This window comes from Protomyctophum parallelum (assembly GCF_964188405.1).
Source record: "Protomyctophum parallelum genome assembly, chromosome: 3".
NCBI lineage: Eukaryota > Metazoa > Chordata > Actinopteri > Myctophiformes > Myctophidae > Protomyctophum > Protomyctophum parallelum.
The window spans coordinates 49,232,002-49,338,769 of NC_139698.1; the positions used below are offsets into that span (position 1 = coordinate 49,232,002).

Below are 106,768 nucleotides of genomic sequence, written 5' to 3' on the forward strand. Positions count from 1 at the left end.
ACATTTGAGTTATGTAGATATGCTGAAGATTTGAACATAACAGTAGAGGTGGCTACTGGCTAGTCTAGATGTCTTAATCAAAGGGCACTTCAACAGGATAAACTGAATAGTTTTAGGGATTAAATTTGTGCAATTTGTTTTGCCATGACAAATTACATACACGTTTAATAAAAAGTGAAAAGGGGAAAAAAAAATGAAAGAAAGAAAGCAAAAAGCAGAATAGCTTACCAACACAAGCTTGTAGATCAGTTATTTTGGGGGAAATGTTTTGGAAATGTGTTAACATGTTTCCATCAACGATTATGCAGCAGCAGCAGCTGGGCTTCAAAGCAGCAGCAGCAGACCGGGTAGCAGCACGAGCCAAAGCAGCAGCAGCCCGATGGAGCCCCACGCTCCAGGCCTATGGTCCTGTCCTGAAGAAGTTTTTAGAAGATATCAACCCATTACTGGGCGAGGTACAACACCAATTTCTTAAATCCTTAACCCATTCTGACCTGAGATCAGATTCATACGAGGTTTCCACTGGACACACACTGGTCTGATTAACCCATTCTGACCGGAGATCAGATTCTAAAAATGTGAGTCGTTCTTCCGCAGCTCGTCACAATTGTCACGAAGGCGATCCTAAAAGTGCTGGGTTTCAGCGTCAGTGATGAACAGGTACAACACATTCTTAAATCCTAAAAATATACTATAAGCTCATAGCGCGCCAACGAGTGGCGCACTACGAGCTTGTAGGTCTGCTATTTTAGAAAAAGGTTTGTGGAACGACTGACATAGAAACATGGCTTTTTTCAGATCCAAATGGTGAAACCGAAGGGGGTCCTAATGAGGCTGGTGGTCCTGGTGGTCGGAGGCTTCATCCTCTACATGTACAAAAACAAAAGAGAGGAGGAAGAACGGAGAAGAGAGAAGGAAGAGGAGAATCACAGAAAACGTATGGATATGAAATTCGATCGGGTCTTCGATTCTGTCCTAACAGGCCAAGATCCGTTTCATTTTGAGCTAGCAGAAGAAGTAGAATCTGAAAAGTAACAGTTTTGGACTTTCTTTTAGATCACGGTTTCGACTACAGCCTACATGTGTAGAGCCTTTCCCCTGTATGAGATGCCATGTGTGATTTTAGATCACTCTACATGTGTAGAGCCTTTCCCCTGTATGAGATGTCAAGTGTGATTTTAGATCACTCTACATGTGTAGAGCCTTTCCCCTGTATGAGATGTCAAGTGTGATTTTAGATCACTCTACATGTGTAGAGCCTTTCCCCTGTATGAGATGTCAAGTGTGATTTTAGATCACTCTTTCGACTAAACCCCTTTTCACAAACTCAATTTCTGATGCATTGATAAAAAAAAAAAGTTATGTTGTGTGCTGTGTTTTAACTTTCTTTGAAAAAGCACTATAGAAAACAATAAATTGATCATTAAGATAACACTTTTCTCATTCTTGCGATTTAATGTCCGCTCAGTGTCTTAGTGAGTAACTGTTCAGTTATACAGGGAGACGACCACTTTTTACAATGTGCCACATGATATTCTGTTTAATCGGTCAGTTTATAATACTAAAGACTGACATTTTCCTTTAATATATACAGTAAGTAGCTGTATTGTTATCTTTGAGGGAATAGAGAAAACATGATTATATTTTGGAAAATACAGTTGTTTTGTCTTTCTTTATACAACTGTTTTGAATTATTTTGTACTACGTATTTCTGACAGGCTCAATGCATGTGCACACATCCACACAAAGACTAAAGCTTAAATTAGAATAAATACTTATAGCAAGTTATATTATCAATGTCAAATAATATTAAGACAAATGTATTAGAAATAAAAAAAATATTAGGACAAAAATACAAATAAACTTATTTGTTGAGTTTTTTTTTTTTTTTAATAAAACAAAATGCAAAGGACATGAATTGCTTTTACAGCACAATATTTTGTTTCTCATTTCAATGAATATTCACATTGGCAGATGTTCAAATGACAAACATAAAGGATCCCATAACCTTTGATTGGGTGGGTGGGCAGGACGCACGTTTGGGTGGGCTGCGCCCCCCTATAACCGGCCTTGCATACTTCAATGAGGTGATGTAAATTAGACATGAGGCTGCTTAAAAGGGACAGTAGTGCCACGTGGTGGCGTTTGCGGAGAACTGCAGGCATATATTTGCCACTGAGGTATTTACGGCTACCGTGAGTCAGGGTTTGTGTAACTAAGCCTTCACTGGCAGAGACATGCGGTCACTGAAGAACAGTTAATATAAACAGGTAATGTCTTTGTACAAGCAACGTTTCACTGAAGAACAGTTAACTACGGTCATTTCTTTGTGCAAGCAACGTTTCACTGAAGAAGGCTTGAATTGGTTTAGTTTTTGTGGCTCAACATGTGGTGTCATGCTTTGAGACAGGAGTGTTTGGACCCAAAACAGACTCATTTTAACAGCATGGCTGTTTTTAAACACGGGATTAGTGACTGCTTTTGACCAGTACGGTCTGCTCACATCCAAGCAAGAGATGTTGTAATAATAAAGATGAAAGAATATAAATTTAAATATATATGTCTGAGCCACGGCAGGAAACGGCAAAAGATTTATTCCCCCACATAGGAGAATAAAACTTTGCAAAAAGAAAAAAAAAACGGCAAAGGATTTATTCCCCCACATAGGAGAATAAAACTTTGCAAAAAGAAAAAGAAACGGCAAAGGATTTATTCCCCCACATAGGAGAATAAAACTTTGCAAAAAAGAAGAAAAAAGAGTGCTGGAAACACCAAGAGAACAGAGAACACGTAGCAGGACATTAGAGAAGTGGCAAAGAACAGACAACACAAAGAACTGGGTTTATATAGACACAGGGATAACCAGACACAGGTGAACACAGCTGTCAATCAGCACAGGGATTGGCTCTGGGGACAACCAGACACAGGTGGAGATAACTGATAATAATCACAGGGAGGCGAGACAACGCAGGTAACAGTAAGGCCCAATCCCAATTCCTTTTTTAAACCTACCCCTCAGCCCTTGCCCCTTCCCCTTGTCCCTACATAATGAGTGTCAAGGGGTAGGGAGATAAATCATCCCCCTAGGAATTGGAACGTCCCTAAATATTGAACGTCCCTTGTAGATATTGATATACAACCTGTTCTCAGAAAATAGCTGATCTGCAAGCTCACTACAGGCCAGTGGTCCCCAAACTTTGATGGCATTTCTGTCTCTAGGACCCCCAATTTATATTGTAAAATCAATGTTAATTAACTCTGAGAGTGTACAAACTATCATTTAGCCCATAACCCACTTTGGAAACTACTTTCCATTTGATTTAAGCTGTAGAGATGGAACGTAAATATAACATTGCTGTGGTTATGATGAAATAAATATATTGTAATTTTGTCTCATGTTGGTAGCCCACCATGCAGAATGTAATTCAGCTAGATATAGCTCATTCTGACACCTGCTCAACAGTTGTACCTGATTAATTGATTATTGTTTGTATAGCATGGGTACAGATATATATACAGGGTTAGAAAAAGGAAAAACAATTTACAGTATAGAAAGAAGGGGCTGTGGTCACTGTTCATTGTTTTTAATATCATTAAGAACAGAGTAATTTTCTGTAGCGGCTCCTATCCGGCAGAAATTTACAACGCTCCAAACTGCTGTCTCAAAAGGGTTTTTATTTTCCCAAAGTTGACACCGTGAAAACTGTAACACAAAACATACAAATATTATTTTAAGCACCATGAAATATGTAATGTGAATGTAATCCTTGTTGTAACTGTCGGTCAATCATGACTTCCGGATTGTGGGTAAACAAACAAGATGAAACGTAAACAAACAATCAAACAATCAACGAAACTACAACACTATTTACAAACACAGAGACCAACAGCATGTAACGTACCATGTGCGCCTTCTGCCGCTTCTTTTAGGAGCTACTATCGATTCTCTTATGTTTTGTTATTACGGACACTCTTTGTACCGTGGGAAGAGCTCCGCTCTCCCTGCAACTCAGTTGATCTGTCTGAGTTGCTCACACCGGTGCCATTAATGTTGCTCACAGGGCTCTTCCTGCATGCCCTCATCCGGTCATAATATGAACCGCATTCGAGACCAGGCACCACACACGGCATGCACATACAATGTGTACCCAAACCTTTTTCCCATCTTGTATTTGCCAAAAGGTAAGTAATGAAATAGAATAGAAAAAATAGAAATAGAAAATAGGAAATAGAAAGTTACAAATCCCATTGCTGGGACAGTTACACTGCCCCCAAAATACGGTGATTTATTACTGCCTTGAGCTACTTAGGCTGTAGAAATCTGTATTTTCTTTCCTTAATTGAACCCAAGTGTTACATCATCATTTTTTTTCCTCTTTTTTTTCTTTTTAACCTCACATCAGGTTATTTGTTGACTCAGGGCATATTCTCAACTAGTACCACTAGCTTTTGAACTGGACGTTCTAGAATAGACGGTTGCGTCACACATTCACCTTTCTTTCCTAGGTTACTCTGTCCCAGTTGGACTTTGACCTTTCTAACCAAGCCATCATCATCTTCATTTGCCTCAATGATTCTGGCAAGTTTCCACTCGTTCCTGGGGGAATTGTTCTCCTTGACAATGACTACATCCCCAACTTGCATATTTCTTCTGGGAGTATGCCACTGTTGTCTGAGCCTGATGTTGGCCAGATACTCTTTGCGGCATCTGCTCCAGAATTGTTCTGTTAAGTATTGAACCTTGCGCCATCGTTTCCTGGTGTACAAGTCTTCCTTAACAAAGTTGCCAGGGGGCGGTAGAGGCACAGATGACTTCATTGTCAATAAGTGGTTTGGTGTTAAAGGTTCAAGGCTCTTGGGGTCATTGAGGAGGTTTGTGGTGAGCGGACGACTGTTCACAATCGACATGGCCTCGTAGAAGAATGTTCTCAACGAGGTGTCATCCAACCTTCCTGTTGCTTCTGCCAGTACTGTTCTTATTTGACGCTCCCATACTCCACCCCTGTGACTTGCATCAGGGACATTCATGATGAAGTCGCACTGTTTCCCAGCCAGGTAAGTAGAAAGTCTTTCCGAGTCCAATTCTTTCAGACCCTTTTCCAACTCGTTTTTTGCTCCGACAAAATTCGTAGCTTGGTCTGACCGAATTTGTCTTACTGCTCCTCTGATCGCGATGAAGCATCTCAACCCGTTCAGGAACGCATCTGTTGTAAGATCTTCCAACATTTCAATGTGGATGGCTCTAGAACTGAGGCACGTGAACAACAGGCCATAGCGCTTGAATTCCTTCCGACCTTGTTTTGTGTAGAACGGGCCGAAACAATCCATCCCACTGTACGAGAATGGAGGTGAAGGTTCAACACGGTCGGCAGGCAAATCCGCCATGCGTTGTTCTGCACTCTGCCCCCGTGCTTTCCTGCAGGTGACACAATCTTTTATGTGCTTAGCCACTGCCTTACTTGCACCCAATATCCAATAGCCGCTGGCCCTGAGCTCATTCAGTGTTAGCCCTCGGCCTTGGTGTTGCGTCTTCTTGTGACAGTGATCAAGTATTAGCTGTGTTACAATGCCTTCCTTAGGAAGAATTACTGGGTGTTTCAGGTCAAGCGGTAATGAAGATCTTCTCAATCGCCCACCCACTCTGAGCACTCCATCCTCAAGGATAGGATCCAGTTGGTACAGTTTGTGAGTTTTAGGTAGCTTGACAGAACCTTGGCTGAAACATTTCAGTTCTTCAAAGGCCTCTTGTTGAGCCATCTTTATGAGAGCCAGTGCCGTTGACCTTCTTTCTTCCACAGTGATGGGTCCTGACTGACCTTTCTTTATCACTCGACGAATTCTTGAAATGACATTTAGGGCTTTCTGCCAATCCGAGAATCTTGACAGTCTATCCAGAAAGCTGTAGGTTGCAACGGCCTCCGTTTTCAGGACTCTTACTTCTGGATCCCCGAGCAGCAGCTCAGGGTCTCCCTGACTCAGGGTTATTTCTCTCTCCCATAAGAACTTGGGTCCCGTGAACCAATTTGAGTCAGTCATGTCTGCTACCCTGAGACCTCTCGATGCGTGGTCAGCAGGATTCTCATCTGTTTCCACATAGAACCATTGTTCAGGATTCGTGGTTCCTCTTATTCTCTGTACTCGATTAGCGACAAACACATGGAAGCGCCGGACCTCGTTCTTGATGTACCCGATCACCACCTTCGAGTCCGTCCAGAAGAACTCCTGGTCTATTTTCAACTCCAGTTCTTCATTAAGGACGTTGCTTACAGAGGCCGAAACTGCGGCTGCAGTGAGCTCAAGGCGTGGTATTGTGACCACATTGGAGGGTGCTACTCTCGCCTTTCCCATAACCAATGAGCAGTGCACTTGCTTGTCAGAGATGATTCGCATGTAAGAACACTGCCCATACCCATGGGTACTGGCATCTGAGAAATGATGCAGCTCAATTTTTTGAATGATGCCAATGCTCTCAGGAATGTAACATCTTGGTATCTGAATTGTCTCAAGATTTTCTAAGTCTTTTAGCCATGCTTCCCACCTTGGTTTCAGTTCAGCAGGCAGTGGTTCATCCCATCCAATGCCACACTTGCACATCTCTTGCAGAATCTTTTTCCCATTCAGAATGTAGGGAGCGAGAAACCCTAGTGGGTCGTACACACTTGCCACTGTGGATAAGATCCCTCGCCGCGTGGCAGGCTTCTCGCTGAGTGCGACTGAATGAGAACATATCAGACTCCACGTTCCACTTCACTCCCAGTACGCTTTGCATTGGAAGTTCACTGTAGTTCAGATCCACATCCTTTACTCCCCCAGCACATTCTGACACTGGAATGGCATCCAACACGTGCCTGTTGTTGGACACAAATTTGTGGAGATGTAGTTTTCCCTTGGCGCATACTTCTTGAGCTTCACCGACCAGATGTATGGCAGCTTCAACTGAATCAACACTGATAAGCCCATCGTCTACGTAGAAGTTCTTCTGGATGAAGCTTGCTGCCAGTGGGTAATCTTTCTCATGCTCACTGGCAAGGTGTTTCATGCCATAGTTGGCACATCCAGGAGATGAAGCAGCTCCGAAAAGATGTACTCGCATGCGATATTCTTTGGGTTCTGTCTCTGTATTTCCATCTTCCCACCACAGGAACCTCAGGAAATCACGATCTTCACTGCGCACATGAAATCGGTGAAACATCTTTTCCACGTCACATGTGACTGCTATTTGGTGCTTGCGGAATCTACACAGCACCCCGGTGAGTCCATTCGTTAGATCTGGTCCTGTGAGAAGGTGATCGTTTAGAGCGGAGCGGTGCCTCCATATTTGGCAGAACAATCAAAGACGACCCGTATTTTTCCGGGTTTTCTCGGGTGATACACCCCGTGGTGTGGGATGTACCATGTATTTCCCTCCTTTGATGGACCTCTTGCTTCTTCCACATCACCATCCTCAAAGACACGGTTCATGAATTGAATGTAGTCTTCTGTAAGAGCCACTTTATGAGGTCATGTCATGATGACCTTAATTGCTTTGATGTTGATTGCCTTTTCTATGCAACAGTGTTTGATCACATAATTAGTGCAGCAGAGTACTCTTTTTACTGCCTTGCTTAGATTGGTCAGTCTTGATTGAATGTTTGTGATTGGTGCTCCTTTTCTTTGATGTCTAAGTTACCCTCCTGTCCTCCTGTTTGAGCTCGTCAGAAGCTGTGAAGTTGCAGTAGAGAGAGCACATATTTTTTCTACCACAGTAACCACTCTCATGTTATCACAGACCATGTAACCATATTGAGAAATTTTTGTACCACTTGTATTTTTGCTTTTACTTCACTAAAGTGTTACAACGGATACCACGTGCGTCAGAATATTTGTGCTCACAGCTCTTGAAGGGAATATATTTTGAAAACTGAACAGAAAATATACGCCTCTATATCTTCTTTGTACTTAGTATTCTTCTCAAATTTTCTTCTCAGGTGCTTCAGTCGAATTGACGCAAGCTGTTTATTGTTGGGAAGCTGAGGGCGCTCTCTGAAAGGTAGGGGCATTTCCAGATGTCCTTCCTTGTCATATTGGACCTTCCCGTTTAAGAGTTGTAGGAACTGGATATCTTCTTGTGATATATTCTTATCTCTAAGATTTGTGTCCAGAAAATCGCTTTCCAACGCTCTGATCACAGACGCAGGTGTGATTGGAGGGATTTCTTTAACTGAAATGCGGTGACAGAACCCTGTCACATTGTGTGAGCTTGCACGTGTTATGCACCCCACTACACTCCAACCCAAGTCCGTTTTGACCGCATAAGGCTCATAACTTTCACCGGCAATTACTTTTGTGGGTTTCAGAGCTCTTGCACAGTCGTAACCGATCAGGAGTCCCACAGGACAGTCCAACAACTCAGGCATTTCTTCCGCTATGCAGTGAAGGTGAGCCCACCGTTCCGCTGTTTTCCGAGTGGGAATGCTGTTTTGTTCGAGTGGTATGTACTCCTGAGTGTAAGCAGGTGGCAAATCAATCATTTCTTGTGAGAAGTAGCCTCTGACTCTTAGGCCAGTCACTCTTTGGCATTTGACCACTGAACCCCTGTCGGTCATTGTTGACAATTTCAGTTTGACTGGGTGTGCTTCTGCTTTGATTTTCTCTGCTGTGTCCAAGTCAATGAAAGTGTTACTGCTCTGGGTGTCCAGCAGCGCATACACCAAGGTTTCAGAGGAGGTGACATCAGCCGATGACAGCCACACAGGTACAATCATTGATGTACGATCGCCGTGTTCTCCGTTCACACTGCATGAGACTGTTGAAGCGGTTGCCTCATGTTCTGTCGAGTCTGCAGACCGCTCCTTTGCGCCAGAAGCCTCTTCGTGGAGCGGAGATGGATGATTTATTTTACAAATATTGCAAGTGGCCCTCTTTGTACATTCTCTGGAAAAATGGCCGACTCTGAGGCATCCGAAGCACATCTTATTTTCGATGACAAAGTCTTTCTTTTGTTTCAGAGACAATGCTGCAAATTTCTCACACTTGTAGATGAAGTGATTTTGTTTGCAACAAATACAGCTTAATGTTTTTGCATTTGCTGAAGGTCTATTTTTGGAATTTGCAGCCTCCCTTTTCCCACTGTCGACTGTGTTTGACCAAGTGTTTCTGGGGCTTCGAGACACCTCTGTTGTTGTCGCAAAGACACTTGCCTTTGAGCGCTTTGGTTCTCTCCCAGAAGCAGCTGATGATTTTTCGTCACCATTCTTCAACGCATGCAGGGACGTAATAGGGTTGCATGCTGCTCTTGCTTCCTTTGCTACGAAGTCTGCAAATGTTTTAAACCCTGGGTATGGTCTTTTGTCGTACAAGGCTTCAGTGACGTGCTGATTCCATCGGGTGGTGGCCCAGTCTGGACGTTTTTGGACCAACTTCTGATTTTGCTCACAATCATTGAGGACCTGTAGTCCCTCCACGTGGGGCATTGCATGTTTACATGAATTCAGGAAGTCGCTGTACTCCCTCAATTTAAATGACTCTCTTGGTCCAATCCTTGGCCAGTTGTTGATTTTCTCTCTGAAGGCCCTTTGCACCACGAATGGGTGTCCATATCGCTCGTCGAGGGCATCCCAAGCCTGGTTGTATGCTTCCTCGTCGCTTCTGTAGAAGGTGCCTTCCAATACGCACAGTGCTTCTCCACTGATATATTTTTTCAAGTAGAAAAGTTTGTGCACTGGCTTCGTGCAGCTTGATTCGATCAAGGCCTTGAAACAGATGCGCCATTCTATGTATTTTAGCGGATTGCCAGAAAACACGAATGGTTCTGGCGCTGGAAGCCTAGTCAGTGTCAAGGTTTCTTGTAGTGCTTGAACTAAGCTAATTTCATTAATTGTGGGCTCTTTATTCTCCGTGGATGCAGGAGGCGGGAGGCGCTTGGAGGCTTGATCACCAGGTGTGCTAGCTTGTTGCTCGCCAGGATGACTTGGGAGCTGGAAGTGCACTGCTGCTTCTGAGCCCCTTCCTTGGTTATGAATTTCCATATAAGAATTGTATCCTGCTTCTGCAGCTTCCAGGTCTCTTTGTTTCTCCAGTTTCCTCAACTTCTGTTCGGCTGCAATGATTTCCAAGTCTCTTTGTGTCTCCAACTCCTTGATTTGCAAGTCTCTTTGTTTCTCCAATTCCTTGATTTGCAAGTCTCTTTGTTTCTCCAATTTTTGTGACTTCTCCTTTTCGACTGAGATTTCCTCATCTCTGTGCAATTCAGCCTTCTTTGCAGCCACTTGTGCTGCTAACTTTGCCATTTCCATTGATACAGCCTCCGAGGCTTGGCTTTCACGCTGACTGCCCCGTCCAGCTCTTGAAACAGTTGAGCCATAGACTGACCGGGCGTCTGACCTTTTCAGTAACTTGTAGACTTCAGCCTTGGCAGCCTCTGGGTCGAATTCTGTCGTCCCAGCTTCTTTTGAACGCCTATGCAGAAGTTCAACTATTTCATCGGCTGCCGAGACACAGGTGTCTACGTTCCTACGTGCATCTTGAGACGGGGTTGATATCGCCCTTAAACTCTCGTACATTTTTATTACGTTTGCTTTGCAATCCTCAATAGTTCCTACATGTTCAGCTAATTCAGTTTGTGTGCATTCCTCCTTTAGCTGTAGTCTAACCCACTGCAGTTCTAACTTGAATTTTCCGTATGCAGAGAAAAAATTCCTCCCTCTTTTCCTGCTGTCCTGATCTAATAAATCACGCATTTTTTCTGTTGGGTGTCTTTCCCTGCTTGAACGTCTGATAAATGCAGGTTTACCTGGTTGCTCAACTTCTACGCTTTCCAAACCAGGCTGAGCCAGGAGTTCATCACCTTTGTTTAAGTGCTCTTTCTCTGACCCTCTTTCTGACTCTCCACCTTCAGCAAGGGGAACAACCACACCCTCATCCGACATTGTTTTTTTTGTTTTTTCACAACAAAGTCTAAATAGAAAATAGACAAATAGATAAAAATAGAAAATAGACAAATAGATAAATAGAACCTCTTGTAGAGACACCTTAAAGAAATGAATTCTTATCACCAGCTTTGGATTACACTCTTTTCAAAACCTTTCCGCAATGAAACCCAGAATTTCTTTTCAACCTTTAAATGGAAAACCTCTTGTAGAAACACCAGTTTTACAAATGAATAAACCCTTGCAAATGTCTCTTAGAAAATAAAAAATTAGTAGAATGTCTCAAACTCCAACCTATATATTTTCCTCTTCCAAGATTTCCACCCACCAAGACAGTTCAACCTGTCCTAGCGTACATTCCATTTCCTCTTCACCCACACAACATAATAGGCTTCGGTCTGACCTGTCACGTTACTCCTGCGCAACGAACGCTCTCCGGACAACCTCGGACCACCGAAAATGGAACAACGCCGCCTTCCCGTGGCCGTCCCGACCACTGCAGGCTCTGCCGCGTCACCCTTCCGCTCCTCAGGTCCACACTGTTATGCCTCGTCTGTGTGCACGACGTCCCCGCAGATGCGTGCTGGCTGCAGCCCGCAGACAGGCAGGGTGGTCCTCGATACTGGAAACCCCTCTCGACTCGCCGATCCTCCCGTGTTGTGTCGGTCTGGAACGCTTCGTCCCGATGATCACCGCCGTTACGAGGAGGAGGAATGGCCGACTCTGGACCTGCTCTTCTTTTCCTCTTCGGCGGTGGAGGCTACGTTTTCACTGTAGCGGCTCCTATCCGGCAGAAATTTACAACGCTCCAAACTGCTGTCTCAAAGGGGTTTTTATTTTCCCAAAGTTGACACCGTGAAAACTGTAACACAAAACATACAAATATTCTTTTAAGCACCATGAAATATGTAATGTGAATGTCCTTGTTGTAACTGTCGGTCAATCATGACTTCCGGATTGTGGGTAAACAAACAAGATGAAACGTAAACAAACAATCAGACAATCAACGAAACTACAACACTATTTACAAACACAGAGACCAACAACATGTAACGTACCGTGTGCGCCTTCTGCCGCTTCTTTTAGGAGCTACTATCGATTCTCTTATGTTTGTTATTACTGACACTCTTTTGTGCCGTGGGAAGAGCTCCGCTCTCCCTGCAACTCAGTTGATCTGTCTGAGTTGCTCACACCGGTGCCATTTAATGTTGCTCACAGGGCTCTTCCTGCATGCCCTCATCCGGTCATAATATGAACCGCATTCGAGACCAGGCACCACACACGGCATGCACATACAATGTGTACCGAAACCTTTTTCCCATCTTGTATTTGCCAAAGGTAAGTAATAAAATAGAATAATAAAATAGAATTAGAAAATAGAAATAGAAAGTAGAAATCCCATTGCTGGGACAGTTACAAGTGCATTGCATTGAAATTTGATTTCAGCATAATTTGATTCATATCATATCTCCCACCTCCTTTACAGATTATGTTTTTCTTTTCCTTTCTTTTCTTTTGACATAATTAGGTCCTTCCTGTTATAATTTTTAGCTTTTGTCTCATTTCTCACCTTTTTGTTTTTTGCCTATATTGGTTTTTAATCTTTTGAATATTATAGACTTCTGCATGTCATAAGGAGAATTTATCAGTATTGTTTTAATTGGCGTATTATATGTACATTTTATGCATAAATATTATATTATTATTATTTGGTTAAACATTCTTTCTTATTCTGTGATATAGTTAGTTAATTAATGTTGCCTCACTTGCCTGCATTAGTTAGGCCTATATATAGATAGTATAGGCTATTCATTTATGTAGAATATATGGCTATAGCATTGGCTATACTTCCGAAAAGCCAATATCTTTTGATGAAATTATTAAAAAGTCAGGCGTGATGAAGGGCCGTTTATTTGAAGCCTGAATAGCCTATTCTTCGCCGTACCTGCAACGGTGTATTGAGTGGGGAAAGAAGGGCTACGCTGAAGCGAGCACCTGCCAAGGCGTAGGCCTATACATGCAGTGTTCTGTGGGCACACCTTTTCCGTTATTGAAAGAGAACAGCGGTAGAGAGCTAATGAGACGAACCGCGTGCACTTTAACAACGGAAAACACCTCAGTCCAGTCCTTCCGGCGTCTGTTACGATGAGCAGTGATCAACAACAAGCAGTGCATCATGCACTGCTTGTTGCAATGCAATGCATTCTCTCCATGCATGCACTGTGCATGCATGGAGAGAATAATAATGGCTCAATGGCTGCATGGTTATCTTATCTGTCTCTTCTCTCATAATAAGACCAGCCGTCGCCCGTTCCAACCAAAGGCCTATTCGTTTAACGATAGATTAATAACCGAACCGAACCGGACTTAATTCTTTAAGTCAGTGAAAAGTTTAAGCATCAGCACAGCAGCTTCAAGTGAGTGGACATGCAGGGGAAGCCGCACATCACAGTTTGACTTTCCTTCGGGAGAGATTAGTAGCCTGCATGTGTGTTGAGAATTTAGGGCAGGGTGGCCCCATGAAGTTGTAATTCCGCACTTAAATCACCATCATTATGACAAAAGAGGCCGGTGGTGGCGTGTGGGTCAAAGAGTGAGAGAGAGGGTAACGGAGTATAAACTAGAAAGGGCCATGGGAAGGAAGAAGTGGGACGTGAGGAGTGAAAGTGCTTGAATTATTACAGTGGTGGCAGCCAGTGGCCTGTGTATGCTTGAGTGGACGTGGGCCGAACGAACGAGCTCGGGGAAAGAGGAATAGAAGTGAGAGCGAGTGGTTCGAGAAAAAGATGATAGGTGAGCCCGAAGGACGGCAGGAGGAGGGAGAGAGAGAGAGACAGAGAGAGAGAGAGAGAGAGAGAGAGAGAGAGAGAGAGAGAGAGAGAGAGAGAGAGAGAGAGAGAGAGAGAGAGAGACGGGATGATGGATGGATGGACCCGGGGACGAGGATGAGAGAGAAAGAAAGAGTGCACGGCATGAAAGAGTGCCGCGTGGAAAGAGCATATATATCAGCGGTCCTGCTCTGATCGAGGGTGGATGATGAAACGTTAATTAAAGTAAACGAGCTACCTGAGCCCCCGGACTAACCCCTTGTCACACTCTGTCAGGAGACAGACATGACGGGGATGGAGGAGGGCTGGTGGAAATTTGAGTCAAGTATAGAAAGAAAGAAGTTAGATAATCCGGCGGCGGCTTTATACGTTCAAGTTCAATGTCACGTGGCGTGACATCTGGTTGTTTGAGTCGCTGCCATTCAGTCTGTCTGTCTGTCTGTCTGTCTGTCTGTCTGTCTGTCTGTCTGTCTCAACACCGAAATACACCATGCAGTTTACAGAAAAGACATGTGTGACTGACATGTGATGCATTACTCTTCACCTATATCCTATACTATACTGGCTATATTAAACTATCTCAAACCTACACTGACTGTCAACTTTACACTACTCAGAGTAAAGCAAACTAAATATTAACAACAACAAAAATAGGCCAATAATAAGAAATATTATGCAACAGGAAGAGGAGATGTTCGTGCCGTTCTTTTAAATCCGCGTTTGATATATTACGCCCATTAAATCCATATAGGCTATTATTAGGGGATATTGATTTCAAAATCAATAGTCTCTTCGTATTGTGTTGCACGGTCAAACGGTAAAGCAATATTTAAAAAATGACAGCCAGGCTATTGGATAACAAAAAAACATGATAGACATCGCACATATATATATAGTCTACTATAGGCTATATTTATTTTCGTCTTTAGCCTACTATTTGGCGCATGCAATGCATGGTGCAAGGTTTATTTTCCATGGGTTCACCCTTTGTTTCGTTTTAATGCTCATATTCATTCAATTAATCTGGGGGTCTAATTCGTTTATATATTTATTTACTCGTCCCGCTGCATTCTCTCCGTTTTTTGTATCGCTCTCCAACGATTATCCCGCCGTCTAATTAGAAATCGATGGAGCTGGGCCGCCGGGTATTTGCAATGTGTTTGTGGACGCTGAGAACAATTCCCCGGACAGACAGAGAGAGAAGAAAGAGAGCACGCACGCACGCACACACACACACACACACACACACACACACACACACACACACACACACACACACACACACACACACACACACACACACACACACACACACACACACACACACACACACACACACACACACACACACACACACTGCACGTCTCAGCATTGACAACAAACTTCACCGCTCGCAGCAATTCTTTTTAAAAGCATGCGTTGTATAGCCTAAAAAGCAAGGAAAGGAAAATGAAAAGGATCATCTTTTTTAACGACCGGCGCGAGGGATTTCAGCAGGATTTGTAGAGGAGTGTTTCCATGTCTTTTAGGAAAACAAGACAAACAAACATTACATTAGTGTGGAGGGGGGGGGGGGGCTTTAAATGCATGTGATCCGTTTTAGCTCCACGTCTCCACCCGACTGCACAAGCTGGGCTAAAGTCGGGCCTAATTTAATTAGACTGTTGCTCACTGTATTGGCCAATTGTTATACCCCAAATCCTCCATGTTAATTTAAAACTGAGAGTGTAAAATTGATCTTCTTTTTACACTCTCAGTCGATTCATTTAAATTAACCTTGAGGATTTTTCAGTGAATTGGGCTATTATTAATATTTACGTTGCCTTTGTGTGTGCGTATGTTATGGCCCGGACCCTGCAGGCTATACTCAATGATATTTCAGGTCAGATTTGTTTATTTATTTATTTATTTATTCGTTTTTCTTGGCTCTCTCTCTCTCTCTCTCTCTCACACACACACACACACACACACACACACACACACACACACACACACACACACACACACACACACACACACACACACACACACACACACACGCACACACATCTCGCTGGAGTCAGTGCATGCGGTCCGTTCAGTCCTCGGTGTGTCCCGTGCATGGGAGTGTGCACGTGTAGAGGCGGCGGGTTAGCACCATTACTCAAACAATCGAACCTAACTGGATCAGGAACCCCAGATGCCGCGATGAAAAAACAATGTTCAAAGTGAAAAAGGAATGAGAGCTCGCACTTTTATTAGTTCAACTCACACTGCCGCGTGTTTACCGTCTGTGCTCGGCTTTATTTGCTCGCCTATGTAATCTGTTTTCGGTTGTTGTTTTCTCTGTTTTATGTGCTCATTCCAAACGAGATGCATCTTTTTCTCTTTCACTCCCTCGATCTCATTTTTCTCTGTCGATCCCCCACTCTAAAAAGCTGCAATCCAAAAGTTGTATGTCCGACATGCAGAGAAAAGTATGACGCAGTTTGAACATGCATGTCTGGTCTCCCGAATCTACCTCTCCTCTCGTCTCAGTCACTCTCATGCACACTCTTTTAGGCCCTAGCTGGCTTGCAGGTTTCTTCGCCATGCACGAATCGGCAGGCAGGCACTGGGGCCACGCATTAATATATAGTAAATTAATCCACAAAACTAGCGTCATTTGTATTGTTGACCTATTTACTTTTCAACTTTCGTTGAACTTTGACCCCATGGAACTATTTTTGGGCGTAGTGATATGGACACAAAAACAGCGTGTGATAGAAGGGTAAAAAATGAACGAAAGTTGCACTATATGGTAGAAAATAGGTCAGCAATACAAATGACACTATAGTTGTGTGAATTCATTTACTTTTAATGCGTGCAGGCCCCCAGTGCCTGCACCCACAAAATGACTACTATACTTAATATTCACCAAAACCTGCAGATCAGAACTCCCACCACGGGACTCAGGTAATCAATTAATAAGTTGCAACCACTATATTAATGGCAAGTATTTCATACAGCTTAAGTTCAAAAAGTCTGAACTATCCCTTTAGGTTTAACACTGCATGCATGTTGGAGTTGGACCTTTAGGATATATAAAATGTCAACTTGGAGAATATATGTTGTTGGTTGCAATGTCCAGTTGAACTTGAGGAATGAACATGCATACATTGTTATGATCGACAAGGAAGAATAATACGTTTTTCAAGTTGTTGCTCTACATTTCGTCAACCATCATGGTGCTTTTTACCCCCCCCCCCCCTCTCTCTCTCTGTGTGTGTGTGTGTGTGTGTGTGTGTGTGTGTGTGTGTGTGTCAGGCTATATGGTTATGTTTGGGAGTGCAAATCTAAGCTATACATGGCTGTATTCACATGCAATTGCATGTGTATTTGCGGTCTGTAGACTCTATATGTACACATAATGTCCGTCCAGCAATTCACCCCACGTGCTCATTAACACCCCCCCCCCCCCATCTCTCTCTCTTTCTCCCTCTTTCCCCTGCTCCCACCCTTCTTCTCGCCTCGCGCTCCCTTGCCCGTGGCTATGGTCGTGAAAAATGTGTTTACAAAACTCGCTCTCGCACAGATCAAACCGCACGGACGAATCAAAAAGACTTGAGGAGAGAGAGAGAGAGAGAGAGAGAGAGAGAGAGAGAGAGAGAGAGAGAGAGCGAGAGAGAGAGAGAGAGAGTGTGTGTGTGTGTGTGTGTGTGTGTGTGTGTGTGTGTGTGTGTGTGTGTGTGTGCTGTCAATCCTTTGCCTTCCTTACAATACTTACCCCCAGCCCCAAATCACTAACAAATGCATTTCACAGTTAAATATGAGATAATGTAGTAATTTCTCCTTGTCTCTATAACTATAAGCAATATGGGTTGCATGTTATGCCTGATAACATGGTCAAAATGGGGAAGCACTGCGTCTGTACGGGGCATTACCAAGTGTATCAGAGAAGATAGCAGTAAGGAGGATGAGACTAGCTGGCCACTGCCACCGACACCAAGAACCTCCGGCCAAAAAGCTTGTAGCCTTGTACCGTGGGAACCAACACACGGGCATCGATCGAAAGGACGTCCCACACCTATGTTGACGTACTAAAGAAAGATGCTGGTGCAGAAAGCACAAATGAGCTGGCCAGATGTATGGAGAACCGAGATGACTGGAGACGCCGATGGAGGGCTCGTCTGAGCTCTGAGGACGATGTAGAGAGACAACTCCACCCCCAGCTATAACTATAGGCCAAAAGTGTTTATTATAGGCCTATTTGTAAACCTATACTTCATGAGTGACTGCAGTGACATTTTGGTAACGTGCACTTGTAGACGTCTGAGGTGTTTCAGGTGATTTGTATTGAGTTGCACATCATTCTTGCTTGGTGGTGGTGCATGGTTGTGGTGCGCCTCATGGCTAATAAGCCAGACCGAATCAGCCGTTGGCAAAAAAAAATGGCCTGCCGACCACACGATAGTGTGATTTGATTCTGGCTTATTAGTTAGGTAAATTTAGCTTAAGTTGAACTCTGCCAAAAATGCTTACCACTATAGCTTTCTTCACAGATGTGTTCATAAAGGTGTCTACTATCACAGAAAAGTTTGTTCCAACCCAACTCCCTTGGGAAACTTTGTGACAGCTGCTGAAAGTTGGGGTACCATTATCAACCAATATAAGGCAAGGAATTCCAAATTTCATTATACTTTAAGTAGCATGTGACATGTCAAACTATAGGGGGTTTTCATGATGAGTTTTGCACGAAAATACTCCTTGGGCTAGATTCGGCCATAGCCACGTGCCCAAATGTGCTGACCTCACATTTGTGATGACGGCTATGGGCATTTTTAGGCAAAGGAGTGTTTTTTGTGCAAAACTAATGCTTGCAATGGATTCAGAATCTTGAAACACCCCTAGTTTGACATGTCACATGCTACTTAAAGCATAATAAAATTTGGAAGTTTTTGCCTTATATTGGTTGATAATGGTACCCCAACTTTCAGCAGCTTTCACCAAGTTTTCTGTGATATAGTACACATCCTAATGAACACATCTGTGAAGAAAGCTTTTTTTTTTCTTCAGACTTGCCACAACTTAAGCTAACTTTACCTATAACTATATTAGCCAGGCTAGTGTGGTGGTGCATGGTGGTCGAGGGCATTTGCAAAAAACCCTGATTCCTAGCCTGATGGCCTATTGGTCCTACGATGGTGTCGCAAGCCAAATATGGCAGATCAGACTATAGGCCTTTACTGTACAATGTACAGTAATGTACAGTGTACATAGGCTTCGGATGCATATACAATAACCAGCAGCACATTGATAAGCCTATAATGACACATTGGGAAGGGGGCATATATGGACGGTTGGAAGGAGGACATGAGGAGGGGGGCATACAGAGGAGGAGAGGAACAGAGAAGTGTCAGGGAGAGGCTTGGAGAAGGGGGTAAAGAGGATGGAGAGAGGGGTGGAGGGGGGGGGGGCAGACAGACAGGCAGGGGGAGCGATTATAGCGGGGTTTATGTATGAGGTATTGATTGAGTCGGTGGTGACTTCTTGAGTGGTTAACCCATTCTGACCTGAGATCAGATTCATACGAGGTTTCCGCCGGACACACACTGGTCCTGATGAACCCATTCTGACCTGAGATCAGATTCTAAAAATGTCAGTCGTTCTTCGATAAAAAAAAAAAATAGCAGACCTACAAGCTCGTATCGCGCCACTCGGTGGCGCGATATGAGCTTGTAGATCTGCTATTTTTCAATAGATAAAGCATAACATGATGCCGACACCAAAATGGGTGCCCGTTCAGAATGGGTTAATTCGGGAAGTGAGAGCGATAGAGAGAGTAACTCACTGACCAGGGGAGGGTGGGGGATAAAGAGAGGGGGATAGGATGTAGAGAGTGTATGGTGGAGGGAGGGAGGGATGGATTCACTATAAGGGGTCTGTAACAAGTTTCTTCATCAGGTGAGAGTGCAGAGGACAACTATTTTGGGCGAAGATGACGTAATAACATATAAACATGAAGCCATATAGCCAGTATACCATTTTAATCCCAAGTGTATAACTATAACCCATAAGGGACCATCAGCGCTAGATTAACACCAAGGAGAGTTTACGTGTAATATAAGACGGCTAAAAACGAAATACTTTAAATCCTAAAGTCTGTGGCAATTGGAATTTTCTTACTTATTTGCAAAACACTTATTTGGTTGTCAGCATGAGGTAAATTGGGAAGGTTAGGATTCGGAAGCAAGAATGTTTTTGGTATAGTCAAAGGGCATAATTCACGAAGCATAAAAGAGATAAAATACAAACAATGAATAACAATTCTCTTCAGGAGAGGTGCAGACCCCCCCCCCCCCCCCCCCCCCCCCCCAGCTAAAACAAGGTGTGTGTGAGAGATTGTATGCGTGAAGTGAAGATGAAAACAACAGATGGTTCTCACTGACTGTCTCACTCAAACTGATGCTGTGACGTCACTGCAACAACAAGGCTGGAGTTGTGTGAGGAATATTCGTAGAGAGAGAGAGACGCACGCACGCACGCACACACACACACACACACACACACACACACACACACACACACACACACACACACACACACACACACACACACACCTCTGTTTGTAATGTCACGGTTAATAATATTCTGTGCGTCTCTATGTGCGTCCGTGAAGGTCCGCTCGCCTGTGCGGTTTCTTTTCCGATTTCTCTTCCCTCCCTCGCGCAGGGTTTGATCTCTCAGCCGCGAGATCAAAGGCGCTCTCTGGCTATTAGTCAGCGCGAGCCATTGATCCCTCATCGATCCACGCGAGACACAGCCGCCCCGTGAACACCGCGCGAGGCTCCCCAAAGCTCTCCCGTGCGTCGGGAGAGAGAGAGCAAGCGGGAGAGAGCGCATGGGAGGAGGGGAGGTGTGTGTGTGTGTGTGTGTGTGTGTGTGTGTGTGTGTGTGTGTGTGTGTGTGTGTGTGTGTGTGTGTGTGTGTGTGTGTGTGTGTGTGTGACTGTGTGTGTGCGCGCGCGCGCGCGCACTATAGGCTATACTTGAGTTGCGTGGACAAAACATTTTTTAAGGAAAATTGTCCTTACAAATGTCTGTTTCCTATCATTCTATAGCTACTATATATACTGGAGACATTTGGTCCTCACAAATATATACAAGTTTAGGCTATACCTACACACGCGCGCGCGCTCTTCCCCGTGCGTGCACGTGCGGTGTGTGTTTTTCACTGGCGCGGGCAGAGCCAAGCTCGAGCTTTTTCTTTGCCGCGGGACATGAAACAATGAGGCTCGAGCCGGTTTTAATAAAGCGCGCTTTCCCTCCTTTCAACTCTGGCGCGAGGCGGACGAGCCGGCAGCGGAGAGCGATCGATAATTAATGACGATGAATAATTTAACCCTATCGATTGATACTTTTTCTTCCTCTTTTCCCCCTTATTTTCCTTATTTTTAAGGCCGCTGTTCCAAACTGTACTACCGATGCGCAGACCCCCCCCCCCTCTCTCTCTCAATCATCCACTCACTCACACTCTCTCTCTCACACACACACACACACACACACACACACACACACACACACACACACACACACACACACACACACACACACACACACACACACACACACACACACACACACACACACACACACACACACACTCACACACACTCACACACTCACACATGCATATAGGTTTACTCACCTCTTCTTAAGCTTGTTTTCCAGCTTTCACCCAGTTTTAAAAATCAACATTTCTTTCTTTATTATACAGTCTAGTATAGTAGCTATACATATGCAACATTCTCAACTTGCCAATATCAATCATTAAACTGTAAAACTTTTTCGTCTTTGACATTATGTTGGTATGTTGACCTGGCAAAAATAAATTTCTGTTCTTTCAATGTTTCCCAAATGTATATTCTTGAATGTATATAGTTAGCCTGCAGGAATATTTTGACTTTGAAAGTAGCTATGTAACTTTATGTTACAACATTCAACTATATTTTAGACTATTTTTTTGTCTTTTTTTGTCAAGCAGGTGATAGTCTTGATTGAGGCCTCAGAATTTGCACAGATTGTTCATATAACATGAACAATATTACTTTTAATAAACGTTTAATTTTCAGTTAAATTCAGTTCACTAAACAAGGGAATTTAACTGAATGAATGAATGAATGATTGAGTCAAGATCTTTAGCCAATTAAGGTCATTGTGTTAATGTGTTGTGAAAGCTTAATACCACCTGCACATTTCCACTGAATATTAGATTACTTATACCATAGGCCTACTGTAAGTCTTTGAAGTTTGAACACATGCAGTAAATCTTCTAAAATGGACATGTATACTGTAGGCCTACTGTATACCATCTGCATATGCATAATTTCACCCACTAAAGTTGATTCTGATTCAAATATAGAACAATTTAAAAGCCATTTCTAGAGGTTGATTGCTGGCATTGACACATGCTGTAAAATATATGAACCTTAAAATAAAATAAAACGTAGATAAAATACAGTTTTGGGGAGTTGATTTCTATTTTAATATTAAGGATAAGTAGGTCCATATTCCATCTTCCTGACCACCAACCCCCCCCCTCACCACCACCACCTCATCTTGCTCCATCCTCCCCCCCCCCCCTCCTCCTCCTCCTCTATGCCTGCTCCTCTCAACCCCTCTCACTCTAACAAACCCATAGCAGAGTCCCTCTGTTCTTCCACCCCGAGGCTGGCCAGTGTGTCAGAGCTAACCAGGGAGACGAAGAGAAGGAGAGAGAGAGGGAGATAGGGAGGGAGAAGGAGAGAGAGAGGGAGGGAGGGAGAGGAATGAGGAATGAGAGATAGAGAGAGTTCAGTTGGACCCTTTTTCAGGGGAAAAAGGGGGGAAGATGAGACAAATGTACAGAGCCTCGTTTCATCTAGTGGAAAGAGAGAGAGAGAGAGAGCGGGACTGGGCAGACTCTTCATGCTTCTCATGTTTGTTCGGCATCTTTCCCTGTATATCAAATCCATGTCTCTTTCCAACTTTAGCAGCACTGGAGACATAATATTGTTCAAGTGTCAGGCTTTACCCCCCCCCCCCCCCTAACACCCTCCGACCAGTCATTCTATGACATCCTTGTGTGGTCTACCAGGGGTGGAAGAAGTACTCAGATGTTGTACTTTAGTAGAAATACCACAATGTCCGTCATTCAAAGGTATTGGTATCAAATTATATATGCTTATACAGTTCCAAACGTAAAATAACTCATGCACAATCACATTATTGGATTGTAATTGTCTCCACCAGGCCGAAGGCATGGGGAGAGAGTATGTTTTGCACTCTGTCCATGTGTCCGTGTGTGTCCGTTACGTGCTAATCTCCGGCACCGTTAACCTGATCATGTCAAACTTTGCACCCACTCCCTATATGACAAGATGAACCTCTGCCCCAAATTTAACAGAACGGCACCACCAGGAGGCCGACTTTTGTAAAACATTTTTTTTTATATTACTCCTCCAGATTTTGTCCAAAAATCCCACAAATCGTTACACAGTATCTCTATAGTCATGTGCTCAAGACGGATCTGTCCGATATTTCATATTCCATCCTAATTGGCTAACATTGGCTTTCAAAGTTTGCAGGATTGGCCCGTTTTGAACAATCATGAACGCAGTGTGAAATTGACGTGAAATCTTTCACACACTTTCCTACTATAGGCTGAGGAATATATCCCACACTTTGGCCTGTTATAGCGCCACCAACAGGTGGATTTTTACAAAACACATTTTGTAAAACACACAACGAAATGCCTCAAATCATCCAATTGCCATCAAAGGCATAAGAACACATGGCACCCTTTTCACATTGGCCTATTATAGCGCCACCAGGAGGCCACAACCTGACCTGGACTGGTGGAGACCTGTGCCCAGAGGAGCACTTTTTCTAGTTGGTTATGCATTCATTGTGTTCATCACTTGAATGAATGTTGCATCTGCTAAAGTTGTGCTTGTAGATCTGCTGTTTTTGCAGAATATTCACCTATATGTTTTGTTGCATGTTCTCCTTATGACATCAGTTAATATGTGTTGTAAATCCGTCAACTATTAACCACTATTAAGAGCTGTCAAATATGGTGGAGTAAAAAGTACAATATTTGCCGATTAGAGTAAGATATCAGAATAATTGAAAATTTGAATTTTACAGCTTGAACCCCAACATCCATATTCTAGGGGGAACATTAACTTATACTGTATTCCTTTCACTGTGTCAGTGCTGATTTTTGTTATAGAACCATGAGTTCTACAACATTTTATCGATCATCTTTATATGTTGCTTCTGCGCTCAAGGAAACAGAAATCTCACTGTAAGGGTTCTCAAGATCTCAAGAATACAGTTTGACCACATACCGTAAACTACGAAACGCAACCTCACTATCCACTGCAACCAATTAGCTTTGATCTGACTGGTCCTGGGCAAGGTTTAGTTGGCCTCAAGTCACAACATGCAGTGCAACCTAAAGTATAGCATGATGTCACAATTTTATTGAATTATGACAGCACTGTTATTAGTCAACACACTACGGGGAATTGCCACAGTTAGGTACCGCTCTGTAGTAATGCAGTGCAGTGGTCCTCTCAACGTGGGGTCTGGGGAGCCCCTCGAGGAGCCCTGGGGTAAATGATTGAAAGTCAGAAACCAAAGGTCTGTAACTCTGTGCTGCAATTTACCAGTGGTGGACTCACATTTTTTACTTAAGTAAAAGTATCAATACTGTAATGTAGAAATATTCTGTTAAAGGACCACTTCACCACTTTTCAACCTGATGTTGATGATAAATTGCCACCATTTGTTTCTACTCAGTCTGTGTCTCATGGGCAGTTCAGAAACCCGTCCACCAGTGACATCATCATTTGGCAGATTTTCTTAAACAATATTTAAAATATATATATATTTAGATTTGTATTATCGTGAGAACGATGGCTGCCATTATCGCATTGCAACTTTTCAGGAATAGAAAGTCTACATTCTCAATAGGCTTGGATTCCACATCGATGATGTCACTGGTGGACGGGTTTCTGGACTGCCCACAGCCCTCCCATGAGAAACAGACTAGAAACAATTTGTGGCTTTTTATCATGAACATTAGTGAGGACAAATTATATGAAGATAGGTTGAAAAGTGGTGAAGTGGTCCTTTAAGTCCAGAATTCAACATTTACTTCAGTAAAAGTACAAAAGTACTGGCTTCAAAATGTACTTAGTTAGAATACCATAAGTAAAAGTAATCATTGAGTAGCATGTCCCATTTAAAGTTACGACACATACGACACATTGTGAGCTTGTACTGTATATCGGCTACGTTTGAATGGCCGAAATGTATATAGGGTTGAAGTGGTTATTATGTGTTGTCAGTGGCAGCCTTATATGTTTCAATCGTTTCAATTGAAACGGGCCTCGAGCTTCCAGGGGCCTCCAAAAAAAGAATAATAGTAGTAGTAATATTGCATTGCATCGCAGCCTTCCAATCAGCCGTGTCAATTATTCGGCCTCATCCTGTACGTCCACTTACCACTAGTTGGTAGCAGCTAATAATCACTGTCATGTCACGTTGACCAGTGTTGTTTGTTTGTAATTGTTCCCATACTTCCCAGTGTGTGCACTCACTGCACTAGCAGCGCTGAGAGTTGCGATTGCATCACTGTATAGCCGTGGTGTCATGCTCGTAGAACGCAGTACCACGCCGTGGTACCAGTAAATGTTTGACGTGCACGCGCAGGGACAGAACGGAGCGGTGCATGTGCGTGAGCGCTAGAACGCGCCCCCCCCTAGATTCAAGATAAGACACGCCTAATCAACCTCGCGTCACCAGACTTTCCAAGACGCACCAAGTACCTATATAGTGGTCTAGGTTTACTAACTGGGGGTCCTTGAAATTAAAAAGTTTTACAATCACTGATGTAATGTGATGAAGGACTTACAGTGCATTCCAGAGCCCATGGTTGAGAGCATTACTTTAGTGTGCTGAACGTGTTTTTGTTACAGTGTTGGCATTGGCTGGCATGTGTGATCACTCACACAATGTGGCCTTTTGTCCCTGATAAATCTTTGATTAGGGACTGTGCGAAATAAGTTGCCCAGTTTTTGGTCCACTTTGTTTGCAGGTGTGTGCATTAATACTATATCAATATGCTGGCATCTTAATCTATTCCCATTGAGATGAACTGTGTGAGTGTGTGTGTGTGTGTGTGTGTGTGTTGTATTGATTCAGTCAGTATCTATGGTCTCATTGTGTGTGCTATATCATTATGTGTGTAGCCTCCATACCTGTACGCTTGTGTACTTGTGTATGCGTGCCACATCTGCTTGTGACTGTGTGTATATTGTGCATGTGTGATCCATTAGTCTATCTGTGTGTGTGTGTGTGTGTGTGTGTGTGTGTGTGTGTGTGTGTGTGTGTGTGTGTGTGTGTGTGTGTGTGTGTGTGTGTGTGTGTGTGTGTGTGTGTGTGTGTGTGTGTGTGTGTGTGTGTTTGAGAGAGAGGAGCAGTATTCCCTGGGCTGCTAGTTATAATGTTTCTGGGGGTGATGGGGGGGAACTTGAAAGCCCTGTGCTGCCCGAATCAAAACTAACAAGGAAATGATGGGGGCTCCTTTATCTCCTCTCTGGCCTGGGGGGCCAGGGGGGGGGTGCGAGAGAGAGAGAGAGAGAGAGAGAGAGAGAGGCAATCGGAGAGGAGGAGTGTACGTGTGTGTTTGTCTGTGTTTGTCTATGTGTATGTGCGTGCGTGCGTGCGTGCGTGCGTGCGTGGAGGTGGAGGTGGAGTGAGGGGGGGGCAGTCTCGCTTCCACTTTGATTTGTAAAAAATGCATTACCTCCGAAATCAAACGGAAAATTACTGCGGCGAAGCAAAATACACAGACCAGGAGAGTGCGAGAGAGTGCGAGGGGCGGGGGGGGGGGAGGGGGGGGGTGTGTGCTTGTATGTGTGAGTGAGTGAGTGAGTTAGTATGAAAGACAGGATAAAAAGGAGGAGTGAGGGGAAAAAGAGGATGAGAGGATTCACCTGTATGGATGTGCTGGCGGACAGGGATGGGAAGGAGGGGGGGGTTATAGGTACGGTAGTTGCGATATGAGATGCGTAGGCGGTCGGTAAAAGGAAGGTAGTGACCCCCGACAGGATCGGAGCGCCCATATATAACATCCTCTGAGGAGGCTATAGCGTATATACATGCCGTGGACCAGAAGAACGCCGTAAATGAAACAGATGATGCAGTATTGATGACCCAATGCCCACAGGGTTATAGAGGAAAGGTATATGGATTACCATCGCAAACACAAAGAATATCTAATATATAAAAAAGAAGACATGTGCCTTTTCTTCCACAGACGGCCCCCAGACAGATGTATAGGTTATAGCTATCAGCATATTAGTGGAGAGACGCGCCTTTTGATATAAAATATGTTATAATTGCATCAATGGTGAATCAGAAATGCAGTCTTACGAGGAATACATATTGATATAGTTGTTATAGTCTACTACTACATGTTTTATCGTTTAATCACAATTACAGGTTCAAGGTTGTACCATACGTTAAGCTAAACTTAACTAAATGCAGGACTTACGGACTGTAATTACAGTGTAAACCGTTTATTAATTTGAACCGTTAGCCTATCATAACTTTTACCAGATAGCTGCGTGGGGACACACGCTGCAGTCAGAGACTATGAGCCCTAAAGATGCCGAAGGGAACATAAAAGATTAACAACAATAAATGATGAAAAACAAAACAACATGAGTGAGGCACAATGAACACTGGGTATGTACCGTGGAAGACCGAAGGAAATGAACAGCCAGGGAGCACAAAAGATGAACGGGAAAAGGGCCACAATCCAAAGACTAGAAAGAGAGTGGGAGGAGAGGAGAGGGTGAGAACGAGCAAGCATGCGAGAGAGTTAAGTGTGATTTTCAGCTGTGCGCTGGTGTCGTGCATATAGATCTTCAAGCTCACAACATGTCTTGCTATGATGCATCGTGAGCATCTAGATCTGCTATTTTCCAAGTATAGCTACAGTGAGAGATTGCACTCATGTGCGTGTGCGTGTGCGTGTGCGTTTGAGAGAGAGAGAGAGAGAGAGAGAGAGAGAGAATACAGAGCGAGAGAAATGCCTGGAGTTAGCAATAATAATTTATACAAACACACCTTAATAATTCACGTTCCATTTCAATGCTGGAGGGAAAATCCAAAATTCACAGAGCATAATTAAATAGAGCCAGAGAGTCAAGAGGGAGCGAGACGGAGAGGCCGGCATTACAGATACCAGGGTATCAGCGGGGCATCTCTTCCATCCGAGCTTTGTAAAACAACCCCAGATGAAACTGTAATATCCAAACGAGATCCCATCTCACCGTCCCGTCTGCTCGTCAGGGAAACACGCACATCTCCTCACCTACTCCCTGCGCAATTATTTACAAGACATTTTATTATTATGAGCCGCCTTTGAACCACCCAACAGACCACTCTGCGCCATTGTTTACGGTGTGTGTGTGTGTGTGTGTGTGTGTGTGTGTGTGTGTGTGTGTGTGTGTGTGTGTGTGTGTGTGTGTGTGTGTGTGTGTGTGTGCGTGTGCGTGTGCGTGTGCGTGTGCGTGTGTGTGTGCGCGCGCACTCTAACGGCTTGCTGGCACGTGAATGAAAGACATGTAGTAGGTGGTTGTGAAAGACAGAAGATGAACTGTGTGTGTGTGTGTGTGTGTGTGTGTGTGTGTGTGTGTGTGTGTGTGTGTGTGTGTGTGTGTGTGTGTGTGTGTGTGTGTGTGTGTGTGTGTGTGTGTGTGTGTGTGTGTGTGTGTGCGTAAAATACCCACCTGTGGTAGTGAAAGGAAGAATGATGTCAAACTCAGATGATTCACTATCGTATTTGTGTTAGATATTAGAACACAGAGAAATCTGAATTATTGTGGAGTAGTCCTGCTGCTATCATCGGTGTGTGATACAGTATAATTATGTTTATTATTATTCAGCAAGACATTTACTTTGTGGACATTTATTGATTGAAAAACCTTTAGGGTATTCTTTTAATTTTGTAATATTGTAATGTTATGCCTCATTTCATGGGGAATGTCCAATATATATAAGTTCACAAGGAAACTAAATGGGTAAATTGTAAATTTGAGAGTCAAGGAGGAAAATGAGATCTGATTCAAGGGGAGAGAGGGATGACGTGAGGTAAGTACGTTACATTTTGAAGAGACGTGTTTCCTTAATTTACTTTCCTTGCAGTGTTCTAACAGAAATGTCCAGCCCTTGCATCACACACAGCCTCCAGTGGCCACACGTAGAGCACATCCATCAAACCCCTGATCTCTCACAAAAATGCGGGGAAAAGAAAGAAATTTACTTCCAGGCTGTCATATTTCACATTGATTTTAAGCAGTTTTTAACCCTGACTCCCAGGTCTTTGCACAACCCCCTTGCTCTATAAATAAAAAACCTTCTGCTTATAGAGTTTCAGCAAAGTTTAGAGTCACAAACTGTTTGCTCCCCAAAATAAAGCGACAGGGCAGGTCTTATTTATTTTTAGTGTAAATAAAAAGATTTTTCTTCCTCTTTTCATTTCAATTATTCAGATTAAAACGAGTCACAAAAGGTTTTTCGTGTGTTTGTTTTACATTTCTCGGGAAAGTTGAATGAGCGTGGTGTGCTATTCATACAGCAACGCTCACCTTTCTCTCATACCTAACACTGTTCCAGACATTCATACTCACACTGTTAAAACATCACACTCACTGTTACAAACATTCACCGCATGCATGCAGGGAGCTGCCCGGTAGGACCACAGTCTCCTGCCATTGCAGTAATTGGGGGTGATGTAAAGATGAGTAATCATGGATGACTTGCCTTTTGCCTAACTGGTCTTCCTCACCTGGTCTCCGCTCTGTTCCCAGGTGTTTTGCGGAGGCATGGACTGTAACTGCGTCAGTGATCTGCTGCTTCCCCCTGTGCCCACTCTCTGGACACCAGGTCAGTGCCACTCGTGTGTGTGTGTGTGTGTGTGTGTGTGTGTGTGTGTGTGTGTGTGTGTGTGTGTGTGTGTGTGTGTGTGTGTGTGTGTGTGTGTGTGTGTGTGTGTGTGTGTGTGTGTGTGTGTGTGTGTGTGTGTGTGTGTGTGTGTGTGTGTGTGTGTGTGTGTGTGTGTGTGTGTGTGTGTGTGTGTGTGTGTGTGTAGTCACAGCAGTAACCGATGAAATAAAGGAAATTAAATACATGACAAATGCTCTGTTTGCATTTGAACTCATCAATACACACCCTGGCCCAATTTGCCAGCATCAACCCAAACAACCTAAGATATAGTATGAGCAACACTGTAGTAAGAATGATATACTGGAGCATTATTGGGTGATGGAAACTAGATTGTAATTTAATTTAATTGTATTCACTTTTTTGTTTAGATTTTTTCACGAATTTCATATAAATTCTTAAAAGAATGTAAATAAATGTCACTAAATTGAAATTCATTAAAGGACCACTTCACCACTTTTCAACCTATCTTCATATAACAGGTCCTCACTAATAATCATGATAAAATGGCACGATTTTTTTCTACTCAGTCTGTGTCTCATATGAGGGCTGTGGGCAGTTTAGAAACCATCTTCCAGTGACATCATCATTAGTCAGATTATTCTTTAAACAAGATTTTTTTACAAAAATGTTTCGATTTTCATTATCGTGAGAATGATGGATTCCATTTTCGCATTGCAACTTTTCAGGACTAGAAAGCCTGCGGTTTTTATTAGCTTGTAATCCCCATCGATGATGTCACTGGAAGACGGTTTCTGAACTGCCCACAGCCCTCCTATGAGACACAGACCGAGTAGAAAAAAATTGCGCCATTTATTTCAAGATTATTAGTGAGGACCTACTGTATTATATGAAGATATGTTGAAAAGTGGTGAAGTGGTCCTTTAAGCAATCATTTTGAACTTTAGACAAGGCTTTCTATCCTGTTTGGACTGGTTTCTAATGCCTCTGTTCATAGATCATGAGTGGTTTCTCACAATTCACAGCATGACTTCAACCTAATGCAACACCTGATCAAAGACTATTATGGAACAGTGGCACCCGAAACAAAAAGGTTTCACCATTTAAATTTGGTTGAACATTTCCAGGCCCTTTGGGGTTCAAGAGTCCCATAGGTGTGGTGTTGCTTTGTTACATCAGTCTTGAAATCTAGTAGAGGTTATGTGTTTAATTCTGAAAGTAACCTCACGTTTCAAGCAGACCTTATTTCTGAAACTGAATTCATACAGGCAAATTTGACAACTTGAACATAAATGCATTGTGAATCAATAAAGTTGATAAATTGTTAATAAACACATAATTGATAATTGTTAATATTACACAAGAGTGACAGAGACACAAAGTAATCTACAGATTAAAACTGAAAGCATATAAAGACCCCCCCCCCCCCCCCACACACACACACACACACACACACACACACACACACACACACACACACACACACACACACACACACACACACACACACACACACACACACACACACACTTACTGTACATTGACAAACAAATTAATTTGCTGCCACTAATATCAATCTCCTCAGCGTTTGTATATGAGTGTAGTTAGTGCCAGCAATTATACGTAAAGGATGAGCCCAAAGAATTACTTCATTCTAATAGATAATAGTAGTAGTATTTGTGTGTGTGTGTGTGTGTGTGTGTGTGTGTGTGTGTGTGTGTGTGTGTGTGTGTGTGTGTGTGTGTGTGTGTGTGTGTGTGTGTGTGTGTGTGTGTGTGTGTGTGTGTGTGTGTGTGTGTGCGTGCGTGCGTGCGTGCGTGCGTGCGTGCGTGCGCGTGCGTGTGCGTGCGCGCGCGTGCGTGCGCGCATGTGTGTGGGCCCTTAGCATTCCGGCTCTCAGAGTATCCATCAGATCTCTCCCAGTAAGCTGTCATCATCCCGCTGACCAATCTGTTGAGGCTAGAGGGCATTAGCACAGACTAACATTGCTCAAGGCACGTGCTGTGATATTAAACACATCATCCCTCACCTCCATCAACTCATCTGTCACCCAGACAGCCAGCCAGCCCCCTCCTCCCCCCCCTCCGGCGAGCACATACTAGGAAGAACGGACACGAGAGACACACCCCTAACATCCACGCTCCTCACACCTTTCCCTGCACCGCTCCCACCCTTTCTTGCACATGCAGGCCTTGCCTTTCCAGACTGGGCCTACAAACCCGAATCGAGCCCTGGCTCCAGGCAGATCCAGCTGTGGCACTTCATCCTGGAGCTGCTGCAGAAGGAAGAGTACAACGGCGTGATCGCCTGGCAGGGGGACTACGGGGAGTTCGTCATCAAGGACCCGGACGAGGTGGCCCGACTGTGGGGGCAAAGGAAATGTAAACCTCACATGAACTATGACAAGCTCAGCAGGGCACTAAGGTACGTATGTGTGGGAGATGATTCTCTGTGCACGTGTGTGTGTGTGTGTGTTTCTCTGTGCACTTCTGTGTGTGTGTGTGTGTGTGTGTGTGTGTGTGTGTGCGTGGCCGTGTGTAGGTAGGTACACACAATAGGCCCTCTTAGCCCTCTATCTGCCAAGCCGCAGATTTTAAATGTCAGTCAATAGCAACAACCGTTATCAAATAAATTGTGCCGATTATCAGACCGTTGTTTACATAGGTTTACAACAATATTTTGTTGTTGATGGAATCGATCCATACTCACTCTCTCTAGGTCTCCCACCATGTTAGTAAAAATGGAATGATAAAGATGAGGCTTTTTTTTCCTGGGGAATGTCGATAGCCTCAATTCCACCTTATCTGTGGAGATCGTAATGGAAAGTTCACCATTAAGCTGCCAAATATAAAATTCAATAGGGATTTCAAAATTAAGCCCATCCAATGTGAAATTGCTTGGAGTTTTTTAGATTGAACTTTTCTCTTTCTCTCTCTCTACAACTCTCAATGTTTTTTTTAAATAAAGAAAACCTGCCTTTAGCAATTAAACCAATAGTATACTATGTACCTACAGCACTCCACACACACGCTCGCGCACACACGCATGCACACACGCACACGCACGCACACATTTTCTTATGCAAATGACAGTATGGAGAAGCGAGTCGCTCCCCCACTCCAACCTAATCCACCCCTCCCTCTGTTTCCTTGGCCTCTTGTTAATGGGGGCTGTCGTAAGGGTCTAATTGTTATGAATTGGCTGGGGCCATAATTAGCCTCCTTGATTAGCCTTACTTAATTGCTCAATTAAGGGCCACGGCACAATTGCCACGCAAAGCAAAACACAAACACATCGGTGCGCCCGGGCCCCGACTGCCATGAATACATGCTGATACACGCTGCTGTGCTCCTTGATGTATGTTATATCTGCATAATGAGAAGCTGCTTAACTATACAGGTAATGCTGAAGTGGTGTAATGTTCTGTGTAACCCGCCGTCATGTCTTTGAAACACAGCGACTTAACAACTTTAGCCATGGTTTCCCCATTTCACAGACTTTTGTCAAATAATTCTAAAGTTCATGTAGCAAATATAGCAGGTCTGCAAGAAGTGCAACGTGTTGTTAGCTTTTAGATTGACTATTATTTCTATTCGTCGACGTACAACAAAATATATAGCAGGGATTAAGTGGTTGAAAACAACAACACACGTTTTTCTTATATTCCAGTTAGCCCTCCACCATGGTCTGATTACAAGTTTAGTTTACAATAGACTCCCTCCGCAGCCACACGTCGCATGCGCACTTGCACACGTGCACACTTGCCCGCACGCACGCACGCACGCACGCACGCACGCACGCAGACAATACATTTGTGATTCCTCTGTGGGTGGCACAGGAAACTGGCATGGTGACGGCTTAACATGCCCAGGGGAAGACACCTATAGGGTCGTTACCATGGAGATGCCTCATTGTTTGGCCCACCTCCCTGTGACGACGGCCCTCTCTGCCGGGAGCGGTGCATGGCAGCCTTACCAGTTGATATACATAACGCATCGCCATGACAACACGGCGTCTGTCTAGTTCATTCACAGGACGCGCTGTGCATCAAGAGGTGAATGAACCCTGACTCTCAAGGGGGCTAAAGGGTTAAAGGGAGGTTTAGCTTCTTGGCTTGATGTCAGTTAACCACTTAAGACCTATATACTTTAGACGTACAATGAATAGTGAAAATAGATACGATATAGAAACAGTTTTGCCGTTCTTGACTTTTTATTTTATTTTGACTTTCTTTATTTCGACATTGACAGAGAGACAGGAAAGGCAGACAGAGAGCAGGGGAATGGCACAGAGCAAACGCAAAGTCTGTCAGGCCGTGAGTCAAACCGGGGATGCGCTGTAAAAGGCATTTTGCACCCATGTGGTAGGCACCGTAACCATTCTGTCAGGTTTTGCCTAGTCTTGACAATATATGACAGTTTTTGTCGTAAATGACATGCCCAAAATATCATTAAACCGACAACCTGCCTCAAACCTATAACATAACTCTAACCACAAGCACTGGAGCACGGTTCGGCCGCATGTCCGACTGTTGTTTCAGCATGTCGTTCATTAACAGGATTACCAAATGAGACTTTACTGATAACTGATAATTACATAGTGTGTAATGTCAAGGCGCCCAGTTTTTTGTGGAATGAGGGGATAAATAAAGGGAAAGAAACATAACATAGCATAGCTATGACCTTAAAGTAGTTCTTTTCAATTTCAAGGACCCCCAGTTTGATATATGATATCCCTGGGACCTCAATCTACACTAACAGACCCGGCCGGATCCATTTGGTTCCTCCTAACTATCCGTCATTTAGGAGGACACGCTGAAACCTCCTCAAGGACCCCAAGGACCATTTTGAGAAAAATTGCATCCTTTGTATCACATGGAAGAAAGGCTAAGCACAACCTTGAATTGAGTGTTATTATGGTATATTAATCCTTTCCTCCTTTTCTTCTTCTTCACCCTTTTCTTCCCTTTATCCCTTTGCCCCCCCCCCCCCCCCGCCCCCCCCCCCCCCTTGTAATTCTCCTTTCACATTTATCTCAGGTACTATTACAACAAACGCATTTTGCACAAGACCAAAGGGAAGCGTTTCACCTACAAGTTTAACTTCAGCAAGGTGGTGCTGGTGAACTATCCCCTCCTGGACATGGCCAGCTCTCCCTTCCTGCTCGCCCAGAACCACTTCAATGGAGGCACTGCCACGCCCGACTGCAGTCCGGAGGTATGGAGAGGAAGGGGAAGTGGGGATGGCATCAAAGGAGGGGATAGGGGGGGGGGGGGGGGTGAGGGATTAGAAGGGGTGACTGTGAGGTGTGTTATATTTTAGTGCTACGTATATTTTATTCATACTTTATACTTTTTGTGCCCAGCCTAATTCGGTAATCAGTGCAGGATTTGCAGGTGGAATGAAGAAGGATTGGACGATGGAGAAGGATTGGTCCCATTCGTTCTCAAGTCATTATTATTAGCGACTTTGATTTGATGGAGGGATTACGAAAGACGGTGGAAGAGGTGGATGATGGAAATAAGGGGAAGATGAGAGAGATAGACAGCGCCAGGGATGCCACTACACTATGCATTATCTTAATTGTTTATTAATAGTGATTTGAAGCCAGTAACTGAAATCCATTTCAGTCTAGCGACCTGGCTGTTTGTAGTTACCAGGCCCGGCGCTGTGTGTATTCCTGCTAAGGCAATAGAACAGGATGGGTTGTATTCAGCGCGCCCATCTTTTATTCACTGTATGTAATGGAAGCCGATGATTGTAAGACAACTGAATTCACTTATTATTTTCCCTTAGAGATAGTGAAATCTTTACAGAGATAAATCATACGAGAACACCGGAGGTGAGGTGTGAATAAAAGTCCCCCTGACTCAGTTTGATAATTTGACGACTTCACTGATGTCTGGTGTGTTCATGGGGTGAGGGATTATGGGAAAATCAATTTGTGATTGGAATCCACCAGTAAATTATGTCAATAGCAAACTAACAGTGTATAGTTTACACACATATACCAAACAATGTGGTGTTGTTTGAGATAAATCTAAGAGTTGTTGTATTTGTTCTATTTACAATTAGACATAATATAATCAAGTGAATTACTACAGATGGCTGCCTTTATATCCGTATTCAAGTTACAGTTCTTTAGATAAGAAACGTAAAGGATTGACTCCAAACTAAAGGGGGACTCATCAATCATGCATCTGTGCCATCTTTAAGGTGGGGTTTAAGGGAGCGAGACAGCAAAGACACGAGAAAAGTAGAGGGAGGGGGGGACGGTTTTAACTTGTCCTTAAAACAAAAGGAGATGTTATCCCCCTCCACTCGCACTCTCCCTCATCCCCTTCGTGTCTCTCCGATGGCACTGTATCCATCTGTCATCGATTGAAAATGAAAGACATTGTAAAAGTAAAGCAGGCGGTGTGGGGGGGTTGGGGGGGTGGCGTACCTCGTCAGATCAGATCAATCGGGGGTCATTAATGCAGGTTTGTTAAGCAACGCAGATCATGCAGCTTGGAAGTGCTCTCTCGCCTTTCAAACTTGGGGCTGAGAGGGGTGACAGATACAATTGATCCAAAGTCCTACCGAAAAAAAAGGAAAAAAAACACTCGCCCCCTTTCTCCAGAGATTCGACTGTTCCATTTATTTCTGTCCTATCCCCTCTTCGCTGATTTTGAAACTACCTCAATGCAATGTGTGCAAGTTGACATACACACTCCAGTAGTAAAAGAAAGAAAGAATTACACATGGAAGCAATGTGCGCACACGCACACATATCAAGACTTCTTTTATCACATTTGAGAAATGTTACTTTGACAAGGCATAAACCTTAACAGTTGCATCAGACAGAATTGACAGAGAATATAAAAGGCTATACTTTTTTTGTATCGCCCTTCTATTAGATGTGTCCTCTGTCACCACCTCACACTCCTCCTCCTCCCACGTGTGGTCCAAAAAGTGTCCCCCACAATCCCCTGTCTCTTGACACCCGTCTTTTGTACCTGCACTTGTTAATCACTGGCCTCCATTTGACTCTGAACTCTTCCTGTGTTTGAGTTCACTGAGCTTCCCTGTCCTCCCACCTCGCTATTCACCCAGAGTCCCCAGGCACGCCCTTTTATCCTGTCCTTGCTGCGACTGTGCCACTGTTTGCATCACACTCGGCAGGGGGGTGCCGCCGCCATCAAATGGCTTTACCCTCCGCAACTCAAAGACACTGGTGGAACGGCGCTGTGTCTTGAAGCTGGATGTACAGTATGTGTATGTTCTTCTTAAAGGGATAGTTCACTCCCCAAAATGCCTTTTTGTCTATAGATTACTTCCCCCATGGAGACTTGAATACATGGATATGTTTTTGTTTTTGTCGCACTCCTAAGGCAATTTGAGAGACACAGAATTATGGAGACACAAAGGGGCACCGCTCAAAAATATATTTGGGGGGTGAACTATGCCTTTAATGATATGAACACATCCTTGGATGAGCTTCTTTCTTTTTCTTCTCTCTCTTTCTCTCATTTTCTATTTCCCTCCTTAATTCCTTCTCTTCCTTTCTTCTGCTCAGGCCCTACAGTCGCTGTTCCCCCGTTTGCCAGACGCAGGCAGAGGGGCTTCGCTGTTCGAGCGCGCGGCCCCGGCGCCAGGGCCAGAGGGAGACAAACTGAGGCTAGATGCCTTCCCCTTCCTTAGCACAGGTGAGATGGAGGGATGGAGACAGAACGTGTATAGATGGGTGGGGCTATAGGGGGCGCACGACTGTCCTGGAACATTGGAACATGTCCCCTGGAACATCGCAGGTTCAATACCCCAAATTACTTGAGCAGGCGCTTGAATTGGTACTTGGTAACTATCTCAACACATGGGTGCATTGTGTAACCGCATAAATTGTAATTAGAAAATATATGATTTGTTATATGATATAGGATTAGGTATGATTAGTTACTAGTCGTTACCATAGAAAAACATCTTTGTTGTAGTGGGATATACACATCTTCCTCAGAGAAGCACTGGTGAACAACAAGAAGATGGGATGGGGGAGACTAGGTACAGGAAGATGTGTAGAGATGATGATAGACGGGGAAAGGAGGGAGAGGAAGGAGGATATATGGGGCCATGAACATTTATTGTTAAAGGAAAGAGAGATGGCTGTCCCATTATAGCCTGCAGTAAGGCTGTCCTTCAGGTGAGAGAGGCCAGGTTGGCTGGTGAATTATGCATATCAGCTGTAGTTGCAATTGCAAACCTAAGTCTGGAAAAGAAAAACACCACAATTTCAGTGTGCGCAACCATTAGCATTTTCCCTTATCTCCCCTTAAAGCCTGATTCATAGTTAGTTGCATGCCGGTGTCACACACCAAAGATAGCAGATTTACAAACCCACAGCGCGTTGAATCATTCAGGCGACGAGTTGTGAGCTTGATGGGCAAATTTTGGTGCACGACATTCCGGGCAAGTATAAATTAGGCATTTACATAAACATTTACAAGCTATTATGTTTGAATGCCCTTGTGCAGCAGTGGTTTGTGCATGTGTATCCGTGTGCTGCATGCGATGGTGAGAGAAGTGCATGCTCATGTGCCCATCTTTGTTTGTCCATGCGTACAGCATACACTATGTGAGTCGCACAGCCACTGCGCCAGAATTTGTGTGAATACTGCTTTATTCTGTACAGTGAACGCAGACACACACACATACATACATACACACACACACACACACACACACACACACACACACACACACACACACACACACACACACACACACACACACACACACACACACACACACACACACACACACACACACACACACACTCACACATGCACTCCTCATCACACAGCCTGCACCCCCTCCTCCCCACCACCACTCTGTTTGTCCTCAGGTCCTATCCCCCCCTTCATCCCTTTTCGCCCTCCTCTCCCTCCCATGTGTCCCCCTTGTCCTAATCCCTTCCCAGGCAGGAAGGCCCTAATTGAGGGTGCAGGCTTCAGTTTGTGGCCTGTGGGCGCCCATTACTGTGTTTTCATAAGCAAGTGAGGCCTGCCTGACTGATTCAATATTCATGTGTCTGCCAGCTACTTCTGGTCCAACACACACAGACTCCTCCACTGTCAAATTAGCCCTGCATAGTAAATAACAGAGAGAGAGAGAGAGAGGACAAACACACGCACACACACACACACACACACACACACGCACACGCACACGCACACGCAGACGCACACACACACACACACACACACACACACACACACACACACACACACACACACACACACACACACACACACACACACACACACACACACACACACACAACTTTGAGCTGGTTGTCAGTTGGAAGGAAGTGCAGTTGGTTGGGAGGGAATTCCTTTGTTTGTTCATTAAAATTGAATTCCAGCATCACCTTTGATCCTCCCCCCCCCCTCCATCTTTTGTTTCTGCTATACAGCACTGCGTGTTATCTCCGTTGCTATACCTAAAGCTTTTATTTTTCACCGAATCTAAAATGTTATTGTGACATGTCAATTTTTAACCTCCAGACAATCGCATGGACGTGGCTGATAATCGTCAATGAGATTTCCTATAATAATATTCACTTATAGAAATAATATAATTTTGTATATTTTCCCATTTTTTTGTTCACCACTGGTTTGCACCAGGTGAAACAAAACAAAACACATAAAAAACCTACCATCAGTTTTTTTTACTCCTTTTATTTCTGTCTGTTTTCTTTGTTGTTGTTGGAAACAGCCATGCTAGAATTAGCCCCTGTGGCTTCTGATTAGAATTGCTAATACTGCTGAGCATAATTAGTGAACATTCTTGGATGTTGTATGTCAGGTTACCTTTGGCCCTTTTGGAGAGCTAAACTCCATCTTTGGATCTTCTCTCTCTTTCTTCCTATAGGAGCCCCGTGCTACTCCAAGCCCCCGTCCCTTTTAGGCCCTTACCAGCGCAATCCTCCTTTCGACTACCCCTGGGGCTTCAACCCCTACCTCCCAGGGGCCTTCTCTCTCAATAACTGCCCCAAACTCCCCCCTGGCTCCCTCTACCCCTCCCACTTCTATCCCAACCCTCTGCAGAGCAGCCTCTCCCAGCTGCCTCACCCCTTCTCCTCCCTGCTGCCCCCGGGGGATGCAGGTGGAGGTGATCGGGGGGCAGCAGGGCAAACGGGGGGAACTAACGGCACAGCGGGTGGGCAGCCAGCCAGACTCTACCTTCCGCCCTTCCCAGGGATGATGTTGGGCCGATCGGACATAGGGTCCTCGGTGGGGGAGAGGGATAGGGCAGAGGCAAACCCTCCTGTCTTGGGGATGGGCATGGGGCTGGGTCTAGGGTTGGGTCTTGGAGGCATCGGCCTGGGAGCCGTTACCGGGACGGGCCGGCAAAGCCCCACGGAGAGGAGAGGCGGAGGGGTGAAGCATGACCCGGAGTCGGACTCGGATCTGGAGATCACGGACCTGAGCGACTGCAGCTCTGAGAATGAGAACGAGCATGAATTCGGCATCGGCAAGCAGACCAGACTGGCAAGCCGACCGCAGATCGTGCTGGATGGGAAGAAGGGGAGCGTGCCCCCACCCCTCTCCACCCTACCCCCGCCAGTATCCCCCCGTCCTCTGAAGAGCCTGGTGTCCATCACTCCTCCGCCTCCATCTCGCCCTCGATCCCTCTCTCCTTCCAGGGCTCTGCATGAGCGACACAGGGAGACAGAGACCCTCAAAATGATCCACAGCTAATACATTCTGCGCGAGCGTGTGTGTGTGTGAGTGAGTGAGTGTGTGTGTGTGTGTGTGTGTGAGTGAGTGTGTGTGTGTGTGTGTGTGTGTGTGTGTGTGTTTGTGCGCCAGTCCACTTTCTGCACATCTCTCTTTTTCTGTCCTTTCTCATTGCCAATTTGCCATGAGCCACTGCTTGTTATTAACAATTTGAAACTTTAAAATTTCATCCGGCCCTAATCTCTTCTGACAGAGACTTTTCTATGATGAACGCAGATTTGTGTCTTCTTTCTGAAAACATCTTTCGTCTTTAGTAATATTCTGGCCGTTGCCATCTCTCCCTGTCCAGAAAACTTGCATTGTCTACTGAATTGGCCATGTTTGCATACATTATTAGCCGTCTATTTTACTACCATGTTTCTTATGTTTTGATCTCGCATACCAAATAATTGTTCAGTTTAAAATTTCTGCTGCTAATACGATAGAAGCCAATGAGGTGGTATGCTGCAACCACAGCATAGCCCGCCTTAACAAACAAATACAAAACATCCCTATACATACAGAACAGAATGAAAAAATAATGTTCAAAAATCGATCCAATTTTACAGATTTGTCAGTAATTCTTCTGATTCAGTAACCCTGACTTCTGAAACATAATCAAATATTGCCACCTAGTGGTGACTCACGAAATCCATGTCTGTCAAGTGCTCAATTCTCCCTATTTTCAAACTGATTGTGTGTGTGATTTGAGACTCAAATTTGCACTTACTTATCACTTTATTATGTATTATTTAAATATTGAACTCCATATTTATATTTGTGTATGACTGTAGTTTTGTCCTGTGGTTCAAATATTTCCTTCACATTTTTGTAAGGGGAAAGAAAAAGAGAGGCGAAGGAAAACTGGGCCAGTCAAGAATTTGTATGAATATTTCCATGTATATATTTTATTATGGTGTACATTACATTTAATTATTATTCAAGATTTAGCTGTATCGTTGTGATTTAATTCAGTATTTAAGGAAAACAAATGTTGGATAAAAAAAAAGCCTAGGTGTAACAAAATTATTTAAAGGGCAGAAGATTTGTGCTCTGAAGATGTTTTTCTACAATGAGGACAGAGTTCACACTGGGAATCGTCTTGGATTTGTCTCAAGCCCAGTTAATTGTGCCCCTTGGTCATTTTGCCAGATGCCCTACAGTACATATGAACCCTTTGGGTTTAATATACGCCGGCAGACGTATTTTTTTTTTATTGTTAGCATTTGCCCAATGTAACTGTACTGTAATTAGTCAAATGTGAATAATATTGGTCTCTGCCCCCCTCCCTCCCTGCTGCCCCCATCCAATCCTTCCTCTGCTTCAAAATCTGTTGTTGATTATTTTTCAATCAATGCTTCTCGTCCACGCAGACAGCAGGGCAATGTTTTATTTATTTATTTATTTATCTATCTATTTGTTAATTTAAATTATTTGTTTGTTTATTTGTTTGTCTGTCTTCAGGTTTTTTTTTGCTCGAAGACATTAAATGTGGAAAACAAAAGAATAATTAAAGAAGAGACACCCTTTATCTTTGCTCTGCCTACCGAAGGACAACAAACACCCCTCTTGTTATCGTCCCTGTCTTTCAGCACAGAGTGCAATACTACTAGCTCATCCTGTACAGCTTCAGAGCCTTATGTTTTGTCATACAGTACAGTGGCAGTATACGATTAGTTGTGAAAGCTCTATTGTAAACTTAATGTAAAGTTCTATGTTTGTTGATTTGCTACAGGAAAAAGCCCTCTGACATCTCTGTATGGTGGTGGTACAGTACACCTAACAGCTGTAAATAGGTTTGTGTGTGTGTGTGTGTGTGTGTGTGTGTGTGTGTGTGTGTGTGTGTGTGTGTGTGTGTGTGTGTGTGTGTGTGTGTGTGTGTGTGTGTGTGTGTGTGTGTGTGTGTGTGTGTGTGTGTGTGTGTGTGTGTGTGTGTGTGTGTGTGTGTGTGTGTGAGTGTGTGTGTGTGTGTGTGTGCATGCATACCTCTGCATACACGGCTATGTGTGTGTGCACATCCAAAATGGATGCGTTGGTTTTATCCTGTTCCCTTTTCTTTGTTTTACTGTAAAAGAGGAAAAATGCCAAGTGGTAAAAAAAAAAAAAAAGAAGAAGAAGAAAAGATGAATATCTTCAAAAGCAATAAACATTATTCTGGACGAGTGCTGCGTGGCTTCATTTCATGCATTCACTGTGCGAATCAATGATATTTAGCCTTGGAAGGTGAAGAGGGATTCTTGCTCTGTGGTTTGGAGCTGGTCAGATTTGTATCATAAAGTTTATTATGTTTGATATTCACCTTGTCCACCAGGCACAACCTAAATTATTTACAAACTGAGCCCAATGGTTTTAGTCAACACCGTTTAGCTCCCGGATTAGACTGTATATATACAACACTGTAACATTTTAAATTGGGATCCGGGGAACACCAGGGGTGCTTGAATGAGTTCAAGCCAACTTCCAGGGGTTACCAGCCAAATGAGTTGTATAATTGAATTCAATTTAGAATATTACAATAGGCTTACAATTTATTTTGGAGTAAGCATATGTTTCAATGTTACCACTACTATACACTGCAACCTACTGAGTGTTAATTGTATTTAACACAGAGTGTTCAAATCTAAGTCCCATACTATAACATTCAGAGTCAGACCTAAATGAACACTGTTACGGTTTACTGTGTACAATTACAGTTTACAATTTTCTTTGGTTAAAATTATTGTGATAGTACTCATTGCTATCAAGTGTTCAGTAACAGGAGTCTCCATGTCTCTCCAGCTTTCAGGTCAGGATACCAATTTTGTCCAATCAATCAGGATAGAGAAAGCAGTCAGGATACAGATTAAACCAGTGGAATTGTAAGTGATGACACAAAGAAATGATCAGACAAAATTGGAACCGGAACACTATAAAAATGAAGCTGATAAATGGCTATACTTTCTCCTGATTGGCTGAAATTGTGTCACCTACCTGAAAATGTATTTTCTTAAATAGCTGGAGAGACAGGGGGACCCCTGTTAATGGTACATTTATATAGCGCCTTTATCCAAGGCGCTTTAGATAGATTGTGAGGATTGAGAGTGAGTGCAGTTTTGCAACTGCAATGGGGAGTTTGTTCCACAGTTTGGGAGACATATGGGAGAAGAGTCTGAGACATGTGGAGTGTTGTCTCAGGTGTTTTAGGGAAGGTTCAGGCAGCTTCCCTGTGTTGGCTCAACTTGGCTGATGTTATAGTGAGATGGAGGGGTTGTTGTTGGATCAGGCTTTGAAGGTATGTGGGTGCCATGCCTTTGGTTGCTTTATGGGCCAACATCAGTGTTTTGAAGGCTACTCTGTATAGGGCAACACATGGTGGGAGCCAGCAGGGGAGCGTAAAAGGGGAGGCCAATAAGGAGGGCGTTGCAATAGTCAGTACTAGTGCACGACATGGAGGTCACTATGGAGTCACAACTCTCCTGGATACTGACACCATGATACTGACACCGGGATACTGACCAGGATACATTGCATCACAAATAATCAATATTAGGCCTGTCTGGCCATCACCCGGACATGTATGCCATGTATGAGTTATGTAGTTATCACAAAATTAAACTATCTTTAAGGCTTCATTCACTAGTTGAGGCCTCTCATTTGTGGTTGAATTCGAGTCTGGATAAGCCAGGTGGAGTAGAAGTGACATAATACTAATAACATAAATATATATTTTGTAGGCCTATTTAAAATACAGAAAATCAGAAAATATCTTCATACAAGCCTACATATCATGTTTTTCTGTCCCAACCAAATACAATTTACAAATTGCTTTCCTCAATCTGTATTTATATAATCTGTCACCCATTAGAGCTCTGGACCCATTATTACAAACGAACGAACAAGACGAAGTCATACCTTTATTGTCCACAGGGTGGCGCAGTGAAGACTGTGTGTGCAGCAGTGTGTGGAAGCGATGCTGCTACCTCGAGGACTTGAGGAACAGAACAAAGTTTCATTTAAGCTCTGCAAACATTGGCAATGGTTTAGGTACACTGGCAGGCAAACAGATGCGAGTAGTGTTGTGTGTACTCGGTGTAATTTGAAGACGGACGTTAGCCCAGTAGATGAAACTGACTGTGTGGACTGTGGAGAGAGGAACCAACCAACCTTACCTGATCTGATACTGTGGATTTGATTTGACAAACCGCAGACTTGGCGCTATGTTGTCTAGGAAATTATATCGGATACTGGCTAAAAATGATAATTAGTCACAGCAGTATAAGTGCACATCAGTGACATCACATGCACAGATTAGTTATTGTCTGATAATATGTATAGGTCCACAACTCAGACATAAACCATCCAGAAGACTACTGTATGTAGGACTGTGGGCACTGCAGGCAGGGAATTAAGTTTAAGTAGCCTACTTTAAGTATTTCACTTTCACATTATAGTTTAATACTTTGCAGATTTAGATCATTATATACAAAGCACTGCTGAAATGATGACACATTATGTAAGGTACAGCCCTACTCAGCATCACATAGCCCCATATCTCTCTCTTTTCAGCTGCTGTAACATAGTCATGAACACATTAATACATTAATTAATATTACTCGTTCTAAATCTGATTGTTATATGGGCTACTATTTAGTAGTTTGGCTTCTAAAAGAGTCCCTTCATGTGTTTGCTAAAATAAAATAACTTTGAAAAAAAGAGAGGAATAAAACAGTGTCTGTGCCCACCACTCTGTGCTCTTTAAACGAGGGGACTGAATTCAGTGTAACACAGTACGGAAACAACCCATTTAGGACCTTTTTTTTCTCCCCCTTTTTTTCTCTTGACAGCCCGACAGGAAGACCGAGGCGGAAAGTTACAATATAACCAGTTTTACAACCCGTTCGTTTCGAGCTTCGTTTCGTTGTGGGTCCATTTATCTCTTTTGGCAAAAAAAAAACAACATGCGCCATTGCGTGCCGTTGTTTTAATCAGTGCTCCGCGAATTCGACAGACCGAAGAAAGAAAAAAACAGAACAAACAACATATTTATATATATATATGGGGGTTGTTCTTTTTGGATTCAGTACTTCCGTGTGCAATGTTTTTTTCCACTGACACACGGCAACTTTGTAACAGGAAACCTTAACTAGACGTTTGTCCGTCATTTGTCTCTTCAGGTGAGTAACGTTGTTCTGCTCTCTCTCTCTCTTTTTAATGTTTATGTTTATGCGAGTGATGGACACGCACGTTTTGGGATATTTGTCAAAATATATCTATTTTAAAGGGGTTATTTGCTACTAGGGAGATTTTTGTTATCCCTCTCCTCAGTCTCCTGTCTCCTCCAGCTGCTGGCTGCTTCGTACGTGTGGTGGTGCCACGGTGTCGCTCGCCGAAAATCGCCGATCTGCAAGCTCGCAATGGGTCGCGTCCTTGAAGCGTTGAGAGCTTGTAGATCGGCTACTTTTCTGTGAGCGTATTTAGTTAGTAGACCAGAGCAGACGGTGTCTGGAAGAATGTTGTGTTTGGCTGCAGAAGAACACGTCGTGAGTTCTGTCTGGTCTAAAGGCACAAAAAACAGCTGATTCGGAGTTTTCGGACTAAAACAAAACTGTGCTGGAATGGAATGTCACTTTACATGCTTGCTGGAGGGCCTGTCAGTCACAATTAGCATATTTCGTTTGGATCCTTATGGCTTATGGGTCATTATCGGCGCAGCAGCAGTGTATAAAGACTGCATTCCTTAACCTCAACTTGGGTGTCCTACCCGGGATTCGAACCCGTGCCCTCTCTCCCATCCGGACCCCATGTTGAGAACCAGTGCTTCAAACTTTACTGGCTCCATCCCCTACCTCCCTTCCTCCCGCCCTCCTCAAATAATCACCCTGACAAGCACTTGGAATTGTAGAGGCATAACATTTTGTTTGACTCGGTTCCACAGATCTATTTTCTCAATTCTTGCCTCTTCCTGAGGTAACATATAATTTGGTTGATGTTTGACTTTTTTTTGTAGTAGTAGGCTGTTGGCTACTACTTTTGCTTTTTTGCTTTTATTTTTTCATTTTAGAGGTATTAAAAAAGTATTCAATTGTCACTTAGAAATGTGCAGATACCCTGTATACACATACATGTTGGTTTGTTTACTGTTGAGCGAGAAAACAATGTTGCACATTCAGCTAATCATCTGGGGACCCCCTTCAAAATAATTTGGGGAGCCCCAGTTTGGGAACCATTGCTCTAGTCTAGTCTAGTCACCCTAGGTTGTGTGTACAATCCAGCTGATTTGGACTCAAAACAAAACTTGGCTGGAGTGGAATGTGATACATTCTTGTTGAAAAGCCACTGAGCCAGTCAGTCATCCTGCAGAAACATAAAATCACCATAACTTGGGGAAAAAGCTTTGAATTAGGTGACATCACTCAGTTTCATCACAATAGGATATTTGTGCATCATTATCAAGCAGATAACGTCTTGATAGTGTTGTTTTCTCTTACATAATTCAACCAAGTAGGCTACCTTATTTGGCTTTATTTTAATTGAGAATAGCAGGGTAGTGCAAGAGCAAACCCGGGAGCAGTATGGGTTAGCGCCCCAGCCTGTGTCTTCCGTGAGGAAGAAGCCCAACAAACCCACGGTGAGGCCTTTAGGAGGGCCATGCAAGCCTCAAGCGGAGCCTGCGGCACCACCAAGGGCAAGGTGGAGCGGAGCCTGCGGAACCGTTGCGGCTTGAGAATCCACCATTCCTGAATGAAGTGCCTGGTGCTGGGAGTCTGGTGCAACGCACAGGGCCTGACCTGGTGAGAGCAGGAGTGGACCTGGTGAGACATAGGAGGGGCCCGGACAGGTGTCAACCCACAGAGCCTAGTCCTTCCATGTGCCAGAATGGTACCTCCCAGTCCCGGCAGAGTAGTTCAGGAGGAACGGATTGTGTGGCCCTGGTTTTTCCCTAATGGGACTTATCGAGGGTAGCTACTGCCTACTGGGACGTAAGTCGGGACTTGATCACTCCCGGCTGGGTCACCTGAGTGAGGGGTATGATGTTGCGAGACCCGAAACGCCGATGACCTTGGGATACATCACTGAGGATACGTCCCAGGTGCATCCATTTATGTATGTATTTTGTTATACTATATATTTCTCCCCATAACACTGTTGCATATATATTTTTCTTAGTATGTCTAGAATAGAAATCGACTTAGTAAAAAGTCTTAATTCACTTCATAGTATGTTGCTCAAGTATACTATACTTTGAGTCATTTACTACTATAAAGTATAGTAAATTTAGTAAAATAAAATTAGTCTTAAGGGTTGTGTTCCCCAATGGGTTACGTGATGTCCTACTGTAGCCATTACACTGTTGGTTTCAGACACAGAGCTATTTTTCACTACCATTCCCTCTGTTCATATTATGGATCTATAGGAGGCTAGGAGCACGTCCCAAGTTTTTTAACTTTTTTCTTTTGCTGTTCTTATTTATTTCAGCTTTGTTCAGCTCAGCTCTCAAAGACTGGTCCAAGCCATCGCCTTAACTCAATTTTGACGAGATAATCTCGTGATTGGCTACTGTACCCTACTCTGCCATTGCCAATCACGAGATTTGATAAAAATTAGATTTTATATATATATATATATATATATTGCATCCAACGTGCACGTGATGTTCACGCGGCCGGCACGCTTATTTGCATTTTTCTGGTCAAAATGAGAAAATCTGGTATGTTTTGGACCGTATAAAACCTGAAAACGAGCTAAGCCAATGATGCTACCACCGCAGGTTGCTAATATTGAATCCAGAGGAGACTTAAAGTATATATATATATATATATATATATATATATATATAATAGAGACGTCACCGAGAGGAAACACTGAAGCGCAAAATACATGGTGGCCGAAACCGGTAATGCACTAGCACTATGAGCCCAATTGGGCCAGGCACTATGCGTTGCTCGTGTTAACGTGCCATGCTCCATATGTGAACGCTATGTTTCATATCTGAACGCACGCAATGATATTCAACGGCCCAGCGCGTTCACATATAGCGAATAAGCAATCCCAGAATGCACTGTTTCCAACCCGGAAGAACGCCTCATGCGCTGGGTGAGCAACTCAAGTGCAAGTGGATGAGAGGAGAAATCTGGTTACGTCTCTAGTATATATAACTACACTTATATAGCTACACTTCCTGGTTAGTCACAAGGTTAATTAAATAAGGTTAGGAAGTGAAGACCGTACGGTGGACTCCATGTTGCTCCCTGGAAGGAAAGAAACATGCGCAATTGAGACCAAGGAAGCTGAATGTGGAAGTGTTGGCTGCATATAGCTCATTGCACAGGGAGCAACATGGAGTCCACCGTACGGTATTCGCTTCCTAACCTTATTTAATTAACCTTGGTTAGTCAGAGGGCTGCTCTTCTTCTTTGGTTTTTCACAGATTTCTCTGGCACTGGCGCCACGTTTTCCCTAGAGGGCTAAGCATGTGTTGTGTTTTAAGTAGTGTGGACAGTGGACACTCGATTTTCCTTTATCTCTTTTCTTATTTGTCAACATTGTGTTTATTTCTGATAGCATAGCAGGATGCTCCACAATTTAATTTGAGAGAGTCTGTGAACCCCCCCCCCCCCACGAATCATTAATCAAATATGGAGTTTGGGGTCAGTGCAGCTCAATAATTAGGGTGTACATATAATTGATTATCCATATTTTCCCCCCACTGTCTGTCTGCACTGTTCTTTGCGGAACGACCTAATAAGTAAGCCGACAGATTGTAGGTTAATTGAAATGGGGGATCTTTCTGTTTTGTGGCTTTAATCAACTGACTCGAGAAAAGAGTTACCATGTGGGGGTCCCTGGAACATCCAGGGCCCCAGGGTGCCGGCGAGCCGCCCTGTGTCCGAAACGGTCGAGAAATGACAGACTTACCCTGTGGGGGTCCCCGGGGGCTCAATGTGGGGGTCCCCGGAACATCCAGACCGCCAGGAACGCGCCCAGGGCTCGTACTGTAGTGTACTCTGTGACACTTTACCCTGTGCAGCTGTACTCTACTGGCCACTTTAGGTGTTCCAGCTGTCCGTGCTCGGACACAGAGACAGACACACATACATACACAGGGACACACACAGCTGCGTAATGGAGCGGAGGTACAGCTGGAAAAGCAACAGTATGGGTTTGCGTGTGCTAGCATGACCTCATGTTTTCATTAGACACTCAACTTCCCCAAAGAACAACGACAACTCTATTGGTTACCATAGCAGCAAGTCATCTTATTTGGTTCTCTGTAGCTTCTAGGCCTACCGGTATGTGGAATTAATGGCCTACAAGCACGGGTTGTATAGAGCTAAACCCGTACAATCCTCTTAATAAGTAGCAACATTTATTAGAGTCATTGACACAAATACTGTGCCGTGTCTGTTAAGGGCAGTAGGTGATGGCAGTTTGAACAGTTGAAACAAGAGCATTGTATTGTGTGACATGACAGCCAAGTCAACCTGGTGGTACTCAGTCAGCCAGTCGTCCACTTCACCACAGAGGCCCGATGTGTATCAGATCTTGCCACTTCCTGTCTCGCTCCGTTGGACTAGGCCGGGGAACACCCCACAGCACTGAGCACTTGTCATCCTCTCCCTCTTTCTCCCTCGGTTTCTCTAGCCCTCGCTTTGCCGCTCACTCTCTCGTCCTACTCTCTCACCCTTTTTTGCAAGTGGAGGCTTGTCTCGAGCCCGAAGGCTACCGTCTCTTCCTTTTTAAAAGGAATGTTGGCTATTTAATCAGAGGTGCCTCTCCCTGCCTGTCTCTCTTCTCTCTCACCACCCCCTCTCTCTCACTATTGTTGCAGGCCTACATAAACTCACACATGCATCCTACAGTATCTGCCAGGAGCTAGGGGCAAGAGAGTTGATCAGTCACATAGGGTAACAGTGAGGTCTACCAATTACAGCATTTGATGACACTCAACCGTGGAACGGCCTCGGGGGTGCCCCACAGAACCCTGAAGCTGGCTTCCAGGGAAACTAATAATTTACTGTAGTTAGGCCTGGACTTCAAAGGGAGCACAGGTATTCTTGTCTGGCTGCAGTTCGATTGACGCGCAGGCAGCAGATAATGAGAGACAGAGCAGAGAGGGCTAGTCTTCTATCTGCTGCTGCTCCAGAAACCATGTCTGTTCCTTTGTTGCATAACATGAATGTATTGCGGTAATCCCTGCCTTTTGTGAAACGTGACACCTTGAAAGGTGTGTTTGTTTTGTTTTTAACTAGGGATGCACCGATCCGATACTCGTATCGGAGATCGGCGCCGATCCAGGCTAAAATTCTAGATCGGGTATCGGATCGGTGGCCGATCCATTATCCGATCCGATAATTATGTGTAATTACAGTATGAAAACAACTCTACCTACTCTGTGACACAGCAGTGTAGTATTGACAGTATAACATGTGGAATGCAGCCAGGCTAGCCTGCGCACACATTAACCTGGTCTAATTGTTGCACAGTTATTTAATAAATAATTCAGTGCATTTATATCTGTGTTTGTTACATTTTGTTTTACAAAGTTGGGAAAGTAATGTTTAAGTCAAGCCTTGATGTTGCCTTACACAAAATAATGATTCCAGACTCCACACAGTGAGGCATACAGCTTAATAGGTTATTACGTTTCTTTGTGGGGGGTATCGGATCGGTACTCTGTATCGGCAGATACTGGACCCCCATGTATCGAAATCGGTATCGAATGCCAAAAAGCCGGATCGGTGCATCCCTATTTTTAACCACAGTTGCCTCACATGCACACTATGCACAGATATTAATTGTATACATGAAAGGGGGAAGTTGGGAAACATGTAGTCTTAAGCCCAAATGCCAAATTTGTGATAATGTAACACACACACACACACACACACACACACACACACACGCACACACGCACACACGCACACACACACACCACATCAGTATTGCCGGCACTCGAATAGTGTAATCAGATTAAGCTTTACATTTTAGGTGTTATTGTCTGGGAGTAACATTTTCTATTCAGAGTTAAAATTAATTAATACTCAGCATTTTGCTTTGGATGATATCGGGTACGGTTTCTTGCTCAAGGACATCTTTTTCCCAACACATGGCTGTTGATGGGCCTGTTGTGTATCTGTCATGGGACCTTTGACCTTTTGTCTGTAACTCTGATCAGTGGTCCAAAACGCTGCCTCATGACGAACCCAAGTTGGCAAACTGCTGACTGTTGTTTCTTCTCAGGAGATACCGTTTGGATTACACACTACAGGCTATATGCAAACTAAAGTTTTACTTTGAATCGATCAACAACAAAAGAAAGTCTATATATATAATATATATATATATATATTTGCCACAAGCGTAATGAACCGCCCATTAACGTATTATATCACGCTGCCCTTGGTGCAGGCAGGCTTGTGTATACTTATGTGTGCATGTCTGCAGGCCTAGCGCACTGTTCACACTGTACAATACATGCATGTGTGCTCTGTGCAGACCTCTACACTGTTCCCATTCCCTGACATTGTTGAGTGCATTCATGTGGCAAATGGAGAGTTGGAATCAGCTCCCTTACAGGGCAATGTTTTTTCCGCCTTAAGCTAGCTCACAGGTATTCCAGTTTTAACAGACGAAGATCAGTGTGTTCAGCTACTGAGCTATGGCGGCTTTCTCCATCGTTCAAGACTGACATGAACCAGTAGCTTGCTGCAATATTGGACACTCCAGTCTACTACTACATTTATTTTTTGACCAGATAGAAAGTTGTGTTCATCTGGCTGCCTACAATTTTGTAGTCTCCTCCGATTAGGTAGCTAGATTGAGAGCCAACAGCTGTGTTGGAGTTGAAAATCTGTGCGCTACAAGGTCATAGTCTCCTGCTTGGGGAAAAAACGAAATGCAGTAATGCACCCCCTGGGCACTGTTTAATACGAGTTTGGTATGGTTTAATTTCTTAGAAAGAGGCAGATGCACACCTCAAAAGCTTGGCGACAGGTGCATAGGAAAAATGTGCATATATTTGCTCTCTATTTGACGTTTCGGTCGTTAGACCTTCATCAGGATGTTAACTTTTAATTGAATTTTAGTTAAGTTAGACACTGCTAATTTACACGTGTTTGCTGAGGTTTAATTCATTTTAGTTAAAGGATATATCTGTCATCATAGCTCCAAATTATATCTAATACAGAGCCACGAGCCATGATGGTTTGGCTCACACGTTATACCTGTACATGAGGCTTTAGTATGGTTACGTTTAGAAATGGTGTTGGTGTGGTTTAATTAATACATTTTAGGTAACCACTTAAACCCTCACGGTCTAGTCTTAGTGCAACGGACTTGAGATTCACAATTTAATCTTTTTTAACCCATTTTGGGCGGGAACCCCTTTTGGTGTTTTAAACATTGTTATAATTTAGCTATTGAAAAATAGTAGATCTACAAGCTCATAGCGCGCCACCGAGTGGCACGCTACGAGCTTGTAGGTCTGCTATTTTTGAAATTTTAGAAGAGGATTTAGAAGAATTCTTTAAAGTTTTGAGGTCAGGCCTAAATGGGTTAAGTCGAGCTTCAGTTCTGTTTATCGTTTAAAATATAAATATAACTACCACAACAATTAGAGATACTAATGTCAGTGTCAACATTAATTGATATTTAAAGCACCATACTGGTGTTATTGCATGTTTAGGCAGGCCACTGAATACAATTTGCAGACAGTACCTGAAATTAATGAAAACCATTAGATTCTTGGAATGTCAAGAAAACTGGAAATTGACTGTATACAGTCACTATAAGTTATGTAGACTTATAGTGAACTAAACAGTCAAAAACATATGTTCCTTTTTGTAAACATTTTAGATTAACTTAATGGCCCAATACCAAATATTACCTAAAACATTAAAATACCTAGTTTAGAAATTGAAACCCACTCTCTTTAAGATGTCATGACCATAATGGAAATAATATCCCCAGTGAATAATGCTATGACTGTGTCGTGAAAGTGCTTTTGTGCTCTTTTTTTATGTGATATCAAATTAAATCAATTATATAATTAATTGCACTATGATTTGGAAATTGCTGTAGTTGATATTGTGATTTTGATTATTGTTCAGCCCTGTTAGTAAATCTAAGCTTAGACGTGGGTTTGAGGTCGTTCAATAAATTTTAGTTAAGTTTAGACACTGTTAGTATGGTTAAGTTTAGACATTGATTTGGTGTGGTTGATGGTGGGGTAAAGATCTTGGGAGGGCCTTCATAGCATGCCCAGTGGATGCATTTACTATTACCCCGACTGCTTAATGTGGTGAGTGGAAATGTGTGTTTGCATTTGTCTGTATGAGTGACATTTAACGCGTATATGTCATATGACTGTGTGGACTTGCATGTGTTGGAGAAGTGTGTGCACCGCACAGTGACATCCCCAGACACTGAATTACCTCTTCACTGGTCAGAATAATTAAGCCTCAGTATTTTAACCCATTCTGAACGGGCACCCATTTTGGTGTCAGCATCATGTTATGCTATAGCTATTGAAAAATAGCAGATCTACAAGCTCATATCGATACGAGCTTGTAGGTCTGCTATTTTTGAAAAAAATCAAAGAACGACTGACATTTTTAGAATCTGATCTCAGGTCAGAATGGGTTCATCAGACCAGTGTGTGTCCGGCGGAAACCTCGTATGAATCTGATCTCAGGTCAGAATGGGTTAATGTGCATGGGCATACCCCTGGCCTATACCCATACCACCAGCACAGCCCAAGAGTGCGTCTCCTTGTTGTAAACGGGTATAAAATGGAAAGAGCTGCTTCCATCCATCCGTCCGCCCATGCATGAGTCAGACGGGTGGCTGGAGAACAGAAGGGAGCAAGTGAGACGGGATATAGACTGAGGGAAAGGAGTTGAGAATGAGCTCTTTCATTCGAGGGGTCAGGGTGGAAAAAGCAAGGCCAGGCAGCAGAGTCCATGTTTACTCTTGGAGAATTGGAGGGTGGGGCGTGGAGTGTGTGTGTGTGTGTAAGGTTAACAATCAGATACATGTGTGAAAGTGTAATCATAAATTAATTGTTTTCTCATAAAAGGAGTCTCTTTATATCCGTTTTGAGTATCATGAATGTCTTAATGCCCATTACCACATCTGTTTTAACATGAGCACTACAGCAGTTAACTGTTATCACTCCTGATATTTTGAATCAGGCCTAGAGTCTGACTTGGCTTATAAGAATGTTGAGTACAATCTGGAGTGCTTTGGGATAAAAATAAGGCTGTGAATTGATGCTTTATTAATAGGCCTAGCCCGTGAAGAATGCTGCAAATCTGGATTGCAGGCGTGTTGCACGGTTGTCAACGTTGATCGAGGTGTGTGCATGCATGTGCTTTATTTATTTGCCAAAATTGCCATGTACGTTTGCGTGTCCACAGGCGTATTCCTACAAAGCCCAGAATCTGGGCAGGCTACACGCTTCCAGAACCTTTTCAGCCTTAACTGGGTATAACTGGTTTGCATGGTTGAATTTATAATCTGCAAATTTGTTGGACACGCGCATAGATAGAACACATGCTTAGCTGAACGAGAAGCACTTCACTCTGTCCCAAATGCTAATCAAAGGCCTCTCTGTGTTTGGCAATTATCCCTCTGCACACATGCGTGCGTGCGTGCACAAACTGCACACACACACACACACACACACACACACACACACACACACACACACACACAGTGCATATGGAAACGATTAGGCCAAGCTGGAGGTTTGACTGCGAGCTGCCAATCCATGCCAGTTGATTGGCCCACGACTATCAAATGTTTCCATGAGGCCGTTGACCTCTACGTGGGGACAGAGGGAGACGGGGGGAGACGGGAGAGAACGAGAGATTGGAGAGAGAGGTCACTGATGGGAGAGAGAGACAGACAGACGGGGGGGGGGGGGGGGGGGATGTATGTATTGGTGGTGATGATGGGATGTATGTATTGGTGGTGATGATGGCAGGGGGAGGGGGGGACTGGATATGCCAATGGACTTTGGCAGAAGAGGGCAGTGTTTTTTGGCCATAAGCATTAGTGAAAACAGACTGAGAGATCTTAGATAATAGAGAACAAAAGCAGTGGGTTCAGTTCAGAACTACATGGAGTTATGGAATACTCATACTTGTTACTCATGCAGCCTTGTTAAGGCAGAAGGCTTATCCTGTGCTTGGAAGATGCGGGCTCTGAGACTGGAGGCTAACAAGGGGCATGTGTGGGGATGGGTTTGGACTAGGGTGAGGTGAGGGCTGGGCATGCAGAAATTCACCGTTTCACCGTCAAGTGCTGTGGTACAAATTACCTACTTGTCTGCTCTCCCGAAACCGTATAATAAAACAAAACCTTGAGGGTTCTCCTTGTTTGAAACTTCCCCTCAGAGGAGCTGTGGAAAGTGGTAGTGCTTAAGACCTGAACAAACTCTTTAAAGAAAGAGTGGTTAGCCTGCTCGCATCAGCATTCTTTTATTAGCCAGATTAGTCTGTAAGCAGAGAGCGAGAAGACATAGGGAAGACCCAGGGAGGGAAGGCCACGTTGGGATTTTAGCCCAGGCCACCAAGTTTGTGCTGAGCTGTCGGCAACAGGGGGTCTTAACTGATTCCGTTAATTGTCTCCACCAGGCCGAAGGCATGGGGGGAGAGTATGTTTTGCACTCCGTGTGTCCGTCCGTCCGTGTGTGTGTCCGTGTGTGTGTCCGTGAGCAGCTAATCTCGGCCACCGTTAACCCGGTCGATGCCAAATTTTGCACACACACTCCCTGGATGCAAACTATGAACCTCTGCCCCAAACTTTCCAGAACGGCCTGTTATAGCGCCACCAGGAGGCCGCTTTGTGCAAAACAAGTTTTTGCACAGTACACCTACAGATTTTGTCCAAACATCGCGCAAATTGGTACACAGTCTCTCTAGAGCCATTCAACGAAACTGGTCTTTCAGATTTCTCAGACTCCATCCTGATTGGTTAAGATTGGCTTCCAAAGTTCACAGGAGTGCTCAGTTTCAAACAAAATGCTGCAAATCATGAACACATCGCCTGATTTCCGTGAAATTGTGAACCCACATTCCCACTAAGCCGAGGACGAAATACCACATGAACAATTTCAACTCAGCCTCAAGGTGGCGCTATAACTGGCCGAAAAGTGTTTTTACCTCTAACTGCACGGATCTGTGGATAACTTTGTATGCCAACTCCCTAGAGGCCAAGGAAAAACCTTTGCCTGGAATTTTTCACATCTGCTCATCCTGGTGGAGACCTGTGCCCAGAAGGGCACTTTTTCTAGTTGACACTTGCAGTCTCTTTCGAAAGTGGAAGAGCGTGCCACACATGGCAATATGACCAATATGCTCACTTTAGAGTGTGTGTGTGTGTGTGTGTGTGTGTGTGTGTGTGTGTGTGTGTGTGTGTGTGGAAAGACCTGCCTCTGTTTTACTTACTCTATTGGGCGTAATCTTATTTTAGCCGCTACGCAATGGTCGTTAAATTCCATAATTGGCTCTTGTGTCCCGTCTATGAATGCCCTGGCTGTGTCGGAGGAGTGATCGAACAAACAGTGCTTATTTGAGCTGAAGGTAGCAATGGAAGGAGAGAGTAACAAGAGAGAGGAGGCAAAAAAATATTGAAAACATTTAATTATTTTTGAAAAGATGAGACGAGTCCAAATAGGGCTTTTGTAAATAAAGATGAGGTTGTTGTGGAACGGGGCTGAAAGGGTATTATGCTCACTCTCTAGTCGCTCTCATTCTTTAACATTTTGCTCCATGCACACATCATGTGAACACCTCCCTTCATACACACCACATGTTCTTTCTTCCAGACACTTCATGTGCACAAATCTGTTATTTTCTCTCAAACCATTCACTGCATTGCTACTTGATAAAGGGTCAAAGGTCAGCCAGTGCAGTTTGTTTTACTGATGTCTGTGAAGCTGATGTTTGCTATCAGTTTCACAGGGGACGTCTTCAGGCTATGTTATATGTTTACACTCTGTGGTGTTCTACTACTGTCCATCTTCAAACAGAATGACATTTTATACTTTGAATTGACTAGTTTTATCCTCAGTCATGTCCACTGGATGATCTAATGTGTGTGTGTGTGTGTGTGTGTGTGTGTGTGTGTGTGTGTGTGTGTGTGTGTGTGTGTGTGTGTGTGTGTGTGTGTGTGTGTGTGTGTGTGTGTGTGTGTGTGTGTGTGTGTGTGTGTGTGTGTGTGTGTGTGTGTGTGTGTGTGTGTGTGTGTGTGTGGCACAATATATCTTTCACTGTGATTTAAAAACACAAGATAATTGTGTTGTGGACAATTTCCATTGTTGGAATAATCACAAATATCATAATCAAGTGATTCAATATATGTCATGTTTTGTGGAAGGAAGAAAAAGTATGCGCATCTCCCTCACACTGTTATATTTAAGTGGGAGTAGCTATTAGCTAATGTGTGCGTCTAGCCAGACACCGCCCCTCACCTCATAAAACGGCCTATTTACCTTCATGTGTAAATTAATGCGTCTGAAACAGACATTCTCCTGTTGCATACTGTAGTACATGAGTGAAAGGCCAACACCGGACAAGTTAGTCCCGACCCGATTCCTCTGACATTTTCCAGTGTTCAAATGAGAAAGCAGCTTGTGTCACTATGTACCAGTGTCTCTTTCCAAGAAAGCGTTTAGGGCCAAGGTTTGGCAATTGGTGCGTCTACCTCTGTAGGCCATTATTGTTTGACAGAAAAGGTCCACAGAGTTTACTAAACCGGGTACAAAGTAGTATTGTTTGACTCTGACACAATGCCAGTTGGACTTCATTTTCATTAAGGATAGGAAAATGTTGATACGTTTATTTATCCTTCATTCACGTTTTTCTTTTTTGCATTCCTGCTTCATTCTGTCCTTGTATGTCTGTCTGTGAGATTTGTAAACAAAACAAGTTCAGATTTACTATGCATTTACAATGACACTTTCAGCATAGTTGGCATATGCCATAATGTTCATTTTCAGATGGGGATCATGGGGAGGAAAGTCAGAATTGGCCCCCTTTCATGATGACGAGCAGCCCAAAGAGACTTTCCAATTAAAAATGAATGGGAAATTCTCTTCCGGGCCGGTCGCCGGGGGCGGGACTGCGATGCTCTATACTGTAGGCCTATTTAACATATGTGATGGACAACCCTGAGGGCGAGAATTATTACATTTACTGTCTGAAGCTCAAGTGAGCAAAGCAGCGAGTTAGAGGGCTTTTGATCTAGGTGTTGGCAGAGTCAACTTGCGTTGACGACTCTCACGGACACGCACGTGCACGTTGGGGGCGCGTGTGTGCAGCTTCAGAACTAGCGAGACGGGTATTGCTGCAGCCTGCTCTTGGACAAGGTTCGACAATAGCTGATCTACAGTACAAACTCACAGTGCGTTGCATCGCAAGCCTGTTGATCGGTTAATTCAAAGAGAAAACAATCGTGACAATTCGTCTCGTATGGGGGACCCTGGCACAGCATACGTACCCATGCACACAAGCATGTGTATGCATTATTTTGCAATACACACTTGTGCGCACATCATGCCACATCATTCCAGTTATATAACCTGCGTCTGTGTGGACAGGCATACAGTTTACAGCTGTATTGAACCTAGGGTGACACACACAGACACAGTCACATTTTATAGACAGAGGGCCTCTGCGGCTGTTTTCAGAGGTGTCAGCCATGCTAGCTGCGGACCATTTTGGTCCCGGTTGGCGTACGTCCCCCCCGTCTGCTTTGTGTTTGCTACAATGGAAGCATATATACATATACTGTAGGTCACAATAGGGCTACACAGTCCACTGTTGTACACCGGTGTACAGTTGTATCTTTAGTTGCCACCACAGTGAATGATTCTATAGCAGTAGCCCACGTGCATTTAACATTTGGCATATTCGCAGTTGTTAACATGTTTAATTATGTTCAGAACACCTGTAAAAAAATGATGCACAACATACAATAAAATATCATTTCCATCACCGCCTTACAGTAATGACGCGGCCCTAGGCTGTAGCCTTTGAGATGCAGATCTGTACTTGCTAACTTGTTTCCGGATACTTTAATGCTTGGTAGACATTTATTTCCACACTTTCTCACACCCCTTTTTTCCACTGCCTGGTTTCTCTTTCTTTCCACTGGTATTGCCTCTTTCTTCATTTCCTGCTGCAGTGCATACTGTATGTATGCCCCCCTCGTTTGATTTAATTTCTCCTACACTCTCGCTCCACGCCCCCCTACCCCCCCCACCCCCCCCCCCTCTCTCTCCCTTCTAGGCCCCTTCCATCTTTTTCTTTTCTGTTTAGGCTATAGGGGTTTATATAGACTAGTGTCAGCAGGCAGACCCAAGTTAAGATTGCAGGCTTTCTACGCAGGTTTTCTGTGGGTGGGTGTGTGCAGGCGGTTTGGAAAGTATATAAAAATTGAATATTAGTTTGGTCATTTCCAAGAATGTTCCCTGAACAAAAAAAGTTCTGGGATTCCACAAAAGTCTGGAAATGAAAGTGTGTCAAAATATTGCCATTCATTCCAGAAATATGTTTAATTTAGTTGGTGACCAACCAACCTTATTATGTGTTTGTGTCAGGATTCATGGTGGCCAAACAAACTGCAAATATGAAGTTATGTCTTTCTAAACTGGCCAAATACTAAATCCAATAAAGGAATAAGGTATATAACAAGTAAGACGCGCAAACGCGGGAAGCGAACGCAGCTTGTGTGTGTGTGGTTGTGTGTGTGTGTGTGTGTGTGTGTGTGCTACAGCTGCGCCCTGTGTGTGTGTGTGTGTGTGCTACAGCTGCGCCCTCTGGTGGCGGGCGGGTGGTGTAACAGCGGGACACACACACACACACACACACACACACACACACACACAGACATTCAGCCCTTGCTGTCATAGTAAGTGGCTCACTGCGTTCGCAAAAATAAACTTCATGATGGATGGTGTGCTTAGAGGGTACAGAATATTTTATGCATACCTTTTTATTTTATTTATTGTGTTCATCTCCAGTTAGACATTTTCGTACCTAAATTAATCTGGTGTTGTTATATCCAAGAACGAGTAGTACAGGTGAAAGATTCCATAACTCCATCCCGGACCCACCATAGCTCCGAGTGGGCGTGGTGGGTTTTGTGGTAAAACGCTTATTTTGATCTCTTATTTTGTATACATGTCTTTCATAATGTCGCATAACTCTACTCTACACAGTGTTTTGTCCCAAATGGGCTACCGTAGTGGCCGATTTACCGCAAAACCCACCCCGCATACGTACTATATCATATCATACCACTCTTTCTTGGAAATAATATCAAAATCCTCCTAAAGCGGTTAAGTGCCAACTTTTGCGAAAATTGTGCACCTTTTGTAAGAATAGTTGTTAGTTGAACATAGTTGGCATATGCCATAATGTTCATTTTCAGATGGGGATCATGGGGAGGGTCAGATTTGGCCTCTTGAGGACCATGAGAGGTCAAATACAAAATGGCCGCTAGTCCAACTTGTGTTTAGAATCAAACACAGTAGAATGTAAACCAAATAGGGGGTGCCTTTTCGCTTGGTGATGGTGATATACTTTCAATATAACCAGATTTCAAGGAAATACATTTAGATCGAGGCAAAGGTCAAAATGTGCCCAAAGCTTTATGCAACCAATGGAAGTGGAGTTCTCTGTTCTGCTGATTCAAACTCGGCCTGCCTTGCCCCATTTTCAGAGGAGGGAGGCTGACACATGCTTCTTGCATGTGGCAGAGGACTAAGAATGTACTGTTGATACTGATGTGGTAGTATTGATTCAGCAGGATAGGTTCTGATAAGCTGAGGGTTGCCTCACCTCATCCGGATGTTCATGAAATGGTTCATGACATGGTTGGCACAATGACAACCAACACAGTGTCTGACTCTCGCAGTCTTTCACACGTTCACCAGGTCTGATACTATCTACGTTCGCTGGCAGAGGAAAGAAGACCGGTACATAGGTCTGTTCCGAGTTCCGACATACTAACAGTCCGACAGGAATTAGTCTGACACCCTACCCCAAATCCTAACCTAACCTCACAGGGAAGCCATGGGTAAATCTTAACGGGCAACATACGCCGTTAGCCACAGGTGAGTTTTAACCGGCCACACATGTGTCTTAACCGGCACTCACGGCATTCACGGACGGCTCCGTTCCTTTATTTGTTTGCCTTGGAGGAGGGGGGAGGGGGAGCGGGAACGTCGATGATGGCGTTGCGTTCCATGGTGTCGGCTCTTTTGTTTGTGCCATGGTGCCAAGTGATGGGAAAACGTTGAAATGAAACGTTGAAAGGAAAGTAGCGTGAACTACACCTGCGTTGGGTCCCCTGGTTGGATGTGGAGACACTTCACGACGCAATCTGTAGATGGTGCTGTCGACCGCACCGTGTCCCTCGTCTGCATGTAATTGACTTGGTGCGCAGGTTGGCTGGGGTGGAGGTACGCCGGCTGTGTTGTTGTAAGCGGCCGTCCCATGGCTGGTGGAATCCATTGGCGGTGGTGTTGATGAGTTGTTGTCGGACGCGATCTCGATGTCTTCTGTCGAAGAGGAAGCGTTCTCCTGGCTGCAAAGCAGCTTCATCGCCTGTAGCTGGGTGGTCACAGGGCCAGGATTAATCTGTATGTCTCCCGACAGTAACAGAATCATAAAGCTTTTGTTGATTTTGCCAAGCGGGGGTCTGTTTCTTCTAGCTGTATTGCAGGTCAACAACGCGTGGATTCCACCTGTGCCGTGGCCCAGGTGTTTAGATCCATTGTTGTTGTGGAGATAAAATTTGCTGTGCTGTTCCTTTTTTCCGGTGTTATTCTCGTAATCCATTCTTTCCATTTCCACCTGGTGATGGTACAGGGGTGAACTAAGGTAGAAGTCCATAATCCACAGGAGCAGAAATAGAGAATTAGCGAAAACTCGGTTTGAGACTGCATTGAGAGCGCAACAAAACACGTCCTTTCATCTCGACGGCTAGAGAGACCAAACCAGTTGAATGCATGGAAGTGAATGATGCCAGTAAACAGCTCTTGACTTCACACAGAAGTCAAGAAAACTATTCCTCCAACCCAGGCAGCACTCAAGCAACACATCGAGGACACTTGCTACCAAGCAAGTGCACTGTTGGAACATAACATTTTGGTCCTGGAGGCTAGAACCAGAGATGCTTCAGAGCTATCTGACGAGAGCTGGACAAAGGAAACAACAGGGTGGCAACCATTTTGGACCACTCTCCCTGAAGCATCAAAATCGTGCCATGAATTAATCTGCTGTCGCTGCATGAAAGGGTGTGCTGGTCTGCAAGTGTGCCAAAGCTGCACTCATGTACTGCACTGTGCCTCTGTTCTGGTCTTGTTCTCTTTCCTGAACGCAACATGACCATAAAGAAGCCTTGAACCTTGATTATTGTCATTTACTATATAGTTTTAAAATAGACTAATACCATGGGTTTATTATGATAATTTGTTTTTATTCCTATTGTCACAAATGCAAGTACAGTTTCACTATATTGCAGTAATCCAGTGTCCAAATTAAATATATTTATTACTATGTAATTTGACCATGACCTTGATTTGATGTATGTCATTGGGTTCTGGCAATCTCCAAAGTATCGTCAAATGAATGAGCAATGTTTTTCTCTTTTTTTCTTTTTCTGCAATAGTTCCAAAATTATGTGTATGACATTTAGACCCAGTTAGTGGACCCAACTTGGATTTGACATCTCAGAGGTCAAATCTGACTTCCCTCCCCATCTGAAAATATATGTTATGGTATTTACTAACTATGCTGAAAGTTTCACGCTTCTTACAAAAAGTGCACAATTCTATTGCTAATCTGCTGCACTACACAATCCTGTGTCCATTTTACATTATTAAATTTGGAGAAGAGATGGCAATAAACATGATTCATTCACACATGCTGTCTTTCACATACATCCTCTAAGTTTCTCCGTTCTTCATTTGCTCAGTTAACTTCCTCTTCGATTCTGATTTGCTCTGTGACTTTCTGAGGCATTTGGCAGCGTGCAGGTGTCTTCCATGTGCAGAACTCTGTGCTAGGTTTCATATAACTTCACTTTCGCTTTTTTATTTTTTCCTTTTTTCATTTACCTCTCACTGTCTGTCACTCTGTTCCTCTCTATCTCTGTCTCTCTCTCTCTCTTGCTCTCACATACACACACACTGTCTCACCGCTCTTTCTCGACCTGACTCTTGCAGATAGGTCGAACAGGAAATGGTTCTGATAGCTTCCTGAGGAAATTACACCCACTTCCTGTCTGTGTCTCCCCATTTGCCCCACGCCCACCCCACTCCTCCGCTTTTTTTCCCCTTCTTCTTCTGTTGCTCAGGCGCCTTTAAGGGGCAGCCATCAGTGAAGGACCCCAGAGACCCTCCCTCCCTCCTCCAGTGGCTGTTAATGGGGCCTTGGTCTGATGACAGACCCAGATAAACAACAGCATAAACATGGCAAGATGTAGCCATTAGTTGCCGGGCTATTTTAGGAGCATGCGTTCACAGTGCTCCTGTCTGTGGCATACAGAGGACAGGACATAGGCTATTGTGTCCCGGATGGAACCAGAGAACAGTGACCTATGCTTATACAATGGCTTTCTGTGGGGCCAGGTGCACCTAGAACTGGAGAATGAATGTACCTTTTTTTTTTTGAGTGGTGCAACCACTCCAAGGAACAGCAATGTCCGTGTTCACCCACATATGTGTTGGTTCACCTATGTGTCCGTGTGACGTTAATGTCTGAGCACCAGTATGACTATGAGTACCAGTAGGGGCGCTGTTGTGCCAGAAAAAGAGAGAGAGACAGTGCTGCACTGTTGCCTGCTAATGAGAGATAGAGAGAGGGGAGTTGCACCACTCAGTTCACACGGGTGTGATTTATTTTTAAAACATCTGTTTTCAGAGGAGGCGTTTGTTTCTGTCCATCACACAAACATGACACTTGATGCTTTAAAAATGGCCGCAGTGCAGACTTGATTGTTGAATAATAAAATTAAAACAATAATGACTCATAATTGCCAGCTACAGCAAGCTCTCATTTATGAACGGCTATAATCAGATTGTATGCCTCAGCCTCAGTTTTATTGTAAGTCTCCCATTGGCTTAGAGGCGGCCAATGAGGAAAATGTTTCCACGACTACGGTCACTAGTAGAAGTAGGTGAACATGTTGTCCAGCCGCTTTTCAAGCAGCTGGCAAAAATAGGCTATGTTAAGGTGTGTGGACTCTGGAGTGGCTGCTCCACTTTGAAATGCTCTTTTGTGATGTTGCTGTTTTGCAATGCTTTGGATCTGAGTGAATAAAAGTGTATGAGACCAACTGTGGTGCCAGCCGGCTGCCCCCACTTGACAATCACAGAGTGGCGTTGGCACCGCTGAGGGATGTTCTGCATAGTTGGTCCTGGTCCCGGAATTCCCACATGGCCACTTTAAAGTTATCTTGATGTCATTCCAGGAACGTGATTGACAGGTGTGGGCGCCTCCCACTGCGGCATGGACGGCGACGACTTCATCGGGGTGAGGTCATGTTCTGTCCACTCTGGGTCTGAATCCTGCTCTCTCATTGGTCGACGTGGTGCCCAGGCCAGCGCGCAATCGCTGATTGCTTACAAACGGTTTCACAATGGGGCTGGGGGCTTAAAACGAAGGGTGGTGTAACAGTGACTTGGTTGGTATTTTTAGACAATATGGCCTCTGACTGACCTGGTGGAAAGATGAAATGTCACAATGTGCCACGACTTTGTCCGAGGGTTTTACATCAAGAGGAAGGAAAGCGAAGGCCTATGTAGCAGGTGGTGATGTTGCCAACGCTGGTTTGCAGTACTGGTACGTGGCGCTAGTCAGCAGAGACAGGAATGTGATTGTAGAGTCCAGTTGTCGGTGAACACACGCGCACACATACCGGCAGTTCCTGGCACTCACATACTCTGGGCACACGCGCACACGCACGCACACACACAAATACCACACAGACACACAAAAGCACATACGCTTGATAGCTATCATTAGATTGATGCCACCTGACACCTAGTTAGCACTGGAATGTGATGGGCTGGGGGTGGACAAGGGGGCTACAGCTGCCGACTCCCAGGAGCTGCAGGGCTGCTCCCTCCCTGCACTTCTGGCCCTCCAGGCCTTGTTATAATAGTCATTCTCCTCTCCCTGAACACTAGAGACTAGAGACCAAAGTCTTTTTTGTGACTTGTACCTTTCTTTCAAAACCACACTCTGGTGTCTGCCAACGCTTAATGTCAGTTGAGTGACGGTTTCAGCTGCAACCACAGAATGCTGGCAGTAGTCGGCATGCAATGTCTTTGCATGTTCTCCCCCCGTGTCCCCTAGAGTAGGTACCCTCACAAAAAACGTGCAGTAATCCTGGTCTCTAAACTGCCTCCCCCTGGCCATCCGGGGAGCCTGATGGAGGTGAAAGGCACTGGTTTCATTAAAGTTGTTCCTTCCACGCACTACATCCAACCGGGGGAAACTCCCCGCTGTCGGGTGAAAAGAAGCGGCTCGGACTCATGTATTGATGGAAGCATGAGGCCAGTCCATTGCTCTCCCCAGGTTGCCAGAGGGAGTGTAGCGGCCAGGATTACAAATAGACAATTGACACTGGCCGAAAAAAATAGGCTACAAAAATCGTTGGATAAAACAAAGGAAAAGCTAAAAATATGCAATGCATTTTGCCAAGACATGTAACTAAAATGGCACCGATATCATTTCAAAATAACTGTCATAGCTAAATATTCAGGACATTGAAGCAGAGAGATGATGTGCCACAACGCTTATTTACTACTGAGATCCACCACTCTCTCTTGACTGGAACTGTGCCAATAATGCTGGAACGCACCACCACCACTTGTCTGCGTTGCCAACTTCTGGGAAGGGGATGCTCCTATAGTATATACACCCTCCCATCTAAGAGCCTTGTGCCGGAACAGATCTCCCCCTCGTGTAGACATGGGCTGACCTCCATAATAAGCAAACTTCCCTCTAAGAATCCACAATTAACTTCCCTCTTACTATAGGCCAGCCCGTTTAAGGCTCAGAGTCAGAGTATGAACGTGCACATGCATTGCCCTGAGAACAACCGAGACGTTACAGTAACTGGCTTCAGCATCTCCCATAATGAGGACACCACTATTTCCGTGTTCTCTCGGTTCACTAGCTATAGCAGTGTGGAGGTTTACTGGCAGACTTTTGAAAGCCTTTTTTATGGTCGTATTTTTTTTTATTCATTAATGTTTTACCAGGCACATTATTAAGAACAAAGTCTTACAGAAACGGCCTGGGGTGAGTGGGCGGGGGGCGGGGTTCTTAGGACGACGTGCAAATAATTAAAACGGATCAAAACCTTTCAAAAGTTAAAACATTTCATCTTTCCACCAGAAACCGTTGTGGGACCAGTGTCAACATAAAGCTAGTCAGTCACTATGAGCGTTATCATTGTAATGTTACTAACATCGGCTGAACGTTAGCTTGTGGTTGCTGTTGTTCTTGATAAGGTACTGTTGGTTTTTTGGGAGGGTTGGTGGTGGGGGTGTGTGTGTGTGTGTGTGTGCGTGTGCGTGCAGATGTGCGTGTGCAGATGTGCAATGCATGGATACAGGCCAATCATGTGTGTCTGTTGTGTTAACCCCTCCCACGCATGTAGTTCTAACACTGGCTTGTCTCAACTCCCAGCCCACTTGTGCTGGCTATGAATGAACAACACAGTCTCTCTGTCTAGTTATTCTCTCAATGTCTTTTCACTCGCACTCAATCTCTCTTTTTCCCGCCCGCCCCTCCACCTTTCTTTCCCGTTACAAGGTTTCACCCTCTTACACCACCTCCGGGCGGGGTCGACACACACACACACACACACACACACACACACACACACACACACACACACACACACACACACACTCTCTCTGTGTGTCTCTGTCTCTCTCTCTCCCTCTCTCTCTTTCTCCCAACCACAAGGTGCTTTTTCAGATAACACAATTGTACTAATTTCATACCTGGAGTAATTTGACATGGAGGCTCACCAACACATCATGCTACTCTTATGAGAACATTCTGTTGACTTACCTTGATTTGTTTTCCTTTAGTCTTGACACAATCTGTACCCACCAAGTTAACCTATTTTATCTATAACCTTATCCTAAAAATAACCAAAAATTGGCGAGGTCTGGAAGTGACCAGGTCCAACTTCTGCATGTATTCTGTTCTTTTATGGAGAGTAAAAACATTGACAAAAACACTGCACATTGCACAGTCTCTCACAGGTTTGACTAAATCGTAAATACTGCTGTACTTAAGTTCTTTAGTTATTCCTTGGCCTTGTGACATGCAATGGTGAGTGTTGGGGGTCATGTGGGTTGAGGGGTGTGCGCGTGTAGTCTCGTTCGTACACACACGTATGGTATGACTGTTTCATCTGTTTGGGTGTTCCCTGGTGGCGGCTCTGGGTCTGTGTCTTAAAAAAAAAAAACGGAATACAAGGACCGTGTTGTTTGTGTGTGTGTGTGTGTGTTTGGGGGAATAAATGGCTCACTCTAGTCCTCACCCACTTCCATCACTTCCAGCAGGAGGCCTCCACCTTGATTTCCCTGAAGCATGAACTTTTCTATTTCACAGACTTCAAAAGGGATGAGGGCGGCTTGAGCCCTGCGTATTTATGGCCTGGAATTTCTAAAACAAGCTGTCTATGGGAGAACCTTCCTGCAAGAGTGTTATTGAACCAAGTTGAAATAGTTTTCTGGAAAACAATCCCCAGAGGCTAAATATGGCTCAAATCCCAAGAAAGCTGAGATCAGGAAAAAAAAGAAAAGAAGAATAAACATTTTTGCAATGCAGGACTCGGGCCATTTCCCCTGAGTGCAAATACTTATCTCCCCTCGCTCTCTCCAAGCTACACTCCCCTGGACTAAATCTTTTAATGTGGCCTGAGAGGAAGACAACTTGGAGATTTCACACAACCTCCCTGCCTTTTTAATGAATGCGTCCAAATTATTTAGTCAAAAAAACTTTTTTGTGAAACCGTTTGCGCTTCCATTCACATTCCCAGTAATCTGATTGTTTCATTCAAGGGGATGGTGTTGGAAATGAGCCACTGAATACCTATGTAGATGCACAATGCTTTGGATGGTGTGTTTTAAAACAAATGTTATTTATACTTTTAAAACAATAGTAGTAAGTCCATAAACAGAATTTGATGTCCTTTTGCACGCCAACGCTACATACGCAACATAGTGTATGTATACTATACATACATTTGCCTTTAAAGTTGCCACATAAAAGCCTATACAGGTTAAGGTGAAGATATTTGGTATAGAGGGAACAAAGGGAGGGAGCGGTATAAATGCTACTCAACACAGTGATTAAAACAGCAGCATAGAGGTGTGTAATTAAGCTGCATGCACCTGACACTTGGGCTGTCTGGTAATGTGTTTCAGCCCAAGTTTGTTATGATGTTTTCCACACCCTCTGTTGGAAAAATCTGCAGTCTGAGTGACATTCCTACTACACTGGCTCAACTAACCATAAATAGCTCTATGCAACTAACAAAGAAGATAGATACTACTTTGAATGCATAATCAAGAAACTGAAAATATAACTGAGCTTACAGTGAATATTCAAGTTCACATGCCTCTTGACTACCGGTAACTCCAATGTACTGGTATCCCTGACTGCTGTTTGATGCCTCTCTACCAGCTCATAGGTTCAGACTGTTGTTTGGTTGTAACTCGGTGATGGCAGGTGTCTTGTCTGTGTTACTCCAGGTGTCTGTCTGTGTTACTCCAGGTCAACCGATTGTTTGGTTCTAACTCGGTGATGGCAGGTGTCTGTCTGTGTTACTCCAGGTCAACAGATTCTTTGGTTCTAACTGGGTGATGGCAGGTGTCTGTCTGTGTTACTCCAGGTCAACAGATTGGGTGGTGATGGGGAATTGTGTTTTCCTTCTTTCGTTTTTGCAATTTGTTGTTGGTCGGATTTTTGGTTTTTGTTTGCTTCTCTTTTCCTGTGGGAAATGTCAACATGTGCTTTATGTGTGAAAGCTTCTCCCCCTCCTCTTTCCTGTGCAGTTGGGTCATAGCTTTAACTCAGCCATGCCCATCATCGGGGCTGAGGATGAAGACTTTGAGAATGATGTGATGATAGAGGAGCAGTGTCCGGCCTTCAACAGCATAGAGAGGCTGAAGGGACGGCCCACCCACCTGCTGGTGTTCCTGCAGCATGTCATTCTGCAGTTTGACTGTGCTCCCCTGGTGAGTACTAACCCTAACCCACTCCCGCAATGCAATAGAATCCTCTTTAACACTGGTGTCCAATTTGGAAATCCCACCCCCCCTCAAATAGCAGATCTACAAGCTCACAACACGTCACCACATGCTGCATTGTGAGCTTGTAGATTGGCTATTTTGAACAGAACAATTACGTGTATGTGTGCTTAATGTCCAGTGGTGATATAAAGCGTTCCCTGTCTCTCCTTCTGTTCTGCATGCAGACACCGTGACCCGCTCAGGTACTGTTACTACCCCTCCGCAGCAGCAACCCCCCCCCCCCCAACCCTTTCCCTTCTCCCCCTTGCCCTTGTGAGTGTTCATGCTAGATGTGTATCACTGTGTTAGTTACCAAGTGCCCGATGAAGGCAAAGAGCAGAAACTGTAATAAGCCAAATAAAAAAGGTCCCACCGACCATACATATTATAGTATTGCTGGTGGAGGTGTGGACAGACGGTAGCATTTTTATTTTTGTTGTAGATTTGTTTGAAACTCATGTCCTCTTTGGTCTTTAAAACTACACAAACTAGTTCCTGCTGTTTGTCTTTGAAGGACAGACTGATATTGTGTCCAAAAAACATGTTTTAGTCCTCTGTCTAACTTGATTGACATTTGAAATGGTTCACAAAAGGTTACATTCAAGCTTCAACAACCTCACCAGCCTTATTTATCCTCATTAATCTCTCTCTCTCTCTCTCTCTCTCTCTCTCTCTCTCTCTCTCTCTCTCTCTCTCTCTCTCTCAGCTGTGTTACCTCCATGCTGAGCTCTTCAAGACACACAATTCCAAAGAGACCAAGAAGTACTTTGTGGAGTTCTACGCCAACTTCCTGGACAAGGGTGCAGTAAGTACATGCAACAGAGGCAGGAAGCTCACTATTGTATCGCACCACAAGCTCTCCTAAATTGGTGAACCATGCAAAATGTTCAAAGTCACTTTATTCACCTACCTACCGCAGTTCCTGCACGTGTGTAGAGATATGGAGACGTGCACTCACACAAGCACTATGGGAATTTACTATTTAATTTACTGTTTCCAGATAGCCTCTCTATTCACTCAACGACGGCTGCTCTAAGTATAGGACTCTATTTACTTGCCCGCTTAACCCGTTTGTTGACTACGGTTCATGCGGCTGCTACCTCTGATCTTTACGACGTTATAAGAGCATCTGTTAAATGCCCAAGTTGTTCACTGTAATTTCTTCACTGATCCACCTGTAGCACAATGGGACAATTCCTCTGTTATCACAGCTTAAAATAAGATTATAAATGATTATTTTATTTGCTGTACAAAAGTAGATCTTAGGGTAATAAATCCCAATGGAACTGTTACCCAATATCTCTGTGTTGTGTATTGTATTACCACACTCCTCAATTTGAGGGAGGCATGTCTGTCTGCAACATGCCTCTCTGATATCGACTTATTTTTTTTGGCTGTGTATATAAAAAAAAAGAGAAGCCTATATTGCAGCCTTTGTGATTGGATTGTTTGGTGTTGCAATATCGGTATGGATTCAATATAACGTTTTAGCTCTAGTTTGGGGGCCAAAGGCTCAGAGTGGGGTAGAGGGAGAGAGGGATGCACTGTGTGTAAACGGCTTGTGTGTGCGTACGTACACTTGGATGTCGGTGTGTTTGTGAAATCATTTGCCCCAACCTCTCGTTGTTTGTCTGCCCTGTTTGTTTTCGGTCTGTGTTTAGTTCATCTCTTTACCGCTGTCTTCCCTCCTGGATCTCTCTGTCTTTCACTTTCCCATCAGTCTTCTGTCTGCACACCTGCCCTGAGTCAACTCCCCACTGGTTGTCTGTCTCTTAAGACGGCTTGACTGGTGCTGTGTGCTCCCTTCACCCCGTCTATCAGCCCCTCTCTGTCAGACCTCACCACTTCCTGTCAGGATCGTGGGAATGTCCTTAAGTGCACGAATCATCCTCTCGGCAGTCGTCCCTTTTGTCTTTTTTCTCTATTGCTTTAGTTCTGCACGTTCTTTGACTCACAGGAAGAACTTGCGGTAGGTGTTCTTTGGAATTGCGTGATGTCTAAAGGAGTTTTCTAATATCCGTTTTAATTTTAGTTTTTTTTTCCCTTCTTTCTCTCTCCCTCCTTATCAGTTGTTGTGTGGTTTTTCCTTGTATTGAAGTGACCCCTGGTGGGGATGTGCAGCCACTGCGTCTGTTGATAAGTCCACAATGAGCTAGTTGAGAAGTTGTAGGTTACAGTATATATGATAACTGTGATTTTATACAAATGTTTAAGTTCTCTGTTTGTGACTTTCACAGGTCCTCAGGGTGACTGTGCCAGCTAATACACTATCTGAACTTGGTAAGATGCCTCTCAATTGCATTAGTTTTCTTTTCTTGTCTGTTTCTGCAGAAATTCAGCAAAAGGATGGTAAAACACTGAAAGAAATTAGTAATTTGTTTGAGAAAAGGAAAATGCATACAAAATTATATTCAAATTACTTTTCTTAACCCATTCTGACCGGGCACCCATTTTGGTGTCAGCATCATGTTATGCTTTAGCTATTTAAAAATAGCAGATCTACAAGCTCATATCGCGCCACCGAGTGGCGCGATACGAGCTTGTAGGTCTGCTATTTTTGAAAAATCGAAGAACGACTGACATTTTTTAGAATCTGATCTCAGGTCAGAATGGGTTAATCAGACCAGTGTGTGTCCAGTGGAAACCTCGTATGAATCTGATCTCAGGTCAGAATGGGTTAATATTTGCCTGCTACTCAAACTTTTTTCTCCTTTCTCCCATTGTCCACCATTTCCCCTTGCCATCCACCTCTCCCTCCCTCCCTCCCTCTCGCCTCCAAAGAACGGACTCGTGCAGACCTCAGTGAGGAGCAGCAGAAGCAATATGCCCTGGAGATCCTGGAATACCAGGCGGCCGAAGTGGCCACGCAGCTGGAAGACTTCAGGTGAGACACAGGGGCAAAGCTATTTAACCCATTCTGACCTGAGATCAGATTCTAAAAATGTCTATTACATCCTGACAGTTTCATAATTAACCCATTCTGACCTGAGATCAGATTCTAAAAGTGTCTTCGATTTAAAAAAAATAGCAGACCTACAAGCTCGTATCGCGCCACTCGGTGGCGCGATATGAGCTTGTAGATCTGCTATTTTTCAATAGCTAAAGCACAACATGATGCCAACACCAAAATGGGTGCCCGGTCAGAATGGGTTAAAGGTAGACCTGTACTGTAGGTACAGGTCTAGGCAGGACATCTACGGCATTCTTTTGCCTCCTAACCAGCAATTCCAGCTGGCAGATTCGTCGCAATGGGTGGCAAACTGCAGCTGGGAGATCCACACACATTGTTTTCTGCTGTGTTGCTGTTCGATGTGTACACTCACCGTATAATTGTATTGAGGTATCCACAGGGCACAGAGTTTATGACTATGTCAAATGTGCTGTCATCACGAGACTGACAACCAAATTAATTAATGATTTCATTGATGCATCTTTTTTTTTCCCTCAATCAGAGGGACAAAGTTTAGACAAAATTACGGTAAAATAGAGTAATAAAATAAAATAAATATGTTAAACTCACATACTGTAGGCCTACTGTACCTGAACCCAAACATTTTGAAATTGCATAATATTCTTATTATATTGGGATAATAGTAAATGGCAAAGATACATACGTAGGTTTTAGAGGCAGGAAACATATGGTCCATGCCTGTTGAGAACTTTAAGAAGCTGCTAAAAACATTTTGTTTTGCTTCAGTGATTATTTCTATTTTTTGTTGATTTCTATGTACTGTTCTGTTTTTATCTATTTCTAGGTACTGTTTTTGCTGCTCTGTTTCTTATTTCATCGTTGGTTTATCTTTGATTGTGATGTTCTTGTTTTATAACTATTTTATTGTACAGCACCTTGTAACAACTGTGCTTTATAAAGGTGCTTTATAAATAAATAAAATTACCTTACCATGCACTGGTGCTCTATCACCAGGAACATCACTAAACCGATTATTCAATCAATTACTATTACCACTTATTTGAATGATTTTCTTTTGATCAACTGTAATCAATAATTAGATTTATTGTTACAACCCTTGTGGTTAATCCAAGCAACATTTTGCTTTATTGACACTGTTGTAAGGCTGGGAGGGAGGCGTGTAGGGGCGGTACTTCTGAAAGGCTCTGATGAGATCATGAGAATCAATACTCAGCCTCTTAGATCTATGTACATAACGGAACCAATACACCAACATAGTAGAGTGCTTTCTAACTATTCTCTATGGTCTACTCTATGCTATGCATCGGCTTACTCTCATTGATCAAAAAACACAAAGTTTATACATATTATGGTCGCAATCACTTTGAAATCATTATCAAGCTAGCCAAGCCCTATTGGGTATGCATTTAAACCACTCGTGTCATGTCAAAGATTCAGGTATGTGAAGGCTTGCACACTGGGGGTGTGACGAATACATAATAAGAAAATACATGGTGGTTGGTTTTGCCACCACAGATTTTGGAATTGAATGCCTTGCAACATACCAAGTTTCCCATGTTCTTACAATAAAGACCTTTCACTGTGCCCTGTGCAGGCAGAAGAGGAAAATGGGAATGACCCCCAACGAGGCAGAGCTGGTAGACGTGGAGACCCACTACCCCACGGACCGCATTCCCATGGAGATGAAGGAGAAATCTGTGGCAGAGAACCTTCTGGAAAAGATGAATGAAACACAGTGAGCACTTCAGTTCTCTTGTTGACCCTTTTGTTTATTATTATTATTTCTTCTTTTAAGTAAATTAGGAAATGCACTCTCCTTTTTAGCTCGATTGAGACATACAGTGGGAAAGATGAGACCGAGGTAGACACTCTGATGGGAACTGATCTAAGGCCAGCAGATGTGCATATGGTCCAGGTTCTTGACCATATGTACCCTATATTCATTTAGGACTATATTTACAACTCAAGACATTAGACGACACTCTTATGCACTTAAAAGAACAAACTGGCAGAACACACAGCTTAAGCAGAGTTGGGGATTGAACTTGTGAACTTGGTCTAGGACTAGGCCACTCTGCCAGCCATAGTTTTTACAGTGTTTTATTAGAACGATAACATCCACATGTCTGTGGTGACAACATGCTACTTATAATATAGTAATAAGCTTTATTTATTAAGCTCTAATCAAAACCCCAAAACATCCGACCAACACCATTTGTTGGAAGGTGTTATCCAAAAGCGCCAGGAGTGCATCATTTAATTTGGATATAACGTGCACAGTACAGAATAATAATAAAATAAAGGAAGGACGATGTACAGTGAAGATATTTTACGTATAATTCAATTCTTCATTGTCTTCCCATAAAGGCAGATGAAGGCTGGAGGGCCATGAGCACTTTTTCCGTAATTAAATTGTCTTAGACATTTGCGAAATATCCTCGGTATTGAGTGCAATCCCGTTGTTTTGCAGTGAACCACGAGCACTGGCTCGTTATGCATGGGTGTTCACAGTGGGCGTCAAGCCCAAACCCCTGGCAATATTACTGTCACGTTCCACACACTGAGCTGTAAAAAACCATGAGAGATACTTCTATTAGAAAAGTTTTACGGAGCAATTGCTTGCAATCCCGGCCGAGCAATTTCATGAAACATTGATTGGTGAGGGAAAGGGAGTGGATGTGCATTGAATGACCTTTCTATCTGACAAGGAATATTTCAAGTTTTCGGGTCGCTCTAAAGTCGGCATAAAAAATACAAAACGACCCATGAAGTAAGAGGCACGACGCACTATGGTTAAATAAACCCCCATGGACGATACAGTTGAGTGCAGCCCTGCACGCATCCTGCATTCCTTTAACCTCACACAGAGACACAGAGGAGCAAGTGTAGACAATCATGGGGACCAGAGTTTAATGAGGACAGGGAAGGGAAATGGGGTTTAGTGATTGGAAGAATAGGGAGTGAGGAAAGAGATGGGAGGGGGAGAAAGAAGATGGAGTCAGCATTGCCACGCTGGCAGGAAGGCTCTCCTATGGCAGCATGCCAACTGGAAGGTTGGGGGGCCGAAAAAGTGTGCAACAGAGTCATATGGCATCCATCCTTGACCCATTGTTCAGATATACTGTAATGTGTTATCCTTTGCAACAAGTGATTCCGACAGAGTAGGAGATGACGCCAGACTGAGAGAGGAGACACAGCCCTCCAACTTCCATCCCGTCCGGGGAGAGGAAGGCAAAGAAATAAAAACCTGTGCATGACGCTGAGTCTATGCATAGATGCAACCACTTGAGAAGACTTCAAATGCCCGCAAAGCAGACTCTGTCAGACACTAGTTTTAGACTCAATCAGACACTATTGCATGATCTGCCTCACTATATCTCCCACTCACAAAAGACGTATTCAGTTTCACTCCATTCACGCATGCAAACAATCGTCCCTCTATTCCCTGGACTCCCTCACTCGTCTCTCTCCCACACCCTATCATGCACCCCATCAGCCTGCCCCCTTTGCACTGCCATAGCCACAACAAAATGACCTCACCCTGTCTGTTTCTCATTGGCCCCTGTCGTCCCCTCTGACTTCCTGATTGGATATTCCAGGGAAATCCCAGGGAAACCCCTCCCACCCTTTTTGTCTTCATAGCAAAACACAAGTATCTTATTTCCACAGTCTTGCCTGACCATTGCATCAGACAAAAACATAGTTAAATACTCATTTCCGCCACGCTGGAGCCTTGTTTGACTTTGGTTCCATCCCGCAGACACTACCAGCAAGACTGAGAGCTCCTGTTTGCAGAAAACTTAAAGAGACAAAAGTTTTTAACAGAAAGATTAGATAACCTGTTGCACAGTATAACCCATTTGAGGTTGTTTTTACATTTCTGAGTGCAGTTAGGGGTGCATGCTTTTATGCATCTATTGTTTGTTTTTTTGCATTGTTTTCTGAATATGTTCAAAAGCCTCTGCTCTGAACACAACATTGTAATCAAATTTGAGTTTGATCAGGAAAAGCTTAGTCACTTCAGGTTCCACAGACCCAAAACACAGTTAGGAATCAGTCGAGAAAAGAAAAATGCTACTTAAATGGAAAAGGTGAGTGCTGGATGATGCAAGATGAGGCAGTATGCACTGTCTGACTCTTACTCACAACTTTCTCTAATGCACGCACATGTCTTTTTTGCTTTTAGATCCAACATCGTCTCAGACGAGGACAAATGGTGAGTTACGTTTAAAAATGAAATTAATAATATTTATATATTTCAGTAGTCAATATGAAGTCGTAGAAATGTCATGTTTATTTCCACCCATAAAAATGTATTACAATTAAAACCTCTTAATGTCAGTCTTTTAGAAAAAGTGTGCATAGGTTTGTTGAACACATTTGCATACCGGTATGTGTTGGATGGCACGCAGAGTAGCTTGAGTTCAGTACATGTTGCATCTCAATTTGTGTTGAATATGCTGAACTAAACTACTGTACATTTTGTTTAGAAATTTGATTAAAAAAATAGGCACATCCACCCAGAAGGAAAAATGGCATATCTACAATCTAGTTATCTGATATTTTTTCTTGGGGTACTCCTACGGTATATACAAACTTGTGTATGTAGAATTGATGAACAATGATCTGTTATACAGTAAACATGAAATCCTGTTTGACTCGCATGGCTATTGATCTTGCATCTCTTCTGAAATTTTTGGTACTTTCATGTGGTAGATTTGCAGAAATACAGTTCACGTAGTTGCATGGCACTGGCTGCAAATCTCCACTTGGTATCTTGGAGACACATGTGATTGGTGGTAGTCTACTCTGCGCTGTCCCCTCCCTTCCCCTGCCCTTACCCATCGTTTCTCTTGAGCAACTCCTCTTTCTCCTCTTCATCATCCCACACTTCATTTTCCTTTGTCTGTGGTCAACTTGCCCAGTGCCCATTCTGGCTTTCTCCCCTTCCCTCCTCTATCCATCCTCACATGTCTCTCTCCCCTGTATCTCTCGCTGTCAGCTGTGCACAGGCGATGTGCATCATGTAGTAGATTCAAACGGTGATTCTCAAGTTGTTGGGCTGCTCTAGTACACAAACAATGGCTGTAAACATGGATTGCCGAAGGGAATTCAACTCTTTAAGTATACAAAATAGACCCATGAGGGTACTGTTTTGTTTATTTAGGATACCCATTCACTACTCTTCCTGGGGTCCACATAGAATAATACACAAACAAAAAGAAACATTCCAAAGTAATATAGTAGAGAACATAGACATTTTAATAAAATGCAATGTCACAAATAAACATTGTTCATGTGTTAATCTAAGCAAATGCCTGTGCTTTTTGTTTTGTAGTTTCCTTCCTCAAACATTGTGAAAAATCTTAAAGCTATCAAATTCTTCTGTCTCTCTCTCACACACACACACACACACACACACACACACACACACACACACACACACACACACACACACTAAGGCAGATATACACATGTGAGGCCTTGAACTAGTGCTGGGCGATATTGACAAAAGGAAATATTCCAATACTTTTGAACAAATCATAATGTGGTAATATATATTTTATGATATCAATTATTTAATACAATACTTTGGGAGAAAATGTTCAGAAATTGTGAAGCTTACAACACACTGGTGTGAAGCTTGTAGGTTTTCTATTTTCAATAATCTTCAAAAGCATAAAATTGGGCTTAAGTGATTAGATCCATATCACAATATTAAGATCACGTTGTGAGCTTGTAGATAGATTATTTTCAGCATGCAACAAAGTGCAAAATCTGCCTTTTATGAAGCCATCAAGGCCCGCCAAAATACACCTTTGTCCACAAATTCAACTGTAGATTTAGTCTATGACTAAAACTAAATGGAATTTTATTCAAAAAACTGTCTAAAACTAAATAACAATTTGCTGTCAAAATCAACACTGGTTTGTAACCTCATCTCCTTGTAACCTCTCTCTTTCTCGATCCCCGTCCTGTAGTCAACACATCTTTCAGGCAGTGGCCTTCTACATGAAGCATCTGGGAGTGAAGACCAGGCCGGTGGACAAGAAGTCCAGGGGCTTTTTCAGGAGACCGCAGAAGGACAAGGTAAAGACCGCAGTTGCAAAACCCAGAGGTTCATGTCTACACAAGCAAGATAGGAATTACTGTAATCATGAATGCAAATTTACAATTAGTCTTAGATATAGACATTTAGATTTAGTTTTGTGTTTATAAATTATGTACAGTATTTAAGACGCCGTTAAGGAGACGATGGTACTGTCCCTTTTCCCTCTTTCTGACAACTTCACAAATTATAGAGCTATCAAATACAAATGTTGTCAAAGCGCCTGATGAATTCTAGATGGTCTTCATGTCAAACCTGATCCTAACTGTGTGGTGGAGTTGATCAGTTCTAAAACCACCCACGTAAAGTACATTTCACCATGGGGGGGCCGATGGCCTAGGCTAGTGCATACCACATAAGCGAGTTGTGGGTTTGATTCCCGAGCCCGACAACCTTTGCTGCGTGTCACTCACCGTCTCTCCCCCTGTTTCCTGTCACTCCACACTCCACTATACTATCCAAATAAAGGCAGAAAAGCCCCACATAACATAGATTTCACCCTCTCATCTTCTTGTCTCCTGCTCTTCTCTTTCAACTTCCTCTTCCTCTCCTACTTCCTGTTCTCAGTCTAAGAAGGAAGAGCCGAAGGCGAAGATCAGATCTCCATTCAGCTGGATTCCGGACCGGAATGGTATGTATATATGTATGTATATCTGCTGCTGTGTTGGACCTCGTCCCTTTAGTTTATAGCATGATACACAGTAGGGAAAATATTTGTTCCAAACATGATAAATACACAATATTAAGTTATTGCTTTTTGTGCATAAAAAATATAAAACGATTTTAACTTTAAAGCACAAATGAAATGAATTAAATAAACAACCACAAATCAACAATAATGAAGATGACTTGCTAAGATACAAAGTAATTTTACTGCAGACTAAAAAGCTCTTTATTATTTTCCATTATGCTCATTTGAACTGTCAGTTTTTTCCTTAACAATTACAATTTATATACTGAAAAGGATAATACACTTAGGCATTATTAGAATTAATATGATGACCTTAAATTGAACGTGTGTATACAAATACAGTATGACAAAGAATCTGTTCTGTCCTGCCCTCTCCTCTCCTCTTTCAGCTGAGGTCAAACCTAAAACAGAAACTGAAGGTACCAGCCGTCCATCCCCCCACCCCCCAATCTGTAGACTGGTCCCATCTGTACTAATCCACCCATATGCATGTCTGCATGTACCAAATCATGTTGGGAGGGGGGACCTGTGTGGGTTAAATCTAGAGTTTTTTGAGCGGTGGCACACCGTCTCCAACATGTAACTTTGTGTGTCCTCATGTATGTATGTATGTATGTCTGTCTGTCTGTTTGTGGTACCAACAGGTGACAAAGTGACGCTGTTGAGCTTCACAATGTGCACAGGTGCATGATGGGAAGCTGAGTTCTTAGCTTTTTTGGGGTCTTTTTTTGATTACACACACACACACACACACACACACACACACACACACACACACACACACACACACACATATATATACACATATACATACACACAGTAACTATAACAACAAAAGTATAGTTCCACTGTTCAGTTCAGACGGGTCTGATTTTCTTTTTGTTTTCGTCTCTAGATTTAGATGCATTATATTGTCTGTTGGAATAAACGGACAATTATACACTTACATACATGGCCACTTCATCCTCAGAGTTGTGGAGGTTCCTTTTGCACCTAAAACTAACCCTCACTTTGCATAGTTTTTAAAGGACAACTTCACCACTTTTTCACTCATATAATTGATCCTCACTAATGTTCATGATGAATTCACACTTTTTCATGGGAGTGACCAATGGGTCTGTGTCTCATAGGAGAGCTGTGGGCAGTTAAAAAAACGGTCTTCCAGTGACATCATCAATGGGGAATCCAAGCTAATAGAACCTGAATGCTTTCTATTCCTGAAAAGTTACAATGCGATAATGGAAGCCATCGTTCTCACGATAATAAAAATCTAAATGTCTAAAAAAAAGAATCTCGTTTATAAAAAATAATAATAATCTGCCTAACTATGATGATACTGGAAGATGGGTTTCTGAACTACCCACAGCCGGCTTGGTCACGGTTCCATCCACAAGAAGTGTCTTCGGAGCCAGGTCGGAACCACTACCGCATGTCTTGGGTCTCGTGCTCCGACTGTGAAATGACGGTTCCACTAATACTCGAGTGGACCCGGTGATTGGCTGTCACAGCTGTCAATCACCCCTGCTCCCCCCCTTTTTTCCCTCCTCTGGCCAGTGGGAGGCGAGCTGCCTGCAGTACTTTTCGGGTTCAGAACTCTATTCTACAGTCGGGTCCATTCGGTTCTGGGTACATTTCCTACGGGTCTATTTGGGTACGGGTCACTACTATCTGCTCAATATGTTACTCTTCCTGTTTCTCTTCTGCTCATGCTCATTTCCCTCTAGCGGAAAAGGAGAAAGTCACCCAGGAGCGCAAAGGGACGGTGTCTTCCAAAGGTTCTCTAATCGACCCCGCCATGCCCTCCTCCTTCAGGAAGCCCGGCACTAGTGGCGGCTCGACTTCGCTGGCGGGGTCTGAGCTCAGCGACGGGTCAGGTGTCAACATGGCCGCAGCCAACAGCCCGGATTCCATCACCAGTGATGGTGAGGCTGGAGGTCGTTTGGTTGGGTAGAGAGACGATGTACAGATTGGTTTGAGGGATTTTCCAGAGGTCATGTAGGTCTTTCACAACCATGTCATATTCAGCATCCTACTATATGTCCTCCAGGTCTTTCACCATCATGTCATACACACGGTACTTGACCAGTATTCAGATTGCAGAAAATGGGGGAAGATATTAGATGTAGAATAACAAGGGTTATTAATAACCTTTGGGTGCATCTACTCTACATGTCATCACGTTGTGTGTGTGTGTGTGTGTGTGTGTGTGTGATATTCTGTATATCGGGGAAATAACCTCATTGCATTTTCCCCTCATCTTCTGTCTCCTCTCTCCCATGCATTGGCTCAGACCCCCTGCCTCTAACAGAGGGGGGTGAGGTCTTCCCGCCAGTCCCAGCCATTGGGGAGCCCGTTTCCCCTGAATCACCAACAGAGGAGAACCTAGAGAAAGATAGGTGAGGAAAAGTAGTCACATCCAGTCATGTGACGGGAAAGAATTATGAGTCATTCAGCCTGATTCAATTAAATACATAGTCAATCATGTATATAGAGTTAATTTGTTTGCTTACACTTAGATTAGGTTAAAATTAGGGCTGTCAAAGTTAACGCACTATTAACTAGTTAACTCCACTGATTTAAGGTATATTTAGAACGGATAAAAAATATGCGATTAATTTGCGATTAATCACAGTTAACTATGGACAATCATGCGATTAATCAGATTAAATATTTTAATCGATTGACAGCCCTAGTTAAAATAAAAGTGTTTATATTATCCAAGTGTATAAGTCCAACCTCAGTGCAGAGACGGAGTCATTCAGTGTTTTGGCGCTAAGGCTGAGGGAGCGTGGTAAAACTCCCATGGCAGTCTGTCCCCGCTGTGTGCTAGCTGTTGTCCTGCTGCCTGCTAGCTAGCTAGCAAGCTAACGCCACTGACGGCCTGGAGTTTGGAGACGGCGGAGCCTCACTCAGTGAACTGTGACCCAGCCCTCCCTTCCAGTGCCCCCTGCCCTCTTACCCCATCCCGTCATAATCCCTCACGCTTTACATTTCCTTTGCTTTTTCTTAAAACTCGCTTATCTTTTCTGTCCAACTCTTTACTTAACCGTCCGTACATTTGCATCCGTTTGTGTGTGTACCGTTGTGTGCATCCTGATGTTGGAGCTTCATTGCGTTGTCTTTGTTGCAGCTGGTATATTTCGTGCAATGTTTTATCTACTTTGATTATGGACATAATGGGATATATTATATACACGTAGATACTGGACATATGATATGGACAAATATTGATCACACATTGGCGATAGTACCCAGCGATAGGTTCTTCATGTGAATTTTGTTCTGTTATGGCATTGATTGCTATAACTTGATTTGTTAATTGTATAGATTTACATTGCTTGTTTGTTATTGAAGACCAAGCTTGTTTTTGCCCTAATTTTCGCCTGCAATTTTGTTGAGGCAAACGTCTAACAGAAATAAGTATAGGTCCGTGTTTTTGTTACCTGTCCTCTGTGCTTTTGTGTGTCCTCGCCAGATGTTTTTGTCCATCACAGTCAGGTCTATAGTCTTCTGTCCCGCTTCGCTCCACAGTGTTTGTGGCTCCATGTTGTGGCAGGGGCTTTGTCATTGCACTGGGCAGTGGTTTACACAGAGATACTCTCTTGTGGTACAGTACTTTGATAGCCTACAATAACTGGATATCTTGCATGCTGTTAGCTTGCAGTTGTGTTAAAGGCCCAGTGCTCGGTGGTGTAACCATGTCATGTCCCGTGTTTTTACAGACGGAAGACAAGGTGGGTCTCTCCACGCATTGAGAGGCACGGACATGCTTCGGGCCTTACCCCACACACACACACACACACACACACACACACACACACACACACACACACACACACACACACACACACAGTATTATTCATTCACATAAGCTAAAAGACAAACACAACAGCATACTGTATGTCACCCTACACAATACGCATTGACTCTTTAACTAAAATATATACAGACATTCACAATCACACTCTTATACACATGCTGCATGGCTAAGTATTCTTAACTTGCTTGTAAGGATATATAATATGAGCTTGATGCCACCGTAAACGGTAGATTTTTCATTTTTTCATTTTTTGTCATAGTGTGTATATGCACGGCATGTACCGTGTGGGAAGAAATTGGCAACTTGATGAACTTAATACATTTTCATTAAGGTTGACACTTAAAATTGCTGGTAGATACATCAAGTAGACGCAATGACATGTTACTAAGTAATGACTACTATGTTAATACCATGCTGTGGTAGATGTATTTTCATAATATTTCTTGGGGAAATGTTCAGGTGTAGGCTCTCAACCATTGCAACCCATTCTTATATGGAACATTTGTCCATGTTGTCTTAACAATATGCATTTCATAAGTCATGCATATTTACTTATCTTTTCATTTTCTCCATCTCCTTCTCCTATATTTGTTAATTTTCTTGTCCTGTGGAATGTCTTCCCTATTTGATCTGTACTTATTGTTTTGTTATTTGGACCCTCCTCACTGATCCTCGTCCTCCTTGCCCCTCACATGGATGGATCTGCTGCTCTCTTTTTCTCCTGAAACCTGTCATGACCTCACCCTCCATATTTTAACCTCCATAACTTCCCTCATACCCTTGTCTCGTGCCTATTCGGGTTTTCTTTCCAATTCCTCCTACCATCCTTACACATACTACCCACCTATCCTCCCTATTTCCTCCGTTTCTGTCTTTCCTCTTCCCTCACTCCTTCCGTTCCATCCCTGTTCATTCCTCACACAAACATCCTCCAATACCTGCTATACTCCTCCCATGCATCCTCTCCTTCCCTCCTTCCCTCCCTCCCTCCCCTACAGTAGGAAGGTGGGGCGCAGTGAGAGTGCACGTGTGGACCGGCACTCTTCACGGCGCCGCGGCTCTTCACGGGCAAAGCAGTCCCGCTCCCGTAGTGACGTCGACCTCCAGCCGCCTTCCGCCGCACCATCCACACCCACCTCGCTCACCCCCCATCACTTGTAAGGCAGACAGACCCCTCCACCCCCTTATTCCACCATCACCCGCCTCCACCTCTCCCTGGTCAGAGAAGCACACAGCAAGGCCAGAAGGTCTCATTGTAAACTAGGAGACCAATTGGAATAGTCATAGTGGGAGCTTTTACAAAGTATTCTACAGAAGTTGGGTATAATTGTGCATATGAGATGACTTACAGTATAATGATAATAATGAGATTGTGGGTTAAAATTCACCTGGATCAATTACATTTGAAATCCATATATCTCAGAAGTTGAAAAGTAAATGCCGTAAATACTAAAACATGGACTAAAATCATGAAATGAAAGATATACAGTTATTAATGATGGACTGTATTCAGAAGATTGTGGGTTCAAATCCACACAGATCAACCAACAGACAGACAGGTTGTCAATTCAACAGTACCACTGTTTCACTGGCTTCCTATCGGCTGTGAGATGGCTCTGTCGCTAACTATTGACCTTAATGGTGACGGGTAAGCAGTGAATAACAGTCTACTGTCACCACTGACTGCATTGACACTTAAGCTCTTTAGAAGAGTGATCATTAAGGTTATTCAGTAACGATTTAGTGGATAAGCTTTAGTCTCAAACAAGTCAATCATTCCAAGCTACCTCACTTGCTACTGTCGATGTTAACGTTCGATAATACGATTTCAAGGCTGAAGGGAATCTTGGCTTGTAAAACGGTAAAGGATCCTGGGTAAGGAGAAGGTTAGTTCATAGCTTTCATTGGATTTTGTTTTTGGTCTTTTTTTCTTGAACTCAAGCACTGAGGAATGCAGTTTCTTATTTGAAGTACTACATCATTCTGACAAGAAGTGAGAGTTGATGGTCATTATTCATTTTCTGAAAAGTAAAGAATCATTAGACACTAAAATGCTATTGTTCTTATGTCAAAGTCACATGATGCCTAATAACTTCATAATATTTCATGCAAATTGTCACATCAGTGTCTCTTTTATCAGCTGGGCTAGGGCATTTTGGAACACAACTGTTGAAACAACCGTTCAATTAACTCATTATCTCACGCAATGTCTTACACTAGTGATGTTGAAATTTGCTAGCATCCTTGAGTTGTATAGCTGCCGGGTCATGATTGTCCAGATATTGTCGCCCATGTGTTATCTGTTGTTTCTGGTTGCTTGTCCCCCCCCCCCCCCCCCCCCCCCGCACATTGGCAGAATCTTTGATTTCAGAGCCCAGAAGCAACAGATAAGGATGATCAACAATATTTGAACTTGTACATCATGCCAAGATCACTTTCACAGCCCTTGCGTTATTCCTAACTTGTCCACCCTGCCCCTCTTCTGTCCTCAGCATGGACGGGCCGCTCTTTGTTACGGAGGTTGCTGGAGCCTCCCCCACCAGTCCCCCACCGCAGCTGGAGGAGATGGACCCCCGACTCCTGGAGCTGGAACGGGACCCACCCAACTGGAGGGAGTCGGCCTCCCCCGAGACGCTGGGCAGCCTGGGCAAGAAGGAGACCAAAAGACAGGAGGTCATCAACGGTAAGGAGGTGGACATGAATCTAAAACCAACTATCTGCTATCTGGCAGGATAGCAGATAGTTACTAGCCCATTCTGACCTGAGATCAGATTCTATAAACGTCTTCTACATCCTGACAGTTTTCTGAAAAAGCTATGTTTCTATGTCAGTCGTTCTTCGATTTAAAAAAAATAGCAGACCTACAAGCTCGTATCGCGCCACTCGGTGGCGCGATATGAGCTTGATTCAGATCACAGATTCAGATCACAGATCTAATGAATTCAGACGGCTGCAAATGTTCTCTGCAACATTGTAATGCTTAATGCTCTGTCATAAGTCAGTGCTATTGAGAGGGGCCAGACTTAATTGTGAACTTGTAAGTTAACTTGTAGCATGTGGTTATTTTGGGCAAGCAACACGTCATCCAAGGACTTCAAACTGTTTCATCTAGCTGCGAATATGCGATCTGAACTCACTATAGCAACGCTATGTTTTCTTGTCAAATACGGAAGAGGAAGTGATCAATCCTCCAGACTGTAACACGTTGATTTGATGCTGAATCGATTCTGCATGGCACCCTGTATCCATAGAAATAATAATTATGTTAATTCTTGTCATTATCTGACAATTTCATTTTGTTCCAATGTTACACATAGGATTAGGGCAGAATGTGAATGCAGTCACTTAAAGGAGAATTCCATACTAAAAGGCTTTCTTACCTTTCTTTGTAGTTGTTACGTCCCCACCAAAGAGGTCCAGGTGTTATTTTGTGCAAAAGCTCCTTATTGGCTATTTCCACTACCATAAGCCCTCAATGAATTGCATTTAATTGAATGGGAATTGAATGGGGCTATGGGGTGTTGTGCTAATTCGCTTATTTCCATCGCTCAAAATTCGAATTTCTTTGTATATATCCTCTCTTCATAATGTAAATAATATCCCAAGCGGCACACTTTACTACTTCTTTCGATGGAAATAAGCAAATTAGCATAACACCCCATAGCCCCATTCAATTCCCATTCCATGCAATGCAATTAATTTAGGGCTTATGGTAGGGAAAATAGCCAATAAGGAGTTTTTGCACAAAATAACACCTGGACCTCTTTGGTGGGGACGTAACGACTACAAAGAAAGATAAGAAAGCATTCTAGCATGGAATTCTCCTTTAAAGAGGCTGTCACGTCCGAAAACAGAAGATTTATTATGTTTTTATAAGGTCTTTCACTTTGCCACTTCATTTTTTTGCACAATAAAATAACCAAAATGAAAGGGGAAAAAAACTGCTGTGAAATGATAAAAAGTAATTGAATCTATGCAGGTGTGATAAGAGACCCAAAGAGCCTCCCTGATGCAAACATCACCTCAGATGAACTGAAACACAAGGCCAAAGACTGACTGACTCTCCTCTTACCTCCTGATGCTCTTTCAGAGTTGTTTGCAACAGAGCACGCCCACGTGCGCATGCTGACTGTCATGCAGACGGTGTTCTCCAAGCCCATGGAGAGGGAGGAAATCTTCACGGTCACCGAACTGGCCACCATCTTCCCCAACCTGGACGAGATTATAGACATGCACTGTGAGCACATACTGTACCTCTATCCCTACATGCACTACTTATATGTCTGTTGTTTTTGTTTGTATTATATCGTTACATTCATTGTCTCTATTATGCATCTGTTAAATGGCGAGAGGAAATAAATAGTAACATAATTAAAACGTAAGAAAATGGTATAGGGGTGTGATACAGGGAGCGATAGATGGATTATTATAACTAAGTAATGTTAACATTAATGTTAAGCACGTTGTCTGCCTTTCATAGAAATAAAATCAACACAAGATAAGTTAAGCAAATAAAAATGGTATTCAAGATTATTTAAGGGACAGTACCCTCAATGAGTGACACCCACGTCCCACAGCCACAACAGTCCATGAGTTGGTTCTAACCAAATTTAGAACATACATGATACATGATTTCTGCTACAATGCCACCAAAATTGGCCTGAAAAAGGAGACCACAACGGGAGGTAAATGTACATTTCCATCGAAAGGAGGTGTCATTCAATGCTGCCGGTTTCTCCTTTGTATAGATAGTGTTTTGTATTTGTTGATGACAAATATGTATTATTGTGTTCATTTTCTATACTACAATGAATTGAATACATAGGGCCACAATGGACCCAGGTCTTTTTTTGTGTTATCCCTTTAGCATTAATGTCTGACTGTACCATGTGCCATTTACATTTCTGACTAATGAAGTATTCAATCAATTGTGAATCCAGATGCCTTCTATGAGAATCTGAAGAAACTGCGCGTGGAGGACAATTTCATCGTCAAATCCATTGGCACCACCCTGCTCAACAGAGTGAGTCCCTCTCTATTGTGTGTGTGTGTGTGTGTGTGTGTGTGTGGACTGAAGTTATTACTGAAAGCAATTTCACATGGTAATACAGATCCCAATCCCAGTTGTATTAGCTCCATCTAGTCTATTGTAAAGTGAGCTGTTTGGTAAGGTAATTGTATACCGGTCTGAATGTATCATAATATTTCCATATCTGCAGCAGTAGCATATGATAAAGCAGCCCAGGCTGCATGGCAGTAGCAATTATAATCCCAACTATAATCCTGTCATGTTGTTCCAAACCTAATGAGTATTCCTGTGTGTTCTGTTCTGTTCTCAGTTTGGCGGTACAGAGGGGGAGTGGTTCCAGAAACTGACTGCTCGGTTTTGCAGCCACCAGTCTTGGGCGCTAGACCAGATCAAGAGCAATCGGAAGAAAGATGCACGCTGCAACTCTTTCATATTGGTTAGCAGACATAATGTACATTACATATACAAACACACCCAGTTGTTTTCCAAAATACCTTCATCAAAGTCTCTCATACACACTCACGAACATGCACACACACACACACACACACACACACACACACACACACACACACACACACACACACACACACACACACACACACACACACACACACACACACACACACAGGGAAGTGAAAACGCAACAAGAGATGCATGCAAGCTAAACACACACACAATGTGTGCTATAGTTCTAAACTCAAAAGACATGCAGAACTATTTTACAGGCCTTTATATTTAAATGACTCTGTTGAGAAGCTTTAAGTACAAGAATTTCAACGCCTATACTGCATCTACAAACTGTGACAATAAACCCCCTTAGACCATGATAATGATAGAAATAAGTTAACATAGAGTAGATTAGTTATCTCGATCTGTCTCACATGCATTCATTCTGATTGTGTGTGTGCGTGCGCTAGGAGGCAGAGAGCAAACCCCAGTGCCGCAGGTTGCAGCTAAAGGACATCATTCCCATAGAGATGCAGAGACTGACCAAGTACCCCCTGCTGCTTGAGAACATCGCCAAGAGCACAGGTGGGACCATGTGTGTCTGCATGCTCAGGGACTTCGCTGACCATTTGGTTGCCCTACTATGTTTCTGCACGAGGAAACGAGAGCGCTGCCTTTTCCTCATGCAGATCGGCTACTTTCACCGTTTGATAACTTTGATGTGTCCTAATGTTGGTGCTAATTAACACTTAAACTCACTTCTAGACCGGGCGGGGAAGAGGGGCTGCCTCAGCCCTGAGCAGCATGCATGCAACTCAAGGACGCACACACGGGCACTCGCTTAAATTTTGATTAATAACGATTCATTCCTCAATCGATTATGAGGATTGGCTTGGCACTTTTTGGCACATTTTGTTGCACCCTTCGGTGCGTTGCCCTAAGCAACACACTTCTTGTGCGTATGCCATAGCGGCGGTACTGTGCATGCTAATACTTTTCAAGTGGAATAATCAAAAAAAGAGCTACTCTACAGGGATGCCATGGCTCCTGTGGCATAGGCGGAGGGTGCGTAAGGCTAGGGAAGGCTTAGCCTTCCCAAAAATTATGCTGGGTATTTTTTTAAATATATATAATATATGTGCGCAGCATTATAGAAGGCTATTGTGTGTGCGTGTGTGTGTGTTGTCGCTGCCCCCTGGTGATCGCTGATCGGATAGGCTATACTACATTATACAGCAACTGGCCTAATCAGCATATGATTGACTACTATTGGTATGTCTGTAAACCTCGTCCTTCCAGTCGCTTTGTAGCAAAGAGTAGCGCGCGCTGGTTTGTTTTGGGAAACAGCAAGAGTGAGTGGCTGTCAGAACTCAGCACCACCAGTCAATGTCCGCACGGTTCACAGTTCACACCACTGCAGCAACACTGACACGTTCAGCGGAGTGACTGCTGTCTCTGTGCCGTCTTTCAAGAGCCATGAGCCGCGACTCTCGGAGGGGCAGCAACACCGCCGGGTAATCTACACTGACTGACTGACTCGAGACTTGAGAAAAAGACGTCCAAAAGTCGTTGTCTGTGTATAGGCTAATTCATTGGTAAAAGTATGCTAAATAACTCATTTTTAGACCATCTGGGAAATAAATAAATCCGCGGCGGCGGCCGAGCGAAAGAGTCCCCCCCCCCCCCAACGCAATTCTATAGCCTACCCAAAGGTAAAACGCACCCGCCGCCTATGTCCTGTGGTTAACGCAGCTTCAACTTGTGTGTCTGTGTGTTGCGTCTCCCACACAGAGGACCAGGGTGAGAAGGAGAGCGTTCAGCAGAGTGCAGAGTTCTGCAGGAAGATCCTCAACCACGTCAATGAGGAGGTCAAGGTCATGGAGAACCTGCTGGTGAGACACCATGAGAACAGCACTGTTCATTTCGCCGACTAAAACTATGACGAAAAATGTTAAACTACCTTTTTTTCACTGACGAAAACTAAATAACTAATATTGAATGTGTTGACAATTTTGTCAACAAATAAAACATTTGACTAAAATGTTAGGGAGGGACTAGTGGAGAAGAGATCCAGTAAAACTTTTGTGTTTGGTTGCGCTCGGGTGTTGCAAGATTCAATATCATAGGTAAAAAAACTACAAAAAAATCCATAACGCAGTAAACGAAGATAACAGATCTCGCGTTGAGTGCTTGTAGATCGGCTATTTCCAGCATACAACCAAGAGTAAAATCAGTCATACGTCGCAACCAAGGCCTGCCAACCTTTTTTGTGGACAAAATCAAGTTTACATTTAGTAGACTTGGCCTAAAACTTTTCAGATGACTAAAATATGACTCAAACTAAATGGAATTTTATTCAAAAGACTATGACTAAACTAAATCAATATGTGCTGTCAACATTAACACTGACGTGCAGCAGATGACTCGACACAACGACCGCACAGTGATTCAGCACCAAAGAAGCATACCCTGGAACACAATTTCATCAGCAACTACAGATCAATCACAAATGTGCCATTCTTTTCAAAACTCCCGAAAAAGCAGCGACTCAGCAACTCATTGATCACCTTAAATTCAATAATCTGTATGCACCTCATCAATCCGGGTTCAGAAAATTCCACATCACAGAAACGGCTCTGCTACAAGGGTAGTAAAATAATTACTACTTGCCTCGGGCTCTGGCTCAGTTTCAATACCGGCGCTCTTTAGACCTCAGTGCAACTTTCAACACAATTTATCACAACATTCTCTTAGATCACCTAGAAAGTTATATTGGTTTATTTGGCACTGCCGTCTCCTCGTTTAGATCATCTGACAGATGTAACTTTGTTTTACTAACTAATTTAGGATACATATCTATTTAGCCTGACGTCTGTCATCAGCTGATAAAGTTAGAAGTTCAAATATTGGATCTCATCAATAGATTCGATATATATAGGAAAATACGGGAAAAAAATGTAAAAGAAAAATGTATCGTTGATAATAAAATGGCTCCTGATTATCTAAGAATAGTCAGGAAACGGCTCTCTCTTTTCAAGCTTCTCATCTCTGGATATATTCAGTTTCTATTGTTTATAACTTAAGACATTAGTCACATTACTGTCCACTCTTGGGATGAAAATTTATCAGAGTATTTTTAGGATGCAGAATGGAGTCCAGTGCATTGATATTGTAGCCTGGTTAATAAACCAGACTAATATCGCACGGACCGCAGGATATTAGTCTGGGGAGGCTCAGCTTGGATTTCATTTCCAGGGGGGCGGGTTGAAACATTTTCTCTTTGACGCAATTGGTCAGAGCTACTGTCAGTCAAAGGTCTCAAGCATTGAAAGTCACTTCACCAAAGCCCGCCCATATTGCATACCGTGTCCCGATTGGCCGCCCCATTTCTCTGGTGTAGGAAATGGGCGTACAATTGAGCCTCTCCAGACCGTAATCCGCCGGCAGGCAATTTATTTTTGCCAACGGCTGATTCGGTCTGGTTTATTAACCAGGCTATTGATATTGTGGCTTCTTAAGTTATCCTTGTTGTATTATTTAACAGTTTCTAACTTTCCTCTTTCCTCTCCTCAGACTCTCAAGGATTACCATCGTAGATTGGACACATCAGGTCTCAGACCCAGTAATGAACTATATACAGAATACAAGGTAAGATTCTGGACAGTGTCGCTTGATCAAGCACTGGCTTATCAGTTGTGGCATGCATGTTTTTATTTCCATATGTTATGTTTTAAGTCAACTTTAAGGACACTCCCTGACTTTAGACAAAAATTGTGTCAGGAAAGACAGAAAACATCGAAGGATCACAAAAGGTCCACAACCCTTTTTGTTTCCTTACAGCGTTATCTCTTCCTATCAGAGGCTCATTTTCAGTTGTGACGTTCTCATTGTGTGTGTGTGCTCCTGTCATTCATCCCCATTCTGCTCGTTTTATCTCTGTGTTGTCAGAACATTGACCTGACCCAAAAGAAGATGATCTATGAAGGTCCGCTTACGTGGAGAGTCACCAAGGAGAAGGCTATAGGTAATCTTGCCGTATTATAATACTATATTATAATGTAAGTATTATTTTATTATCCACCCAGCATCCATTCATATATTGTTCCTTCCTAGACCTTAGATCGGATCCAAGATTAGGTAATGATAATATAAAAGGAGCTGTTTTGGACATGGTTTATGGTTTGGTACCAGGGGGGCAGTCAGACAGATATTTTGTGAAGCCTGAAACTCCTGAAAGTTCATATAATGTTGTGGCGCTGTCACTGGACCCAAAAAAACCCATAGAAGTCCATGTATTTGGGCCCAACTTCACCTAGACTGTATTACCTTAATAAACATGGTCATGAATACTTTCTGCTTCCAGTCACTAGTTTAATGTCTCATTTCTAATGTCATAATATTCTTTTTGGAAAATTATGGTCCCATTTATAAAATAAATGACCATAAAGTTGCGTATCTTCTGAGGGGCGTGGCTACCGTTACAGTCTATGATCGGGAGTCCCCACCCACTCGAGTCAAAATAAAAACCAACGGAGAAGGGGGGAAGTCCCGCCTCGTTGTCTGGGCAGCCAATGGCCAGCTGGGCCCAAACGGAGCCAGCCAATGGCCAGCTGGGCCCAAACGGATCTAGAAAGATGGCGACTTACAGTGCAGGAATAAGAGGCTTCAGTTTACGTCCATGTTAGACCCGGGGAACGCTTTGTCCATATTTTTTACAGTCTATGTTTGGTACATGGTTTTATGTATGGTACATGGTTTACACCCGACAGCAACGATATATGAATGAGCCAGAAACGAGTTTAAAACGTTTCCTTTTGGGTGTTATGATTAACACGATCAGCTATAACCCCTGTCGTTTCAGAGTGGCACTGCTGAATAAGTGTTAGTTAGTCAATTGCTTCACTGTACTGGGTACGGGCAGCAACCAGAAGCCAAAGGAAGGGGAAAGTTTAAACATAACAAGACATAAACATTTTGGGAGGTTGAAGGCCAGGCATACTGCAGAATTCTGGATCATTTGGAAATGGCTTCAGTGAGAATGCCAAGAGGCATTTATTAATGATGGCATTAGAAAAAAGAAAAGAGAAAAACGGAAGGAAAAAATAAATAATACAATGGTTTTAATCCTCTTCTCTCCTCCCCTTCTCACTCTCTCTCTCTCAATCTCTCCGCCCACCTGCCTCCTCACCCCAGAGGTGCAGTGTGTCTTGTTGGGAGACCTCCTGGTGCTACTGCAGAGGCAGGATGACAAGATGGTGCTGAAGTGTCAGAGTAAAAGTAACATTGCAGTGCAGGAGGGTGGCAGACAGATGCTCAGCCCCATCATCAAGCTGGACTCTGTCTTCCTGAGAGAAGTAGCCACAGGTGGGACGCGCACACATAGACACAAACGCAGAGTAGGGGGCCATATATCCAGACACATACACAGCACATGCTCTGCACACTCGTACAGAGCACAAACCCACACATATAGGCGCACACACCCACATCTATAGACACATACATAGCACAGACCTGCATGTAGACACACACACACACACACACACACAGCACAGACCCACAACACGCACGTATAGACAACACTGACACACAGTAGGGTGCAACTAACAATTTTCAGATTAATCTGCAGTTGTTGATTCTAGTCAGTGCATTTAATTTAGACCACAAAATAACAGTAAAACAACGCAAAGGTATGTGATAAGACATACATAATACTGTATGCTGCATGTATAACATTTAAAAGATTTTCATATTATGATACTGATTTATCGATTGTTTGATTAATGGTTTTACCACTATAGAATGCAATACTCTGTCTTCCTCACACACACGCACACACGCGCACGCACGCACTATATACACTAGACCAATTTGTCCTCTGTGTATCTGTCAGATCGTAAGGCCTTCTACGTGATCTTCACCTGGGAGAGCGGTGCTCAGATCTACGAGCTGGTGGCCCAGTCTATACAGGAGATGAAGGGGTGAGTGTGAAAGAGGAGTAGCATTAGGGTCTGATGCTCCACTTCATGTTCAAAATCTTATATAGCCTTTTTGTCAGGTCAAACCTAGACTGGAACTCACCTATGCTTTCTATGGCATAGGCAGCTCCCGGCAGGATCCGCCGGGAGAAACTAGACACAGCTGCAGGACATGAGACAGAGACTAATTCATTAGAGCGACAGAGAGAGTGTGTGTGTGTGTGTGTGTGTATTAGGGCTGACCTTCGATTACGTTTTTGATGATCGACGCTTCGATATAAATTTGTTTCGATCTTCGACGCTTCGAAACCCAACGGGGGGGGGGGGGAAATGAACTCTTCAAGCCTGACACTTGTCAGAAATAAAATCAACCACGGTTAATTTGATTGATCATAAAGTTAATGTGACTGTGAGTGTGCGTATGGGAAAAAATATATAAACTGCACAGATTATAGATCACTTGGAATTATAACAATCTGTTGAGTATTGCCTGAATAATGCCACTAGTGAAATCCCATTTTTATCGACATGCGATGCCGATGGAGAAATCCCACATAGTTAAATTACCTCATAGTCATGCTGCATGCGCTGTTGGTCGATGAAGAATTATAATCCAAGGTTTGTCAATCATATTATGGTTTATGGTTGAAAGTAAACCATAATAAGTAAACTTTAAGAAGAGATCTGCAGTAATTGTGCTGCAGACAGTGCAGAGCGCATGAGAGCAGCTCCGCTTGCTAATTGAGTGGACATTTGCGCAACTTCACTGCATGACATTACAGTAATTAGTTATTTGCCAGCACCTGCTCCAATATAGGCCTAAATCAAACTTTATTTATATAGCACATTTAAAACAATAAAAGCTGACCAAAGTGCTGTAGGCCTACAGGCTGAAACAAGTGGAGCATCACCATCGGCGCACAAAAAAAAACATAATTAAAAGAAAAAACACAGGCAAATAGGCTACATAATTACAATAATACGATCAGGTGCAATTAAATGCCAAAGAGAAAAGGTGTTTTGGTCTGGGTCTGTAGGAGCTGCTCTGCTGCATGGGAGTTCACAGTGATGGAACAGGCCAGTCTTCAGACAAGAATAAAAAATATATATCGCTGGCAACGGCAAAATCAATTCTCCGCATCGCCAAAATAAATCTATAGGCCTAGTTTCATTCGTGCCATTATACTCAGCCAATATGCACAACGCAGCGCATGAGATTGCAGATCTTTGAATTTTCGGTGCGCGCACTCACCATGTGAATCCAAGAAGGAATCACAAGTATAATGTAGCCTACACCGCCAGGCTCCACAAGGTTCTCAGCGCAATGGTGCGTCGATAAAAGTTGAGATTTTATAGTGGCATTATTCAGGCAATACTCAACAGATTGTTATAATTCCATGTGATCTATAATCTGTGAAGTTTATATTTTCATTTGGGTGTAAGTAATGTTTTTATATGACTTATAAAACATGGTAGCCTATATTTAATGTCCACTGAGCTGTGGTGCGCTTCCTTGTTTTTAACACGGGGAAAGAGGAGGCGTTGCGAGGTGCTGCGAGGCGCAAGCATGGCTCGCGGACCAAATGGGGCCGTCTCGCGGACCAAAAGCGGCCGCTATTTTTTTAATGACTATTCGAATCAAAGTTTAAAAATCGATTCCCGTGCGTATCGATTGAACATCGATTAATCGATTTTTTTGGGTCAGCCCTAGTGTGTATGTGTGTGCATATCTGCGTCAATTTAACAAAGGTGCAGACGATCAGAAATCAGCAGAGAGAGACCGACGTTTGCGCTACTGTATGCCGTATTGCCTTTTTTTTCTCCCTGGAAATAAATACATCTGGGTTTCCGAGGCTAGGTGAAACCTGACTAATGAAAGCTCATGAAATGTAGACGACCTAGTCATACTCACCACCTAGTCATACTGAATGCCTAGTCCTGATTGGATGCCACACGCTGCCTAAGCCAATGGGAGTGTATTGCCTGCCTCCTAAGCTATGCCACACTGATTTCCGCACCGCAGCGAGCAAGCTTTACAACCGCAGCCTCGAAACGAAAACAGCTGCTAATGTTATGAGCTGGACATCAGGAAAGCCACAACAAAACCATCATTGAACCACCTGACAAATATCACTATGTGATCATTTCTTGTTTTTGCGAACTCAGTGAGCACTAACTATGAGACCCTGCAGATCATGTCTGTGTGTCTGTGTGTCTGTGTGTGTCTGTCCCGCTGTGACACCACCCGCCCGCCACCAGAGGGCACAGCTGTATCACACAAAACACACACACGCACACACGCACTCACACACACACACACACACACACACACACAACTTAACTTAAAAAAAACTTAACTTAAAAAAAAACTTTAAAAACACTTCAAAAAACTTAACTTAAAAATAAAATCTTAAAAACTTAATAAAAACACAACAAAAAAAACTTAACTTCAAAAAAAACTTTAAAAACACTTAACTTCAAAAAACTTAACTCAAAAATAAAATCTTAAAAAAACACAAAAAAGAGAACTTTAAAAAGAAAACCTTAAAAAAAGTATGTAATTCATTCTAAGACGTTTGCGCGTCTTACTTGTATTGGAACTGTAGGAGACTAGCCGTCTATACTGTAAGAGGGGCAGTGCATATTGTGATTGTCCAGAGATAATCTTTTAAACGGCTGCACAACTCGGGCCAAATGTTGTGTGCCCAATGCCAGTAGACCATGTTCTCTTTCACATGTTTTCTATTTTTAGAAATACTAACTTGAATTAATCTATAATGGAAGTATGCTAAAGTCTGTTAAATAGTATAGTAAATAAACTATTGCTTTGGATAAAAGCACTATATATTAAATGCAACATTTACCATTTATAAACCAAGGACAGAGGATGTTGTCTAGTCTGTATACTTTTTATTTTTATTAATTACTGATTTGTAATACCGGTATTGATCATAACAAATAAGCAATACATTTTAACAATACACAATACATTTTAGCAAGTTATTAAATAAAAACTTCAGGATGAATTGTACTCAACTTTTCGTGTATTCCTGTGTATGTGTATGTGTGTGTGTCCGTGTAGCTGGACAGATTGTATAAAGAAAGCGGTGGACGAACTAAAGAAGAGTGGACTTCACCAGAAGTTGCCGCTGCCTCCTGGAGGACCCCCATTAAGTCCCTCAGTGTAAGTCTGTTGTGGTGTAATAATGTGGTGCGTTATGGTGAGAGGAAGGTCTCATTCATCACTTGCCAAATTCCCCACATCTCAAACATCTCCAGTGACCAGTCTGTTATCATCAAGTCATATCTTAAAAGTGACATTCCATACCAGCAGCAGTGGTCTTTAATTTATCTTGATGTGAAAATGATGATGAATGATGATCGCTAAATGAACTAATCCGGCTATACTACCATTATGTCCCTTATATTTGGAATAATTGATGTCCTTTCTCTCATCTCTCAATCTTTTATTTCTCTCTCAGGCTCTCTGTCCCTATGAGTCCCACTGAGAATGGAGGGTTGAAGAGCACCAGTGGTGAGTGAGAGTTCCCATATTTCATCAGCGGAGCACTATCGATTTGCAAACCACATTCAGTGTTATTACTATGCATGGTTAAAGGCCACAACCTGCCTTAAAGCTGCTGCTTGTCCGCAGATCGAGATAAGGATGGCCTGACTGATGACAATTCGACCAACACCCGTCATCTGCTAATCGACTACCTGTCGGAAAAAGGCTTCGACCTGATTGGCCACACCAACAGTGACCAGGAGAAGGTGGCCAACTGCGCATTGGATGAAGGTTACCGTTTTATAACTTTCTTTCTTTCAATCTTTCTTTCTGTCCATTTCATGAAGACAGATGCTGAGGATCACATCCACCTAATCTGACTCTTGCTCCAACCCCACAGTCATGTCGCTGAAAAGGCTACTGGTCACCAGCATCAGCCTATCTGAGGACATCCAACTAGATGAGAATGGAAGGGAGGGACCCGAGAGGACAGACCAAGACACAGATGGCAGTCAGTCAACAGGTAACAGTTACTGCAGTTGTAAGAAGTTATTCAAAATGAAATATCAACCACTCAGGCAAAGAGGAAATCCCTCCCCTCCCATCCATTTGTCCCGGGAAACCTAGTCCTGCACAAGCGCCCAATGTTACCACCTGTCCTGGGTGCAAATCTAGGTTACATTAAGGGATTCCTTTCTTTGAGCAGCATAGATGTTTGATTTCCCACATGGGAAAATCCAAGGGTTGGAATCCAGGGAGTTACACCACATCTTATCTTAATATTTATTTTATTTGTATAATTATTATCTTTTCATATACCAAAACTAATATGAACTTGCTTTAAGTTCCTTTTTTTTATTATATATTTTTTTATGAATCTTACCGTCCATTACCTGATCTTATTTATACAATTTTGGACAAACATATTCCTTCAGCCAGACAGACTCATTATTCTGGGCTATTTTGAGGTTACGCTTTTTATGTCAGTCGTTCACATTCCGTCTGTTTTGCAGAAGAGAGGCAAAGCAGTGACAGCGGCGCAAGAGCGAACGATATTGCAGATGGGACGGAGGACGGTGGGATCAGTGCTCCCCTGGTGTTGTCCAAGGAGAGGATGGAAGAGGTCCGCAAGAGGCTTCAGAGTCTGGAGGAACAACTGACAAGACTTCAGGTGAGAGCCCCCATCCCTTAAATAAACAACAGTGAATAAGCAATCCCCAAGACAGAAAATAAGTGTAAAAAGAGAGGGATAAAAGCGGAAAAGAGAGCATGTACTCTAGTGAGGTATCAGTAAAGACAAACAGAATGACGAGAGATAAGTACTGAGTGGAAAAAGATGCGGAGGACTTAACCATTTGACCCCAAATACTTTTTTGACAGGGGTCTCCCAGGGTGCTATACTTAGTCTGTTTCTGTTTCGGCCCTACACCAAATGTCGTGGCAGATTCTAGCTGATCTACAAGCTCACACAACGCATCACACTCACACGCTGCGACTCTGGGCATGTAGATCGGCTATCTTCGGTGAATGTTCGCCCCAAAATAGGGACGAGATAGGGCTCATGTTGTATAAGTGACAATTGGCGAGGGGATGATTTGAGTGAGATGTGAGCCTGGCAATATTTTGTGGAACAGATGGACTGCGAGAAATGCCACAAAGGAGAAGGTAAAGAACAAGAAAACCACTTAACCACTGCTGTTACTGGCTTGCTGAAAATTGCCTTTTAAAATTGGACTTCTCTGACAATGGCCATTATGTTCTCGTCCTGCAATGGGATGTGTCAGAAAGACGGCAAGAGGGGATGATAAGGGTATCAGGTGGTGTCTGTGTATGTGTCGTTGTTAAAGCAAGGTAGATGGGGGGTGTGTGTGTGTGTGTGTGTGTGTGCGCCTGCCTGCCTATCGAGGTTGGCACATGTGTCCCAGGGTACTGAGAGACGTGTTATTGATCCGTGTTTCAGACTGTTGAAGAGGCACACCACAGACTGCAGGAAGCACTCTCCAAGTTCTCCCTGGAGGGGGGCAACTTGCAATGAGAGACCAGCACGACCCCTGCTGACCACCAGGTGAGACATCATGTAAACCTGCTATAACACATATCTAGACATGTGTAATTAGTATTCACCAGAATATGTGTCTAGAATACTGTACAATTTAGGCATTTAGTAGACCCTCTTAATCCAGAGCGATTCACAATTAGCATAGCCGTCCTCTTTGGTTAACTTGTTGGAGTCCCAACACAAACCTCTGCAGTCAAATAAGATTAGGGTTTAGATGCCACAACAATGGCTTGTTATGCATGCAGAGTCTTGCAGACCAATGCAAGAGTTTTGCACTTGCTATTTTATTACAACTTAGTGCTTTGTCGTCTTTCCCAATTCAGATCACTGCAGGTTCTAGAGTCGCTGTTTGACTGTCCGGATAGATTTCCCCGTTTCCTCAAACACTCGTATGCCATGCCTGGATTCTCGCTGAATCTGCAGCCGGTCGTAACCCAGCAAGACATCTCTGCCAGCCCGAGGGGGAGGGCTCAGTCCGCAGTGCAGTGGTTCACTAATGAAACATGGGAGCTGTGTGTGCGCATGCGCGCGCGCGCGTGTGTGTGTGTGTGTCTGTATGCACATGCGTGCAAGCATGCATGCAATACACAGATGAGAGATGTCCCCTTTTTATGTGGGAGACACATTTAAGAAGAGAAGAAAGGTGCCAAAGATGGAGCAATATTTTGCTGTGAGAAAGATGCTGCCTAATTAAAATTGTAGTGACTGTGATAACACACATACACACACCGGAGATATGCATGTGAGAAAATTCATACAATTCATATGTATGCATGCCAAGTTATACCTGATTTGAACCCTTTAGGGGGCATGGTCGAGTTTTAAGCTATACCAAAATGCTACTGCAAATTAGTAAGTATTTTTTTCTATCCTATGCCAAAGCCAAAGTACAGCAGAAATGCACTTTCTCTTACGATCAAATGCAATTGGACGCACACTGTTTCCCAACATTTCTTTTTGCAATATTTATTAGTTTTATCTATCTGTTCAGTTTATATATTTTGTGTGCATTATGTAGCCGGTCCTTCTCAGTGAGAGGAAACGTGTGCATGGTAGCATGTGTGTGTATGTGTGTTACAATAGTGTTTAAGGTAGTGAAACTGATTTGTTTCGCAAGTTACCTTACTGTAATTAGATGAAATTAGAAACATATTATATATATATATAACGTATGTTATATAGCAAACACATATATATATATATATAGTGTTTAGAGTCTTGTTTGCGTTGACTGCTTTTATTTATTCCTCTTGAGTCCTGTTGAGTCAATTGCCTGCCTTTCTGGAGTGACACCATTGTAGCACTGGACTGGGATGATGGACAGATGTAAGAGAGAGCGAGAGAGAAAGATGGCAGAGGAAGAAAAACAGACGGTATCTTAGGTGCACAGCAGAAGAGTGGGGAAGAGTAGGAGAATGACATTTAACTTGTTATGCTTTTCAGTAGCAAATCTGTTACATTTGGCAAGTATAAATTAGCCATGAAAAAATAGAGAAAAACATTCTATTGTTGTTTTGATTCATGTGAGGCCAATCTGAGAATGTGTGGAACCTAGCGAGGTATTAGAAAGATGTGTTGATTTCGTTGACTAAAAGTGAGCTTGTAGATCGGCTATTTTCAGCATTCAACCAAGCGTAAAATCAACCATTACAACGGCATCAATGCCTGCCAAAATACACTTTAGGCGACTAAATCAACTGTAGATTTAGTTGACTAAAATCCTATGTTATTTAGTTTACAAAGTAAGACATTACAAATGACTAAAATATAAATGTAAAAACCGGAGGCCTACAGTGGTTGACAAAAGGGGGTGACTGTAACTGCCAATGATAGCCGAGCCTGTATTGATTCTGCAACTGTCAACTCTTTCATCACAATCATTCATGGCTTAACCAATTTAGACCTGGGAACAAATGTCTTCTAAATCAGAAAACAGTTTTCAAACATTTTCATGACAATGACCCCCAAAAATATATGTATTTGTCCTCCGGCCCCCTTCTGAAAATATGTTGTTCCAGGGGACCCCCCAGAAGCAAAGATATGAGTTAAACACGTTCGCTCTGAAAGAATATATATTCAAAGATTTGTGCCACGTTTTCAAGATTTTGCAAAAATAGCTAGCTAAAGTATAACATCATGCTTAAAACACCAAAAGGGGTTCCCAACTTCCCATCCTGAATGGGTTTTAAGCTTGATGTATACTTCATTATGCGCTGTGCCGCTCGCCGAAAATAGCAGATGTACATAATCAAGTCTATGGCTCCCTAGCCAAATCTGGGAATTGGAATGAAATGTGGTTACAACTTGTATAATTACGCTAATAATAATGTATTTGTCAAAAAAAGAAGAAAAAAAAACAAAAAAATTACATATTTAATAGTAGCAATATTTCTATCAAAATTGGACCCCTTTGTTTCCTCTATTTTGCATTGCAGGTTCAGGAGTTAGTTCTGTTTATTATGACTATGATTTCTGAGTGGTGGCATTGAACCATAGATATGCACACAGGACCAAAGACATTTACCATTTGAGCCTCATACTAGCTTTTAACCATGTTGTCCCTATTTTGGGCAACTTTTCAAAACATTTAGAGTTCCTTTGAAAGAAATGTGTGAAAATAGCCGATGTACAAGCTCACAACGGGTCATGATATGAGTTGTGAGCTTGCAGATTGGCTATTTTTGTAAGACAGTATATAGGGCTTAACTGGTTAATGTTGTTAGGACTCGGCTCACATTAGCTTTTTTGACATTAGCGTGTCACATTACTTGATGCTGATTTGAGTGGTGACTCCATAGCACTGACTGTATAAGCAGTAGCCAAACTTCCAGTTGGTGGCTTTAACATTTCCTCTCTCTAAATTCCAATATGTGACTGTGTTATTGAGTTTATTGCCACAATAATCCCTCTTAAACCTCAGTATAAAATTATGCATGTTGAGTCACCCAAGTGACAGAAGTTACCGGTGGAAGTTTATTGCCAACTACACTGACAGTCAGAAGGTTACAGTAGGATATAATCATTGACATTATTATTAAATGTGTTCAGAATTGTGCCAAAGTAGGTAAACATGAAGGTTAATAATCAGATTGTGTCTAGCACTGTCACGGCACTTGATTTATTACCAACTACCCAGGCTCCGAGAGGAAATTGCAGACTGCTAAAATTCCAAAAAATAATGCCTGTCATTACACAAAAGCACATTTTGTATTTCAGCAAAGTTGCAAAAGTTCGTCTCCAGCAATGACAAAAAGGTCTCCAACAATAATGAATGCAGAAATAAAATGTATAGCATAATAATCTGCATATATCCGGCCAGGCCAGTTTAACTGCAACACGTACTGTACAGAACTAGACAATAGGCCAGTGCACACTGTTATGGGTTTTGTGTGCACACTATGCACGCATAACACCTCTGGTATTGAGATACCAGCAACAAACTGCTCCAGTTCCAGGAAGAGGCACATGGAAATGGGAACAAAGGGGATCTCATTCTCCTGGAGTCAGATAAGGATACTGAGTTCAATGTTGTGTTTTTTGGGGGGGGGTGGGATTTGGTGGTGGGGAAACTATTGGCCACTCTTATACTCTCCAGTACTGTAATAACGTGATTGCTTTGAAAAAATGTTTTGGACACACAATGTTCCAAGCAGACAGTGACGATATGCAAACTCAGTTATGCTGCCTTGGCAACAGCAGCACAGACCCCACCACCACCCACCTACTACCACCATCAATCTACAGTACACTCTCTTAACCCTCAGTATAAGGATGCATATTGAGATGCTGGCAGTCACCCAAGCGATAGAAGTTACTTGTGGAAGGTTAATGGTTGTGTTTGAGCATCACTGCCTTGTTCTTGCTGTCTAGTCTATCTTTAAACTTTTGTCCCCCTTCTCCTCAGATTTCAATCATGTTTGTTGTATTAATCCTGTCTTCCTCTTAAAAAACAAAAGTATATAAATGTTGCATTGTAGGAAAAAGGACATGGTGAGTGTGCTTAATAAATGTCTTGGCTGCACGCACATAATCCTGATCACAGCCTTTCACCTCCTTTGCCAAGTCTGATCACGTTTTCATGTCGCACAATTTTACTGTATGTTAATGTATGTTTGATTTGCTTGAATGGTTTGGGGAGGTTTTTTCAAAAAAAGATTGTAATTGTAAATCTGTCCTATGCATTCACCAATAATGGGGAGGCTTGAACACGTTTTGGCACAATTACACATGAATGTACCTTAGCCTAACTATTCTGGTGCATTATTACAGTGGCAACTTGTTTTTCCTAAACCAGTTGGCCACCCAGCCTGTAAATGGTATATGGTTAAAGTGGTAATCTGGAGGAAGGATTTCTCCCCATTGAACTGGAGTGATCACTAAGTAAAGTCTTACCTCCACTCAACTACTGGGGTGAAAGACTACACGTATCTCTCTCACGCTCTCTCCCCTCCATCCTCCTGCCTTTCCTTCTCTGGCTTTTCCTCATGTATCTATAACAAAATGCATAGATGTATAGAAAATGTATTTATAGAACAGTGCCTTGTTCCAACGATCAAGCTGCTTTTGTTTGTTGTCTTTCCAAAGTGCTCTTGAGTCTACAAACAAACACTGTTTTTAGTTTTTAGTTTTTTTTGGCGGGGGTAGGAGGGGGTTGGGGTTGCTTTTCACATGGGGACCATGAAATTGACCCAGGAGAGAGAGAGAGAGAGAGAGAGAATAAAGGGGTCTATTGCAGTTTAACTCTTTACTGGCTCTAGAGAAACTTGGGGGTAGCCTATAGGCCTACTCTCAGCGTTTGTGTCCACCTCTGTACCTGCAATGTTATTTGAACCCTCAGCCGTGCCGTACAAACCTCGCTCCCACCCAACATTTTGTATAGAAAAGGCTCTGGTCGATGTTACGCAGGCATTCTGTCATGTTTATAAACATAATTATGCAAGAACTATACTGTGTATTTGGGCTTTGATTTTTTTTTTATTGTGCTAGAGGTTTTTTTTATTATGTATACTTCAGAAGGATGGTGGTACGTTCTCTTATTTTCATTTTTTTATTTTTAATAAATGGGGTAGACAAATTGCTGTCTTGTCATTTTGTGTAGGTACTAATTGATTTGGTTGAAGAAGGATTTGGGCTGTATTCAGATGTTAGTCTTCAGTTTATTTGCATAATGATGAACCATGGTGATGAAAATGCACAGAGTAAATAAAACTGACGCACAAGAAACACATTAATCATTTGAATGTAGATGAGATAGGAAACTAATCCCACTTCAAATCAAACGAAAATAAGTAAAACTTATCAAATTAATTATAAAATTATAGAAGTTGTGTACACTGAGTGTAGAATTATACATTTGTTTTATCCCATTCTGACCGGGCACCCATTTTGGTGTCAGCATCATGTTATGCTTTAGCTATTTAAAAATAGCAGATCTACAAGCTCATATTTTGCCACCGAGTGGCGCGATACGAGCTTGTAGGTCTGCTATTTTTGAAAAATCTAAGACACTTTTAGAATCTGATCTCGGGTCAGAATGGGTTAATAATGAAACTGTCAGGATGTAGAGGACATTTTTAGAATCTGATCTCAGGTCAGAATGGGTTAAGGATATGGATTAGAATAGCTTCTCTGTGATCATCTCTGGACTGTATTGGAACAATTGTTGGTAATGAGAAAAGTATCACTTGCCATGCCGTAGATATTAGTCTGGACCGTTGGTGTGGAAGATTTATTTCCAAGGTGCAAACGGATTCCAACGTCACAGCTAAAAAGTCTCCCTTTAAATAGTGGGCTCTGATTGGTCACAACTCTGGGGTGAGCGAAATGTAATTAATTTCAAACTGAGCAGTGCCAGACGAATCTCCCAAGGGATTTTTTTTCTGTGGCAGATTCGTCTCCTAGGCAGGGCCTGTCTTTGGTAAATGGTGCATTATATAGCGCCTTTATCCAAGGCGCTTTACAGAGATTGTGCATTACAGTCACCCATTCATACACCGATGCCGGGGGGAAACCATGCAAGGCACCAACCTGCACATCAGGGTCTTGCTCAAGGACACGTCAACATTAACCCATTCTGACCTGAGATCAGATTCATACGAGGTTTCCGCCGGACACACACTGGTCTGATGAACCCATTCTGACCTGAGATCAGATACTAAAAATGTCAGTCGCTCTTCGATTTTTCAAAAATAGCAGACCTACAAGCTCGTATCGCGCCACTCGGTGGCGCGATATGAGCTTGTAGATCTGCTATTTTTAAATAGCTAAAGCATAACATGATGCCAACACCAAAATGGGTGCCCGGTCAGAATGGGCTAAAGCCCTGACCACACCAAAGGGTCACCACCATGCAACTCCGGGTCCAAACGGTTGCAAGGAGTTAACGCTAAAACCGTCTTGGCCCTTTG

The 106,768-nt window shown here is 43.2% G+C and overlaps 2 protein-coding genes across 7 annotated transcripts; both read left to right on the top strand.

The window, feature by feature from the left end:
• Positions 1-29,636: 29,636 nt before the first annotated feature.
• On the top strand, positions 29,637-40,450 carry erfl1 (Ets2 repressor factor like 1; the record flags this gene model as incomplete). Its single annotated transcript, XM_083760358.1, has 5 exons — positions 29,637-29,697; positions 31,905-32,139; positions 34,754-34,931; positions 37,273-37,402; positions 39,621-40,450. 5 exons carry the CDS (start codon positions 29,637-29,639, stop codon positions 40,448-40,450), a joined length of 1,434 nt encoding a protein of 477 aa, XP_083616484.1.
• A 4,796-nt stretch (positions 40,451-45,246) lies between these two features.
• On the top strand, positions 45,247-101,625 carry arhgef1 (Rho guanine nucleotide exchange factor (GEF) 1). Of its 6 annotated transcripts, XM_083761158.1 has the most exons (32): positions 45,248-45,621; positions 64,934-64,995; positions 69,549-69,731; positions 70,492-70,590; positions 72,023-72,065; positions 72,567-72,669; positions 74,312-74,452; positions 76,904-76,933; positions 78,699-78,807; positions 79,394-79,457; positions 79,907-79,936; positions 81,242-81,439; positions 81,808-81,913; positions 83,240-83,251; positions 84,336-84,494; positions 85,830-86,020; positions 87,428-87,574; positions 88,278-88,360; positions 88,677-88,802; positions 89,287-89,401; positions 90,608-90,708; positions 92,390-92,464; positions 92,765-92,840; positions 94,010-94,180; positions 94,710-94,797; positions 97,877-97,978; positions 98,277-98,329; positions 98,450-98,593; positions 98,703-98,825; positions 99,316-99,473; positions 100,263-100,367; positions 100,685-101,625. In XM_083761158.1, exons 2-31 carry the CDS (start codon positions 64,972-64,974, stop codon positions 100,335-100,337), a joined length of 3,129 nt encoding a protein of 1,042 aa, XP_083617284.1. In that variant the 5' UTR covers positions 45,248-45,621; positions 64,934-64,971; the 3' UTR covers positions 100,338-100,367; positions 100,685-101,625. The 6 variants fall into 6 exon arrangements, with proteins under 6 accessions (XP_083617286.1, XP_083617284.1, XP_083617285.1 ...); XM_083761160.1 differs by lacking the exon at positions 79,907-79,936 and having other exon boundaries at positions 45,247-45,621; XM_083761159.1 differs by lacking the exon at positions 83,240-83,251.
• The last annotated feature ends 5,143 nt before the right edge of the window (positions 101,626-106,768 follow it).

What these genes read in the sequence shown, in the direction of transcription:
- arhgef1 (XM_083761158.1), top strand. Translation starts at nt 64,972, where the DNA reads ATGGACGGCGACGACTTCATCGGG. An exon ending in GGAGACCGCAGAAGGACAAG is followed by an intron (nt 78,808 to 79,393) that starts GTAAAGACCGCA and finishes TCCTGTTCTCAG; the next exon opens with TCTAAGAAGGAAGAGCCGAA. An exon ending in TCGCTCACCCCCCATCACTT is followed by an intron (nt 84,495 to 85,829) that starts GTAAGGCAGACA and finishes TTCTGTCCTCAG; the next exon opens with CATGGACGGGCCGCTCTTTG.